The sequence below is a fragment of the Somniosus microcephalus genome, chromosome 6, assembly GCF_052327205.1.
Source record: "Somniosus microcephalus isolate GS21.2 chromosome 6, FLI_Smic_1.0, whole genome shotgun sequence".
Classification (NCBI taxonomy): Eukaryota; Metazoa; Chordata; class Chondrichthyes; order Squaliformes; family Somniosidae; genus Somniosus; species Somniosus microcephalus.
Window position 1 is genome coordinate 126,123,444 of NC_140992.1, and position 144,179 is coordinate 126,267,622.

The 144,179-nt window shown below is 47.1% G+C and overlaps 1 protein-coding gene across 2 annotated transcripts; it reads right to left on the reverse strand.

Annotated features, from left to right (window-relative positions):
* Window positions 1-9,948: 9,948 nt before the first annotated feature.
* LOC147116061 (claudin-15-like) lies at window positions 9,949-111,993 on the reverse strand. 2 transcript variants are annotated; one of them, XM_085990769.1, is made up of 6 exons: window positions 111,891-111,993; window positions 91,813-92,093; window positions 24,689-24,853; window positions 17,309-17,390; window positions 15,393-15,497; window positions 9,949-14,298 (listed from the first exon to the last, which is right to left on the reverse strand). In XM_085990769.1, exons 2-6 carry the CDS (start codon window positions 92,030-92,032, stop codon window positions 14,217-14,219), a joined length of 654 nt encoding a protein of 217 aa, XP_085846895.1. In that variant the 5' UTR covers window positions 92,033-92,093; window positions 111,891-111,993; the 3' UTR covers window positions 9,949-14,216. The 2 variants fall into 2 exon arrangements, with proteins under 2 accessions (XP_085846895.1, XP_085846896.1); XM_085990770.1 differs by lacking the exons at window positions 91,813-92,093; window positions 111,891-111,993 and adding an exon at window positions 44,035-44,474.
* Window positions 111,994-144,179: the final 32,186 nt, after the last annotated feature.

Sequence of the window (144,179 nt, forward strand, 5' to 3'; positions counted from 1 at the left end):
GGGTGTAGCGGGGCCTATCGGGGCCGCACCAAGGACTCCACGATTTACGGGTGCTCTGGAGTCACAGCCCCCATCGCGACGGATGGGTCGGGCGCGCGTGACGTTGAGGAGACAGCCACCTATTTCCACGAAGGGAGGTGGCCAGGATGGCTGGGGTTGAACTCTACGGAATACTCCAGCCAGTTCGGTTTTAAGTACAGAGAGACTTCGCTAATGTGTCCCCGAGTGAGGATCATCGCACCCAGAGTCAGCGTTACCGTCGGGAAAAGGATTTGTTTGCAATGCACGGGACATGTTCCTTTGAACTGATAGTGGTGGTTGCGCAAGTTGAGCAAAACCATGAAGAACTCCACGGTCAAGTGGGAGAGACTGGGTAACAATACCCATCGAACTATTACGGGGACTCATGGGGGATTGAGTGTCTGTTGGGACAAATGGTGGGAACCAGATGAGGGGATTTACATCTGTATGTGGGGTTCAGAACGAGCCTGCCCCACAGGCGTCTCCATCTTTTTCCAAAGGCAGTGGCAGGATGCTGGGAAAGGAATGAGGCGGGACATCAGCACACGGGCGTGCGGAGTCCCATACTCTCAGATCCCAGTAAACGCCACTGAGCTCATCACCCGCCCCCGCAAGCCCCTGCCCACGATTCCGGTAGCCAAAGCCCGCAAGGAAGGGTGCCCCACCACTACCAAAGGACCCGGGAACGGATTGGTATTAGTACCCACAGGTCAGGTGCTGTACCAAGGGGTGCACTACACGGTGGCTTCGGTGATTTTAAACCTCACCGAGGTACAATTGCCAGAGTGGTGCCCCAAGGAAACGGAGCAATTGTACCAGGTCCTGTTAACAAACATGTTCAGACAGTTTTATGAATTCGACTTTGCTGATGTAGACAGAGCCGGATTGTACACCACACCACATGAGGTTTTGGACAGGGTAGGGAGACAAAGAAGGGGTACAGTAAATGATATTTTTACAGCTTTTAACACAGGGACTTCCGTCATCAACACTCTGGATGACGTGGAGTTGCAGACCCAGATTAATGGTTTGAAAACACAGTTAAGAAAGATACTGACGGATGAGAATAAGGTAGTGGGTTCTGAGTTACATGAGGACCAGGCCATGACACTACACTTAAAAGAAATCATTGCTGAGCTGGAGAAACACGCTAAAACGGTAAATGCTCTCATCAGGAAGGATCGGAATGTGTCAGATCAGGCTGCGCAAAACGAGGCATGCGTGCTGTATGGGACGTGGTTACTGGGCGAGGACCACAGAAATCTGGAGGATTTAAAACAAGGTTTAGTCCCCTCCTGGATCAGCAACAAGCACCTCGGAGCCCTCCACCCTTTTGAGAACGCATTGAGTCCGTGCCAGCTCAGACTAGCTTCAGAGGCCTACCCAGTCCCAATGGACTGTGGACGGTCTAATCACACCATTATGGGTATAGTGGTAAGAATGCCGGTGATGGGAAAGAAAGCTAAACCCACCCCGGTATACAGGGTGGAGAACATTGGAGTCATTCAAGGGGGTGCACACATTCGCTACACAGCGGTCCCACCGTACGTCATTCGATGGGAGCATGCAATGACGGGTACCGACCTCTCGGGGTGCCGGAGCCGGGGAGCACACATCATCCTGTGTCCCCAGCACTTGAATGCCTATTCGAAACCACAGTGCGGGTTCATAACTGCTGGCGCGAAGCCTATAAATTGCACCATGGAGGCAATGGCACAAGGCCATGTGCCCCCGCAGGTGGCATATATAGGAGGTGGGACACACTGTGTTACCACTGCAGCGCCCCACTACCAACATGGACAGAACGGCTGGTGTCCGGTGAGTGACAGCAGTTTCTGCTTCAAACCCAAGGCAGAAGTTCAAGTGGCCCAAGAGCGAATTGTCCCCATTCCTGAACCTTCCACTGTTCACCTCACTGTCAAAGAAAATTTCACCGATCTGCAATGATTCGTTGCACATTTTGACTATATCATTCCCCCTCTCCCTGAACACCTCACCAAGGTATTAAAAGCCGTTGCTGTTTCACAGAAACATTTTTACACACTGGAGCAGAAGACTTTAGAAATAGGGGCAAACATATTAGATATAGTGACCCCACCATGGTGGGATCTGTTCATTAATATAGAAGTCCCTTCTTGGATTAGGATAGCCTCTCACATCCTTGTAGTGTGTCAGGTTGTTATTGTGATTTATTTACTGTTTGTACACTGTAAAAAGGTCAGACTTTCGCAGAAGTATGAGAACAGAAGAGAATGGAGAGAGCATTATGTGCAGGTAGAAGAAGAGACACCCGTTTAGATTTTTGCTGCTATGTATAAAGTTAAAGTTTCCCTTCCTCCTCTATGTTTGATGTTTATTCATGTGCAATTTTGTGTGTGTACTTTATTTCTATTATTGAAGTTTTATTAAGTGAGTTGTTGTTAATAAAAGATAATGTGTATGAACCAGGTGGTGTAGGGGTATTAGGCCCCCCTCCACGCCTGGAAGTGAGTGTGTCAAATTTTAAATCCAATGTATTGCCATCTATAGATGCTTAATGTACACTGTAGGTTTTCTGAAACGGGAAATGCATGTGTCGTGGGGTCATAGATAGATAAATACAGGGGATGGTTTATGTGGTATCTTGAGGTGGCCATAGATGGAGACGGACACAGGTTAACTCCGTAACATGGTTTAATCAACACTTTCACATAAAAGCTTCTGCCATGAGGCAGCAAAAACAAAGAGTACAACCAGTACAGACCAGACTTAACTCAGGAGACCAATTGCCACAGCACCACCTGGTGGATCAGGTTACTCATAACCTCCCAGGTTACTACACTCTTCCCCCCTTAAGATTGCCGTATGCAATTCTTAAACAATAACCCTTACTAGGTACTATGTTTTAATTAACCAGTATGCTCTAACCATGGTTAACCCCTGACTAATTTAACAGGTTTTATAAGTCTTTTTGGTTGCTTGCGAATCCTTTGTGAACGTCTTAATTCCACTTGTGGTGGATTCTCAGATTCACTCGCACTTGAGATTGGAGTAGTCTCTGATGTTGGTTTTACTCTGTCCCGCTGTGGCCTGGCAGTACCAGTGTCCACTGGCACCTTATAAGCCGTGCTGGGTCCTGGAACAGCCTCCTCTACTGCCCTTTGTTCCATCTGAGGCAGTTCCCCCTGCTGCCGGCTGAAAAGCTGATCCACATGCTGACAAACCCCTCGACCATCCCCTAGTAACATGGAGTACGACACAGCTCCTGTAATGTCCTGGATTAGTCCTGGTATCCATTTAGGTCCATAGCCGAAGTTCCGGGTGTACACAGAGTCCCCTATGGCGAAATGGCGAGCTTTAGTATGTTTGTCATGGTACGCTTTTTGGTTTGTTTGTTTTGTCTCAACCTTGCTTTTGAGATCTGGGTGTATCAGGTCTAACGTGCACCGCAACTTTCTCCCCATCATCAACTCAGCCGGAGAAAGCCCCGTGGTAGCTTGGGGTGTTATACGATAACTAAACAAGGCTCTATTGAGCTTGGTCTCCAGGGTGTCACCTGAGCTCTTCCTCATGAGCTCCTTAAACGTCTGCATGGCTCGCTCGGCTAACCCATTTGAGGCTGGGTGATATGGAGCCGAGGTGACATGTGTGATTCCATTCCTTACCATGAATTCTTTGCTCCCTTCACTAACAAAACACTGTGCATTGTCGGATACAATCATTTCTGGAATACTATGCGTGCTGAAGCTGTTCCTGAGACAATCCAGTGTGGCATCAGTCGTTGCAGAGCTCACTGGATAAACGTCGATCCACTTTGAGTGAGCGTCTACCAGTACCAAAAACATTTTGCCCTTAAAAGGTCCCGCATAGTCTATGTGAATTCTCCTCCAGGGTTTGCTGGGCCACTCCCAGGGATGGAGTGGTGCCCCGGCAGGTGCTTTCCTCTGTTCCTGACATATAGTACATGACTTTACCTTTGACTCAATTTCAGCATCCAAGTTAGGCCACCACAGGTAGCTCCTAGCCAGTCCTTTCATTCTAGTCATTCCTGGGTGCGATTGATGCAACTGTTCCATCAAAGTAGAGCGTCCCCGCTCTGGGACTATGATGCGTGCTCCCCATAGCACACATCCATCTTGGACACTGAGCTCGTGCTGTCTCTGTCTGTATGGCACGAACTCCGGTCCCTCATGGTGATCTGGCCAGCCTTTCAACACATACTCACGGACCCTTGACAGAACGGGGTCCTTGGCTGTCCAGCTCTGGATTTGCGCTGAAGTCATCAGGGGACTGATCTCCTGATCCAGCATCAGGACGTGCTCCTCAGGGGAAGTACTGCGAGGAGATTTTGAGAGGGGCAGGCAGCTGAGAGCATCAGCGTTCCCGTTTTCCTTGCCGGCTCTGTACGTGATCACATATTCATAGGCTCTTAGTATTACTGCCCATCTCATTATTCTCTGTGATGCCATTTGAGGCACCGCTTTCATCTCATTCAGTAAGCTAATAAGAGGCTTGTGGTCAGTACTGATTACAAACTTCCTCCCATATATGTACATATGGAATTTCTTTACTCCAAATATAATGGCTAACCCCTCTTTATCAAGCTGTGAATAGTTCTTTTCCGCAGCTGTGAGCGTGCATGAAACAAACCCGATGGGCCTTTCCGCTCCATCTGGCATGCGGTGGGCCAACACTGCCCCCACTCCATAGGGTGATGCGTCGCAGGACATTATCAGCTCCTTCTTCTCGTCGTAATGCACTAACACCCTGCTGGACTGAAGTAGCTCCTTTGACTGCTGAAACGCTTTCGCTTGCTCTGGCTCCCAACGCCATGGCTCCTCCTTTCTCAGCAGTTTGTGCAGGGGTGCCAGCAGCATCGATAAGTTTGGAAGAAACCATTTATAATAATTCAGGAGCCCTAGATAGGCTTTCAGTTCAGTCACTGAGGTGGGTGCAGGTGCATCCTGCACTGCCCGCACTTTCCCTGGTAATGGATGGAGGCCTGTGGCATCCACCCGATGTCCCAGGAATGTAACTTCCTTCTCCATGAAACTACACTTACTCTGTTTCAGGCGTAGCCCCGCCTCTTCCAGCCACTGTAGCACTTTGTCCAGTGTTTTTACGTGATCCTGATCGTCACTTCCTGTTAGCAGAATATCACCTAAGTACACGGCCACCTTTGGAATGCCCTACAGAATGCCCTCCATAGTCCGTTGGAATATTGCTGGGCTAGAACTGACACCAAATGGTAACCTGGCATACGTGAACAGCCCCTTGTGCGTGTTCACCGTGACAAACTTTTTTGATTCTTCATCTAGCAATATCTGCTGATACGCATGACTCATGTCCAGTTTGCTGAATCTTTCTCCCCCAGTGAGCGATGTTAACATGTCCTCCATTCTCGGAATGGGGTACTGTTCCAGTGATGATACTCTGTTTACTGTTAACTTATAGTCACCACACACCCTTACGTTACCGTCAGGCTTCAATACCGGGACTATTGATACCACCCAGTCTGAAAATTTCACTGGTTCTATTACTTTGTCCTTTAGCAGGTGATCTAGTTCCGCCTCAACCTTGGTTTTCATTGCAAAAGGTACCGACCTTGGTTTAAAGAAACGAGGCGTGGCATCACTGGCTACATGAATCTTGGCTGTGGCTCCCCTTAAGGTGCCCAGTTTGTCCTTGAACACTAACTCATGCTTCATCAGTACTTCTTGCAGTGCCTCTGTACTGTCCTCCATTTTATTCATTGCCTGCCAGTCCACACTCAACTCACTGATCCACCCTCGCCCTAACAGGTTTGGCCCTGACCCTGCTACCACTACCACCGTAAGCTCTTTGGTGACTCCTTTGTGTTCCACTTGTACTTCGGCCGCCCCCAAAATGTCCACCTTCTGTCCTGTGTAGGTTTTGAGACTAATGGGGCATGTACCTAGCTCTGGTACTTTTGCTTCCCCCCATAGCTTGGCGTACTCAGTCTGCGACATTATGGTTACACTACATCCGGTGTCAATCTCAAACTTTACTTGACCTCCGTTCACTATCAAATACTGAGTGAGAGGGGGTACGTTGGGCCTTGAAGTGTCTATACTGTATATAGTGAAAACCTCCTCACTAGACTCACTGGACTCTTCCTCCTCTTGTATGTAATTTGCCCGCTTTGTGTACTTCTCCCTCCCCCCTTTAGCATGCTTTGCCCCTTTAGCACTGCTTCTCTCACTCACTGCCCTTTTACAGACTTTCTTTAAGGACCCTATTTTTCCACAATTGTGGCACTTTGCCTTTGCAAACCTGCAGTCCTTTGCATAATGGCTCATCCCGCCACATCGGTAGCAATCCCCAACCCTGACTGGTGGACTTTTCGCGCCAGCTTCCATCTTGAAAACAGCTCCCCCCACTGATTTACTCAATTTCTCCTTGCTCATACTGTTTAAGTCCTTAATGTCCTTGTTAGCCGTCTCCATGGCTTGTGCTTTTTTAAGTGCCGTCTCAAACGTTAATCCTTCTTCTGACAGCAACCTTTGCTGTATACTGTCGTCGTTAACTCCGCATACTAGTCTGTCCCTTAACATGACTGTGAGCGTATTTCCAAAATTACAGTCCTGTGTGAGCTTCCGAAGCTCCTCCCCATACTCAGTAACGCTTTCTTCCGGCCTCCTAATCCTCGAATTGAATTTCCATCTCTGTACTATTTCACTAAGTTTCGGATTGAAATGATTCTTTAGTAGACTCACCAACTCGTCAAAAGATTTTTCTCCTGGCCGCTCCGGGCTCAGCAGATTCCTCATCCGTGTATAGGTTTGCGCTCCCACACAACTCAGTAAAATGGCCCTTGTCTTTTCAGCACTGTCCACCTCGTTTGCCATAAAGAAATGGCTCAGTATTTCACAATACTCCTCCCAAGACTGCGACTTGCTGTCAAAAGGTGCCACGGAGCCTACGGCTCCTGCCATCCTTGGAGTCCGGTCACTTCAGCCAAAAAATCAAACTCCGTTTCGACTCCCGCGGCCTAGCCTTGTGCTTTTCCGACTAGTTTGCTAACCAACCCGAGCACCTCTTCCGAATACTCCATAACTATGACTGATCCACCAAAACTTTTCCGTCCTTTATTCTCGTCGCCATATGTGGTATCTTGAGGTGGCCATAGATGGAGACAGACACAGGTTAGCTCTGTAACATGGTTTAATCAACACTTGCACATAAAAGCTTCTGCCATGAGGCAGCAAAAACAAAGAGTACAACCAGTACAGACCAGACTTGACTCAGGAGACCAATTGCCACAGCACCACCTGGTGGATCAGGTTACTCATAACCTCCCAGGTTACTACAGTTTAATTATGTAGAGTCAGAAAATTTTGCTCACCCAGAATTACGATACTTCAAGCAAGTTATAGTATCATCAGGGGGGACTGTAAGATTCACAAAATTAATATTGTCAGATAAGGGTCCTGTGGCAGAAGAGGCCTTTGCTTTTAAAAGACTGTTTTAAAAGAAGCCCAGAAAAGGGACACATAAAATGGCCGCCAGACCCCGTGACTAGTTTTCTGGACACTTTAAAATGGTTCCTGCAGTCCCCAGACAACCTTTGTGGATACAACCCACAGTAAGTTCTGGAAGCTGTTTCTGAGTAAACGAAACCAGACACGAACCCCATACATATGGATTGGATGCAGATCCAGTCAGATCAACCTGTAGATAAAGGCCATCTAAATGTTTACCCAGACAAAGGGAAACAGTTTAATATTCATAAGGGGAGCATCAAAGACCCATTAAAGACATCAAGAAGACATTCAAAACAATGCAGGGTCATTCCAGACCAGAGATGGCCATCACCAGCCATCCCGAAAGCAGTTTAAATATAATAACTACCCCGTTGTGATACAAGCCCGCCAAAAGTTAAACAAAGACTAACCTTGATTTGGCGGGAGATAAAGGCTTCTTTGAGAAGTATATCTGGAGTCCCGGGGTAGCCATCAGAAGCTATCAGGAGGCTCATCATCCTCCTTCACAGATCACCAGCTCGGAAGGATTGAAGAAGAAGAACGAGGCAGCCATCAAGAAGGTGATTCGAGTCTGCATCCCGCCCTGGGGTAACCATCGGGAGATCGTCGACAAACCCCGGGCCGCTGACGAGACAAAAGGGCAACAGCCCTACAGAAGAAACCCATGTGAAAATGGTAACCTGCTAGAGACCTCTCCAACCGTGGTCAAACAGATGGTCTCCGTCCCTGCCGACGTCCAGGCCTGCCAGTGTCCAGCCTGCCCGTGACCTTCACCTCGAGAGAGAGAGAGAGAGAGAAGTGTGGTACAGCCTGCTGTGGTTTCACTGACCACACGGAAACAGGACGCCTGAGGGGATCAAAACACAGACGTGTTTCTAAACTCTATAATTTTCCAACTGGATTGGTGAGCATGTTTCTGGCCCTTCAAAATCGGATCTAGATAGGTTAAGGGGGTGGGCATTTTGGGTATAATTAACATGAGTTGTTGTCCCTCGATGTTCCGTGTTTCCCCATTTCATGATGACGTTTGTAAAGTATAATATGCCTGTATCTATTTTAGTTAGTACTGTATTTTGATTTGTTTTTCCCTCCTATGTACCCTCTTATTTGCTTGCATTTGATTTGTTTTTCCTTATGCAATAAAATTTCATTTCGTTTCATTAAACTTGGTCTATAAGAGTATTCTCTGCATTGTAGTTCCTGCATCTAAGTCCAGTGTCTAGAACCTAAAGGGTGAGTGGGTCGAACCACTTATGGTTTTACTGTGCAAGAGGGAGAGAGAGAAACCTCTGCGATCCATAGAGGAGAACCCCTTACAACTCCCTCAGTACGGCACTGAATTGTCAGCCTATAATTCTGTGCTCAAATCTCTGGAGTGGGACTTGAACCCACAACATTCTGACTCAGAGGTGAGGGTGCTACTAACTGAGCCAAAGTTGGCACACGACTGGGGCTGTGGATGCTTAATCGTTATGGCGGTTAGGATCAGATCAGCCATGATCTTATTGAATGGCGGAGCAGGCTCGAGGGGCCGATTGGCCTACTCCTGCTCCTATTTCTTATGTTCTTATGTTACGTATATTCAAGGCTGAGAGCGATAGATTTTTGGACTCTAAAGGAATCAAATGATATGGGAATTGGGCAGGAAAGTGGAGTTGAGGTCGAAGTTCAGCCATGATCTTATTGAATGGTGGAGCAGGCTCGATGGGCCCTATGGCCTACTCCTGCTCCTATTTCTTATGTAATCTGGCTGGATTGAAACCTGGAATGAAAGGCAAAAGGCCAGTGTACTAATTCAATACAAACCTCCAATTACCCCCCACACTCCCAGGCCAACATTCCTAGTATCATCCATCAAGATTAGATATTGGTTCTTCCCATTCACTTAGTCACACACAGAAATACACACACACACAAGAAACACACACACATACATAGAAACACACACAAACACACACGCAGAAACACACACGCACACAGAAACACACATGCAGAAACACACACACAGAAACACACACACACAAACACACACACACAGAAACACACACACACAAACACACACACAGAAACACACACACACAAACACACACAAACACACACAGAAACACACACACAGAAACACACACACAAACACACACACACAGAAACACACACACACACAGAAACACACACACAGAAACACACACACACACACACACACAAACACACACACACACAGAAACAGACACAGAAACACACAGAAACACACAGACGCACACACAGAAACACACAGACACACAGAAACACACACAGAAACACACACACAGAAACACACAGACACACAGAAACACACACACAGAAACACACACACAGAAACACACAGACACACAGAAACACACACACAGAAACACACAGACACACAGAAACACACACACACAGAAGCACACACACAGAAACGCATATCCTCGTTTAGATTTTTTATTAATGTTTACGTTACAATTCCAACAAGAACAAACTTTAAACTCTATTGAAGCATTTACAGAAATGTAATAATTAGGAACTTTTTTTTGTTGTAAATCTTATTAAAAACTACCAAAAAGCCAGAGAAAAACAATTACCCAAATACAAAAAAAAGAGCAACCTATAAAAGGTCAGCACTGCGAACCACTCAAACTCTGGAATACATGCATATAAAAATGAATGGCAATCAGACTGAATAAATTTAAAGGGCTGGAGTATTACACACTTGCCTCTCAACCACCTCCATTTTATTGGGACATCTTAATTTGATAATTCAATTTCAATCCTTTCCCACTGTTACTTTCCCCTCTCAATTTTGGAAGGTCATTACTGGATTCTACAATGCTCTGAGCTGTGCTATTTTGTTTTGGTTCTGAGATGCATCTATTTGGGAGTTTTGTGTTGGTTTCTTGGGCTGGATCTTTTAAAGGGGCTCAGGTTTTTTAAAATCTATTTTCCCCCTCCCTTTTAAAATGTGGTTTAATTACCCTTTCCTTAAATTGTCTGATGCTAAATATTAACACAGCTAACTCTGGCCTCTTCTTTACAGATTTGTTTTTTTGCCTTTGAATTTGTGAAAACTATGACAATGCATTAAGCTCATTAGAAGCACATAAATAATAATAAAAAAGTGAAACTATCAGGTTACTTGAATATTCATGACACTTCACATTATAAAATAAAAGCTTCCTATTCTGGCCATTTGTCCCTGATTGTTAGGGGCTATGTCCTGATTTTATTATTTATTCTCGATTTTTAAGGATTTTCTCAATTTGTCCTCAATGCTTTTGGGCCTGTGTCCTTAATTTTGTTCCTGACTTTTGGTTCTGTGTACTGATTTTGGGTGGTTATTCCTGATTTCTTGAGGCCTGTGTCCCGATTTTGAAGTTCGGAGGTTGAGAGGTAAGGCAACACAAAGCCAGAGCTTTTTGTTTTCCCATGAATCCTTCGAGGGCTGCGCAGTCAACACCACAAAAATCACATGGATTCGGGAATCTGCTTCTCAGGCCAGAATTCCTACGTTCTTGTCCACAGAGATTTGAAGCACAGAAGAGAAGAGGAGGGCCATTTAGTCTATTTTAGCTTGCCCATCCTAAAACTAAAGCCTCGGCTCCCTCTCCACCTCCCCCCGTGCCCTGCACCACCCCCCCCACCCTCCACCGCTCCCACCCTGCCCCCCCCCCAACCCCCGCCATCATACCATGGAACAGGTTATTGACTGACTCTAAGGATGCCACCTCCATTACTCTTCCTGGGAGATTATTCTGAGTTTTGATTATATTTTGTTCTGAGCTTACACATAGTGAGGCCTGTGCCAAATCTAATTACTGCTAGCCTTTGCAGAGCCTAATTGTACTGAGGCCTGTGCAGAGCCTAACCGTAGTGAGGCCTGTGTAGAATCTAACTGTAGTGAGGCCTGTGTAGAATCTAACTGTGGTGAGGCCTGTGTAGAATCTAACTGTAGTGAGGCCTGTGCAGAACTTAACGCTAGTGAGGCCTGTGCATAACCTAACCATAGTGAGTCCTGTGCAGAATCTAACTGTAGTGAGGCCTGTGCAGAACCTAACCGTAGTGAGGCCTGTGCAGAACCTAACCATAGTGAGGCATGTGCAGAGCCTAACCCTAATGAGGTCTGTGCTGAATCTAACTGTAGTGAGGCCTGTGTGGATCATAACCACAGAGAGACCCGTGTGGATCGTAACTGCAGAGAGACCCATTTGGATCATAACCGCAGTGAGACCCGCACATACACTAACCACAGTGAGACCCACACATACCCTAACCACAGTGAGACCCACACATACACTAACCACAGTGAGGCCCACATATACCCTAACCACAGTGAGACCAGCACATACCCTAACCACAGTGAGAGCCACACATACCCTAACCACAGTGAGACCCACTCGTAACCTAACCACAGTGAGACCCACACATACCTTAACCACAGTGAGACCCACACATACCTTAACCACAGTGAGACCCACACATACCCTAACCACAGTGAGAGCCACACATACCTTAACCACAGTGAGACCAGCACATACCCTAACCACAGTGAGAGCCACACATACCCTAACCACAGTGAGACCCACTCGTAACCTAACCACAGTGAGACCCACACATACCTTAACCACAGTGAGACCCATACATACCTTAACCACAGTGAGACCCACACATACCTTAACCACAGTGAGACCGCACATACCCTAACCACAGTGAGACCCGCACATACTCTAACCACAGTGAGAGCCACACATACCCTAACCACAGTGAGACCCACTCATAACCTAACCACAGTGAGACCCACACATACCTTAACCACAGTGAGACCCACACATACCCTAACCACAGTGAGACCCACACATACCTTAACCACAGTGAGACCCATACATACCTTAACCACAGTGAGACCCACACATACCCTAACCACAATGAGACCACACATACCCTAACCAGTGAGAGCCACACATACCTTAACCACAGTGAGACCCACACATACCCTAACCACAGTGAGACCCACACATACCCTAACCACAGTGAGACCCACACATACCTTAACCACAGTAAGACCCACAAATACCCTAACCACAGTGAGACCCACACATACCCTAACCACAGTGAGACCCACACATACCCTAACCACAGTAAGGCCCACACATACCCTAACCACAGAGAGACCCACATATACCTTAACCACAGTGAGACCCACACATACCTTAACCACAGTGAGACCCACACATACCCTAACCACAGTAAGACCCACACATACCCTAACCACAGTGAGACCCACACATACCCTAGCCACAGAGAGACCCACACATACCCTAACCACAGTGAGACCCACACATACCCTAACCACAGTGAGACCCACACATACCCTAACCACAGAGAGACCTACACATACCTTAGCCACAGTGAGACCCACGCATACCCTAACCACAGTGAGACCGCACATACCCTAACCACAGAGAGACCCACATATACCCTAACCACAGTGAGACCCACACATACCTTAGCCACAGTGAGACCCACGCATACCCTAACCACAGTGAGACCGCACATACCCTAACCACAGTGAGACCCACACATACCTTAACCACAGTAAGACCCACACATACCCTAACCACAGTGAGACCCACACATACCCTAACCACAGAGAGACCCACACATACCCTAACCACAGAGAGACCCACACATACCTTAGCCACAGAGAGACCCACATATACCCTAACCACAGTGAGAGCCACACATACCTTAGCCACAGTGAGACCCACACATACCCTAACCACAGTGAGAGCCACACATACCCTAACCACAGTGAGACCCACACATACCCTAACCACAGTGAGACCCACGCAGAGCCTACTTGTAATAATACTGCCAACCTGTTTGTCTCAACTGGTTGTAATGAATCCAATGTCCTGAAGATATGTAAGGGCTGTTTCTCTGGTTGGGCATTCCCAGTGAGGAGTGAGTGGAATTCATGAGTCTCCTGACCTTGATTTTCCATTCATTTAAATTAACGGACGGCAAACCAGGAGTTGCGAGGCCATCATTTCTTGATCAGTGCTCCCTCCTCGCCAGGAATGCTCGATTGGGGAATCAGCCCCATAGACCCCGTTACTATAGACCCATGTGATAGCCCAGGACCAGTGGGTGACTAACTGTTGCATTCAATATCTTCGTCTCTGAATTATGTTCACTGCACCCTCATGGTATTTTGGCCTCCTTGCCCCCCCACCCCCCTCCCCACTGCTATGTGCTGCCAAACTTGCTCCTCTCTTCGAAGCATGGGATGGCCACACTTGCAATGTCATCTATGTCTGTTGGACGATGGCAGGCCTCGACAAACTTTTCCTTCCCTTCTCCCACCCCCAGGGAGAGTGCCCACTCCCATTCTCAGTCCAGCAACCCCTGACAAAACCCAGCCCTCTAAAGCGAATGATACTGCAGCCCAGCAGTGTGACTCAACCCTCTACAACTGGAGTTACTGGGCCAACATCCCCTGTGTAGATTAAAACAAAAAAAGCTCTGACATTGTGATGCTAGAACATTCAAGACATTCAGTACTGCAGTGAAGAAATCTACTCTACTTATTTAAATGCTTCACAGAGTGCCATAATGATTTGATGAAATATGTATTTTTTTCTGGCATGACTTTTGAAGACCTGAGTAACATAAAAGGCATTTTTTTAGTGAGTCTCTGGTTTAGACGTAGGCTTTTGACTGAGCTGACTCTGTCTTTGTGTAGATCCGTTGTCCACTTTGGGCAGAAGAATACTTGTAGCCACTGTGAAAGAGAACACACAGTAATCATTACTTGCACAGGGACATACCCAGTCTCCTTTCAGCTATCACTACTGCAGTATAAAAGCCTTGCTGTTGTCTTTTTTTCTCCTCTCTTTTGACACCTATTGATCTTTTTTATATTGCTCCTCTTGCTCATCTTTCCTACGAGAACAAAAAAGATGAGCGGCTCTTGAAGTAACACAAAAAATAAACAGAAAGGAAAAAAAATCGATCCAAATATATCTTTTGGCAATTCATGGCAAACCTTCCCTGCCTTATAACGGATGAAACAGCTGCAGCCAGAACAGCCCTGGGAGTTGCTCCATCTGTCAGACACTACCTTGGAGAACAATGAACAATTATGTTGTCAAGAGGTGTTTCTTGCCAACGGAAATGTATGAGGCCTGTAATGGAGCCTACTCACCATTAAGCCTATACAGAGCCTATTCATAGTGGGGCTTATATAAAGTCACCTTAGAGTGAGGCCTATTTAAAGCCAACCCATCATGAGGTGTCTAAGCACTCTATTTATAGTGAGGAAAGTATAGACAGTACATATATAGTGAGGCCTATATGGAGCTGACTTAAAGTAAGGCCGCTATGGACCCTGCTTATATTGAGGCTTGTACTGTTCCCTACGTATACTGAGGTCTGTATAGGGCCTACTGATAGTGAGGCAATATGCCACAATATTGCAGTCATTGTTGCTATGTTAATAATGTCATGGCTGGGCATTCTATTTTGCTAAGTTCACCCTATCATGGCAGTTTCTTTTTTTAAATTTGGTTTGACAGTCACACTGTGAGAATCATAAGAGATTCTGATAAGAATGTTGGAATTTGAAACTGTTACCCAGTCCAGTGACTTTATGTTGCTCTAATCGTCTACCGAGTGTCTTTATTTCTTTAATATTTTGGGTATATTTTTATGGTCATCATGGTTGGAGGTGTTGATGTGGAGAAATAGATGTCTCAACCACCCAATTTCAGCTTCAAGCACTCCTGAGTCAGGTACATGTATGGGGCAGCCACTTTATGAGGACAAAGATGCAACACATTGGGTACAAGATAAAATGGCCAAAAAAAAACCACTTACCTATTTTTTGGATTTCTTTTGCAGGAACAACATAAGAGCGCACCTCCCAAGACGAGGAGGGCTGACCCAGCCCATCCAATATAGAGGGCAGATCCCAGCTCATACCTGCAAGCAAAGGAATCATTAGGCTCATATACTCTTAAATGTAACCATTTTCCAACCAAGTAGAACCAATTACCCAAGCTCCGATGATGCCTCAAACAATAAGTGCACCATGTTACTAACTTACTTGGACCACGAGGGATCTCGGGTTTGATCGCCAGTCTCTGGGTGACATGATTTGGGGTGCTACAGTTGGTCACAGGGCCTCGAGGCTAGGGGATGGAAAAATCAGCCATTTCTAATCGCTATCCGATGTAGGGATGTCGGGTGAGTACAGGATCATCAACAACAACAACTTCCATTTATATAGCATCTTTAATGTAGTAAAACATCTCAAGCCGCTTCACAGGAGCATAATCAGACAAAAATTGACACCAAACCACATAAGGAGACATTAGGACAGGTGGAGGTAGGTTTTAAGGAGCATCTTAAAGGAGAAGAGAGAGCTAAAGAGGTGGAGAGGTTTAGGGCGGGAATTCCAGAGCTTAGGGAGCTGAAGGCCGCCACTGGTGGGGCGAAGGATATCGGGGATGCACAAGAGGCCAGAATTGGAGGAATGCAGTGATTTCCGAGTGCTGTGGGGCTGGAGGAGGTTACAGAGATAGAGAGGGGTGAGGCCATCAAGGGATTTGAACACGAGGATGAGCATTTTAAATTCGAGGCGTTGCTGAACCGGGAGCCAATGTAGGTCAGTGAGCGTAGGTGTGATTCTTGTCAACATTCACTGCCTAGGCTCGCACATGGTGAATAGCCACTTGGACAAGGTGCCAGTGGCAGTGGAGGTGTATCCCAGCAATGGGCAGTGCAGCAAATTGAAACAAATAACCTGTGTTGAATAAGAAACGGATTTTATGAATTTTATCATTTGCATTTACCATCAGAATATCTTTAGTAGGCATGAACAATCTGTTCTTTGTTTCTGACTGAATTTTCCCCAGGTAAGACTAAATTACCAGGCAATAAATGGATGTAGCAACAAGGCCTGTTTGAATAGTCAGCACCTGCTCGTGTAAAGCAGACAGATATAGATAGCATGTTTATCATTCTCATATTTGGCTTGGAAACCACACCTTTTGGCAACATAAGCTGGTCAACCAACAAACACAGTCTGCATTTATATAGAGCCTTTTACCTCCTTTTACCACCTCAGGACACTTAGGCACTTCACAACCTTTCGGCTTCAACATTGTGTTCAACAACTTCAAATCATAACCACTGCTCCCATTTACTTGGACAGCAGGTGTTGGTAATGATTCTGCTGTAACAATTTACACCTCCTCTGGACCCATCTTTTGTTTCTTTACTTGTCCCATTACCATCCCCTTTCACCTTGCACCATCACCCCTTTTGTTCTTTAATCACTCCTGCCTTCACCCCTATCATAGACTTCCCGCTTTGTTCATCACCTCTCCCAACCCTCCCTTTTCCCTAGCTCTGTACTTGCTTATAAACTGTTAAATCTCTAACATCTTCCAGTTCTGATGAAAGGTCATCGACCTGAAATGCTAACTCTGTTTCTCTCTCCACAGATGCTACCTGATCTGCTGAGTGTTACAAGCATTTTCTGTTTTAATTGATTATGGAGGATATTAAGGTTTACTCCTGTGGATACATTTTGCCAAGTGTACGCTCCCAGCAAAGATCCTTGCCCCAGCCATTCATTTTCCAATGTGCTGATACACTCCTAACAGGCCAGGATCCATGCTCAGAGGGCACACTCGAAAAATCTACCTTTAGTTCTCCTTTAACATGTTTGGATTCTGAAAGGAGTACAGCTGACAAGATTACACTTTGACGAAAAACTCCATACGTACTTCGTTCCACCATAGACGGGGTTGTAGAACTCCATAGTGATGTTGTAGGCATACCAGGAAACTGGTACTATCGCGCACAGACCTGTCAATCAAACGGAAAGAATACATCAAACTCCAGAAAAAACAAATAATGGACAGAAACTTATCGTCTGATTTATTTAAGTTCTACTTAAGAATAGAAGAATGGTGATCTAATCGAGGTGTTTAAAATGTTAAAAGGATTTCATAGGGTAGATACAAGAGAAACTGTTTCCTCTGGTGGGGGAATCAAGAACGAGGGGACATCATCTTAAAATGAGTGCTCAGCCATTCAGGAGTGAAATCAGGAAGCACTTTTTCACAGAAAGGGTAGTAACAATATGGAACTCTCTCCCCCAAAAGGCTGTGGATGCTGGGACAACTGGAGCGTTAAGGACTGAAATTGATAGATTCTTGTTAGGTAAGGGTATCAAGGGATATGGAGCAAAGGCAGGTAAATCGCATTGACTTGCAGATCAGCCATGATCTAATTGAATGACAGAGCAGGCTCGAGGGGGCTGAATGGCCAACTTCTGTTCCTAATGTTCCTATGTAGTTAGGTTTCAGTTTACCCAAGGCTGGAGTTGAGCCAACTTTATGAGTATCTTTGCCTTTTGAAGCCATTTCAGCTGGGATTGTTTCAAACCACAACATCAGCATTGAATAGCTTGCTGCACAAAGTGAACCCCTGTCCCCACCCAATCTCATCCTCTCCTGAGGTTTCTGACTCCTGCCATGGTACAGTTCCTTGGGTCCAGGTCACCTTTGGTACCTTGCCCAATATTGCCAGGCTATATGATCACAAAGGGCATCATTATCAAGCCCAATCCTATCCTCACCCAATGCCTACACAATACACACCTTCCAGCGGGAGTAACTGGATAGCGATCAGGAGTGAGAACTTCAATTTTGCCCTCCCTGATCCAGAAGCAACTACAGAGACGTGCTTGCAAAGTGACCAAGGTTGGGAACTAAATATTCCAGGATACTTAACTTTTAGAAGAGATAGGCAAAATGAAAAAGGAGGAGGGGTAGCACTGATAATAAAGGATGGGATAAAGACAGTAGAGAGAAAGGATCTTAGCTCCAAAAATCAAGAAGTAGAATCAATTTGGGTGGAGCTAAGAAACAGCAAGGGGCAGAAAACATTGGTGGGAGTTGTTTATAGGCCCCTAGACAGTAGTTGTAATGTAGGGCAGAGTATAAATCAGGAAATTAGAGATGCATGTAACATGGGTAATACAGTAATCATGGGGGACTTTAATCTAAATATAGACTGGGCAAACCAGATTTGCAGTAATAGTGTGAAGGATGAATTCATGGAATGTACACAAGGTAGTTTTCTAGATCAGTATGTTGAGGAACCAACTAGGAAAGTGGCTATTTTAGATCTAGTATTGTGCAATGAGAAAGTGTTAATTAATAACCTTGTAGTAAAGGGGCCCTTAGGGAAGAGTGAGCATAATATGATACAATTTTATATTAAGTTTGAAAGTGATTTAGCTAAATCCAAAACTAGGGTCTTAAATCTAAACAAAGCAAACTACGTAGGAATGAGGGGCGAGTTGACTAAGGTAGATTGGGAAACTGCATTCAAAGGTGTGATGGTAGACAAGCAATGGCTAGCATTTAAAGAATTAATAAAAAATTTACAACAAATATACATTCCTTTAAGGCACAAAACCCTACAGGAAAAGTAGTCCAACCGTGGCTAACAAGAGAAATTAAAGATAGTATTAGATCAAAGGAAAAGGCTTATAATGTTGCCAAAAAGAGCAGTAAGCCTGAGGAATGGGTAGATTTTAGAATTCAGCATAGGAGGACCAAGAAATTGGTGAAGAAAGGGAAAATAGAATATGAGAGTCTGTCTTCATGGAAGAAGACACAAAAAACCTCCTGGAAATAGTGGAGAACCAAGGGTCTAGCGAGAATGAGGAACTGAAAGAAATTAGTATTAGTAATAAAATAGTACTGGAGAAATTAATGGGATGGAAAGCTTATAAATCCCATGGACCCGATGGCCTACATCCTAGGGTTTTGAAAGAGGTGGCTATAGAGATAGGGGATGCATTGGACCCACTATTTAAGAAAGGAGAGAGAGAGAAAATGGGGAACTACGGACCAGTTAGGCTGACATCAGTAGTAGGGAAAATCCTAGAATCTATTATTAAGGACGTGGTAACAGGGCACTTAGAAAATAATAATAGGATTGGGAAGAGTCAACACGGATTTATGAAAGGGAAATCAGGTTTGACGAATCTGTTAGGGTTTTTTGAGGTTGTAACTAGCAGAATAGATAAAGGGGAACCAGTGGAGGTGGTGTATTTGGATTTTCAGAAGACATTCGATAAGGAGCTACACAAGAGGTTATTAAACAAAATTAGGGCTCATGGGATTGGGGGTAATATACTATTATTGACTGAGGATTGGTTAACAGATAGAAAACAGAAAGTAGGAATAAACGGGTCATTTTCGGATTGGCAGGCTGTAACTAGTGGGGTAGCGCAAGGCTCAGTGCTTGGGCCTCAGCTATTCACAATCTATATCAATAATTTGGATAAGGGGACCAAATGTAATATATCCAAGTTTGCTGATGATACAAAGCTGGGTGGGAATGTAAGTTGTGAGGAGGATGCAAAGAGGCTTCAAGGGGATATAGACAGGCTAAGAGAGTGGGCACGAACATGGCAAATGGAATATAATGTGGAGAAATGTGAAGTCATCCACTTTGGTAGGAAAAATAGAAAAGCAGAGTATTTTTTAAATGGTGAGAGATTGGGAAATGTTGGTGTTCAGCGGGACCAGGGTGTCCTTGTACATGAATCATTGAAAGTTAACATGTAGGTACAGCAAGCAATTAAGAAAGCAAATGGTATGTTGGCCTTTATTACAAGAGGATTTGAGTATAGACTCTGGAACAGTTCCAATGGATTGGATGGTAGCTAATGTAACCCCACTATTTAAAAGAGGTGGTAGAGAGAAAACGGGGAATTATAGACCTGTAAGCCTGACATCGGTAGTGGGGAAAATGCTAGAGTCCATTATAAAAGATGTAATAGCAGAGCACTTGGAAAACAGTGACAGGATCGGACAAAGTCAACATGGATTTACAAAAGGTAAATCATGCTTGACTAATCTACTGGAATTTTTTGAGGATGTAACTGGTAAAATAGATAAGGGAGAACCAGTGGATGTGGTGTATTTGGACTTTCAGAAGGCTTTCGATAAGGTCCCACATAAGAGATTAGCATGCAAAGTTAAAGCACATGGGATTGGGGGTAAGGTACTGACTTGGATAGAGAAGTGGTTGGCAGACAGGAAGCAAAGAGTTGGAATAAATGGGTCTTTTTCCGAGTGGCAGGCAGTGACTAGGGGGTACTGCAGGGATCGGTCCTAGGACCCCAGCTATTCACAATATATATTAATGATCTAGACGAAGGAACTAGATGTAATATCTCCAAGTTTGCAGACGACACAAAGCTGGGTGGGCGTGTGTGCTGTGAGGAGGCTGCCGATAAACTCCAGTATGATTTGGACAGGTTGAGTCATTGGGCAGATGCATGGCAGATGCAGTATAATGTGGATAAATGCAAGGTTATCCACTTTGGTGGCAAAAACAGGAAGGCAGCTTATTATCTGAACAGCAATAGATTGGGAAAAGGGGAAGTGCAACGAGACCTGGGTGTCCTTGTGCACCAGTCACTGAAGGTAAGCATGCAGGTGCAGCAGGCGGTTAAGAAGGCAAATGGTATGTTGGCCTTCGTAGTGAGAGGGTTCGAGTACAGGAACAAGGATGTCTTGCTGCAGTTGTACAGGGCCTTGGTGAGACCACACCTTGAGTATTGTGTGCAGTTTTGGTCGCCTTATCTGAGGAAGGATGTTCTAGCCATGGAGGGAGTGCAGCGAGGATTCACCAGACTGATACAAGGGATGGCAGGAATGACGTATGAAGAGAGATTGGGTTGATTAGGCTTATATTCGCTAGAGTTTAGAAGAAGGAGAGGGGATCTCATTGAAACTTATAAAATTCTGGCAGGACTGGACAGACTAGATGCAGGAAGGATGTTCCCGATGGTCAGGGAGTCCAGAACCATGGGTCACAGTCTAAGGATAAAGGGTAAGCCATTTAGGACTGAGATGAGGAGGAATTTCTTCACCCAGAGAGTGGTGAACCTGTGGAATTCTCTACCACAGAAGACAGTTGAGGTCAATTCATTAAATATATATTCAAGAAGGAGTTAGATATATTTCTTAAGGCTAAAGGGATCAAGGGATATGGGGAGAAAGCAGGAACAGGGTACTGAATTTGGATGATCAGCCATGATCTCATTAAATGGCGGAACAGGCTCGAGAGGCCGAATGGCCTACTCCTGCTCCTATCTTCTATGTTTCTATATTTCTATAAGAGTAAAGACATCTTACTGCAATTTTATAGGGCCCTGGTGAGGCCACACCTGGAGTATTGTGTACAGTTTTGGTCTCCTTACCTAAGGAAGGATATACTTGCTATAGAGGGAGTGCAACAAAGGTTCACCAGACTGATTCCTGGGATGGGGGGGGGGGGGGAATTACCCTATGAGGAGAGATTGAGCAGACTAGCCCTATATTCTCTGGAGTTTAGAAGAATGAGAGGTGATCTCATTGAAACATACAAAATTCTTACAGGGCTTGACAGGGTAGATGCAGGGAGGATGTTTCCCCTGGCTGGGGAGTCTAGAACCAAGGGTCACAGTCTCAGAATAAGGGGTCGGCAATTTAGGACTGAGATGAGGAGAAATTTCTTCACTCAGAGGGTGGTGAATGTTTGGAATTCTCTACCCCAGAGGGCTGTGGAGGCTCAGTCGTTGAGTATATTCAAGACAGAGATCGATAGATTTCTGGATATTAAGGGAATCAAGGGATATGGGGATAGTGCAGGAAAGTGGAGTTGAGGTAGAAGATCAGCCATGACCTTATTGAATGGCAGAGCAGGCTCGAGGGGCCAAATGGCCTACTCCTGCTCCTATTTCTTATGTTCTTATATGCTTATTATCTTGGCGACAGGTAATGATCTGTACAACATGGTAAATTCACCAATCCCTTAGTCTCAGCAAGGCTACTGCACTCAAAGGGAGCACACTTTGGAGAAATCTCTAGGAATCCGGCACTCCTGCTCCTGGCCCCAAAGAACATTCAATACTTACCTTTCGTTGGCAGCTGCTGAAGGATCTTGAAAGGAGCAAGTCCGATATCTGGCCCTCTCATCAATAACTCATTTTATAAAAGGGGTCCTTATACAGACGCTTGTCCCCTCGTCGACACATTTAAGGGGCCTAACACATGTTTTAAGCATCCACCCAGGATGCTTATAATATGGTCCAGACTATTAGCAGTGGGACCAACACTGGCACGGATTAGGCGCAGGCCGTCCCACTGCCAAATTGGTATGCTTTACGCCCATTCTACGCCCGAAAAATAGGTGCAACGCGTACCGATTTCTACCCCAAGGCATCACATGACTAATAAAAAATATGAGCTATGAAATAGTTAAGTTTATCCCTAGCGATGAAAAATCAGTTCAGGCTACATCCGTATGGAAGCTGATGTTAATGTTAAGTGAAACATCCAATGCAGATGTCAGTGTACTCCCTGAAGGAACTAACGACTGTCTTTGATCACAGCCTCTGTATCAGTTGTCACTCAGATGGAGTGGCCAGCAGTTTAAAATGAGCATGCACTGCAAAGAGTCAAAACTTGAATCCAACTATCGATTGGCACTTGGGACACAGTTGCTGTTAGTGGCTAATGGCAACTTTTATGATCTGGAATGCACTGCCTGAAAGGGTGGTGGAAGCAGGTTCAATAGTAACTTTCTAAAGGGAATTGGATATATACTTGAAAAGGAGAAATTTGCAGGGCTATGGGGAAAGTGCAGGGGAGTGGGACTAATTGGATAGCTCTTTCAAACAGACACGATGGGCCGAATGGCCTCCTTCTGTGCTGCATGATTTTATGATTCTATGGGGGAAAACTTTGGTTGCTTTGCGCCTCCCATTAGCACCCTAAGAGGGCACTAATGGGGCGCAAAGCAAATAGTGCCCGGGTGCGGCGCGGCCAATGCTTCCCGCGAAATTCAGCGGGAGGTTTGCGGCGACGGTAACCATTAGCATCCCGCGATCTTCAGTAGTGCCCCGACTTACCGCCAGACGCTGGGGCGGCGCTAATTAAAGGCGAGGTGCCGGGCGGCCATTTTTGTTGCTGGCCCCCTGCCAGCACCTGCCCCCGTTGCCATTCCCGGTCTCCTGACCCCGCCCCCCTCCCGCGGAGTGCTGGATACACACCGTGAGCCCGGCACTTCTCTTGAGTGCCGGGCTCTTTTACCGGCACTCCAATCCCTGGTGGCCCAGCTGGGCCCGGGGATGTGCTGCGCCAGTCCCCTTCCCTTTAAGAAGGGGAGGAAGGCCTGCAGTACATTGGCGCGATGTGCTGCAGTCCCACGTAGTTCCACGATATTCCCTCGCAGCACCCCAAGAGGGAGGTGGGGCGCTTCCAGTAGCACCCCGCTTCCCTTTTGGGGTGCTACTGATGAATTTTGGCCGCGGGGGTGCTAATTTTTTCAGGGTGCTAAAAGTAGCCCCCCGATCGAAGTTAGTGCCCCAAAGGGCGTGACTCTCCCTATAATTTTTAACCAGGTTTCAAAATGAAACACTCAGGAAATCTTGCTTGTGATATCAGTATTTTTGTCACCAAGCTATCATTTCAATTATAACTAGTAATTTACTTGTTATCTGCAGGACCTAATGTGACTCGTATATCTTTTAATGTGTTCTGTTGTTTACCTCTACAGACAACTGTCACAGAAGCACTCAGTTTCGTATTCTGAAGTTAAGGGATGATCCTAATCCAGAGACTTGAGCACAAAATCCAGCTGACACTCCAATGCAGTACTGAGGGAGTGCTGCACTGTCGGAGGTGCCGTCTTTGGGATGAGACATTAAACCAAGTCTGCCCTCTCAGGAGGATGTAAGCAATCCCATGGCATTATTTCAAAGGAGAGCAGGGGAGTTCTTGGTCAATATTTACCCCTCAACCAACATGAAAGGCACTATACAAATTATTTTACAAGTGTGTGCTCCTGTCTCGCTGGCCTGCAGCACATGCCAGGAAGTTTCAGCTCCACAACGCATGATTTTCCAGTATGGGCAAGCCCTTCTGTAATTTTCTTATGTGTTCCCAGCGCGTGAGGCTCTGTGTCAAATCAACCTTTTAGTGCCACTTGAAAAGTATTGTTAGCCATGGACTGGTTGGCCCATTTGTTCAGTATGCAATTCGCCATTTAACTGGTTAACCCATTACTTTGAAAGCCCTTGTCATTTTACTAACCTGATAGAATGAAGACAAGCCCACCAGCAAGGGCAATCTTTCCTTTTACCAGCTCATCCATGCTCCCAATACTGGTGCATTTCAGGCCAAACAGAGCCATCAGCAAGGCGATAACTCCCAGAATGATGGAGATGATCATCAGAGCACGGCATGCTTGGATATAAGCTGCAAGGAAAGAAAACATTTTAGTGCTGGCACAAGAGGGAGCCAGGACTGGTGTAGAAACAGCCACCGGGACAGCTCCTCCACACCAGCCACCTCAGCGTGCATGAAGAGTTCTGAAAGTCGGTATAAGCAGTGTTTTTTTTACTGTGCTCTAAGAGAACTTCCTTTTCCCCTCCCCAGCTACCTAATCCAGCCCATATTGAAGCAATCGAGGTCTGTCCTCTCTGCTGGCTGTAGGAATCCTATGTGAAGAGTTTAGACAACCGCAACCAATTTTCAAGTGGCCACAGCACTTGAGTTTGCCACTTTAGTTCGCAATCTCAGAGACGCCACAAGGGTGACTGATGTGAAAAGTGGAAGTGCCACATTGGTGCGATAGGGACTGCTCCTCTGAGGCTTGTTGGGCAGAATATGAAACGTTTACTCTGAATCCGGCCGTGTTCCGCCTGTCTTGCCACACTGACACGACCACCAGGAATCTCCTCGGTGAGTAGGTTGGGGCGGAGGGGAGGTGGGTCTCCCGATCAGCCGCTGTAAAATTGGCATTAATCTCATCGATGCATATATCCCGGGTATCCATCGACCTTCCGTTGAAAGTACGATGGTCGATCGGTAGAAACTGGCGTAAGTGCCAGAAATGGGAAAGTGTCCCATTCCTCAATGCTTGATAAACATCAAAATAATCCCCCTCCCCCAAACAAAATAAAGCTCTTGATCCTTCTGACTGGGTATGAGATAGTGAGATTTTAAACATGTTGGAGTACAATAATGAAACCTGCTGAATACAGGGTGAACCTTGAGAGAGCAGGGTGTCCCGAGACCCACATTTTAAGAAACCTCAGACTTCGGTAATCTGGACACCGAAGTCCAGTAATGATTGGGAATATTCCAATTTGAGTCCTCACGCTTCCCTTCACAGTCTCAAAACCTGAGCTGCTCACATCAGCGGTGACACCATGATCTCATGCTCCCTGTGGGAAGCCACATACAAAGGAAGAATGAATTGGAGACCACTCTACAGTGTAGCTTATAATCACCACCCATGCTCATGTTGAGTGCGACCATCTCCTAACTGTGAGTGCAGGATTGTGGAATCATCCCTTATAGTCGTTGTATAATCAATGTTACAATGGTCATTGTTTCTCTAAATGTTGTTTTTCCTAAAAACCAAATACCACCTCATACACTCTCTTTCAGTGTGTTTATCTCTCTACTTCTCTGTCTCTCTTTGTCTGTCTGTCTGTCTTCCTTCTCATATCCTCACTGTAAATCCAATGTGAAGACCTAACTCAGGTCATAGAAACAGGCCGCTTGGCCCAACCAGTCTGTGTTGGTGTTTATCCTCCACACGAGCAGTGGTCCGACTCCCATGCACTTGCCCTGTTCCCATATCCCTTTATCCCCTTTCCTTCAACCACCTGTCTAACCTATTCTTAAAAGCTCACATCGTCTCTGCCTCAACTACTGATTCTTAGTGCATTCCATAGCCGCACATCCCTCTGTAGGATTGGAAGTCAGAAGTTGAAATGAGTAAATTTAAAACAGATCCTACAATGAATGTAGGCAAAATTTGACTTGGGAGGTAGCATAACATGGGCAATAGCGAATCTGCAGCCCGTTTTAATCTCCGTCATGGAAAAGAAAATTGGGCGGAATGTAAAGCGGGCTGCTGATTCGTTACCGCCCACTTTGCGCTACTGCCCAAGGTTTATTTCATGCCCAATGTCCTTACTCAAAGGGTAATAAAAACTGGGGGTTGTAATGGAGTCAAAGATATTAGTGGTGTTGGTGGTCAAAATACAGTGGACAGTAATGGGTGAGTAATGGATAGATGAGGTTCAATGCATCAAATGACCTTTACTCATCCTTGACTATTATATTCTTATATCTCCTACTCTGACTCATTTTTTCTAGGAACTCAAAATTGTGGAATTCCTTCAGTCTTCCCATCCTCCTGTAATCTAAAATGTAAGCTTGGCGTCATCTGACCACTATTTCTTCAGCGATCTCATCCTCTTTCCTACTTTTTTCAACCTTGGTGGTGGTCTTCCACTTCGGGCATGGACCCTTCAATAATAAATGTATAATGGAGCCGGCAGCAGACACACTCATGCCACTGAAATAGTCACTGTACAAGTGCAGAAGTACGACCACATATTTTTGTCAGTTGACTATCTTCTGTTTTTTGTACAATAGCAAAATACTGCGGATGCCGGAAATCTGAAATAACAACAGAAAATGCTGGAAACACTCAGCAGGTCAGGCAGCATTGAGGAGCGAGAAATAGAGTCAACTTTTCGAGTCGGGTCCCCTGTTTCTCTCCCCTCGATGCTGCCTGACCTGCTGAGTGTTTCCAGCATTTTCTGATGTTATTTGCTGTTTTTTGTAATCAGCTGGTAATTTATCAGCAATAACACGCACTGTCCCAGCTCTGTTATTACAGATGGACTTTGATATTCATTTATAATCAAACTAGCAGTGTTTTTCAATTAAGTCTCATCCCAACACCCGCATACACACATGACCACATATAATACACACGTACACATACAAGCATGCGTCATACACACTATTTTACAAATACTCCCCGTAAATGATGAGAAATTGTAGTCAGTAGGCCAATAATATATTTTTTAACGAGATTATTTTGGAAGTAAGATACCGTCACTGAAACAGGAGTCGACCATAAAGAAATCTGTTTCTTTTTGTTGCTTTTTCCAGAACCATAAATTATGATTTATGAAACAATAAATAATTCAGTTGACCAGAATTGACAAGAAAGATGATTTTGTTTCCTAGTTTCATTCAGAAATGGCATCAAACTACTTCCTTCTGACAATAAAAATTATCTTTGACTTACTCTTGTGGGAGGGGTTTAGATTATCCAATAAAACTGCACCTGTAGAATGACTGACATTTATCAGCTTAGTGAGCTTTTTTGGTCATTTTCCTGATGGCTTAATAATTCATATAAACAAGACACCAAACCAGGTGGGCGAATCTTTTACCCGTCTCCATGATCAAGCCTCAATTTTCAGGACATAATTGCTCTCAGTGAAGTTTTGACTCGATCGTGTAGATTTTCAACTGGCGTAGTCCCGTTTCTTACAGAAACACCTCCCCCGCCGCACCTCCCCATCCCCCGATTTTCATTTCCATAGAAATCAATGGTAATGAAAACCGGGCGGATCCTATAACAGGCGGCCAATCTGCAACAGCAGTTTTACGACCAGAGCGCCAAGTTTAAAATCTACCCCAACGTCTTCAATCTGTATCCTTCAAAGTTTTGTAAAATCAGTTCTCATATTCCGGGAGCCTCCTTGGCAGCATTTGAGGAGACCACACAACAGTAGATATATGGTGAGGTCACAGAAAGAGTGTGCCAACCATTTACATATACTAGTTATTGTTTGCTAATCAGCTAGATACTCCACAAGCTTTTGACCAATACTTCAACTAATAAGGTCAAAATCTCATAATTCTGCTTTTGGGCATCTGACCGAATTGAGTTCTCCAATAGACTTCTGAGTCTACAATGAATATTTCCTTAGGGGATAGGCTTCATTAATGGGGGAATTTCTGGTTGGGTAACTTCCTGGAACAACTAGGAAAAATTCACATCTGTAATTTTCCCTAAAACGCCAGCACTGGGTAAATCCACACTGCACCTGGTTTTACTTCTGAGTTTAAACACTGAATTTGGAATGCTCTGGAGTTTGACACATGTTGGGATTAAACAAGTCATAGAATCATAGATTTACAGCAAAGAAGGAGGCCATTTGGCCCAACATACCTGCACTGGCTCTTTGGAAAAGATATCCAATTTGTCCCACTCCCCGCCCCACTCATTTCTCAAAGTGTAGTGTATGTAACCGTCTACCTTTAAGAGACTATTGTATGTAACCGTTCACCTTTAAGAGAACTATTTTAGGTGTGGCACTACTTGTTTGGCTTCTGTATACGGTAATACCGACGGTGACCACACCGGTATATAAGTGCTGTGGCATGATTTATAGGGCAGATTCGCCCTGACCTTCGAATAGTAAAGTCCTGTTGTATGTTACTCCTGAAGTCTGTGTCGTAATTAACTGCACAACCCACAGACTTTACAGTGGCGACGAGTCCGATCGTACCCTGCGGCAACAATATTTTCAAGCAACGAAAGAGCGTCGAAAAGAGGCAACCGCCCTCGTCATTCGGCTGGGAGAAAACTCAAGGCTGCAGCAATAGAAAGGAGGAAGACTTTAGCGACAAAAACTTCCATCAGCAACAGGCACTGACTGTCCCTTCTGCCACGGTGACTGTGAGTAAGGGAAAGTGAAAAGAATAGCCGGAGGATAAGGGCTGGGCACTCGACCACGGTCGAGGGGGAAAAGGAGCCGGACAAAAAGTCGGGTCCAACGGCGTCGTGAGAGACCGCGACCGGCGGGAAAAGCCGGGCGGTGACCGAAGCCACGAAGCGCTGCGACCGGGAGCGTAGGCGCGGGAAGAGAGAAACTCAGCCGCAGCCGGGGAGAGAAGCACCGGACTGCGAGAGGGCTGGGAGGCGCAATTGGGGTCCGAGCGAGCGGGAGAGGCAGAGCCGACCAAGAGAGACTGCGCGAGAGCCAGTCCAGCGGCTGAACTGTCCTCCGTCAACGGGGTGTAACCAGCGCCGGTAGAGCCGAGCGAGCGGGAGAGAGGCAGAGCCGAGCAAGGGGAACTGTGCGAGAGCCAGTCCAGCGGCTGAACTGTCCTCCGTCAACGGGGTGTACCCAGCGCCGGTAGAGCCGAGCGAGCGGGAGAGAGACAGAGCCGAGCAAGGGGAACTGTGCGAGAGCCAGCCCAGCGGCTGAACCTGTTCGCCGTCAACAGGGTACCCAGAGCCGGTCGCCCTGCCATAAAATTAAAAAAAAAAAGGGAAAGCCTTGAAGCCGACGCGCAGGCTGTGAACCTGAAAGCCAGCGGCCGTCGCCCGTGGGGAAAGTGTACCCCTCCCGCCAGGGAAGGAACGCGGGAAGCCGCCATTAGGTGGGGAAGAAGACAGAAGCGGGAAACCGCCATTGAAGTGGGCGGGGAGAGAAGATAAGAGCGGGAAACCGCCATTTTCGCGGGAAAACCGCCATCTTAGAAAAAAAAAGAAATAATAATTTAAAGAAATACTTGTGTTGTTCCCAAAGAGAGGACGATGCCTAAGCGTGGTAACATCAACGATTTTAATTCCGAGGTAGAAGACTGGGCCACGTACGTGGAACGCATTGAGATCTATTGTGAGGCCAATAAAATAGAAGAAGATGACAAAGCTATAACCTTGCTGAACTCGATGGGCGCAAAGACATACGGGCTCTTGAAGCATCTACTAGCACCAGCTAAACCGGCGGATCAGACTTTCGATGATATTGTGGCTGTCCTGAAGGACCACTTGAACCCTACACCGTTGATGTTGGCGGAACGATTCAAATTCTATGCGAGAACGCAACGGAAAGACGAAAGCAACGCAGAATACTTGGTCGAACTGCGTAGACTAGCGAAATACTGCCAGTTTGGAGGGAATCTGACAGAGGCATTGCGAGACAAGTTCGTGTGTGGGTTGGCAAAGGAAGGAACGCAAAAGCGACTACTCGAAGAGAACGACCTTACACTTGACAGGGCTGTCCTTATTGCAGCATCGCACGAAGCCGCAGCGAAGGGAACTGCGGAAATGCAGCTAAAGACAGCAGCACTAAGTATGGATCAAATTACCTCGACAACAACAAAATGCTATCGTTGTGGGAAGACAACACACGACCAGAACCAATGCTGGTTTAAGAACCAGGAATGTAGGAAATGTGGCAAACTGGGTCACATAGCTAAGGTATGCCGGTCAGGGAAGAAGACCAACAACCAAAGGACCAACAACCAAAGGAAGCCATCACAGGAAAAGTACAACAAGGTACACAAGGTGGCTGAGAAGAGTTCAGACGAACAGAATTCAGACTCAGACCCAAACGGCCAGGAGCTGGGTAGTCTGAGAATTCACAATGTGAGTAAGGAAGCTGACCTAGAAACTATCTGGGTCATGCTAAAAATAGCTGGAATCCAAGTAAAAATGGAGTTGGACACTGGATCAGCTCTATCAGTCATAAATCGAAGGGATTACCACCGGCTATTCTCACATATACCCTTAAGAGATACCAAGTTCGTATTGCAGACATACACGGGGCATAAAGTATACCCCATGGGAAAGATAAGAGTCAAAGTGAGAGATAGGGGTAAAGAACACCCAAGAATGAACTTATACGTACTACATGAGGGAGGACCACCACTTCTAGGACGGGAGTGGATCAAGAAAATAGACATGGAATGGCACTATCTAAAAGCCATAACGAGTGAGGACTCGGTGCAGACAATCAGCTCAGATTCTGAAACGGATGACAATAAGACCAACCCAAATATGAAAGACAAGGCTGAAATGGACTTGCCGACGAAGGTTGGAAAAACGAAGGCATGCATAAAGGCTTATGCTCCAGAGAAGAACAAAGTTTCAGAACAGAACTCCACCGAACAACGACAACCTAGTTCGACAGAAAATTCTGAGCCTGTTCAAGTTACGGACATATCCATGACGGAAGAACACCGAGCTCGGACTCAAACTTATTTCAAATTACGACAACAATTAGAACAATTGAGTTACCGTCTCGTACAAGAGATGAAAACAATGAAAAAGTTCTATGACACCGAATGGGAGAATCTGGAAAGACAACAGAAGCAGCTAGCTCAAGCAGAGAGCGACCATAGAGCCATCGTGACCAATTACCGATCACATCTCCCTTATGCTGTTCAGGAGTTAGAATATTTGCAGGAAGAAGCAAATGAAGAGGAATCTTCAGGAAGCCAGGATTTTATTCCAGTTCTTCTCTACGACTCCTTACAAGCAGAGTGTGAGAAGTTGAAAGAACAGTATGAACAGGCCCAGGCTACAATTCTGGAAGGGGTTAACTCGGCAACCTCCGAAAAGCTAGTTTCAGTGGAAGCATATGAGCAACTGAAGGTTGAACATGAGCAAGAAGTCCAAAGGCTGCAGGAAATTCTTGATGAGCTCAAGGCCAAGACAGACTCATCGGTAGAAGTTCCATCCATAGATGAGAAATTAGAGGTGAAAGACATGGCAGAACCTAAAAGACAAGATGTACAAGAACTCATAAAAATATTAAAGGAAACCCAAGACAAATATGGGGCGGCAATGACCGAGATTCAACAACTTGAAGAACAGATTCAACTGGGAATCCGTTCAGTGGAAGAAAAGGGAACTGTAAGAAACACAGAGACTGTAAGAATGGCCTCTGAACATGAGCTAGAGAGCATCAAGGCGCAACTTCTCCGAGCGCTGGAAGCCAAAGTACAAGAGGAAAAGAAGGTGAAAGCATTGGAGGAAAAGGTGGATGAAATGGAGAAGACTCTGACCCACAGTGTTCCCGTGGAAGAGTTAACGGTCAGCCAACTCCTTCATATGCTGAAGGACAAGACTCTACAATGGGAACAATCTGAACACGAGCTTCAATCTTCAAAGGGAAGGAGTTCGGAGTTCTCAAAAGTTATGGAAATAGCTGAGGTTGCAACACAGATTTTACAGGGATGCCAAAAGTACGCTGAATCACGTCAATGTGAACAGCAGAATGTTGAAACAGCTGCTCCAGTAGAAGGATTGAATAGCCTGATCAATCAATCCCCGAGGGAAGGGGAAGTATTGAAATCACAAACGAGGTCATTAGTGAAGGATTTGCAGGAAACCCAGGAAGAGCGGGATGAATATGAACGCATGAAGAAGTCTCTTCAGGAAAGATGTCTAGGGAGGAAACAACAGTTGGCTAACGTCCAGTTGGGTACGGAAGAAGTAGCAGGCCCTCTCGCTAGACTAGCTCAGGACGACACCGAATATTACCATGACCTGTTGAGTGACACTGAATATTACGAGGATCTGGTCTGCCCAGCTTGTGATGAAAACTCCCAAAGTGCAGAAATCAGGATGAAGCACTTAAAGTCTAAGGAACATAGAGAGATGGTGGCGCTACAGCTGGCACCTGATAAGGGAGCCCCGAGAGTCTCCAAGAAGCAGAAAAGAAAAAGAAGCAGAAGATGATAACCATCAAAATCATTATCACTCCTACCAGATCATGCACGTGGGCCCTACAAAGGGAGATAAATCAGTTGGAAAGTAAGGAAAATTACCAAGGCAATACAGCTGTTTGTAAAAGTCAGCATTGCTGGTTCAGCAGGACGGGAGTTCAAGCTGTTACGTCAAGGGGAAGACTAGTGGAGGAGTCACGCTAGCAATGTGAACCGGCTACACCACAGCGATGTTGTTCGGACCGAGTCAAGACTAGAGACTGAATCTATACACTGTTCCCACAGAGACTGAACCTGTGAACTGTTTCCCACAGAGACTATATCTGTAAATTGTTTACCTAAAGTTGAATATATGTATGTTAATGAGAAATAGTATGTTGTAAGCTAAAAAGGGAGGATTGTAGTGTATGTAACCGTCTACCTTTAAGAGACTATTGTATGTAACCGTTCACCTTTAAGAGAACTATTTTAGGTGTGGCACTACTTGTTTGGCTTCTCTATACGGTAATACCGACGGTGACCACACCGGTATATAAGTGCTGTGGCATGATTTATAGGGCAGATTCGCCCTGACCTTCGAATAGTAAAGTCCTGTTGTATGTTACTCCTGAAGTCTGTGTCGTAATTAACTGCACAACCCACAGACTTTACACAAAGCCTTGCAAATTTTTCCTGTTCAACTATATATATAATTCCTCCTGCAATTTGGTATATTGGCAAATATGATGAATGCACATCAAATGTGTAGATATTTTAATGGAGAATGAGTTTTCTGTCACTACAGGATGGTTTACAGAGAGTGAAGTGTGCAGGTAAATTCAATGATCCACCACTACCTCCATTGTGCCTTACTTGAAGAAAGCTGTGGTCAGGGACAGGGCTAATCCTCTGACCCATGTTCCCTTTGAATGAGGTTCAACACTGGAAGCATGGGATCACTGACTTTGCCCTTTAGTTACTGCTACTGCCTGAACATTAATATTGCCCACTAGTGATAAACAGGCCTAGTAATACCTGACACTGTATATAATACCGGTGGGCAAGAGAGTCATGGGCATCTGATCCAGATAAAATGCAGGCTAGATAAAGCAAAAGCAACCAATTTGAAGAACATCTTCCTCTTTGTTTGACATGAAGACACACACCTAGAGTCCTGTCCTCAGGAGGGATGTGGCAAGATCTGCTGTTACTCATAATAGGGCTCAGAGGCCACTTGTGGGAAACAACCATCTCACCCGTGGCACTCGGCAGTCCTGCTGCCCCATGTGTCTCTGGGCATCAATTCACAACCTGCTAGTTCTGCCATATTGTTGCAATGGCTAAGTGCAAAGTGGTTTATCTGGCAGATGCCAGGCAAACCCAGAGCAGAGTCATACAATCCACAAAAGAACATAAGAGTGCTCAAAGAAGGTGAGAGAGAAGACCCAATGCGCCACTGACTACTATCCAACTGCTTTTTGAATGCTCCAATGTCTTTGCGCCTACAACCTCACCTGGAGGATTATTAGAAACATTTATTACCCTTTGAAGAAAGAAATTTCCCAATACCCGTCTAAAATTGCCAGAGATTTAAATTTATCTCCTCTGGTGCTCCTAACCTAATTGACCTTGAAGTAATATTCTGGTTTTATCTTTTCTGTACCATTTAGTATTTTATATACTTTGATAAGGTCCCCTCTTAATCTTTGATTTCACTGGTGGGCGGATCGCTAACCAGAGAACACAGATTTAAGGTAATTGGCAAAAGAACCAGATGGGAGATGAGGAAAAATGTTTTTTTACACAGCGAGCTGTTATGATCTGGAATGCACTGCCTGATAGGGTGGTGGAAGCAGAGTCAATCACAGCTTTCAAAAGGAAACATTTGCTGGGCTATGGGGAAAGAGAGGGGGAGTGCGATTGATTGGATAGCTTTGTCAAAGAGCCGGCACAGGCACGGTGGACTGAATGGCCTCCTACTGCGCGGTATGAATCAATGATTAATCCCTGTGTAGAAATAGAATATGCAGTAATGCAGTAAAAGTGCGTTAAGTACTTGTACGCGAACTTGGCCAACTGGAAGTTGGTTTTTTAAAACATTTTCCCGGACTGTAGTAAGACAGAAATCTGCTGGGAAATATCTGCTAAAAATGCCATTGTCTTTCTAAACAGGTCCCAGTTACATAAATCAACTGAGCTGCAGTGTCTTTACATAAAAATTAGGATGATTCTTAGAGGTTAATTAAATAAAGATGAAATCTGAAGTCTAAGATGGAATTAATCTTAGATCATAAGAACATAAGACGTAGGAGCAGGAGTAGGTCATTTGGCCCCGCGAGCCTGCTCCACCATTCAATAAGATCTTGGCCTCAACCCCACTTCCCTGCCCGCTCCCCATAACCATTGACTCCCTTACCATTCAAAAATCTCTCTATCTCCACCTTAAATATATTCAATGACCCAGCCTCCACAGCTCTCTGGGGAACAGAATTCCAAAGATTCACGACCATCTGAGAGAAGAAATTCCTCCTCATTTCTGTTTTAAATGGGTGCCCCCTTATTCTGAAATTATGCCCCCTAGTTCTAGATTCCCCCACGAGGGGAAACATCCTCTCTGCATCTACCCTGTGATACGCTTATCAATTACTTCATAAAAGGTGATGAGTCGAAGAAGAGATGATGAGTCGAAAGAAGAGATGAATAAGGCTTTTATTAGCTAAGAAGAGACCATGCTTCTTCGTGAGTGACTGAACAAGTCTGAACGAAACCCACACAGTGGTGGGTGGAGTCAGCTGAGGCATGCCTCCATACACAGCGCCACCCAGAGGTGGCAATATACAATACAGTGGTTTACCACATTCACCCCTTGTTTAATGTGAAGTCCGGCGGGGTGAAGGGTACTACAAGTTAAGTCTATCAGGAGGCCTTGTCTGACGTCCTGATCGTCGTGGTGGCGGCGGTGGTGTTGCAGCATCCGACGTCGAGTCTGGTGTCTGGGTGGTTGGCGAAGATTCCTGGGGCTTTGGCATGCCGTCTGCAGGGGTTGGGTTGGGAGGGGTGGTGGGGGATAACAGTGGTAAGGGGGATAACAGTGGTAAGGGGGATAACGGTGGTAATTCAGGGGTACCCGAGGGTGCGAGATCTCGTATGGAGACCGTGTCCTCCCGCCCGTCTGGGTATGTCACCCAGGCATACTGGGGGTTGGCGTGTAGGAGGTGCACCCGCTCGACCAGGGGGTCCATTTTATGCGTCCTCACGTGCCTCCGCAGTAGGACGGGCCCAGGAGAAGTCAACCATGCCGGTAGCGAGGTTCCCGATGTAGACTTCCGGGGGAAAACGAACATTTTCTCATGAGGGGTCGCATTAGTGGCAGTACAAAGCAGTGACCGAATGGAGTGAAGCGCTGCAGGGAGGACCTCCTGCCAGCGGGAGGTCGGAAGGCCCTTAGATTTTAGTGCTAAGAGGACTGCCTTCCAAACCGTCGCGTTCTCCCTTTCCACCTGGCCGTTCCCCCGGGGGTTGTAACTGGTGGTCCTGCTCGTGGCGATACCTCTTGTTAGCAGGTACTGCCGAAGTTCGTCGCTCATGAACGATGAGCCCCTGTCGCTATGTATATAGCTGGGGAACCCGAACAGAGCGAAGATGTCATTCAGACACTTGATGACCGTGGTACTGGTCATGTCTGGGCAAGGGATGGCAAAGGGGAAACGGGAGTACTCATCAACTATGTTGAGGAAGTACACATTGCGGTCAGCGGAGGGGAGGGGCCCTTTAAAATCGACGCTCAGGCGTTCGAAGGGGCGGGTGGCCTTGATCAGGCTTGCTCTGTCCGGCCTATAGAAGTGCGGTTTGCACTCGGCGCAGATTTGGCAGCTCTTGGTCATGGTCCTGACCTCCTCGATGGAGTAGGGCAGGTTACGGGATTTGATAAAATGGAAAAACCTGGTGACCCCCGGGTGGCAGAGGTCATTGTGGAGGGACTGCAGCCTATCACTCTGCGCGTTGGCGCATGTACCACGTGATAGGGCATCTGGGGGCTCATTGAGTTTCCCTGGCCGATACAAGATATCATAATTGTAGGTGGAGAGTTCGATTCTCCACCTCAAGATCTTGTCGTTCTTGATTTTACCCCTCTGCTTATTATTAAACATAAAAGCTACTGAACGCTGGTCAGTGAGCAGGGTAAATCGTTTCCCGGCCAGGTAATGCCTCCAGTGACGCACCGCTTCTACAATAGCCTGGGCCTCCTTTTCGACGGAGGAGTGTCTCGTCTCGGGGCCCTGGAGGGTCCTTGAGAAAAAGGCCACGGGTCTGCCCGCCTGGTTAAGGGTCGCGGCTAGGGCGAAGTCGGAGGCATCGCTCTCCACTTGGAAGGGGATGGACTCATCCACCGCGTGCATTGCGGCCTTCGCGATATCGTTCTTGATAAGAGTGAAGGCTGCACACGCCTCTGGTGTCAGGGGGAAGGAGGTGGCTTTGATGAGGGGCCTGGCTTTGTCTGCATAGAGGGGCACCCACTGGGCGTAGTAGGAGAAAAACCCCAGGCATCTCTTCAGTGCTTTTTGGCAGTGGGGAAGGGGTAGTTCCATTAGGGGGCGCATTCTGTCGGGGTCGGGCCCGATGACTCCGTTCTCCACCACGCAGCCGAGGATGGCCAGGCGCTTGGTGTGAAACATACATTTTTCCTTATTGTACGTTAGGTTCAGCCGTTGGGCCGTACGGAGGAAATTTGCTAGATTAACGTCGTGGTCCTGCTGGTCGTGGCCGCAGATGGTGACGTTATCCAAATAGGGGAAGGTTGCCCGCAGCGCGTTCTGGTCAACCATTCGGTCCATCTCCCTTTGGAAGACCGAAACCCCATTGGTGACGCCGAAGGGGACCCTAAGGAAGTGGTAGAGGCGGCCGTTTGCCTCGAAGGCAGTATACTGGCGGTCCTCATGGCGGATGGGCAGCTGGTGGTACGCTGACTTAAGGTCGATGGTGGAGAATACTTTGTATTGCGCAATCTGATTGACCATATCAGATATGCGAGGGAGGGGGTACGCGTCCAGCTGGGTGTACCGGTTTATGGTTTGGCTGTAGTCGATTACCATGCGGCGTTTTGCAGTGGTTTTAACGACTACAACCTGGGCTCGCCAGGGGCTAGTGCTACCTTCGATAATGCCCTCCTTCAAGAGCCGCTCCACCTCAGAGCTGATAAAAGCTCTGTCCCCGGCACTGTACCGCCTGCTTTTGGTAGCGATGGGTTTACAGTCGCGGGTGAGGTTAGCGAACAGGGGAGGGGGGGGGACTTTTAATGTGGAAAGGCTGCAGGTGGTTTGCAGCGGGCGATTTAAAAGTTGTTGGTTGCAGACTGTGAGTGGGGGGAGGGGTCCACCGTATGCTAGTGTGACACTCTTAAGGTGGCACTGAAAATCCAACCCTAGCAGGACGGCAGCGCAAAGACGGGGCAGGACTAGCAGTTTAAATTTTTGATATTCAGTGCCCCCTACTGACAGGGTCACCACACAGTAGCCGCTGATGTCCATTGACTGGGACTTGGACGCCATAGAAATGCGATGGTGCGTTGGCAGAATCGTGAGGGAGTGGCTACGTACCGTGTCGGGGTGGACGAAACTCTCTGTGCTCCCGCTGTCGATCAGGCAACTGGTGGCGCGGCCGTTTACCGCGATATCCATCATGGAGCTGGATAGATGGTGAGGGTGGCCTTGATCCAGCGTCACGGAGGCCAGTATGTGGCTTAGTGAGTCACTATAGTCATCCGCCGAGACGGTGGTCGGTTCCGGTGACGAAATGGCGGTTGAGTGCGTTGGATACGATGGCGGCGGATGCCATGCGGCCGGGGGTACACAAAATGGCGGATAAGATGGCTGCTCCCACGGCCCGCACGCTGCGCTGCTGGCTGGCTTCCCCTTGCAGGCGTTAGCGTAATGGCCTTTCTTCCCGCAGCCCGAGCAGGTAGCTGTCTTAGCTGGGCAGTGCGCTCTGGGATGTTTTAACTGGCCACAGAAATAGCATTTTTGGGCCTGGTTACTGGGCATCGAAGCAGTTCTTACCGGAGGCTGCTGTCTCGGTTGGGTCGCTGCAGCGGTTGGTGCCGGGGGCGGCGGTCCCGTGTCCCACGGTTTCGATTGCCATGTCTCGGCGCCGTTACGGGGGTATGCCTCGAGGTTTCGGTGGGCCTCCTCTAACGAGAGCGCAAGGGCAATGGCCGTCTTCAGGTCGGGTTCCTTGCTTTCTAGCAGTCTCTGCCGGGTGTGGTCTGACTGGAGGCCCCTGACGAAGGCATCACAGGCGAGTCCCTGCGCGTGCTCCACAGCCGTTACCGCTTTACAATCGCAGTCTCTGCAGAGTGCCAGTAGCGCCCGTGCAAATGCCCCTACCGATTCTCCCGGTTGCTGCCTGCGGGATCCCAAGAGGTGTCGGGCGTAAATTGTGTTCACTGGGCGCGTATATTGCCCTTTTAGTAGCTCGAGGGCCGCCACGTACGTATTAGAGTCCCGGATTAGCATATATACTTGATGGCTCACCTGGGCGGTCAAAATTTTCAGTTTGTGATCCTCCTCTGTAACCTGTGAGATTGCGAGGAAGGATTCAAAGCAGCTCAGCCAGTGTTCAAACTTGGCTGATGCACCCACATCTTGAGGGTCGAGGTCCAGGCGTGGTGGTCTGAGGGCTCTCAGCAATGTCTGCTGTATCCGTTGCTGTTGTTGCTCCTCAGGTGTCGCCATTTAACTTTTAGCTAATAAAATTGATACGCTTATCAATTACTTCATAAAAGGTGATGAGTCGAAGAAGAGATGATGAGTCGAAAGAAGAGATGAATAAGGCTTTTATTAGCTAAGAAGAGACCATGCTTCTTCGTGAGTGACTGAACAAGTCTGAACGAAACCCACACAGTGGTGGGTGGAGTCAGCTGAGGCATGCCTCCATACACAGCGCCACCCAGAGGTGGCAATATACAATACAGTGGTTTACCACATTCTGTCAAGCCCCCTCAGAATGGGGGCTGTTCAGAGAAGGTTCACGAGGTTGATTCCGGAGATGAAGGGGTTGTCTTATGAAGAAAGGTTGAGCAGGTTGGGCCTATACTCATTGGAGTTTAGAAGAATGAGAGGTGATCTTATGGGGGAGAAATTCGGTGGAGCCGCAAACGGGGCGCCCAGCTTGCCTGGGCGCCGGAATTACCGCTGCGATCGGATCAGTTGTGACCACCGGAAATTCATCTTGGACGCCCCAAGAGGGACGCGGGGCGCTGCTCGAGGCGCCCCGCGTCCCTCTTAGGGCGCTGAAACTGATTATCGCAGCGCAAAGTGCTGCAGCGCCACACACCGCGGCACGGCGCGCTGCAGTACTGCAGGCCTTCCTCCGCTTCTTAAGGGGGAGGGGCCTGCACCAGCGCGATGAGCGATCGCGAGTGCTGGCAAAAGAGCCCGGCACCGAGGAGAAGTGCCGGGCTCTCGGGACACAGCCGGCACTGCCCGGGGGGGATCAGGAGGCCGGGGACGGAGGTGCTGGCAGGCGGCCACCGGATAAAATGGCCGCCCCGCGCCTCCACCTTAATTTGCGCCACTGCCGCCACAGGTAGGCCCTGTGAACTGGGCGCGATTTGCGAATGGCGCTACAGAGGCGGGCGCTACCAAATATCGCGATCGGGGCGGTAGCGGGGCGCTGCACACACCGATGATGTCATCGGTGGCGGCGCAGCGCAACAGGCTAACGCCGCCATTAGCGCCCCGCTAAATATCACGGGAGGCGTGGCCAGTGGCGCTAAAGCCACTGAGTGCCCTCTGTAGGTGCTAACTGGTGGCGCAGCCCACTGAATTTCTAGGCCATAAGATTTTGAAGGGGCTTGACAGGATAGATGCAGAAAGGATGTTTTTCCTCATGGGGCAATCTAGAACTAGGGGGCATAATTTCAGAATAAGGGGGCACCCATTTAAATCAGAAATGAGGAGAAATTTCTTCTCTCAGATGGTCGTGAATCTTTGGAATTCTCTACCCCAGAGAGCTGTGGAGGCTGGGTCATTGAATATATTTAAGGTGGAAATAGACAGATTTTTCAAAGGTAAGGGAGTCAAGTGTTATGGGGAGCGGGCAGGGAAGTGGAGTTGAGGCTAAGATCAGATCAGCCATGATCTTATTGAATGGCGGAGCAGGCTCGAGTGGCCAAATGACCTACTCCTGCTCCTACGTCTTATGTTCTTATGTAGAATCTTATACGTTTCAATAAGATCCCCTCTCATTCTTCTAAACTCCAATGAGTATTGGCCCAACCTGCTCAACCTTTCTTCATAAGACAACCTCCTCATCTCCAGAATCAACCTCGTGAACCTTCTCTGAAATGCCTCCAATACAAGTATATCCTTCCTTAAAAAAGGAGACCTAAACTGTACGCAGTACTCCAGGTGTGGTCTCACCAACGCCCTGTACAGTTGTAACAGGACTTCCCTAATTTTATACTCCACTCCCTTTGCAATAAAGGCCAACATTCCATTTACCTTCCTAATTACTTGACGTGCCTGCATGCTAACTTTTTGTGATTCATGTACAACGATCCCCAGATCCCTCTGTACCTCAGCATTTTGTAATCTCTCCCCATTTAAATAATAATTTGCTTTTTTATTTTTCCTACCAAAGTGGACAACCTCACATTTTCCCACATTATACTCCATCTGCCAGATTTTTGCCCACCCACTTAGCCTATCTGTATCCCTTTGGAGATTATTTGCGTCCTCCACATAATTTGCTTTCCCACCTATCTTTGTATCATAAGCAAATTTGGCTACATTACACTCGGTCCCTTCATCCAAGTCATTAATATAGATTATATAAATAGTTGAGGCCCCAGCACTGATCCCTGCAGCACCCCACTAGTTACAGTTTGCCAATTGAAAATGACCCATTTATCCCGACTCTCTGTTTTCTGTTAGTTAGCCAATTCTTTATCCATGCTAATATATTACCTCCAACCCCGTGAGCTCTTATCTTGTGCAGTAACCTTTTATGTGGCACCTTATCGAATGCCTTCTGGAAATCCAAATACACGACATCTACTGGTTCCCCTTTATCCACCCTGCTCGTTACATCCTCAAAGAACTCCAGCAAATTTGTCAAACATGATTTCCCTTTCATAAACCATGCTGACTCTGCTTGACTATATTATGAATTTCTAAATGTCCTGCTACCACTTCCTTAATGATGGACTCCAGCATTTTCCCAATGACAGATGTTAGGCTAACTGGTCAATAGTTGCCTGCTTTCTGTCTCCCTCCTTTCTTAAATAGGGGCATTACATTTGCGGTTTTCCAGTCCACTGGGACCTCTCCAGGATCCAGGGAATTTTGGTAGATTACAACCAATGCATCCACTATCTCTGCAGCCACCTCTTTTAAGACACTAAGATGCAGGCCATCAGGTCCAGGGGACTTGTCCACCTTTAGTCCCATTAGTTTGCCTAGTACTTTTTCCCTAGTGATAGTGATTGTTTTAAGTTCCACCCCCCCACCCCAATAGCCCCTTGATTATCCATTATTAGGATGCTTTTAGTGTCTTCTACCGTGAAGACTGATACAAAATATTTGTTCAATGTATATAGATGGAAGTAATTTAAAGGAATTGAATAAATATACAAAATCCCATGAAAATCTTCACGTTTCTCACTCAAGAAATAGGGTTTCAATATTTTACATTATCTCCATGACATGTTTAGTTTCTTCTACAAGGTTTGCATTCCACATCTACAATGCTGGTCAGGGCTTCTGAGACCTCCATTTTGAAAATGTAGTTTCAGGACTCCTGAGGCACTGGTGAGACTTGTAATCAAAATGGAGGTTAAGAATTACCCAATAACATTTTGACAATCTTGTAAACCAACTGAAGCTTCAATAGTGATTTAAATAATTCATTCTAAAACAAGTATAATATTTTTATCGATGCTTTTGTTCCTTCAAAGGTTACAAATGGTTTCTGTCATCAGTTGGTTACAATTGTTGAGACCGTGGTTGCCTACATATACCTCTGTGGTCTTTGAGCGTTTACCTGCTTTTTAATATTTTTTACATGAGGTAACTTTGTTCTACAGGACCAGGAATAGGGCTAACGGCTTAGGAGAAGCAGAATGTTGACATCATTGTTGGTCCATGTGGGAATTAATGCAATAAAAATAAGCATTATCTCAATTGACATTAACTGTTTTTCTAACTCCAAGCTACAACTTTCAGAACATCCCTGCCCTTGGCAAGGGTTTGACTTACATTGAATCAAATGCTCCCCTAATAAGGCATAACCCACTGAATTGGTTAGTTTTGAGAAAATCTACTACAATAGTTATAGGAGAAGGTCACAGAAGGTTTATACAGTACTTACATATAGCTTGTTGACTTGTAAACTATTTTCAACCGAAAAATCAACAGTAAATAACAATAAAAATCTCTCTATATTTAAACCTAGTTTGGAAAAGTACCTTCAATGAAAAAGACTACGGAAGGTACCTTCTGGGGGACAACAAGAAAGTCCGAACTTTCATTTGATTGCATCAGCTCTAGAATAATGGTACAAATTTAAACCTTTCTTAACATCTTTCCTTTAACTGTTAAACAGGCATTATTTCATTGTTAAACAAAAAGCAGCATAATTTCCTTCAATCGACTTTCACCAACATCATTTGTCAGTGTAAAAAGGCAGATCATTTTCTAAAAGTCTATTAAATGACTGGAAAGTTAAAGGGAGATTCTCGAAGGCTTCAATTTTGACTTGAAAGTCAATTGGATTAATGAACATTCTTGTCTAATTATTAATCTATTACATTTTAAAACTCATTTGCTGTTCTTGGGCGGCTTATTGGCCATCGCGACACTGGTTACTTAAAACTGCTAACTAACATGGACTAAATCATTGGGCCTAAGTCACAGTCACAGGTAAACTGAATTTTAAAAAAGTTGTAGAAGCAATCGCTTTGAGTGGCAGCCATTTTACAAGGGTTTATAGTTTACTTAAGGACAGTAACTAAAAGAGTACAATATTTAGTTGCCCTTTTACTTAAACTTTCAACAATTAAATATCCAAGGGTTAAGGAAACACAATTCTACTGTAATTATTAAGAATAAAGCACCTACAAGATAAGCCGAGCATGGTCTCAAACATTCGGCAGTCGAAGACACCAGTACTGCTCTGGGCACAGCTTTTCCACAGATTCTCATACAGCCTGGAGCTTGTGATCACACTCCCATAAACAGTGGAAATCTTCCAGTAATTGTTCGCCAACGTGGATCCAGTAAGCATCCACCCTGCCAGCCCCAACAGGAACCCGGTAATCTCAATAGCTGCTGCCATAGTCAATCTTAGTAATGCAGTCTTGTCCCACGGTGAAAGTCGCAAGAAAAAGATCTCCCCTTGTCACGAGCTTGAGCACTGGTAAACCTCTCGCTTCAGGTTCAGATACTCTATCCCTCTCTATCACTCTGTGCGCTTCATAAAGGCAACCCAACCTTCGCTCTCTTGCTCAAAGACCATAAAATGATAAGGTGGCACGTAAACGGCAATAACTGGGTGTGACCTTGGGTGGATGTGTTAATTACTAAGGGATGGAGTTTCTTGGTCAAGATGGTATCGATCCTACCATTATGTAAAAAAAAATCAGCAAAATGAGTGGTGCAACTGGTGACTTATTCCTACTTGTGTATATTACACAGACCGTTATTGACTGCAACATGGTGCAATAAACTCTTTACAGGAAGAAAATATTTGAATTGCCATTCAGTTGAAGCAACGAGCCATGGGTTAGCACAGTTTAAGCATTTGGTTGAAACATTGCCTTGACTTTTAAATGAGATCTTTGCTACTCTTCAGCAATTTTGTGCAATAAACAGAAACACAAATGTTGCGTATTGATTCGATCGCAGCTTCATATTTTCGAGAGAATCTCTTTGCTTTCATTAGTTTCAGTGCTTTACAATCCTTGAGTCATACAGTTAAGTTCAGTTAATGTTTGACAAGATATTGATCTGCAGTATGAATACCACACGGGACTTTCAGTGAAACTCGACATTGAGAATGATACTACAGGGTGAGGAGATGATTCACTTTGGGAAAGGATTTATTATCAAAATGCACAAATGTTGAATCAAAATATATATTTTGAACCTAAATCTATGTTGCAATGATTGGTAATCAGTAGGTGTATTTTAAAAATAGCACAGAAAAAAGTTGGGAAAGACCTTGTCAAAGGTGTAATGACTGAAAGTCTAATGTTATGGAGATTGGGTGGAGCAGTAGATTCAAATGTTAGGTCTTACTCTATGGAATCGGAGTTTGAATCCAGTTCCCAATGGGGAGAGTGAAAGCTTTCTTTCTAAAACAGACTGGCAATCTCCTCTGTCTGATGAGCATGGGTAGACCCAGTCCCACCTGAGTGAAAAGTTAATAAATTGTAGTCTCTCTCACAAAGGGCTTTAGAATAGTTGATACAGGAAGTGGCAATGTTACCTTGTAGTAATGGAGTGTTTGTTGAAGTTAGGGTTAAGGCAAATTGTTGGGGCAAAGCAAAAGAGGTTTAACTTCATCTAACCTAGGAGTGCTTGATGCTGACACAGGGTGGCAAAATGGGAAAAAAAGATATAATTCTCCAGAATTGTTATTCCTCAACTGGATGAACCTCAAATAATTTCCCCTTCAAATAACAGATAAAAGTATAAGGAGGGAGGTCCCCCAGTGGGTGAATACATTGTATGTTGTGGTATGGAGACATAACAATCGGAAGGTCCCATGTTTAACCTAGTCTGTAGTGAGTTTCCTGATTTTAGCTGGAGCAGTCATGGGGGACATTGCAATTGTCCTCAGCACTCCTGGCTAGAGTGCCCTTGATTGCTATCCAGTGAGCCCTTCTGGAATGTGTGTGTATGTTTGAACATTGGGTGAGATAGCATCAGGCTTGGTCAAATAGTCTGCCGACACGCACTGCCGAGACTCACTTGGACAAGATACTGGAGGGTGGTCGATAACCATGGAACTGGAGCCTTGCAAAAATCATACACCTTAAAGAAAGAAGGGAAGAAACTCAGAAATAATAGAAGGAGGAACTAATGGTAGAATTCCATCTTTAATACAGATGTGATACCAAACTAAGGTGGACCAGTGAATGTAAGAGATCAGCTGGGTTTGTCCTCTTGCTCCGAGACAGGTGATGTGGTCTGAGACTGCCATTATAAGTGAGTCCACTTCTCTCCTGGCTGTGCTCTGTGTTGCCAGAGTACAATTGGATTGCTCAATATGCCTTTAAAGGTGTTCCACTTGCCCTTCAGTGAAGTGTTGTTGAACAACCCTTCCCTCCTGTCCCAAAAATCAGTTTGCTTAAGCAGTTCCCTCATTTGAAGTTAGCCCCTTTAAAATGATTTATACCTGGCTTCCGGACTTCAGTATTTCTGAGTTCCAGGGCATATTATTCTGCAGTTGCTATCCCCCAAGGGTGCACAAATTCCATTTCCTGTGTGCGATCTGAGTCACTTGCTATTACCAAGTCAAGATGTGCACTGCTGCTTATGGCTCCCCTGATGCACTGTTTTCACTTTCCACTTCAGGATCCTTTGTTCTGAAGACAAAGTCAGGAATTCAGGTTGGTAATGGTAATGAATGACTGCTTCATGGCCCAGTGCGTCAGGGAAGCTGCAAGAAGCAGTGACTATCTTGGCTTGGTAAGAGCAAATGACCCAGACAGGATGCAGGAAATGGAACTCATGGCACCTTTGGAGTTAGCAAACGCAGGACGGTTTCATTCGATGTGCTCTGCGATTCTGAAATTCTGACTAGAAGCCAGGAAAGGGGGCAACAAAGGAAATGAGGGAACTCCTTAAGTAAGCTGATTTTGGGAACGGGGGTGGAGGGTTGTTCAGAAGCTCAATGCAAACGTAAAATTTGCGGATGATACCAAACTAAAAGGGGGGGGTCCATTGAATCTGAGGAGTCAGCTCAGGAATTACAACATGAGTTAGATCTAAGTGGATGGAACAACAGCAGAGGAAATTTAGTTGGGAGAAGTGTAAAGTCCTGCACAAAAGGAGGAAAAGTGGGTGACATAGGCACTCGATGACTAGTGTTGAAATAACTACGGGTGAAGTTGAAGGAGATCTAGAGATTTAAGTAGACTCAACCCTCAAAATGTACAACCATCGCAGAAGAGCAATCAACAAAGCAAATAGAATGCTGAACTATGCAGCCAACACAGTTGAGTACAATCGAAGGAAGTCATATGAAACTGCATTCGGAGACTCTGGGGGAAAAATTCAGTTGGTTAGTGCCTCCTGTTAGCGCCAGCAGCTGGAGCTAATGGGGCACTGATGCAGTAGTGCTGGGGCGAGGCGAATCCAGCAACGCACAGCAAATCCGGACCCCCCCTCCATTGTGCTGCCGGTATGAGTTATCACCAGGGACTTCAATGCCAGGCAGATCGTGACATCAGTAAGGGGTGCCCGAACTGCAAAATTCATTTTCGCCACCTACCTTAGTGCCTTGACCAGACAACGACAGGGGGAGGAGGTGTCAAGCAGGCCGAAGCCGGCTCCAGGGATGTTATTTAAAGGGATCATGAGAAATGAGTCGCAGCTGTCAGGTTAGTGGAGTTTCAGTCCTTTCTTGTCAGTTTGACATTGTGCAACAGTTTAATTCAGGAATTTAAAAGTTCTTTTTTATCAGGATTGTTGCGGTAACTAAAAAGTAGCTATATTTATTCTTAAAAAATTTCAAACTGCTACACTTGGTTTCATTAATGGGGGCTGTACTGGCAGTCGACCCCGCCCTCACGGATCTATGGTGGAGGGAGCGCAGGCAGCGAGAAAGACTGGAACATGTGCCCAGAGGGAGGAGGCGGGCCATCAGGGCTCTCAACAGGATGCCTTACCCTCCGAGGATATTCCAAGAGCACTTCTCCTACCTCCAATTAAGCGAGGAGCAGTGCAGTAGGAGGCTCCGCTTCACCAAGGAGGTGGTCACAGAACTCTTGCCAGCTCCTGAAGCCAGACCTCCAACCTCAGATCACGGCAACCACGTCTCTCTCAGTTGCTGTCAAGGTCACCATCGTCCTCAATGTCTTCGCCAGAAGATCATTCCAGTCTGCAACAGGAGACATAGCTAACATCTCACAGTTCGCTATCCATCGCTGCATCCAGGAGGTCACAGAGGCTCTCTACAGTAGGCGAAGGGAGTACATTTCCTTCCCCATCACCGGAGAGAAGCAGGACAAGCATGCATGTGGCTTTACCAGGATAGCAGGCTTCCACAAGGTGCAGGGCACCATTGACTGCACTCATGTGGCTTTGCAGGCACCGCATAACAATCCTGAGATCTTCCGTTACTGCAAAGGCTACCACTCACTTAATGTGTAGTTGGTGTGCGACCACAGACAGCAAATCCTCAACGTGAATGCCCTCTATCCTAGCAGCAGCCACGATGCCTTCATCCTGCGCCAGACTGGTGTGCCAACACTCTTCCAACCACCACGTCAAGCTCAACATCCCTGGCTGGCTGCTCGGAGACAAGGGCTATTTGTTCTCCACCTGGCTCATGACTCCCCTCCGCAACCCCAACACTCCTGTCCAATACTCATATAATGACAGCCATGCTGCCACCAGGAACATCATCAAGCAAACCATCGGAGTGCTCAAGCAACAGTCCCGCTGCCTTGACTGCTCGGCTGAGCGGGTGTCCCATTTCATGGTGGTCTGCTACATGCTCCACAATTTGGCCATCATGAGGGCCTAGCCCTTGCCACCAGGGACTGCGGGATCACCTCAGGAGGAGGAAAAGGGCGAGAAGGAGGAGGACGAGGAAGAAGAGGAAGACGAGAAGGACGAGGAGGAGGAGGAGGAACAGGAGCGAGGGAGGAGGCAGCCACTCAATTGGCCTTCTGGAAGGGCGATCCATGATCGCCTCATCAGACCGCGGTTCCAATAAATTATACCCCAGATCCCCATTGCGCACCACATCCCCATCATTCCATCCCTGTCGCACGCCATATCACAGCGCAAAGCTGAAATGCGAGAAACCACAAAAGAATCCAAACTGAATTAATAAATGTATCAATAATCAGTGAACATATATTTACAACAACAACATGAACCATTCACCCTTGTACAATCCCTTAGTGCCTCTAGTTACTGTGCCTTTGCTTACTCTAGTGCTCCTACAAAGTGTTGGCCAGTGGCTGCAGCAGGGCTGGTGGAAGGCTGCTGAGTGTCCATGCAGGAGACTTCAGATGGCCTTGCAGGATGCTCTAAAACAGCTCTGGGCCTGGAAGGCCCGGCTGTAGACTGCACCACCTCAGCATGGGCGGCAGCAGTCTGGGCTGGCTGGATGATAGGCAGCGAAATGGGCAATGGCGGAGTGGCAGTGGTGGGAGCAGGAATGCTGTCTGCCTGAGAGAGGACAGCAGATTCCTGCTCCACTGACTCACTGCCACTCCCCCAGGAAAGCACCTCAGCATCACTACCAATCTGTTGGAGCACAGATTGCTAGCCTGCTGCGACACCGTGAAAGCCCCAGTTGACGGTGGTAGACCCAGCCACGATGGCAGCAGTCAGAGCTTGCGTGCCATCAGGTTGAGACTGCATGAGAGCAGTCTGAGATTGAAAGGCACCAAGCATAGACTGCATTACAGCACTAAGATGTTGTGTCGCTTCTGCCTGTGCTGCAATGGAAGCTGCCAGATTGCCCATCACATGTGGCATCAGGTCTGGGTCGCCACGGTGTCTCTGGGAGTCCACCATACTTTGCAGACTGGAAATGATGGGCTCCATGGTGTGCGCAGAGCCTTGTGCAATGTTGGAGGCGGACTCATTCACACTCCTTATCATTGCTGAGAGGCTCTTGGGCACCCTTGCCATTGCACCTATCATCTCCGTGTGCATGCCCATCTCCCTTCTTCTAAACACCTCCCCATCGACGTCCTCATCTGAGTCCTGTGCAGCAAAACTCATGCGCGAAATCACCTTCCGGGGAGCTGGTCCCCGAGCTACCCTTTCCCTCTGGCCTTGCTGCAGCCCACTTGTCCCCAGTGCCACATCCTGTGCCAATCCCACTGCTATACTAGCCTCTAAAGAATGTGTAGTGCCAGTATCTGAGCTGGTGCCTGTGGGTGAGACATGCAGTGACACGGTGTGTTCTTCCTCCTCCTCTTCACCCGCCTCACTCTCAGCGGTGCCCTCAGGGACAGTCTGCTCAGGTGCTTGCTCATTATCTGAAAGCAAAAGGGCACAAGACTCGGGTTAAGGTGAGGGGAGGGAGCAGGAAGGGAGAAATACATGCATACAGCATGATTAGCTGGAAAGTGAGAAACGCTTGCGTGGTGAGTGGGATGTGGGATGTGAGAAGAAGGAGTAGGGATGAACATCCTGTTGTTGTCCCCAAGGAAGTCAATGTTGCCAGTGGCCACAGTGTCCACCACCAGGCGCCCAATAATCCGCAGCACTCTTTCCTCCAGCGCAGACACTGGTTGGGTGTCAGCTTGTCCCCCGCCTGTGCACTCCTGATCCCTCCTGTTATGAGCCACCTTGGACTGCAAGGGAAAGGAAAGTGTGTGAGTATGGAGCAACGTGTTTGGGTGATGTGCCTGCCATAGTTGAATAGCTGTCATTGTGTGCAAGGTGTGAGATGTGGGTGTAAGTGTTGGTAGGTATAGATTGTTGGTGGGTGAGTGCTGGGTTTGTGGTGCTTTGGGCAGTGTGTGAAGACTGTGGTTCAGATGGTGGTATGTAGCATTTGTTGAAGCATTCACTCACTCTGACCACCGGAGTGAGGTCATTAAATTTCTTCCTGCACTGTGTGTGGGTCCTGGGGGCCACATAACTGCCCGAGACATGCTGGACTACCTCCCTCCACATGGTGCAGAAGACTTGCGGCGAGGGCCTCCTGCAACTTGCTGGGTAGAGCACTGCCCTCCTTCTCTCCACAGCGAACACCAACGCCTTCAATGGTTGATCGCAGAATCTGCGGGCCCTCTCCCTGGGGCATGGATCTGCCATCAATACAGCTGCTTGAGTCATCCGGCTCCTTCTACTTGACCAGCTGCTGCTTGCTCAGCCAGCTGCGCAGCCAGTAATGCTGAGAATGAGGTTCTGCAGCATCAATGAACCTCCCCTTTAAGAACTGGGAAAAGCCTGTGGCAATGATGACTTGCGATTAGACTGCACCTGATATTGCTTCACCTTTTGCATGTAACACCAATGAGCTTGGCCTAGAAATTCACTGGCCTTAGCGCCGCTTTTGAGGCGCTAGAGGGCCTAGCGCCGAAGTTATGGCCAGTTTAGAAATTGACAGGGGCCCTAAATCGGCGTTAGGCCGGTAGCGCTGCGCCGGCACCGATGACGTCATCGGTGTGCGCAGCGTCCCGGTTGCCATGGTAACCCGCCCAAACTCGGAAATTGAGTTGCGGCCGCCTCGCCCGTGGCAGCCGCAAGCAACGTTCTGGCAGAGGTGCCTTACAGAACTTTGCGCCGGCGCATTAAAGGCCCCGCGGCGGGCGGCCGCTTTCCCGCCGGCCGCCTGGCCGCAGCTCCCTCCCCGGACTTCCCCCCCCTCCCCCCCCCGGAACAGAAGCAAGCCCGGCACTTGTCCGAGGTGCCGGGCTCATTTTTAAAAAGATTATCGCGGGCCGCGGCCGGGTGCAGGCAGCTCCTCCTTAACGGAAGGAGGAGGCCTGCACTTCCCGAGCCTGCCGCACCGCAGCGGGCGCCGCAGTGCCGGAATAGCGCCGCAATGCGGCGCGTGGCGCCAGTTTTGAGGCGCTGAGACCCCTCAGTAGCGCCGGCAGCCGTTTGGGCGCGGCGCTACTGAATTTTGAACTTCCGGCGCTAAAGCCCTCGCTGCGCCAAAACCGAATTTCTAGGCCCTTGTGTTTTATGGCTTTAATTAGCGCCCCAATCATTTCTTTGCGCGGTGAGATTTAATTTTGCATGCAGTCTAAAGCATTAGCGCCTGGCGCTAACTCTCCAGCTTTTCTAATTTTATCGCCCATTCCTGGGCAACAATGAATTTCTAGCCCTCTGAGTTTCTATCAGATATTGGAGTCCCCGGCCTAGAAATTGAGTTTGCGCTGCGCCAGGGCTTTAGCGCCGGAAGTTAGCGCCGGCGCTAAGTCCCTTTGCGCGCGCCAAAAATTCAGTAGCGCCGCGCCCAAACGGCTGCCGGCGCTACTGAAGGGTTTTAGCGCCTTAAAACTGGCGCAACGCGCCGCATTGCGGCGCTATTCCGGCGCTGCGGCGCCCGCTGCGGTGCGGCAGGCTCGGGAAGTGCAGGCCTCCTCCTTCCGTTAAGGAGGAGCTGCCTGCACCCGGCCGCGGCCCGCGCAAATCTCTTCAAAAATGAGCCCGGCACCTCGGACAAGTGCCGGGCTTGCATCTGTTCCGGGGGGGGGGGGGGGAGAAGTCCGGGGAGGGAGCTGCGGGCAGGCGGCCGGCGGGAAAGCGGCCGGCCGCCGCGCCTCCTTAAAGCGCCGGCGCAGACTCCGGCAACACTCGTTTGCCGGAGTCTTAGTTGCGGCTGCCACTGGCGAGGCGGCCGCAACTGAATTTCGGCTTGGGGCCGGGTTACCACGGCAACCGGGACGCTGCGCACACCGATGACGTCATCGGTGCCGGCGCAGCGCTACCGGTCTACCGCCGCGGAAGGGCCCCAGGCAATTTAGGAACCGGCGCCAATTGCAGCGCTAGGCCCGCTAGCGCCGCAAAATCGGTGCTAAGGGCACTGAATTTCTAGGCCCCCATGTTTCTCCGAATTCCCAAAATGAAATCCCATGCATACTGACCAATGTTCCCTCTAATTTTTTTGGGGTCGCGCGGCCCATTCATAAATCCGCATATGCGCGGTTTTTGCATTTAGAAGCGGGAGCTCCAGACAGCTGCGCAGCCGCTTAAAGAGAACATTGACGCTGACCTTAGAATCGCTGTCCGCAGTGACCTGACTTGTCTCTACAGCACCCACCTCCCAATTGAGCCCAACCCAAATCAGCAGTTGATGTTCCCAACCTGAATGTACAGCTGCTCCACCAACAGAGCCCACTGCAGGTTGTTTTGGGAGCTCAACCAGGTCACAGAGGATATTATTACATGTGCTACAATGAATCATAGAATGATACAGCACGGAAGGAGGCCATTCAGCCCATCGTGCCTGTGCCAGCTCTTCGAAAGAGCTATCCAATTAGACCCACTTCCCTGCCCTTTCCGCATAGTCCTGCAAATTTTTCCTCTTTTAGTATTTATCCTATTCCCTTTTGAAAGTTACTATTGAATCTGCTTCCAACACCCTTTCAGGCAGTGCATTCTAGATCACAACTCGCTGCAGACATTTTTCCCTCATCTCGCCTCTGGTTCTTTTGCCAATGACTTTACTTCTGTGTCCTCTGGTTGTTGGTCTTTCGGCCACTGGAAACAGTTTCTCCTTATTTGCTCTTTCAAAACCCTTCATGATTTTGAACATCTCTATTAACTCTCTCAATAATGTTCTCTGCTGTAAAGAGAACAAACCCTTACTTCTGTGGTCTCTCCACGTAACTGAAGTCCTGCATCCCTGGTACCATTCTGGTAAATCTCCTCTGCACCCTCTCTAATGCCTTGACATCCTTCCTAAAGTGTGGTGCCCAGAATTGGACACAATACTCCAGCTGGGGCCTAACCAGTGATTTATAAAGGTTTAGAATAATGTCCTTGCTTTTTTACTCTATGGGCTCGATTGTCTAAGCCCCGAGGAGACAGGTTTGGAGGCGGGAGTGGTGGGAAAATTGCAGAATCGGGGGGCAGGAACCCATCCCGCCCCCAACCCGCCTCTGTGCCAATGTCCCAGGAGGCGGGTACCCGACCTGTGCTGGGAGCCGCCTCCCCGAGGCAGGCAGGGGATTAGTGCCAATTAACAGGCAGTTTTTTGCCTAATCCCTATTTTTAGCCCTGAAGTGTGGGCTGTCTGACGGTTCTGAACCATGCCAAGTTAGCGAGGCGGACCGTCGGTCTACAGGGGTTGGAGGGGTCGAGATGTCCGTTGTGCAGGTGAGTGATGGGAGCATGTATGCAGAGGTAAGTGTGTGAGGTAAGTGTAAAGTGTTTTAATAAGTTTTACTTACCTTTACTTTCTCCTGCAGGCTTCCTTCAGTTCTCGGGAGTCCCTCAGCTCACCGGCACAGAAAGCAGAATGGCCGCTGAACTGTCAAAAGTTGCAGCCTCTGCTTTCTGGTCTGGAGAGCTCTCGAACTGAGTCTGAGTAGAAGGACTCAAGTTAGAAGACAGATTGTCAGTGTTGGACAGCTTCACAGAGCTGTCAAACGCTGATTTTTCATCTGTCAAAAGCTCTTGACAGATGAAATGTCAATCACTGATGTCACCAGTAACCAGGTGTCCCTTAATTGGCTTGCTGAGCCCGCTGGGTGGGCTTAACAAGGTCAATCAAGGGAAAATAGCATGGGTTGGCCACAAGTCGATGGAGGCGGGACTACAACCCAAAAAGTGGGAGTCCCGCCCCCAAAAGCTCCCCATTGACAAAATCGAGCCCAATGCCTCTGTTTATATAGCCAAGGATCCCGTGTGGTTTTTTTAATCAGCTTCCTCAATTTGTCCTGCCACCTTCAAAGTGTACATTCACCCCCAGGTCTCTTTGGTCCTGCACCCCCTTAAAAACTGTACCATTTAGTTTATATTGCCTGTTCTCAGTTCCTATCAAAATGCATCACTTCACACTTCTCTGTGTTAAATTTCATCTGCCATGTGTCTGCCTATTTCACCAGCCTGTCTATGTTCTCCTGAAGTCTGTTACTATCCTCCTCACCTTTTACTACATTTCTGAGTTTTGTGCCATTTGAAGCCGCTCTGCTGTCTACCGTCATCGCGTACAGTAACGTATTAATTTAGTAGACCTGCTGTTTCGTTCAAACTAACTCCTTTGAACAATTGACATGTTTTTGTTCACTGGTTCACTGGAAGTTCCTCTGATGCCCAGTGAGGCTTATTTGTGATAAACAGCAATTAGGTACCAGGGAAAACAAAATGAATTTGCATTTTAAGAGATATGTGGCCGCATTCAATGAAAAATTCTGCATATTGTTTGGGTGCAGACAGCAGCTTTTGAATTTCCATACATAATGCAGAAGTTATAAAAAGGATTTTTTTTACATGTTGGGACTTCACATAGAAACATAGAAGATAGGAGCAGGAGTAGGCCATTCGGCCCTTCGAGCCTGCTCCGCCATTCAATGAGATCATGGCTGATCATCCAAATTCAGTACCCTGTCCCTGCCTTCTCCCCATATCCCTTGATCCCTTTAGCCTTAAGAAATATATCCAACTCTTTCTTGAATATATTTAATGAACTGGCCTCCACCGCCCTCTGTGGCAGAGAATTCCACAGGTTCACCACTCTCTGGGTGAAGAAATTCCTCCTCATTTCAATCCTAAATGGCTTACCCCTTATCCTTAGACTATGACCCCTGGTTCTGGACTCCCCGGCCATCATAAACATCCTTCCTGCATCTAGTCTGTCCAGGCCTGACAGAATTTTATAGGTTTCGATGAGATCCCCTCTCAATCTTCTAAACTCCAGTGAGTATAAGCCCAATCGACACAATCTCTCCTCATACGTCATTCCTGCCATCCCAGGTATCAGCCTGGTGAATCTTCGCTGCACTCTTTCCATGGCAAGAATGTCCTTCCTCAGGTAAGGCGACCAAAACTGCACACAATACTCAAGGTGCGGTCTCACCAAGGCCCTGTACAACTGTAGCAAGACATCCTTGTTCCTGTACTCGAACCCTCTTGCTACGAAGGCCAACATACCATTTGCCTTCTTAACCGCCTGCTGCACCTGCATGCTTACCTTCAGCGACTGGTGCACAAGAACACCCAGGTCTCTTTGCACTTCCCCTTCTTCCAATCTATTGCCATTCAAATAATAATCTGCCTTCCTGTTTTTGCCACCAAAGTGGTGTAGGATTCGCAAAATTGGACTTTGTATTAATAAGGGTCAAATGGCAGAAGAGGCCATGATTTTAAAGACTGTTTTAAAAGAAGCCCAGAAAAAGGGGCATACAAAATGGCCGCCATACCATGTGACCAGCTTATTGGGACACTTTAAAATGGTTCCTGCGCAACCTCAGACAGCTTTGTGGATTCAACCTACAGCAAGTTCTGGAAGCCATTTCTGAGAGAACGAAACCAGACCCACACGTATATACATATGGATTAGATGCAGATCCAGTCAAGATCGGCCTGGAGACAGAGGCCATCTAAATGTTGACCCAGACAAAAGGGGACAATTTCATATTCATGAGAACAGCACCCAGGACTAGATAACGAGATCAGCAGGACATTAAAAACAATGAAGGTAATTCCAGACCAGAGATGGGCCTTTACCGGCCGTTTAAAACATTTTAAAATATAATAACTACCCCGCTGTGCTCCCAGCCCGCCAAAAGTTAAACAAAGACTAACCTGATTTTGGGCGGGAGATGGAAGTTTCTGGAAGAAAGGTATATCTGGAAGACTTTTCGGCAGTTGGGTGTGCAGTTTTGAATCTGGACACTCAGATGAAGAAGCAGGCACTCGGAGAAGGAAGAAGAACCAAGCCAACATCGAGAAGGCCGTCTCGAAGCCGGCGTCCCGCCCCGGGGAAACACATCGGGAGATGATCGACCATCCCCGGGCCGTTGCCGGAACGAGAGGCCATCGACCCAACTTGGGAGAAGAAACAAAAAATAAAATCCCCAAGAGAAGAAACCTTCCAGCCACCCCGGTTGGAAGGAGAAGAGATAAAAATAAACTGAAGAAGCGATGGGAGCCAGCCCAAGGCTCCTCTGACCAGGGTTGAGCCGACGATCCTCGACCCCACCGACATCCAGGCCTGCCGGTGTCCAGCCGCCCCCGACCCACGCCTCAGGAGAGAGGTGTGCCGCAGCTCGCAGGGGCTCCACGATCCACGTGGAGACGAAACGCCTGAAAGGACCAAACACAGACTCGATTTCAAAACCTTGCACTTCCTAGTGGGATTGGTGAGCATGTTTCTGGCCCTTCACAATCAGATCTAGATAGGTTTAATAAGGGGGTGGATTTAAGGGTACAATTAACATGAGTTGTTGTCCCTCGATGTTCCGTGTGTTTCCTTATTTCATGATGATCTTTGTAGAGTATAAGATGCCTGTATTTGCCTTAATTAGTACTGTCTCATTATGATTTGTTTGTGTGTTTTTCCCTCCCATGTACTCCATTATCTGCTTGCATTTGATTTGATATTTTTCCTTATGCAATAAAATTTCATTTTGTTTCATCAAACTTGGTCTACAAGAGTTTTCTCTACATTGTAGTTCCTGCCCCTAAGTCCAGAGTATAGAATCTAAGGGGCGAGTGGGTCGAACCACTCAAGGTTTTACTGTGCAAGAGAGAGAGGCCTCTAGAGAGAGAAACCTCACGGAAATCTCTCAAGGAAAACCCCTCACAGAAAATGGCGACCACGGCAGGACTCTGGCAGCAGGATTGCAATGCAGTAGATCCAAGCTTGAATGGTTGAAATGCAATGGATGAGAGGATAGCGGATTATGTCTTTGGCAAGGTAAATCTCACTAAACAGTGGATTTCCGATCTCTTGCTGGATGGGCGTCCGGTGGACGCAGCCGTCAGGTGGACAGAGAGCAAAGAGCATAAGAAGTCAGTGGAGAAGGCAGTGTGGCTGATGTGTTACAAGAAGCAGGTCCAGATCTTGGACCGGGTCGTTGCAGCACAGGCAGCCAAGATCACAACCCAGGCAGCAGAGATAGAGGAAAAGGCCATGGGTGGGGAAAAACTCATCACAGCGCTTCACGCGCTGAATCAGGAACGCCAAGTGGTAGCTAGTCAACATCAGGCTAAGATAGAGTGCCTGGAGTGCCAGGTTACTGAGGCAAAGATTAATGAAATGAGGATACGGGAGAAAAACGCCCGCCTCGCACAACAGCTAAGAGCGCAGGAGGAGAGAGTAGTGGAGGTTAAGGCAGCTTACAAGCTAGCCCTCGAGCACGGGTTTGAGAGCACAGACCACGGCCCCTGCCAAAAGACCATAGAGGACCTAAGAACGGCCCTGGTAAAGGCAAAAGGTATGGTGTGTCTTGTCAGCCCGAAAGCTAGTCACATGGACTTTTTAAAGGAATCAAAACAGCCGATTCCAGCTGAGGTAATTGTGGTGCCAGCCACCGAGCCCTCAGCACCGCCGAGCTATAGTGAGACTTGGCCGGAAAAGGAGGGGGTAGTGAAAGAGGAGGTAGCCGAGGTGGAGTGTGAGGAAGAACCACTGGTAGCAAAGCCGGGACCGGCACCAATGTGTCCTGCTCGGCACCAGAGGTTCGGTCCCAACGCTGCTGATGGCAGTATCGGACCCCACCAGAACCAGCTCGTGGTGCCCTACGCTGGCCCGCAATTAAGGTCCATCGTGAGCCACCTCGCACGACTCACAGTAAAGGGAGGTCCCTCGATTCATTTCAGGGAGATAGAGGAAACAGCAGCCATTAATGACTGTGATGATCAGGAACAGGTGAAACTGTTGCTTTTCTCCCTGGATTCCACAATCCTTCAGTGCCTCTCAGAGGATGGTAAGAGTGGACGGAAAGGGTATGCGGATCTCAGGGAGGAAGTTTTAGAAGTAATGGGAGTGGACGATGGTAGTCCATTCGACCATGTAGAAGGGACCGTGCAGCTATCTGGAGAACCCCCACGGGTTTTCGCAGAAAGGCTGTGGCCAGTGTATCGACGCTGCTGTCCGGGTATTCCTGAACGGGCTATAATGAGCAACGAACAGCGGGTTCATTGGCTCCGTTGCCTGGTTACCAACAGCCTGCCAGAGATACGGGCCCTAGCCAGATCTTGGTTTGATCCCCAAGGTCCCGGCGTCATGGAGGAGACGGTGCTCCGTCAGCTCAATGTGGCGTACAAGAATTGTAGAGGTCAGGAAACACCTCCCCAGAAAGGAAAGGTGCATGAGGCAAAACCCGCAGCCCCAAGCAAGAAGGAGTGGCGTCAGGAGGGGAATCACCCTGCCCAAGCCAAGCTCAATTGCTACGGGTGTGGGAAGGATGGACATTGGCGCAAGGACTGTAGAAATCCGTGGAAGGATAGTAAAGGGAGATTTCCCGCAGCCCAAGCCCAAGCCCAGACCGCCGCCCCAGCACCAGCCCAAACCCAAGCCGTAGCTCCTGCCCCAGCACAAGGAGTTGGTGCAGTTATGGATCCCGCTGCGATTGAATCAATCATAGAGACAATGCGGTCTCTGATGATTTCGCAGGGGAAGATAGCCGTCACCACTGGCCTTGTCACTCCCGAGACTCCGATCGCTGTGCCCAAATGACTAGAGTCGGTGCAGCCCGTCTACCTGTGTGCGCTGCGATATGATGTATGGAGACGACCCCTCGTGGAGATGGAGGTGGAGGAGGTGAAGGGTACCTATCTGTTGGACACGGGAGCATCGTGCACCGTAATCCACGCAGATAACCCCACCACCTCGCCTCTGTCCACCGGGGTCCCATATCTTCTGTCGGGCTTAACGTGCGAAGAACAGGCTGGCGCACATTCCCTTCCCCTCTCCATTCGTTTAGGACCACTCCGCACCACGTGGAAGTGCACCCTGATGAAGTGGGAGGTGGGAGGTGGAACGGGAGTCCTGGGGTCTGATTTCTTGGTTGCCCACGGGATCCACGTGGACCTAAGAAATCATTGTCTCTGGGGAGCGGGTACGAGTGTGAAGGAGATAGAGAGTGTCAAGGAGAACCCTGCGAAGGCGCAGGTTGGCCGGCGAGAAGTAAAATTCTTGGGTCTATCCCTATGCGCTGGCGAGAGAGCCATAGACCAGGAGGATAGGCCGGAATCGGTGGAAAATCCACCGGTCTACGCCACTCGCACAGTGGAGGTGTCCCGACGCAACAAGTGGTTTCGCATGAAGCGTTGCAAACTGTTTAAACCGGGTGCAAGAGCATCAGCAACCGAAGCCAGGTCTGAGGATAAAGATCCTCAGCCTGAGGCGCGCGATGAGTCACAGACCACACAAGCTGGCGTTGCAGCCTGCTTGGAAGGAGAAGAGGTCCCGCCCACCTGGGGGAACTTTCTCCGATGGGCTGGGACTCGGACAAAGAGGGGCCCGAACAACAAGGTCCCGCCCTCGACACGATTCTGGAGGAGGTGGAGTCGGAGGGCAGAGATCCCGCCCTCGACTCGAGCGTGGGGGAGGTAGAAATTGGGGGCAGAGATTCTCCACCTGTAGGGACAGGTGAGGAGGAGCCGTCTGCCACAGGCCCAATTCCCAAAGGGGCGGAGCCTGAGGGGAGGGAGCCGAAGCCCACAGTCGTGGAAGAGCCACGGGCTGTGAGAGCTGAAGTCCCACCCGAAGGTCCACTCGCCAAGGGAGCCTGCCCGAATCCCAAAGGGGCGGAGCCTGAGGGAAGGGAGCCGAAGCCCACAGTCGTGGAAGAGCCACGGGCTGTGAGAGCTAAGGTCCCACCCGAAGGTCCACTCGCTAAGGGAGCCATGCCCAAAGCACTTTTTCGCAGGTCGGCTCGTACGCCTCAGCCAGTAAAACCTTGGCCCGATTCCCCTGCTCCCAGTAGACGCCGACTTCAGAAATCCATGAAAAAACACAGTCCCCGATTAACAGCAAAAGGCTGCGGGGAACCCGAGCCACAGGTCACTGCAGCCCCACCACAGGGAGCGACGAGCTGCAGTCCAATCAGGGATTAGGCAAGCCGCCCGGGGACGGGCGGCGCTGTACATAAGTTTAGGTTTAAGTTTAAGGTGTTTAAATATTAAAATGATTAGAGTTTAAGTAGTTTTAAATCTGCCCAGTATGCGTGTTGTTTTTGGATCGAGGTCGAAAGACCCGATCATGCCGTCACCTAAGCCAGGATCTCTCGGGAGCCTGGCTTTATTGTTTGATTTATTGCAGGGACCAGGAGAAAGATGAGAGGGATCCTCGTCGCGTTTGTGATAATCGGATGGAGCTGGGCCTATCGGGGCCGCACTAAGGACTCTACCATCTATGGGTGCTCTGGAAATAGAGGCCCCATCGCGACTGACGGAACCGGCTCACGGGACGCTGAAGAGACTGCTGCCTACTTCCATGAAGGAAGATGGCCAGGCTGGCTGGGGTCGAACTCTACTGAATACTCCAGCCAGATGGGGTTTGCATTCAGAGAAACGTCTCTGATGTGCCCCAGGGTGCGGATCATTGCACCCAGGATCAGCGTCATCGTGGGCAAGAAGATTTGCCTTGTTTGCCATGGACATGTACCTTTGGACCGTTGGTGGTGGCTGCGCAAGCTGAGCAGCACCATGAAGAATTCCACTGTGGAATGGGAGAGACTGGGTAATAACACCCATCAGACAATAACGGGAACTCACGGGGGGTTGAGTGTCTGTTGGGACAAATGGTGGGAACCAGATGAGGGGATTTACATCTGTATGTGGGGTTCAGAACGCGCTTGCCCCACAGGCGTCTCCATCTTTTTCCAAAGACAGTGGCAGGATGCTGGACAAGGAATGAGGTGGGACGTCAGCACATGGGCGTGCGGAGTCCCATACTCTCAGATCGCAGTAAACGCCACTGAGCTCATCACCCGACCCCGCAAGCCCCTGCCCACATTTCCAGTAGCAAAAGCCCTCAAGGAAGGGTGCCCCACCACGACAAAGGGACCCGGGAACGGATTGGTATTGGTACCCACAGGTCAGGTACTGTACCAAGGGGTCCACTACGCGGTGGCTTTGGTGATTTTAAACCTCACCGAGGTACGATTGCCAGCGTGGTGCCCCAAGGAAACGGAGCAATTATACCAGGTCCTGTTAACAAACATGTTTAAACAGTTTTACGAATTCGACTTTGCCGACGTCGACAGAGCCGAATTGTACACCACACCACATGATGTCTTGGACAAAATAGGGAGGCAAAGAAGGGGTGCAGTAAATTATATTTTCACAGCTTTTAACACAGGAACTTCCATCATCAACACACTGGATGACGTGGAGCTGCAAACCCAGATCAATGGTTTGAAAACACAGTTAAGAAAGATACTGACTGACGAGAATAAGGTAGTGGGTTCTGAGTTACATGAGGACCAGGCCATGACACTACACTTAAAAGAGATAATAACTGAGCTGGAGAAACACGTCAGAATGGTAAATGCTCTCATCAGGGAGGATCGGAATGCATCCGATCAGGCTGCGCAGAACGAAGCTTGTGTGCTATACGGGGCGTGGTTACTGGGCGAGGGCCACAGTAATCTGGAGGATTTAAAGCAAGGTTTAGTCCCCTCCTGGATCAGCAACAAGCACCTCGCAGCCCTCCACCCTTTTGAGAATACATTGAGTCCGTGCCAGCTCAGACTAGCTTCAGAAGCCTACCCAGTCCCAGTGGACTGTGGACGGTCTAATCACACCATTATGGGTATAGTGGTAAGAATGCCGGTGATGGGAAAGACAGCAAAACCCGCCCCGGTATACAGGGTGGAGAATATTGGAGTCATTCAGGGGGGTGCGCACATTCGCTACACGGGGGTCCCACCTTACGTCATTCGATGGGAGCATGCAATGACGGGTACTGACTTCTCGGGGTGCCGGAGCTGGGAAGCACACATCATCTTGTGTCCCTAGCACTTGAATGCCCATTCAAAACCGCAGTGCGGGTTCAGAACTGCTGGCGCGAAGCCTATAAATTGCACCATGGAAGCAATGGCACAAGGCGATGTGCCCCCGCAGGTGGCATATATAGGAGGTGGGACATACTGTGTCACCACTGCAGCGCCCCACTACCAGCATGGGCAGCACGGTTGGTGTCCGGTCAGTGACAGCAGCTTCTGTTTCAAGCCCAGGGCAGAAGTTCAAGTGGCCCAAGAGCGAATTGTCCCCATTCCTGAACCTTCCACTGTTCACATCACTGTTAAAGAGAATTTCACCGATCTTCAGCGATTCATTGCACATTTTGGATATATCATTCCCCCTCTCCCTGAACACCTCACCAAGATATTAAAAGCCGTTGTTGTTTCACAGAACCACTTCTACACACTGGAGCAGAAGACTTTAGAGATGGGGCAGACATAATGGACATAGTGACCCCACCGTGGTGGGAGCTGTTCACTAATATAGAAGTCCCTTCCTGGATTAGGATAGCCTCCCACGTTCTTGTAGTGTGCCAGGTTATCATTGTAGTTTATTTGCTGTTTGTACACTGTAAAAAGGTCAAACATTCGCAAAAGTATGAGAATAGAGGGGAATGGAGGGAGCATTATGTGCGGGTAGAAGAGACACCCGTTTAGATTTTGCTGCTTTGTATAAAGTTAACATTTTCCCTGCCTCCTCTGTATTATTTTTGACATGTATTCATGTGCATTTTGAATTTTTCGTGTGTGTACTTTATTTTATTATTGAAGTTTTATTAGTTGTGATGTTATGATATTAGAAGGTAATGTGTATGCACTAGGTGATGTAGGGGTATAAGGACCCCCTCCACGCCTGGAAGTAAATTGTTAGATTTTTAACTCCAAGGTATTGCCATCTATAGATGCTTAATGTACACTAGATTTTTCTGAAATGGGAAATGCATGTGTCGTGGGGTCATAGCTAGGTAAATACTGGGGATGGTTAGATTGTGGAAAGTCAGAACATTTTGCTCACCCAGAATTATGATACTTCAAGCAAGTTACAGTATCATCAGGGGGAGTGTAGGTTTCGCAAAATTGGACTTTGTATTAATAAGGGTCAAATGGCAGAAGAGGCCATGATTTTAAAGACTGTTTTAAAAGAAGCCCAGAAAAAGGGGCATACAAAATGGCTGCCATACCATGTGACCAGCTTATTGGGACACTTTAAAATGGTTCCTGTGCAACCTCAGACAGCTTTGTGGATTCAACCTACAGCAAGTTCTGGAAGCCGTTTCTGAGAGAACGAAACCAGACCCACACGTATACATATGGATTAGATGCAGATCCAGTCAAGATCGGCCTGGAGACAGAGGCCATCTAAATGTTGACCCAGACAAAAGGGGACAATTTCATATTCATGAGAACAGCACCCAGGACTAGATAACGAGATCAGCAGGACATTAAAAACAATGAAGGTCATTCCAGACCAGAGATGGGCCTTTACCGGCCGTTTAAAACATTTTAAAATATAATAACTACCCCGCTGTGCTCCCAGCCCGCCAAAAGTTAAACAAAGGCTAACCTGATTTTGGGCGGGAGACGGAAGTTTCTGGAAGAAAGGTATATCTGGAAGACTTTTCGGCAGTTGGGTGTGCAGTTTTGAATCCGGACACTCAGAAGAAGAAGCAGGCACTCGGATAAGGAACAAGAACCAAGCCAACATCGAGAAGGCCATCTCGAAGCCGACATCCCGCCCCGGGGAAACACATCGGGAGATGATCGACCATCCCCGGGCCGTTGCCGGAACGAGAGGCCATCGACCCAACTTGGGAGAAGAAACAAAAAAATAAAAACCCCAAGCGAAGAAACCTTCCAGCCACCCCGGTTGGAAGGAGAAGAGATAAAAATAAACTGAAGAAGCGATGGGAGCCAGCCCAAGGCTCCTCTGACCAGGGTCGAGCCAACGATCCTCGACCCCGCCGACATCCAGGCCCGCCGGTGTCCAGCCGCCCCCGACCCCCACCTCAGGAGAGAGGGGTGGCGCAGCTCGCAGGGGCTCCACGATCCACGTGGAGACGAAACACCTGAAAGGACCAAACACAGACTCGATTTCAAAACCTTGCACTTCCTAGTGGGATTGGTGAGCATGTTTCTGGCTCTTCACAATCAGATCTGTATAGGTTTAATAAGGGGGTGGATTTAAGGGTACAATTAACATGAGTTGTTGTCCCTCGATGTTCCGTGTGTTTCCTTATTTCATGATGATCTTTGTAGAGTATAAGATGCCTGTATTTGCCTTAGTACCGTGTCGTTATGATTGGTTTTGTGTTTTTCCCTCCCATGTACTCTCTTATCTGCTTGCATTTGATTTGATATTTTTTCCTTATGCAATAAAATTTCATTTTGTTTCATCAAACTTGGTCTATAAGAGTTTTCTCTACATTGTAGTTCCTGCCCCTAAGTCCAGAGTATAGAATCTAAGGGGCGAGTGGGTCGAACCACTCAAGGTTTTACTGTGCAAGAGAGAGAGGCCTCTAGAGAGAGAAACCTCAGGGAAATATCTCAAGGAAAACCCCTTACAGTGGATAACCTCACATTTATCCACATTATAGTGCATTTGCCATGTTTCTGCCCAATCACCCAACCTGTCCAAATTGTACTGGAGTTTCACGACATCCTCCTCACAGCTTACCGTCCCACCCAGTTTTGTGTCGTCTGCAAATTTGGAGATATTACATCCAATTCCCTTGTGCAGATCATTAATATTGTGAACAGCTGGGGTCCTAGGACCGATCCTTGCGGTACCCCATGTAGTGTATGTACCTTGAAGAAGGAACTATATTCTGCAGCCCCTGTATACTGCAGTACCAGTAGTGACCACCCCTGTATATAAGCCTGTGCAGTAACTTTGTATAGTAGTTCCAGTTTTGTCTCCATTCAGTAAACACCTGTTATAACCAACTTCTGCAGTCTGTGTCTCAATTACACACGGACATTACATTGGCGATGAACAGATCCGAACTTACCTACAGTTCTGCACCACCTCACGGGGATCCATCCCTGAAGCGAATTTATTAGAGGTCGAAGCCAGAAGGAAGGAATCCAAAAAGAAAAAAAAACAAACAGAAGAAACGGGCGTCGACCGTGGGCAACCGCCCTCTGATTCATCGAATTCGAAGATTTGCAGGAGAGGCTGTCAAGAGCTGGGCTTGGTTATCCAGTCTATGGTGTTCCAGCTAATCGGGCTGGTGGCAGGTAGTACACTGATCCTTCCTGGGCTGCGGCGGGCTAGAGCTCGATCGGGTGGCTTTTCAACGGGGCCGAGCAGCGTTGTCGGGAAGAGGAGAGAGAGAGCGTGGAGCACACAGGGCGCGGCCGGTGTTACGAAGCCGGGCAGCGTACAGACCCGAGAAGAGGGAGGGAAGTGTCCCATAGGGTCTGCTCTGATGACGGGAACAGTAATTAAAATAAAAGAAAAAGAAATTAGAAGCGCAGAAAGCCGCGAGGAGCTGCAGTTTGCCACGGGGACCGCGGAGAGCGGCGTTGGCAGCAGCGCGGGGGGAAGCGCGCGAAGACCATAGGGCGTCGCCATCAAGGCATAAAAACGCCAGCAACAGCGCTGGCAGCAGCGGAAAAGACAGAAAGCGCGGGAGGCGCCATCTTAATCCAGCGGGGAAGAAGGCAAAGCGCAGGAGGCGCCATTTTGTTCAATCGGGGAAGAAGGCAAAGCGCGGGAGGCGCCATCTTAGATCTCCAAGATGCCGAAGACTGGCAATATCACTGCCTTCGATAATGCAATAGAAGACTGGACCACGTATGTGGAAAGAGTCGAAGTATATTGCAAGGCAAATGAAGTAGCCGATGAGAAAAAGGCATCGGTACTACTAAACTTAATGGGCGCAAGAACGTACGACCTATTGCGGAACCTGATCACTCCAGTCAAACCGATGGAGAAGAGTTTTAACGAAATTGTTCATATCCTACAGGAACACCTAAATGCTACACCGCTGCTGATAGCAGAAAGATTTAAATTCCAAAAGAGAAATCAGCATAAAGATGAGAGCAATGCTGATTACCTTATGGAACTACGCAAGCTATCAAAGCACTGCCAGTTTGGAGCAGGACTAGCAGATACCCTACGGGACAAATTTGTCTGTGGACTCCTGAGTGAAGGAACCCAGAAGAGGTTACTCTCAGAGAAAGAGCTGACGCTAGATAAGGCTTTCAGCATGGCAATATCGTATGAAGCAGCAGCAAGGGGAGCTGCGGAAATACAGCAAAAGCCACAGGAATACGGCACTCATGAAATGACACGGGGATTTGAAAAATTTTATCGCTGTGGCAGAACAACCCATGACCAGAAGGACTGCTGGTCTAAGGACAAAACATGCAGGCAATGCGGAAAGATGGGACACATTGCACGAGTTTGCAGGTCCGGGAAGAAGACTAACGACAACAAAAAAGACTACTAAGGAAAAGTGCAGGAAAGTACAAAAGATGACGGACAGTAGTTCCGAAGACCAGAAGAGCGATAGTGAATCCGGGAACAAGAGACTAAGCTGTCTCAAACTACACAACGTAATCACAAAAGGGGATCAACCGAACCATTTGGGTCACCCACACGATAGCAGGGTCCCAAGTCAAAATGGAATTGGATACAGGATCAGCTCTGACCGTCATGAATCGACGAGACTACGAGCGGCTATTCTCACATATACCCTTGAAAGACACATCCATTGTCTTGAAGACATATACGGGGCAGAAAGTATACCCCAGAGGGAAAATAAGGGTGCCTGTCGAATACAACGGCAAAGAAATACAGAAATTGTATCTGTACATACTGCAAGATGGTGGACCACCGTTATTGGGACGTGAATGGATCAGAAAGATAAGTTTAGACTGGCACTCCATTCAAGCACTGACGGTGGCTGGTAAAAAGGATGACGACGTCGCACCTGGACGATTGTCAAAAATCTTGGCTAACGCTAAAGAGGTATTTCAACAAGAACTGGGAACTCTTAAAGGCGTAACCACCTCGATAAAAATAGAAGAGAATGCAATTCCCAAGTTTTTCAAAGCAAGACCGGTACCGTATGCAATTCGCCCAGCCGTCGAGGCAGAGCTGGAGAATCTGGAGAATGCAGGCATGTTAACTAAGGTAGACTGGAGCGAGTGGGCGACACCCATCGTTCCTGTCATGAAGAAAACGTTAAACAATAAGTCTGAGGAGCCAAGGTATGTTCGCATCTGTGGGGACTTCAAGGTGACTGTGAACCCAATCCTTCACACAGTACAGTATCCTCTTCCGAGGATAGAAGATATTTTCGCCTCACTATCTGGAGGGAAACGTTTTACAAAAATTGACCTAGCGCAAGCATATTTGCAGATGGAGGTTGAAGAATCCTCTAGGAAATATCTCACGATAAACACTCACAAAGGTCTTTACCAGTATAATCGACTGGTATTCGGAGTTGCATCAGCTCCGGCTATATGGCAAAGAGCGATGGAACAAGTCCTGCAAGGGATTCCGGGGACTCAATTTTACTTGGACGACATCCTAGTGACAGGTGAAAATGACAGTGAACACCTTGCCAACCTAGAGCAGGTGCTCACTAGACTAAGAGAACATGGGCTACGAGCCAATCGCCCCAAGTGCGAGTTTTTTAAGAAACAAATATCGTATTGTGGCCACGTGATTGATGAAGAGGGGTTACATAAGTCCCCTGACAAAATTGAAGCGGTAGTTAAGGCTCCAGCGCCTGAAAATGTGTCGCAACTGAGGTCATTCCTCGGATTGGTGAATTACTACCATAAGTTTTTGCCAAATTTGTCCACAATTCTGCACCCACTGAACGCCCTGCTACAAACTGGAGTAGCATGGAAATGGAGCGATGAATGTAAGTGGGCCTTTCAGAAGTGTAAAGGCCTGATCACTTCAAGAGAAGTATTGGCTCACTACAATCCATCACTACCAATAAGGCTGGCGTGTGATGCGTCTCCCTACGGCGTTGGAGAGGTACTGTCGCATAAATCCCTTGATGGTTCAGAGAGGCCGATAGCTTTTGCGTCACGCTCGTTAACTGCAGCCGAGCGTAACTACGCCCAGATTGACAGAGAGGCCCTCAGCCTGGTGTGGGGGGTGAAGAAGTTCAATCACTACCTGCACGGACAGAAATTTACTCTACTAACTGATCATCAACCTCTTGTCTCCATTTTCAACCCTAAGAAGGGCGTCCCGATAATGACAGCACAATGGCTACAGAGGTGGTCCCTTTTCCTAGGAGCACACCAATATGACATCGAGTACAAAGGAACTAAACAGCATGGGAATGCTGATGGATTGTCGCGCCTACCGTTGCCGATGGTGGAAGAAGCACCTGCAGTGGATCCTGTGGAGATATTCCACTCGACCACAGTCGAATGTCTACCTGTGACGAATGCAAACATAGAAAAGGAAACACGAAATGACCCGACACTCTCCAGGGTCTATGATTTAACGGTGAAGGGATGGCCAGCACATGGCGAACCACTGTTGCCAGCATTCTCGCCGAGAAGAGAACAGCTGTCAGTGTGCCGAGGAACCTTGATGTGTGGATCCAGAGTAGTAATTCCACCCAAATTGAAGGATAGAGTGCTCAATGAGCTTCATGAGGGTCATCTGGGAGGGGTAAAAATGAAGAACTTAGCCAGAGCGTTTGTGTGGTGGCCGGGAATCGATAGAGAAATCGAAGAGATGACCAAGAGCTGTACAGGATGACAGAAGGTCCAAAACGCCCCACCACAAGCCCCTCTACATCCATGGGAGTGGCCCTCATCTCCATGGCAAAGGGTACACATTGATTTTGCTGGTCCATTTATGGACTCGATGTTTTTAATTGTGGTGGATGCACATTCAAAGTGGCCAGATGTAATAAAAATGTCCTCAACCACCACAGAAAAAACTATCACAGTCTTACGAACCATATTCGCCAGAAATGGGCTGCCTGAACAGATTTGCTCTGACAATGGACCAGAGTTTGTGTCTGAAGAGTTCCGGAGATTCTTAAAGAACAATGGTGTTAAGCATTACACATCCGCCCCATATCATCCAGCCACCAATGGATTGGCTGAGAGGTTCGTTCAAACATTCAAAAAGGGTATCAAGGCAATGTGTAATGAAGACATACCCCTACAACACAAGGTGGATAACTTCTTGTTTGCCTACCGGAATGCGACACATGCGGTTACCAACCAAACTCCAGCCATGATGTTCTTCAATCAAAGACTAAGATGCCGCTTGGATTTGGTTAAGCCAAACATCTGAAGAGATGTGGAGAACAGGCAGTTTCAGAATATGAATGAAAGGCCAACCAGGAGTTTCAAGATAGGTCAACCAGTTTTGGCCCGGGACTACCGCACAGAGAAATGGCAGCCAGGAACGATCTGCACACGGCAAGGACCTCTAATGTATACCGTGGACGTTGGAGAGAGCATTGTAAGACGCCATGCTGACCAGATTCTAGAGTCACTGGAAAACGTCAAATGTACACCACGATCCTATACACCTGGTGATGAAACCGAAGTACCAATTGCATCTACCTCATAATCGGTGATATTGGAAGCAGATGAACCAAACAATGGCGTTGATCCCGAATCAACTTTGCCAGAAGAACCTGATACCCCAAAGAGGCGTTATCCGGACAGAATCAGGAAGCCTCCTCAAAGACTGAATTTATAATTGATTAACTTCAGCTAATGTATATAGCAACTGTAATTGTAAATATGTTATTTAATTATTAATCGAATGTTATGTACTATTTAGCTAAAAGGGGAGGAATTGTAGTGTATGTACCTTGAAGAAGGAACTATATTCTGCAGCCCCTGTATACTGCAGTACCAGTAGTGACCACCCCTGTATGTAAGCCTGTGCAGTAACTTTGTATAGTAGTTCCAGTTTTGTCTCCATTCAGTAAACACCTGTTATAACCAACTTCTGCAGTCCGTGTCTCAATTACACACGGGCATTACACCCCAATAGTCACTGCCTGCCACTCGGAAAACGACCCGTTTATTCCAACTCTTTGCTTTTTAATTTTTTTTCCCACAATTCCATAACTTATTAAATCCAATCTTCATATTTTGACCACAGATGTGCTTCATGTTTTGCACCCTCAAAAATAAAGCATCATAGGGGTAATACATGTAGACCTGTGAGGGCAAGAGCATTTGGCTTCAATATCTTCTGCAAATGGGCACCCAGTGGCAAGATTCACATAATGCCAACTGGGGTAACCAGTGCCCATGGAAATGTCCAATCCGGTCTCAGTTTTAGGAGTGCATCACAGACGTTAAACCGAGGCCCTGACTGACCTCTCAGGTAGACCTAAAAGATCCCATGGCACTATTCAAAGAAGAGCAGAGGAATTCTCCCCAGTGTCCAGGCCAATTTTATCCCCCAACCAACACCACGAAACAGATTATCTCGTCATTATATTATTGCTGTTTGTGGTAAATTGGCTTCCGCGTTTCCTATATTACAACAGTGACTACACTTCAAAAGCACTTAATTGGCTGTAAAGCGCTTGGGGACATCCTGAGGTTATGAAAGTCGCTATATAAATGCAAGTCTTCATTTTTCTTTTCTCTCTAACCAGCGCCGTCTGGACCCCCATTTTTAAAGGGATCGAAGGCTCAATATGTTGATATTTAACAACGTCGACATCTCTGAAAGTGTATCAGACCACACCTTGAGTACCGTGTCCTGTCCTGGTCGCCCAGACACAAGGGAGACCATCAAGCCCTGGAGGCAGTTCAGAAAAGGGGCACAAGATTGATTTCTAGTGCAGAAGCTATGAAGAAAGGCACAAAGGAACTTGGACTTTTGAGCCTTGAAAGGAGGCAATTGAAATCCGTCCTTATGGAGCAAGGGAGTGAGAAACTGGCACCTTGTGAGCCGCGTGCGATTCGTCTGTGGCTGAAATGCGACACTTTGAATATTTTATTTAGCTGCCCTGTCCACATCGCAGCTGCTATGTGAGAGATATAAAGGATATGATCAACCACAACAAAACAGGCAGTCTTCCTTATATTATATAATAAGTAGTTACTGGGTGAGCAGTAAGACACAAGGGCCTAGAAATTCAGTTGCGTTCGCCAGCCGTTAGCGCCATAAGAGGAGTAGATTTCGAGTGCTAGGCACTTAGCGCCCGGGCGCAGGCCGATCTGCGTCTACGCCCAACTTCAGTTGACATTTAGCGCCGGCGCAAAGTGTTTGCGCCCGCTCAGCTGCGCGCGCAGCTTATGACGTCATTTCGTCGTGCAACGCTGTTTGTGCGCCCCAAACCGGAACTTCAGTGGTGCTCGCCCAATGTGGGCGTGGCGCTGTTAAGAACTGTGAAGTGGAACGCAGCAGAGGCCCTGTGGGCCTCGGGGAGCGCTAATTAAAGGGCACTCAGACTGGACTATAAAGGCCAGCCATTTTGCTGCAATGACTTTAGTGCTTTGGATTTCTGGACAGAGACCAAGGAACAGACCTTACTGATTTGGGACAACATAGGAGAGGTATTTTTGGCTTCTGGCCAGAGCTTGGAAATTTGACTCATTGTGCTTTGACTTTTTGCAAGTATATTATGGGGGCTGCATGGGGTTCCAACCCTCAGTTCCAGCATTATGTGCGAAGGGCTCGCAGACGCTGTGTGAGAGGGGCAGCCATGCCTAGACGCAGAGGGGCCATCAGGCGTCAGCAACGTAGGCCTTACCCACTCAGGGAATACCGGCAGCAGGTGTCCTATCTCACCATGACTGCCGCGCATTGTGTGAAGAGGCTGCGCTTCAGAAGGGAGGTGGTTGCAGAGATCTGCCAGCTGCTTCGCAGAGATCTGCATGCACAGCTGATGTGCAGGACATCTCTGTCGGTGGAAGTGAAGGTCACGGTGGCTCTGAACTTTTATGCAAGCGGCTCCTTCCAAGCCGCTGCTGGGGACATAGCGAACATCTCCCAGTTCGCCGTGCATCGCTGCATCCGGCAGGTCACCGATGCCCTTTTCACAAGGAGACACCAATTCATCTCCTTCCCCATGACCCTAGAGAGGCAGGAGCAGCGTGCAGTCGGATTTGCCAGGATCGCCGACTTCCCCATGGTGCAGGGCGCCATTGACTGCACGCATGTGGCTATGCGGGCACCTATCGACAATGCCGAGGATTACCGCAACCGGAAGGGCTACCATTCCCTCAATGTACAGCTGGTGTGTGACCACAGGCAGCGCATCCTAGCTGTCAATGCCCGCTTTCCAGGAAGCAGCCACGATGCATTTATCCAGCGCCAGACTACTGTGGCTGACATGTTCCAGGCACAGCCTCCCCCAAGGGGATGGTTTATCGGGGACAAGGGCTACCCTTTGTGTACATGGCTCATGACCCCGCTCCGCGCGCCCAGGACCCCTGCTGAGGAGGCATACAACGAAAGCCATCAAGCCACAAGGAACATCATAGAGCAAACGATTGGCGTCCTCAAGCAATGGTTCCGCTGCCTGGATTGTTCCGGCGGATCTCTACAGTATTCGCCGGATAGTGTCTCCCAGTTCGTCGTCGTTTGCTGCATGCTGCACAACCTGGCTATCCGCAGGACTCAGGCACTGCCACCTCACGTTGGACCACCACCTCAGGAGGACGAGCAGGAGGACCATGAGGAAGAGGAGGAGGAGTACCAGCCCAGGAGGGAGCCACAAGGTCCAAGGGCCGTCCGCCGGCGGCTTATTGAACGACACTTCTAGGCCCCCTCTCAGGGAATGGCTTGTGGCAATGAACGCACCTGAATGCAGCCGCTCCGCAAGCCCTCAGCCGGTTAACGCAACAACCACTTGAAACATGACACATGGACAAGCTGAATAAATAAAAAGCTTTATTTAACAAACTCAGGGCCCTTCCCACATGAAACACAAAAACAGACAACACCCCCAAAAAACAGTCAAAAACATATCTCACTCCCACAACCTGCGGAGGAATAACAAAACTTGTCCATCCAATTGGCCTTCATCCTCGGCCTTACCAAGACAAACCCCCCCATACAGAACACAAACACCCCCATCTAAAAAAACATTTGCCTTCATCTTCGGCATTACCAAAATAAACCCCCCCCATACAGAACACAAACACCCCCATCTAAAAAAACATTTGGCAACACACTCTACTTGGTGTGCCGAGAGGGCGAGTCCTGGTGCAGGCTTCTCCGGCCCCTGCCCGACCTGCTGCTCCACCTCAACCTGGGCCCTGTGGGTGTTGCAAGGCTGGGGGAAGGCTCCTGAGGGGCACAAAGCGTGACGGCAGATGCCCTTGGGGGTCGGCCTAGATGAGGTCCGGCCCTGGAGGGGCCGGCTGCTGACTGCTGCAGCTGTGGCTGGGCAGCATCAGTCTCTCCAGCAGCTCGTCGCAGCTTTGCTGGGGGAGTGGCAGTGGCGGCTGCAGCAGTGGGGCAAGCTGGCTGATGCCAGGCGCTCGCTGGTCGCCAGAGACACTGGCACTCGGCCGGGCTGGCACTGCAGCAAGCGCAGCAATCTGGTGAAGGCCAGACCGCTGTGCTGCAGCAGCGCGGCGGGTGCCCTGGCGATGCGTCCGTGACACAGCGAGTGTGGCAGAAGTGAGTGCCCATACTGCCCTGGTCTGTGCCCGCATCAGACCAGCCAGTGTCTGCACGGCATCACTCATGAACTCTCGACTCGCGTCCTGTGCTGCCGTGAGTTGTTCGACACCCCTGGCCTGTGAGTCCCCGAAATCGGCCACACTATGAGCCAGGGACTCAATGGCCTGAGGCAACTGTCCCACAACCCCCATGAACTCGGTGTGGCGCCGCTCCGAATCCGCGGACATTTGATCAAGGAGGCGCACCTCCTGGGCGAGGACCGTCTCCGGACTGGAGGCCGGACTCTCCCTCTGGGGAGAAGGCCGCCGAGCTGGCCGACCCTTCCCGCGTGGCTGGACGCCACTGGGCCCAGCAACTGCCCTCCCCTGCAACACTTCCCCCTGGCTCTCCTCCAGGCAAGACGTGTCCCCTCCATTGCCATCCCCTGGCGCGGATGATGGTTCCCCCGATGTGCCGCCTTCCTCTTGGTCCTCGTCGTCCTCCTCTTCCGAGGGACTGACACTCGCGGCTTCAGGGACCTCCTCCTCACCAGCTGAAAGCAGGAAGACGCGAGAGTAGCTTTAGAGTGAGGACAGGGCGTCAGCGAGGGAGGCATGAGTGGTGGCATTATGCGCATTGGTGGGACAGTGGCAAAGGACGTAGATCTGAAGCGCAAGGGGAACGAGAGAGGTCCAAACGGTCATGTCCTTACCATTGGGGCCCAGCACAGGGTCGGCATCTCCAATAGCAAGGGGGCAATCACCCGGGCACGCATGAGTCGAGCCATGCGCTCCTCCAGGTCACTGAGCTCCTGGAACTGGACACGGCCTCCCCCGGTGACAGTCCGGCTCTTCAGATTCTGCGCCAGCTTGGCCTGCAAGAGAAAGGACGGCCTCTAAGTACAGTGTGGTGCCCTGCTGTTGTGTGCACTGCCTCCCATGGTCGAATAGCTTGGCCAGTGTGGTGCCCTGTTGTTGTGTGCACTGCCTCCCATGGTCGAATAGCTTGGCCAGCGTGTCAAGTGCAGAAAGTGCTACTGATGATCATGCCAGTGCCATAGCTGCTGGAGGAGGGCTGGCCATTAGGCCTTTGAGGTCCCTTTGCCCATAATGTGAGGTGCACATGCAAGGATGAGGAGGACACTGGAAAGGGTACTCACCCTGACCAACCGAGTGAGGTCGTTGAACTTCTTGCGGCATTGGTCACCAGTCCTGGGGACATCGCTGTTGGCTGTGACCCTCTGGGCGATTTCCCTCCAGGCTCTCCTGTACAGCCTCTTGGGAGCCTTCTTGCCACTGTCCGGGCACAAGATATCTCTTTTCTTCTCCAAACCCCTAAGCAGCACCCTCAAAGCATGCTCTGAGAAGCGCTGCGCTCGTTCACGGGCCTTCTGCATGGCTTCAGGCGCTATTTGGGTCCAGCAGCAGTGTTCAGGCCTAGCTGGAGGGCTGCAGTATCCAGGGCGTGGCAGCAGACCAAGTCGACCCTTCCCCCTTTAAGAGCTGGCCGGCGTCAGGGTGTCTGCTGTCAATCAAAACATGACCGCACCTGCGCTGCGCCCGGTCTCGGCGTTACCACTCTGCACCGCCGGCTTAGCGCCTAAAGATAGGGGTGCAACGCCAGTTTCAGCGCTCGCCCAAACTCCTTGGCCAAAGCTACTGAATATCGGCGAAGTGGCCTCCACTTTCCGGCGGGCGCTAACTTTAGCGCCCGCCCGACTTTACCGCCCCAAAAGTGGCTATACTGAATTTCTAGGCCAAGATATTGCTGAGGATTCTCAAATCAGGCTTCAGCTTTCTGAAAAGTAAAGCTTTTCTCCGGTTCTACACAGACGGTTTCTCCAGCCAACAGCACTTCTTAACCAACCTGGCTACCCAAATGCTAATGTTTGATTAGATGAATTCATTAAAAATAATATACTAATGCGTTAATTGCATTATGTTTAACCTCAGATATGGGCAGCCAAAGGCAAAGACACCATTGCCACAGGTTGAGAGTGCTACCAACCGAGCCAAACTGACACAGTCAGCGAGAGGGAGGTTTGGTAAGAGGACCCATTGCAAGGGGTAGCATCTCTGCCAGGGTTCTCCCAATCTCCTGCTGTAGCTTCAACGGAAGATTGTCAGAAAACCTGGAGAAATGGTGTGAACGGACCTTGAGTCAGGGATTCCCGCTGATCTTCCATCGAAGTTAAGGCAGAAATCGAGAGAATCCACGTGGAAATTCTCCCCCAAATCTCACATTTGTAGGATCTTCCTGCGCTGTTTCGCTCAGGACCACATTAAGCGGTGTATTCCAAAGTAGGTCATCAGGGGGTGCCTAGGTGTTTTTTTAGCCATATATCATTGACCCCCAACATGTTTCCTCCACATGGTGCAAGTGAATGGTATTTTCTCCCATTTTAGCAAATCTTCCATTGTGCAGTACCATGCAATGTGACGATGGCTCCTGTATTACTTATATGCCCTAGTCTGGAAGTTGCAATAAGCAGTGCTACTGTACAAATGCTTAACAGACTAGTAACAGATACCTCCCTCCAATATTTAAACATGGTGTTAACCCATTTATTTTGAATGTGTGGCTTGTGTATATGCATGCACAAACACACACACACACACACATATACATAAATAAAAGCGTGGTTGATGATATGACAATCTTACAATGACATGCTCCTTTCAGTAAATCATTGCAGTTTAATCTCCAATAATAGAATAGAATGTGAATTGAAAGTGGAAAAATAGGGCAGACCGTGAATCAGATACGCTGACCTCGGCCCCATAATTTCTGATGTACGCTCCCATCCGGTGCAGCTCTACCCCAAGAGAGCTAAAATGGAAACATCTTCCCCATTATTTCAGTTTGTTTGATTATGCTGTAGGAATGTCTAGTTCCTATCCAAAGACTGAGGTCCACTCAGGCGCTCAAACAAAATGAAGTTTAATGGAAACTAACAGGTTTAAACAAGTAACTACAGGAGAACATCGAGTGTAGGTCTGCTCAGTTCGGAGGCTCCACGAGGACTGCTAGGGAGGTCCCGTGGTTGACGTCATCACGTTCTTCCCGCCAGTGGGGGATCACGTGATGAACGGCGTGACGTCATTGCGTTTACCCGCGCTGTTAAATTAATCACGCTCTGTACAAGTAAACAGTATAAATACAGATGCAGACTCAGGCTGTAGCTAACATGCTGTTAAAGGGAATTATATACAAACAATTTGAGTCCTTTAGTGGCTCCGTCACATGCACCCCCCCAGAGTTGTCTTTAATAGCAAAAGTGAGACGGCGAGGAGGCCTGACAAGCCTGTCCGAGCAACTTCTGTAACCCTGAAGTGGAAGCTGATGGACGGTGGTCGAGCTGGCTGGCGGTTGTGGTAGATCTGGCACGGCGACTGTGGGCGGTCGGCCACGTTTTGGCAGTTGAGCGATCTCAACTGGGCGGTCCAGGTCTAAGTGTGCCGGCTTCAACCGGTCAACCGAAATGTGGTCCGGTTTACCTCCGATATCGACCGAAAAGGTTTTGTCTCCCGGCTCTATGACGCGGAAGGGACCAGTGTAAAGGGGCTTGAGCGGATCCCGGTGAGTGTCGTGGCAGATAAACACGTACTCGGCGCTCTTCAGCTCAGCTGGGACATGGGAGCTCTGTAAGCCGTGATGTGACGTAGGCACTGGCGCGAAACATCTGGCTGCCTCCTGGTGGCTGATGAGTTGCTGGGATGCGGACCATGGCTCTGTTGGGCACGGGAGGAAATCCCCTGGTACTCGTAGTGGCTGGCCATATATGAGTTCCGCCGAGGACGATTGCAAATCTTCTTTGGGCGCCGTACGAAGACCTAAAAGGACCCATGGAAGTCTGTCCACCCATCCCGCGCCTTGAAGACTGGCCCGCAGAGCGGCTTTGAGCGACCTGTGGAATCGCTCGCACAGGCCGTTCGCCTGTGGATGATAGGCGGTGATGCGATGTAGTTTGGAGCCGAGCCCCTGAGCTACAGCGTTCCAGAGCTCAGAGGAAAACTGCGGTCCACGATCGGAAGAGATGTCCTCCGGTACCCCGAAACGAGCAACCCAAGAGGAGATAAAAGCTCTGGCTATGTCTGCCGAAGTGGTGGAAACCAAAGGAACTGCCTCTGGCCATCTAGTGGTGCGGTCTACCATTGTGAGGGTGTGTGTAAAACCTTGAGAAGGTGGAAGCGGCCCCATGAGGTCCACATTCACGTGGTCGAACCGACGCTCCGGAACAGCGAAAGTGGCCAATGGAGCTTTTACATGACGCTGTACCTTGGCCTTTTGGCAGACCACACAGGTGTTGGCCCAGTCACGGACATCCATGTGCATACCCCTCCAGACGAATTTTGACGACATCAGCCTTTGCGAGGCCTTCATGCCAGGGTGTGACAACCCGCGTATGGCGTCGAACACTTTTCAGCGCCAGGCGACTGGTACGATAGGGCGGGGAGCTCCCATGGAGACGTCGCAAAGTAACATGGTGCCTGCGGCATGGAATTTGACGTCGGCCGCTTGGAAGCTAGAGGGGCTGGTTCTGTATGAATGGACCTCTGGGTCCGAGGCTTGATCCGCAGCCATTAGGGCATAGTCAATTCCGAGTTGGACTGCATGAACAGTCGCGCAGGAGAGGCAATCTGCCACCAGGTTGTCTTTACCGGACAAATGCTGAATGTCCGTGGTGAATTCTGAAATGAACGTCAGGTGACGTTGTTGCCGAGCTGACCACGGTTCGGCGGTCTTGGCCATAGCAAACATTAGTGGCTTGTGGTCTACAAAAGCCGTGAACGGATGTCCCTCTAGTAAGAGCCGGAAATGGCGGATGGCTGCCAGCAACTCCCGGTCGAAAGTGCTGTACTTTCTTTCATTTCGCCGTAGTTGACGGCTGCAAAACGCCAGCAGTTGCCACGTCCCATTCACCCACTGTTCCTGCACTGCGCCGATTGCATAGTCCGATGCATCGGTGGTAAGGGCGATGGTGGCACCTGGAAGCGGGTGCGCCAACATGGTTGCATTGGCCAAGGTGCCTTTGGTGTCGACGAACGCCCGGTCCATCTCGGCCATCCAGCTGATCGGATCCTTACCGGACTTGGCCTTGAGGGCCTCGTACAAGGGCTGCATAAGCAGTGCCGCCTTAGGGACGAACCGGTGATAAAAATTGACCATCCCGAGGAACTCTTGTAGGGCCTTGACGGTCTGCAGGTGCGGGAAAGATGTAACCGCCTCGACCTTCGTCTGTAAGGGAATTGCGCCATCCGATGTGATGCGGTGGCCCAAGAAATCAATCCGCTGCAGGCCGAACTGGCACTTGGCCGGGTTGATAATCAAACCGTGCTGACTGAGGCGTGTAAAGAGGGTGCGCAAATGGCAGAAGTGCTCCTCTTTGCTAGGGCTGGCGATGAGGATGTCGTCGAGGTAGACAAAGAGGAATTTTAGGTCCCGAAGCACGGAGTCCATCAAGTGCTGGAAAGCCTGTGCAGCGTTCTTCAAGCCAAACGGCATCCATAGAAATTCAAACAGGCCGAATGGGGTGATGACTGCGGTCTTTGGGACGTCTTGCGGGTGCATGGGGACCTGGTGGTAACCACGGACGAGGTCGACTTTTGAAAATAAAGTATTTCCCGCCAAATGGGCCAAGAAATCTTGAATATGCGGGATCGGGTACCGATCAGGAGTAGTGGCGTTGTTCAGGCGTCGGTAGTCGCCGCATGGCCGCCATCTGCCGCCGGGTTTCGGAACAATGTGGAGAGGCGAAGACCAGGGACTATTCGACCGGCGAATAATCCCTAGCCGCTCCATCGTGTTGAACTCCGCTTTCGCAGTCGCGAGCTTGCCAGGTTCGAGTCGTCGGGCCCTTGTGTAAACCGGGGGGCCAGTAGTGGTGATGTGATGTTCTGCACCATGTTTCATGGCCGATGAGGAGAAATTGGGCCTGGTCAGATCTGGGAACTCTCTGAGGAGGCGAGCGAAGTCATCTGGAGGTGGGAACGCCCAGGAGACAGTGTGCGGCACGGCTTTACCGCGGTGGCACGGGATGGAGTGGAACGTGGTCGCATTGATCAACCGACGGTGCCTGATATCGACCAGGAGGCCATTGGCGCACAAAAAATCCGCCCCGAGGATGGCCTGCGAGACTTTGGCCGTGATGAATTCCCAGTGGAAGCGCTGGCCGCCGAAACACACCTGGACCCGCCGCCTTCCGAAGGTCCGCGCCATTAGCCGCCACGAGGGAGGGGCCGTGACCCCCAGCCTGTAGATTGAGATTTGATGTAGGTAGGATGCTACACTGCGCCCCGGTGTCGCAAAGGAAATGTCGACCAGATAGGGAGTCGGTGATGAAGAGAAGCTTTCCCGAATTTCCGATGGCCATCGCAGCTGCGGGGCGTTCATTAGACCCGGTCCTTTTTCGCCAGGGTTGCTGTAGATGTTTTTCTTTGAGCGAAAAGCTGCAGGGAGGGTGGCAGCATCTTGCTTTCGCGCCAAAACGGGCGTGGTAGAAGCACAACCCCGCTGATTGAGGAGCTGAAGCAGCGTCTGTGGGGGATGGGCACCTCGTGGCAGCGCAGCACTGCTGTGTCACCGCGAAAATCTTGTCCGCTTTGGCAGCAAGCTCCGCGCAATCTGTGACTTCGGACCTGGCTAGGGCAGCCTGAATTTGCTCCAGTAGTTGGCTGAGGAATAGCTCCCTGAAGAGGAAGCATTCCGGTTCGGAACCGAGGAGCATGAGCATTTGGCTCATGAGCTCGGATGGCTTGGAGTCCCCGAGGCCGGGCATAGCAAGCAGCCGGTGAGCGCGTTCCGACTTTGTGAGCCCGAAGACCTGCAGCAACCGCGACTTTAACGTGTCATACTTGCGATCAGTAGGCGGACTACCAAGTAGGCTGACGATCCACGAGGCTGTGGCGCTGTCGAGGGCGGAGACCACGTAATAATAACGGGTCTGATCCACAACGATGTCCCTGATGGCGAACTGGGCTTCAGCCTGGATGAACCACGCGGCTGGTTGTTGCTCCCAGAACTGCGGTAGCTTCAAGGTAGCGGCGTTCGTTTCCATGTTGAGTATCTTCTGCGAAAACCGTTCGCAAAAGTCGGGGTTGTAGGGGTCGCAAAATCCCTTCAGCCCCCGAAGATCGGGAAATATTAATCCACATCGTGGACGAAGACTTGTGTGATTTAAATTGTCTCTGGGTTGGACAATGTTTTAAAACATACCCAGAACTGCAAAAGGCTGCGTTAAAAAGCTTGTAAGCTAGGCAGCACTTGGACACTGGAATCAAAGAACTTCGTGAAAATCGCACACTTTAAGATTGTACATTTTATTAAAAGATGTACTCTTCAGTTTTGGACTGTTAAAAATGGCTGAACAGACCTCATGGAAGCAGAATTTAAAAGAACAGACAGGCTGTTAGCATATGAAACAGACAGGCTGTTAGCATATGAAAAAGCTCAGCGCTGCCCTGTAGTGGGTTTGAATGGAGCCCGAGCTGTCAGTCACCCTGTGGTATTGGGCAGGTCCGGTAACCTACAAGCTGTTTGTTTACACTGGGGAGTAGCCCGTTTGAATCAGCCAATCATCGGACAGCAAGCACATTGGGTTGTTTACACATATCCATTCACTGAAATTGACTCTAAGATCAAGTGCTTGAAACTGCCAGCATGAACAAAGGGACTTTGTTTGCTAAGCACTCAAGACTGTCAATCAATTGCGGTTCCAGATGACCACAGGACAATGCTTTGTTTACAAAGCAATTGAATGCTATTAGCATTTGTTTGTATATCAAGTGGACAGTTTGGGTCTCTTTTGTTTTAGCCCAGAAACATCAGATCTGGGCAGGCCCCAAAAAAGGGGGTATAAAAGATAGCTTCCCAGAAGCATCTCTCTCTTCTCCTTTACTCTTTGGACTGCAGGTGAGCAAGGCTTCTGACCCACTAGCAAGACAATCTAGTGAGAAGTAAAGGGGTGGTAATTTAAGGGAAATGTTGCTAAGATTGTAAGATTAACATTGTAGCCATTTATTCCTCTTTTTTGCCGTCTGCCTTCCCCTGTTAAGCAATTTTACCGTGACTACTTTGATCGTGTGGTGTAGTTTCTTTAGTTTTAATAACATTTGACTTTCTTGCATCCAGACCATTTGTCCGTTTTTAATATATCATTAATTATAAGTTCCTCCAGTCAGAACTGGAAGGAGGATTTAGCGATTCGAAACCGCTGATTGGAATTGGTCACAGTGCAGTGGCAAAAGGCTGCCTGACCAGGTAAATTACCATAAACCAGGTAAAGGATGCCCCCCTACAGGGTCACCAATGTAGGAATGTCTAGTTCCTATCCAAAGACTGAGGTCCACTCAGGCGCTCAAACAAAACAAAGTTTAATGGAAACTAACAGGTTTAAACAAGTAACTACAGGAGAACATCGAGTGTAGGTCTGCTCAGTTCGGAGGCTCCACGAGGACTGCTAGGGCGGTCCCATGGTTAACGTCATGATGTCATCACGTTCTTCCCGCCAGTGGGGGATCACGTGATGAATGGCGTGACGTCATCGCGTTTACCCGCGCTGTTAAAGTAATCACGCTCTGTACAAGTAAACAATATAAATACAGATACAGACTCAGGCTGTAGCTAACATGTTGTTAAAGGGAATTATATACAAATGATCTGAGTCCTTTAGTGGCTCCGCCACAATGCAGCATTAAATCCTTGGCACTAAATCATCCCTCATTTACAAAACTGTGCTGGGATTGAGATCAGGGTCCCTCATTTACAAAACTGTGCTGGGATTGAGATCAGGGTCCCTCATTTACAAGAGTGCACTGGGACTGAGATCAGGGTCCCTCATTTACAAAACTGCGCTGGGACTGAGATCAGGGTCCCTCATTTACATTACTGTGCTGGGACTGAGATCAGGGTCCCTCATTTACATTACTGTGCTGGGACTGAGATCAGGGTCCCTCATTTACATTACTGTGCTGGGACTGAGATCAGGGTCCCTCATTTACATTACTGTGCTGGGATTGAGATCAGGGTCCCTCATTTACAAGAGTGCACTGGGACTGAGATCAGGGTCCCTCATTTACAAGAGTGCACTGGGATTGAGATCAGGGTCCCTCATTTACAAGAGTGCACTGGGACTGAGATCAGGGTCCCTCATTTACAAGAGTGCACTGGGACTGAGATCAGGGTCCCTCATTTACATTACTGTGCTGGGACTGAGATCAGGGTCCCTCATTTACAAAACTGTGCTGGGATTGAGATCAGGGTCCCTCATTTACAAGAGTGCACTGGGACTGAGATCAGGGCCCCTCATTTACATTACTGTGCTGGGACTGAGATCAGGGTCCCTCATTTACATTACTGTGCTGGGACTGAGATCAGGGTCCCTCATTTACATTACTGTGCTGGGACTGAGATCAGGGTCCCTCATTTACATTACTGTGCTGGGACTGAGATCAGGGTCCCTCATTTACAAAACTGTGCTGGGATTGAGATCAGGGTCACTCATTTGCAAAACTGTGCTGGGATTGAGATCAGGACCCCCATTTACAAAACTGTGCTGGGTGTGAGATCAGGGTCACTCATTTGCAAAACTGTGCTGGGCTTGAGATCAGGGCCCCTCATTTGCAAAATTGTGCTGGGATTGAGATCAGGACCCCCATTTGCAAAACTGTGCTGGGTGTGAGATCAGGGTCACTCATTTGCAAAACTGTGCTGGGATTGAGACCTGGGCCACTCATTTGCAAAACTGTGCTGGGACTGAGATCAGGGTCCCTCATTTGCAAAACTGTGCTGGGATTGAGGTCAAGGTCCCTCCTTTACAAAACTGTGTTGGGACGGAGATCAGGGCCCCTCATTTACATTACTTGTGCTGGAACTGAGATCAGGGTCCCTCATTTACATTACTGTGCTGGGACTGAGATAAGGGCACCTCATTTACATTACTGTGCTGGGACTGAGATCAGGGTCCCTCATTTACATTACTGTGTTGGGGCTGAGATCAGGGTCCCTCATTCGCAAAACTGTGCTGGGATTGAGATCAGGGCCCCCATTTGCAAAACTGTACTGGGATTGAGATTGGGTCCCTCATTTACATTACTGTGCTGGGATAGAGATCGAGTCCCTCATTTACATTACTGTGCTGGGACTGAGATCGGGTCCCTCATTTACTAAACTGTGCTGGGACTGAGATCAGGGTCCCTCATTGACCGGCAGTGCTGGGACTGAGATCAGTGCTGGGTAAAGATTGGGCGAGGTTGTTGAACAACACTTCATCAGAAGCAAAATGGCAAACCTTTAAAGGTGTAGTGCTGAGCATGTCAGATAAATACATTCCCAAAGCCAAGAAACTTAGACCAAACAAACATGACCCTAAAGGGATCAACAAACAAATTAAAAGTGAAAAAAGAGGGGAAATAGTATGTAGAAACTCTGCATGGAAAAAGGAGAAGGGACTCAATGGGCTGAATACAAAAAAATTGCAGAAACATGTTAAAAAGGTACTCACTGAGGCAAAGAAAAATCTAGGAAGAAAACATAACATCTGAAGATAAATATAACAGTAAAAATTATTTCAGTACCACAACAGCAAGAGGGTAGTCAGAGAAGAGGTGAAAATCATAAAAGGTGCAAATGAGATTAAAACTGAGGATGAGCACAAAATAGTAAATATTCTGAATGGCAACTTCCTCCAAGTATTTACAAGTGAAGCAATGAGCAACATGCACGCTCCAAACAAAGATATCCCAAGTAAAATCAATGACTTCATTATAAATGATGTGGAGATGCCGGTGTTGGACTGGGGTGGACAAATGTGAGAAGTCGCACAACACCAGGTTATAGTCCAACAGCTTGTGATTTCAAATAAAGCTGTTGGACAATAACCTGGTGTTGTGCTACTTCTCACATCTATATATATAAAGGAATCGATCTGTCTGTCTGTCTATCTGTCTGTCCTTCTGTCTGTCCTTCTGTCTGTCTGTCCTCACGTGTGCGTCTGTCCGGCTATGCGCTCAAAAGTTATAGAGCGCACCTACACACGCGTTACCTCCGAAGAAAGCTTACGCTTCCGGGACGCTCGTAAGCATATTTACTTTTCGGTCGGACGAAAATTGTTCGCGCCTTATGCAAAAAACCTTCAAAATTAAACTAATTATCTGCTAGCATTGATTGACTGACGTCAAGGTTCGACCAATCCTGTGCCATCATGATTGACCAATCCTACAGTACGGTCCCCTGATGGTTGGCCAATCGGTGTGTGTGTGTGTGGGCGGGACTAATCGTTTTCATCTCAGGGATCTGGCAGCCATTGTTTCACTGCCATTACTTCAGCTTCCAGCTCAAACTACTCTATCCAGCTTTGAAAAAGTTAGTATCTCTTTTAAAAATAACATAAGATTTACCAAAAACGTTTTATAAGTACTTTCACTTTCATCTTTCAAGGTATTAAAAGGTAGAAATGTTGCCCGGCAGCAGATTCACAGAGGGACAGACAGACAGGGCCTGAAAGCCTGGTACTCGATTTAAAATGTTGCCCGGCAGCAGATTCACAGAGGGACACAGAGAGACCCCAAAGCCTGGCACTCGATTTAAACCGCCCGGCCCAAAACAGCCCTGGCAAAGCCGGGCTCCCCCCAGCTAGTCTATCTATATATATAAATAAACGAGTCGATATGTCTGTCTATCTGTCTGTCTGTCCTCGGGTGTGCGTCTGTCCGGCTATGCGCTCGAAAGTTATAGGGCATACCTACGCGTGCATTACGTCGAAAGAAAGCTTACCGTTCCAAAACGGTCGTAAGCATATTTACTTTTCGGTCGGACGAAAATTGTTCGCGCCTTATGCAAAAAACCTTCAAAATTAAACTCATTATCTGCTACTTAGCATTGATTGACTGACGTCAAGGTTCGACCAATCCTGTGCTGTCACAATTGACCAATCCTACAGTACAGTCCCCTGATGGTTGGCCAATCGGTGTGTGTGTGTGGGCGGGACTAATCATTTTCATCTCAGGGATGTGGCAGCCATTGTTTCACTGCTTCCAGCTCAAACTACTTTGATCATCCAGCTTTGAAAAAGTTAGTATCTCTTTTAAAAATAACATAAGATTTACCAAAAACGTTTTATAAGTACTTTCACTTTCATCTTTCAAGGTATTAAAAGGTAGAAATGTTGCCCGGCAGCAGATTGAGAGAGGGACACAGACAGGGCCCAAAAGCCTGGGACTCGATTTAAAATGTTCCCCGGCAGCAGATTCACAGAGGGACACAGAGAGGCCCCAAAGCCTGGGACTCCATTTAAACCGCCCAGCCCAAAACAGCCCTGGCAACGCCGGGCTCCCCCCAGCTAGTTCATTATAAATGTGATGGACATTCTAGACAGGCAAAATTGGCTCAGTACAAATAAATCCCCAAGCATAAATAGCATTTGTCCCCGAGTGCTGAGAGAGGCTAGAGAGGGGATTTGTGAGGCATTGCTAATCATTATGAAGGACTCGTTGGACAGTGGGGAGGTACCAAAAAATTGGAAACAGGCCATTGGCATCTATACTGAAAAAAGCTGACCAAACAGACACAGGCAACTATAGACTTACTTCCATTCCATGTAACATATAACAGGAGAAACTGCATGAGCATCTGTACAATCTAGTAAACAGCAGCCAAGGTGGATTCAGGAAGGGAAGAATGCCAGAACTGATGAAGGGTCATCGACCTGAAACGTTAACTCTATTTCTCTCTCCACAGATGCTGCCTGACCTGCCGAGTATTTCCAGGATTTTCTGTTTTTATTACCTGTGATAGAGGTGTTTAAAATCATGAAGGATATAAATAGAGTAAATAAAGAGAAATTGTTTCCAATGGCTGAAGGGTCAATAACGAGAGGGCACAAGTTTAAGGTGACTGGCAAAAGAACCAGAGGCGACATGAGGAAAACTTTTTATATGCAACCAATGGTTAGGATTTGGAATGCACTGCCTGATAGGGTGGTAGATACAGATTCAATAGTAACTTTCAAACGGGAATTGGATAAATACTTGGAGTGAAAAATTGCAGGGATATGGGGAAAGAGCAGGGGAGTGAGACTAACTGGGTTGCTCTTCGAAAGATCCACGCAGACTTGATGGGCTGAAGGGCCTCTTTCTGAACAGTACTGTACTATTCTATAAAGCTGTTGGTATTCAGGGTAAATCCTGAGAATGGAAAAGAAACTGATTAAAGGGAAGGCCAACCCGTCAGCAAAAGGCTCAGAAAGTTATTTCTTAAATGTTTTGTTTCCTTGTCGCCAGGAGGAGCAGGAACACTCCTCTTGGGCCCACAGGGAAACCATGAGCATCCTCTGCCCTGGGCTTTCCTCCCCCAACCCCGACTATGAGGCCCTCCCGACTCTCCTGACCACTTACCTGACTGTTGGACATCGTTGGCTATTCCAACGCACTCCTGGCTGGCCTCCCACATTCCACCCTACGTAAACGTGAGATCATCCAAAACTCCGCTGCCCGTGTCCTAACTCGCACCAAGTCCCGTTCGCCCATCACTCCCGCGCTCGCTGACCTACATTGGCTCCCGGTTAAGCAGCACCTCGATTTCAAAATTCTCATCCTTGTTTTCAAATTTCTCCATGGTCTCGTCTCCTTCCTATCTCTGTAATCTTCTTCAGCCCTACAACTCACCGAGATATCTGCGCTCCTCTAATTCTGCCCTCTTGAGCATCCCTGATTATAATCGCTCAACGTTTGGTGGTTGTGCCTTCTGTTGCCTAGGCCCTAAGCTCTGGAATTCCCTGCCTAAACCTGTCTGCCTCACTACCTCTCTTTCCTCCTTTAAGCCGCTCCTTAAAACCTACTTCTTTGACAAAACTTTCGGTCATCTGTCCTAATTTATCCTTATGTGGATCGGTGTCAAATGTTTTGTCTTAAAATACTCCTATGCAGCGCCTTGGGATGTTTTACTACGTTAAAGGCGCTATATAAATACAAGTTGTTGTTGTTGTTCCTTCGGGTCCTCACCAACAGGCTCCTGCCACCCAAAATCCATCTCCCGCCCTCCACCCAGGTAGACCTTCCTGCTGGGTTTGGGTGGGAGACTGACAGGGTCTGTGCAGTTGAATCCCAGGAGTTAAATTCTCCAGGGCCTCATATTGTGGAGGGCCAGACAGTTTCCCATCCGCCTTTCAACCTGCACACATTATTTCCACCAGAAATTAAAATCGAGGCTTCAGTTTCTGTCAAACAAGAACGAGTTTAATCTGCTAATGTGATTAAATGCAGAATCAATGGCCTTATTCTGCCAAGTAGTGTCTTTGATACATAGAAAGATAGGAGCAGGAGTAGGCCATTCGGCCCCACGAGCCTGCTCCGCCATTCAATGCGATCATGGCTGATCATCCAAATTCAGTACCCGGTCCCTGCTTTCTCCCCATACCCCTTGATCCCTTTAGCCTTGAGAAATATATCCAACTCCTTCTTGAATATATTTAATGAATTGACCTCTACTGCCTTCTGTGGTAGAGAATTCCACAGGTTCAACACTCTCTGGGTGAAGAAATTCCTCCTCATTTCTGTCCTAAATGGCCTACCCCTTATTCTTAGACTGTGACCCCTGGTTCTGGACTCCCCGACCATCGGGAACATCCTTCCAGCATCTAGTCTGCCTAGTCCTGTTAGAATTTTATAAGTTTCGATGAGATCCCCTCTCATTCTTCTAAACTCCAGCGAGTACAAGCCCAATCGATCCAATCGCTCCTCATACGTCATTCCTGCCATCCCAGGTATCAGCCTGGTGAATCTTCGCTGAACTCCTTCCATGGCAAGAACATCCTTCCTCAGATAAGGCGACCAAAACTGCACACAATACTCAAGATGTGGTCTCACCAAGGCCCTGTACAACTGCAGCAAGACATCCTTGTTCCTGTACTCAAACCCTCTCGCTATGAAGGCCAACATACCATTTGCCTTCTTAACCGCCTTACCTTCAGCGACTGGTGCACAAGGACACCCAGGTCTCGTTGCACTTCCCCTTCTCCCAATCTATTGCCATTCAGATAATAATCTGCCTTCCTGTTTTTGCTACCAAAGTGGATAACCTCACATTTATCCACGTTATATTGCATCTGCCATGCTTCTGCCCAATCACCCAACCTGTCCAAATCATCCTGGAGTTTCTCAGCATCCTCCTCACAGCACACACGCCCACCCAGCTTTGTGTCATCTGCAAATTTGGAGATATTACATCTAGTTCCCTTGTCTAGATCATTAATATATATTGTGAATAGCTGGGGTCCAAGGACCGATCCCTGCAGTACCCCACTAGTCACTGCCTGCCACTCGGAAAAAGACTAGTTTATTCCAACTCTTTGCTTTCTGTCTGCCAACCAGTTCTCTATCCAAGTCAGTACCTTGCCCCCAATCCCATGGGCCTTAACTTTACACACTAATCTCTTATGCGGGACCTTATCAAAAGCCTTCTGAAAGTCCAAATACACCACATCCACTGGTTCTCCCTTATCTATTTTACCAGTTACATCCTCAAAAAATTCCAGTAGATTAGTCAAGCACGATTTACCCTTTGTAAATCCATGTTGACTTTGTCCAATCCTGTCATTGTTTTCCAAGTGCTCTGCTATTACATCTTTTATAATGGACTCTAGCCTACCTGGCTAGACAACATGTTAATTGCTTGTTATTGCAGTTGTTCAACATACTTGGCTCAGATCGCGAAACAGGGTATTTCAAGTAATCTGGCATAGTATAAAGATCCAAGCCAGCCAGAAGGGCAAAGATAGGTACAATAGCAAAATACTGCAGATGCTGGAAATCCAAAATAACAACAGAAAATGCTGGAAAAAGTCAGCAGGCCAGGCAACATCCGTGGAGAGAAAATAAGAGTCAACGTTTCGGGTCACAAAGATGGGTAGTGATTTAAACTAACAGGCATTGGGCCTGTAAGAGTGGGCAGGGTCAATGATTGACTGTAGTCATTTGATGGTGAACATTTGCATTACAATGCTGGAATTGAGATAAGGGCTACCCTTGATGTCAGTGCTTTAATGTGAATGGGGAATAACAATTAAAGGAGAATTAGCTTTTTGTTTATAATTGAGGACTAACAATGAATAATGACAAGACTTGGTCTCCCATCCAAACCACTCCTTCTGAATTCTCTTGGTGACAAATTCCTCTCCTTGGATAAGCATCGTCACTTTTGGTAACCCACAGCAACCTGCAACCATGTCATGGTGCCACATTCAATTACCCCCTACTGCTCCCCTATCCAGCTGCTAGCAGTTCTCAACCTTTCCATTGATCTTTTGTTAGACTCTCCTTAACTATTTTGTCTAGTTTGTCACTCTACGATCTTTGATAGACCATTTCTCTGAAAATTAATTCAGTAAGAATTAATTAATCGTTTTTTTTGGTGAAAAGATGCGGATTAAACCATCCAGGTATTAAGCAGAACTAGGTCAAGTTGTCTCCTAACCCATGTGGCACTGGGTTCAATGACAGCTGGATTAATGACCTTTAGAAGGAGTATCCTCATTCTTCCCCAAAAAAGATTGCCCTCCGAGGCTAACAGAGTATTTTGTGTTCCATTTCTTTGAGATCTAATCCATAGAAATCCTAACACAGTGGCATTCCCCGTGCTGTCAAGACCATGTCTTCTCCCTTCCCTCACTACTAACAAGTGCCAGGGACCCACCAGTGGGTCAAGCCTCACATTCCACCCTAGCTTTGTTGAACTTCAGGTTCTCCCTTCCGCAGTGATTGGAGACCAAAGAATCGTCTCCCAGTGCTGCCAGGCCACAGTAGCACCGCTGCAGTGCTTCCAACCTCCAGGATCCAGTCTCCAGTTCTGCATAAAACACAGGACCATCTCCTGATGCTACCAAAGTGAGGAACCGTTTCTAATGTTAATAAACCCCACCCAGGACTACTGCATACCAGAGGCTCGAGGTTCTTGCCGTTTGCTCCCAGAAGTGCGGTGGGGGCAGAATCTCCGCCCACTCTTTTGCCCCAAAATGACTCCGGGGATGGAGGTCACTACCATGATTGAGGTGAGTGCCCACACCAGTTGTAGTATAATAGAGACATCCACAAGGCACTGAATTGCAAAATGATAAAAGTACCTCCCCCCCCCCCATCCCCCACCCCCCCCCCAACTTAGTTGGAATTTGCCATGGTTGCTCTGACGGCTTCAGCTTAAGCCGCAGTCCTTCCACAGCCCAAGAAGAAGCGAAAGTTCTAGGCTCAGTTATGGTTTTCACAGAATATTGGACAAAGCTGTAGAATTCAATCCTGTAAGCGCTGGTGAAAACCCCCAAACTGCCATTTAATAATGTAAGAGTTTGACTTATTTAGTCGCTGTAAATCAGTGGTCCTGATGTCATACGGATTATAGTACAACAACGGCCGTGGAATTTCCTCGGAGACGCTCCCGCTCCGCTGCTGTAACTTCGCCGTAACTGCAGCGGAAACCCCGTTTACGTCCGTAAGTGAGGTTTCTGACCACACTTCCAGTGATGTTACGACGGTGGAGCGGCAGCAGCTCCGAGGAAATTTCCGGCCAGTGTGTCCTCACCAAGAGCAATGCCATCGGAGGCCTGCTAGGATTCAGCAAAGGTTCGGTTAGGAAATGGATATCAATTCCCCTTGAACTTATTTTAAATTACCGATGACCAGAAATTCAGGAAGAGCGCCCACTTACAGTGTAAGGAAAGCATAGACTGATAGTTAATGCACTGTGCTACCCCCATAGCATTGGCAGTGCAGATCTTCCAGAGCCCCTCATAGGTCCAGCTGGCAGTAATTAGTGTGGTAGATGTGCTTGAGACCCTCCACTCATGAGACGTCATGGAAACAGAGGCAAGGACTAGTCCCACGAAGGTCAGAAACTGGGAGAAAATCTGAATGACTGTCACTCCCATCCCTTCCTATTGCTGAGTAAATAAGGGTTGGTGTTGACCAAGAGAACCTGAAGCTCCTTATCTGCAGAGACACAAACATAGTGAGAGTTAGTTTTCTGTTTCAATTAAAATGTCCAATACACAGTTTGGGAAATTAGCTCCTTGTTAAAGCGACACAGGGTTGGTTGGATCGGGAGACTTCACAGTGATGAAATGTGCAAACAAGGCAATGGGAATGAATCTCAATATTTTGCATAAATAAGCAGTTTTCTGCTTGTAAAATACTCAAATAAGTGAGCTACATTTACATAAGAGCTAATGGAAAATTAAGGACTTTAGTCTTGTGCAATTGAGTGCTTTGCACAATTTATCTTTACATAGCGGAATGCACTGTTGCTGGCTCTGTATTTGTTACCCTCCTGGGAAAAGTTCTTTTAACACCTCACTCACTCCTATACAAGGTCAAATAAAGAGCTTGTTGCCTGTTGAGTGATCCTTTCCTCATCTCCAGCTTTCTACCTCTTTCTTTCCCAGTTGCTTACTTTCTCATTACTCTCTATTTCACTAACATTACTGCTATTGTTCCTCCAAACCTTTCTGCTGGATTTTGCCAATGGGGAGCTTTTGGAGGCGGGACTCCCATTTATCAGGTTTCAGTTCCACCTCCATCAACTTCTGGCCAACCCACGCTATTTTCCCTTGATTGACCTTGTTAAGCCTGCCCAGCAGGCCAATTAAGGGGAAGCCGGTTACGGAGAACGTCAGCGTATGTTCTTCCTTCTCTCAGCGTCCTAACCAACTCCCGTCCTAAGTCAGTCTTTCCTAGAACCACAGAAATGTGGAACTTCCCTCAGCCTTTAAGTTCTCCTACAAACTCCAGGCTTTGAAAACCCAAGCTTGCAACTACTTAACCATTACTTCTTGATTTATCTCATCTTCTCTCCTATTCCTTTCAAATCTGTGATGTCCTCCAGTATGTATCTTGGCCTTTTGCCTAGGTTTCCTTATTAAAAAGATGATTGGCTTGTCCCTTCCCTACGGTTCTATATCAGGATTATGACTTTGGTGGGGAGGCACACCATACAGTGGATTGTGAATAAGTTATAGTAAAACCAGGTCAGAAGTTTAGCCTTTAATTGAGCAGTGAAGGATTCTTTGCAACAGTAAATGAGTTCTATCCCTAGGTTTGCAGGATGTATGTACCTGTCTGAAGGTGCAACTTATAGGTTGGATTTTACAAGAGAGCACGCAATAGTAGAAGGTCATCAATCTAGCACACCATGCCAGTTCTTCCCGTAAATCATGTACAATTTGCTCTATCACAGACTACACCCAATTCCTTAGATTTCTTGAGGGAAGCTGGATAACCAGAAGTAAAAACTATGGGGGGAGAAATTCATGTTAGCCAGTAAAGTTGCCAGTGGAGTTAACAGCCGCTGAAAATGGCTGCAATGCTAACGGGGCAAAATTCGTCTGGGGTGGGTGGTGGGCTGGAGATTATTGGCTCAGCGCTAACCTTCCATGCAACGCCCTCCTTAGTGGAGACCTCCAAGGTGAAGTTCCTGTCCAGGTGCGGCGTTCGAGCTTCGCACAGCCCCTGGAAGTGAGGCTGTGGAGCTCGCAAGGAATTGTGGGCAATGAAAAGGCCTGTGAATTAAAGGGGTCATGCACTCTGAAGTAATACAAATTAAAATGAAGTGAAACAGTGCAGTTTTCAGCCCTTGCTGCCTTACAAAGAAAATAACATTAAAAAGAAGTCCCAAATGTGAATATTCAGCTCTTAAAGCTGAATTCCGTTCCTAACCTCAAAAAATGGGAAAACTTCTTCAGCACTATCACAAATGGCTCAGCAAGTCAGGGAAGGAGCACCAAGGGTCTCGCACGCAGCACTCCAGCTTTGTGCAGGGGGTCAACACTGCAAGAGAGGTCCTCTACCCACAGGGGCAAGGAGGCCCTCCAGAAAGAACGATGTGGGACCAGATCACTGAAGCAGTCAGCAGTGTTGCCCCCACCACCTGGCTCCAGTGCCCAAAGAAGCTTCATGACCTCAGATCACTGGTCAAGGTCAGTGAATGCATCTTCAAAAGCCATCTCCTACCAACTGCATCATTAGCCTCACACACTGCTCAATGCATGACCCCCAATCACTCACCTACCAACAATCTGCACCAATCATGAGGCACATCTCCCTTTCCTAGCCTCACCTCACCCCCTTGGAGGAGATGGTGCAGGCCATTCTTGGCAGGGGCATGGCTGAGGCCTTGGCCAGTGGTGAGGCTGAAAGGATACAAGATGCTGGTATCATACGTTATCCTCCTTCTGGCATGCACCGCATGCTTTCCCGCCAACCTGTAACCACAACTCCACCCTTGTGCCTTCCTCATTTCACACACCCAAGAAATAAGAACATAAGAAATAGGAGCAGGAGTAGGCCATTTGGCCCTTCGAGCCTGCTCCGTCATTCAATGAGATCATGGCTGATCTTCTGCCTCAACTCCATTCACTGGCCCTATCACCATATCCCTTGATGACCTTACTAGTCAGAAATCTATCGACTTCTGTTTTGCATATACCCAGTGACTGAGCCTTCACAGCCTTTTGGGGTAGAGAATTCCAAAGATTTTCACATTTACAGCAAAGATTCACCACCCTCTGTGTGAAGAAATTTCTTCTCATCTCAGTCCTGAATGGCCTACCCTTTATCTTGAGGCTGTGGCCCCTGGTTCTAGACTCCCCAGCCAAGGGAAACATTCTCCCAGCATCCATCCTATGTAATAATTTTGTCTGCTTCAATGGGATCTCCTCTCATTCTTCTGAATTCAAGTAAATACAGCCTGCCCATCCAGTGGGTCAACAAGAGGGAGAGGAGAGTGAAGAAGAACAATTGATTTGACTCTCCCAGCCACCAGCTCCTCAAGGTCAACCAGCAAGGCCATTGGCAGTGTCCCCCACATGAAATTCAGCAGCCTTCCACCAGCCATGCTGCAGCCACTGGGGTAGCGCTGTATGACGTCACTAGGATAGGCAAAGGCACACACAAGACAGTCACTAAGTGAATGCATATGGGTGATGAGTTGATTTCTTGATAGCACATTGGATGGAGAGACGTATATAGTTGGATTGGAAAGTTTGCTTTTTGATGGCTTTTATTTCAGCATCGTGGCCAAGAGGACATTGTGATGTTCAGTAACAGAGAGGAGGTAAGGTGTGGGACTAATGTTGAAAGGGGAATTAGTGTTGTGGTCACTGGGACTGCAGGCAGATGATTCCATCCGGGATATCCCGGCCACAAAGGGGCTGTCTGGAATGCATCCTTCCGTCTGCTTCCTCCTCTTCTGCTTCCTCCGCTTTGGCTTCCTCCTCTTCTGTGTCTTCCTTTTCCCTCTGTGAGCGGTTGCTGTAAATGTGAAATGTCAGCATAAAATGCTGGAAATACTCAGCAGGTCAGGCAGCATCTTGACCTGAGACGTGAACTCTGTTTCTCTCTCCACGGATGTTGCCTGACCTGTTGAGTATTTGCAGCATTTTCTGTTTTCTCAGAGGCCGTCATTTACCATCTGAGGCCTTGCACTCCATGCACACTTAAAAAATCTTTTAGCATCCATTGCAGCAAGTCACTACTTCAATAAAACCAAAAAGACCCAGTCCAAAAGCTTAAATACAAACTTACCTGAAAGATGTGTGTGTCCCTTTACGAGGTGCTGACATCGCCACTGTCAGCGTGCTTAGGACCAGCGCTAGGGTCGCGTTTGTGTTTGCAATGGTAAGTCAGCGTTGCACGCCGATTGATGTAACAATGCTGCCATTTTGTTTGGGACGGCGCTGCCAGTTATCGGCAGCGCAAAGGTAGAGACCAAAACGGCAGTTGCAGCGGGACCCACCACCAGCTGGCGAAAGAGTGGCGGCCAGCATTTTAGCACCATTTAATGGCACTACAGAGTGGTGCTAAGGCCATGAATTTCTAGCCCAGAGCAAAATGGTTTATGAAATTTTTCCCCAACATCTAATGCTCAGCATTTAGTCAGGTGCTTTAAAATCGAATTAGCTACTAATCCATTTTGCAAAGCTGATTAGTTAATGGTTATTTATTAACAGTTGGAAACTTTGGGGATTTTTGAACTGCAATTTGGTTCATTACACAAGTCACCAAATAGTCTTGAGTCTTTTTCTATTGCCTCCTCTCACTCTTAGTTAAAAACTCTTTTGAGTTCATGCAACCTTGTAAGGAGGGTAGTTGAAGAAGTGTCATAAATTAAGGTCATATTGCAGCTGCATCAATGACCTATAGTGGGTTATTACGCTGACTGACTTTGCAAGTTCCTTTGTAAAAGTTTTGAAATCTGTAATATTCCTCAAACAAAAATGATTCAGCATGTGATTTAAGTCTGAATATTTCTATTCACTCCCAACAGGAAAAAAACAGAGAGAAAAGTAAAAAAATCTGCAACTCTCCTCTCCAAAACGCTGTTGAGGTTAGGTGAATCACAAATTTCAAAACTGAGATAGATAGGTTTTTGTTAGGTAAAGGTATTAAGGGATATGGAACCTGTCTTGTTTTGCACACTTTGTACAAAAATAATAAATTGCAGGACAATGGAGTATTACAGTTTAACTCTTTTATTAAGCATTAGGTCTGTGATCTTATAGCAGCATCAGTGGGGGAAGCCTGGCATTAGGACCCCTAGCCTGGGTCTTCAAAACAATAGTAGTCCTTACAGATCCCTGCAAGCCAATGACAACTCAGCATGTGATCACATGTGAATATAATAGGTATTCCTTACAGATGCCTGCGAGCCAATGATAATTCAATATGCAAATGTTACAGAACCAAGTCGGGTTAAGATGCTGATCAGTCATGATCTAATTGAATGGCAGAACAGATTTGAGGGGCTGACGAGCCTACTCCTGTTCCGATGTTATGGTAATCTACTGAAAATCCAGGGTAAATGTTATCCTGGTTCAATTGGTAGCACCATCTTCTCTGGGTCAGAGGTTGTGGGTTCAAGAGCCAGGCCACAATCTGAGCATGTAATCCAGGCTGACACTTTGGAGCAGTACTGAGAGTGTGTTGCGCTGTCAGATACATTGCTTTTTGAGTGAGACATTAAACTGAGATCTTATTGGTCGTGAAAGGTCCCGTGGCACGATTTATCGAAGAGCTGAGGGTTTCCTGATATCCTGGCCAATGTTCCTCCCTTAACACATACCACAACAACCAAAAACAGATTAACTGGTCATTCATTTCATTTATTGTTTGTGGAACCTTGCTGTGCATAAAATGTTTGCAAAGATAACAGTAACTGCACTACATCTGACAAAAGTAATTTGTAAGATGTTCTAAGGATGTGATATGGTGCTATGTAAAATGTAAGTTCTTTCTTTATTAATATTCCAATGTACATAACTGAACCTTCCTTGTTTTGCATTTTCCTGGTCCAAACACAGGAATACATCTCATCATCATTTGCAACATACTCCCATTAGAGGAAAGATGGCTGAAACCAGTGATAGTTCCATCGTGCCTTTGCTTACATTTCTTTGCCACAACCTTAACAATAAATGGACAGCAAGGTGGCATTTGGTTAAATTATATAAAGGCAGGATCCCTGGTCTGTGAGAGAATCTTCCTTTCCTCAAGAAACAGAAATAAGGTGGTGGGTTCAAGTCCCACTCCAGAGACTTGAGCACAAAAATCTAGCCTGAAACTCCTATGCAGTCCCGAGGGAGTGTAGCATTGTCGGAGGTGCTGTCTGTTGGATGGGACATTAAACCGAGACCCTGTCTGCTTTCTAAGGTGGACGTAAAAGATCCCATGACGCTATTTTGACCTCCAGGGATGGCGCTCATTGAATGATGTGGTCATTAAGCACTAACAGACCAATATGTACACAAGTATAAAAAAAATCATAGTGCATATGATTTAAGTATATATGACATGAATCATGCTGCATGCTACATGAATATTTTTAACTATCTTTTATTTAGTTGCCAATTAATACTTTCTGCAGCCAATGGTTTTATTCATGGACTTCTTGGTTTCCAAAATGGCAGCCCATAGCCAGCATTGTCTCCACCAACCTATCTTCCTCCTGACCCCATACTTCATAACCCTCTTCGAATTCAGTAAATAACTACCACATTCCTTCCTTTTCCCACCATCTTCTCATCTTTCTGGCCCTCCTCATAATAATTTCATCAATAACTCCCACCATCACTCCCTTGACCCCCTTCCAATCCTGCATCTGTAAACCCAGCTTCCCTTTTGGCCCCATGTTTAATTATATCACTCCCCTTCTTAAAAAGCCTACCCTTGACTCATCTATCTCCAACTTGCATTTTGGCATAAAAATAAAACAAAAAAGGTGACTCAACCGTGGCTAACAAGGGAAATTAGGGATAGCATAAGATCCAAGGAGAGGACATATAAATTGGCCAGAAAAAGCAGTAAACCTGAGGATTGGGAGCAGTTTAGGATTCAGCAAAGGAGGACAAAGGGATTAATTAAGAGGGGGAAAATAGAATATGAGAGTAAGCTTGCAGGGAACATAAAAACTGACGGTAAAAACTTCTATAGATAGGTGAAGAGAAAATGATTGGTGAAGTCAAGCGTAGGTCCCTTGCAGTCAGAATCAGGGGAATGTATAATGGGGAACAAAGAAATGGAAGACCAATTAAATACAGACTTTGGTTCTGTCTTCACAAAGAAGGACACAAATAACCTCCCAGAGATGAAGGGGAACATAGTGTCTAATGAGAGGGGGGAACTGAATGAAATCAGTATTTGTAGGGAAATGGTGTTAGGGAAATTGATGGGATTGAAGGCCGATAAATCCCCAGGGCCTGATAATTTACATCCTAGGGTACTTAAGGAAGTGGCCCTAGAAATAGTAGATGAATTGCTGGTCATCTTCCAGAACTCGATAGACTCTGGAACAGTACCCATGGATTGGAGGGTAGCTAATGTTACCCCACTATTCAAAAAAGGTGGCAGAGAAAAAGCGGGGAATTATAGACCAGTAAGCCTGACATCGGTAGTGGGGAAAATGCTAGAATCTATTATAAAAGATGTAATAGCAGAGCACTTGGTAAGCAGTGACAGGATCGGACAAAGTCAACATGGATTTACGAAAGGTAAATCATGCTTGACTAATCTACTGGAATTTTTTGAGGATGTAACTGGTAAAACAGATAAGGGAGAATCAGTGGATGTGGTGTATTTGGACTTTCAGAAGGCTTTTGATAAGGTCCCACATAAGAGATTAGCATGCAAAGTTAAGGCACATGGGATTGGGGGCAAGGTATTGACTTGGATAGAGAACTGGTTGGCAGACAGAAAGCAAAGAGTTGGAATAAACGGGTCGTTTTCCGAATGGCAGGCAGTGACTAGTGGGGTACCGCAAGGATCGATCCTAGGACCCCAGCTGTTCACAATATATATTAATGATCTGGACGAGGGAATTGGATGTAATATCTCCAAATTTGCAGACGACACAAAGCTGGGTGGGAGGGTAAGTTGTGAGGAGGTTGTCGTGAAACTCCAGTACGATTTGGACAGATTGGGTGATTGGGCAGAAACATGGCAAATGCACTATAATGTGGATAAATGTGAGGTTATCCACTTTGGTGGCAAAAACAGGAAGGCAGATTATTATTTGAATGGCAATAGATTGGGAGAAGGGGAAGTGCAAAGAGACCTGGGTGTTCTTGTGCACCAGTCGCTGAAGGTAAGCATGCAGGTGCAGCAGGCGGTTAAGAAGGCAAATGGTATGTTGGCCTTCGTAGCAAGAGGGTTCGAGTACAGGAACAAGGATGTCTTGCTACAGTTGTACAGGGCCTTGGTGAGACCACACCTTGAGTATTGTGTGCAGTTTTGGTCGCCTTACCTGAGGAAGGACGTTCTTGCCATGGAAGGAGTGCAGCGAAGATTCACCAGGCTGATACCTGGGATGGCAGGAATGACGTATGAGGAGAGATTGTGTCGATTGGGCTTATACTCACTGGAGTTTAGAAGATTGAGAGGGGATCTCATTGAAACCTATAAAATTCTGTCAGGCCTGGACAGGCTAGATGCAGGAAGGATGTTTATGATGGCCGTGGAGTCCAGAACCAGGGGTCATAGTCTAAGGATAAGGGGTAAGCCATTTAGGACTGAAATTAGGAGGAATTTCTTCACCCAGAGAGTGGTGAACCTGTGGAATTCTCTGCCACAGAGGGCGGTGGAGGCCAGTTCATGAAATATATTCAAAAAAGAGTTGGATATATTTCTTAAGGCTAAAGGGATCAAGGGATATGGGGAGAAGGCAGGGACAGGGTACTGAATTTGGATGATCAGCCATGATCTCATTGAATGGCGGAGCAGGCTCGAAGGGCTGAATGGCCTACTCCTGCTCCTATCTTCTATGTTTCTATGTTTCTTTCACTGCTACAACATTGCGCCCCAACCTCTGCTGCTCAAACCCTTATCCACAACCAATTTCTATAATGCTTTCCTCACCAGCCTCCCTACCTCCACCTGTATAAGCTTGAGCTAATCCAGAACTCTATGGCCTAAGTCCTCTCCCACACAAAGTCCCATGGACACATTGCCCCCTCTGCTTGCCCAACTCCACTAGCTCTCAGCACCCAGAAAATCAACTGAAAGGTCCTTATCCCCAGCTTCAAACCAACTTACAGCCTCACCCCTTGCCTCACCTCTTTCTCCAGTTTTACATCCCAGACCACATTCTCAGAATCCAGATTATTGCTTGTCTTCTGGCTTCACCAGTTAAGTGCTGATCTTTCAACCATTATGCTCCTGCCCTCTGGAGTGCTTTCCAGAACCATTTTGCCTCCTACAAACTGTCTTGTTTTGCACACTTTGTACAAAAATAATAAATTGCGGGACAACGGAGTATTACAATTTAAACTCTTTTAATGAAGCATCAGGTCTGATCTGACTCACAACAGTACAGCACCGTGTGGACAAGATGGAGTGAGGCCCCCTGGGTCTTCTAAAACAATAGCAGTCCTTACAGATGCCTGCAGGCCAATGACAACTCAGCATGTGATCACATGTGAATAATAGGTATTCCTTACAGATGCCTGCGGGCCAATGATAAATCAATATGCAAATGTTACACAAACCTTTAAAAGCCTCCTAAACAAAGGAAGACCCTACATTTATATAGTGATTTCCACATTCTCAAGATGTTTCTGAAGTGTAGTCACTGTAGCTATGTAACTAAACACAGCACGGCCCCACAAAAAGCAAATCAGATAAAAGACCAGTTAAGCTATTTTTGTTGATGATGGTTGAGGGAGGAATGTTGGCCGGGACACCAGAAGAATTCCCTATTCCTTTTCATCCACCTGAACAGAAAGTGAGAGCGTAGCTTTGCTTTTTTTAAATAAGTATCATCTGAACCCTGAGGTTAGATTGTGCTCTAAAGCTGCCCCCAATTCTACTTCAACAAAAGTGAAATTCTGCAGGTGCTGGAAATCTGAAATAAAAGCAGAAAATGCTGGAAATGCTCAGCATGTCAGGCAGCATCTGTGGAGCGAGAAACACGGTTAACGTTTCAGCTCGATGACTTTTTGTCAGAGCTGGAAAAGATTAGAGATGTACAGGAAACTTTCTGGTACCCGGCACTGACGGGACCGAGCTGATGCCGTACCATCAAAACTGCCTTAGAAACCAGTGCTAATGTTAAAACATACAGAGCTTTTAAGCTCCGTGTGAATCAACAAACCCTGTTGCTTAGCAACAGCTTCAGAACAGTCGGCTGCAGCTTAAAAGCGTCTTTGTAGCTAAGCAACAGCTTCAGCTAGACCTTGCAGAGCCTGACTGGAAAAAAAAAGCAACGAGTAGTAAAAAAACTTATAGGAAACGGCTCCTGAATTTTGCCGGTAGATAGAGCTTTCCGGACATTTAACCTCTGGTTAAACGAAAGTTTCCTGTAACAGGTTTTAAGCAAGTACACAGGCGGGGAAAGCAGGAGTGGAGGAAAGAACAAAAGGGAAGGTCTGTGATAGGGTGGAAGGCAGGAGAGATTAAATGACAAAACGGATGACGGCGCAAGGTGAAAGGAGATGGTAACGGGACAAGTAAAGAAACAAAAGATGGGTCGAAGGAGGTGTAAATGGGAATAGCAGAATCATCAGAAACAGCTGCTGTCCAAAAAAATGGGAGCCGTGGTTATGATCTGAAACTGTTGAACTCGATGGTGAGTCCAGAGGGCTGTAAAGTGCCTAATCGAAAGATGAGGTGCTGTTCCTGGAGCTTGCATTGAACGTCATTGGAACAGTGTAGGAGGCCGAGGATAGAGAGGTCAGAGTGGGACTGATCCAGAGAATTAAAGTGATAGGCAACCGGAAGCTTAGGGTCATGCTTGCGGGCTGAACGGACGTGTTCCCCAAAGCGATCACCCAATCTGCATTTGGTCTCCCCAATGTAGAGGAGACCGCATCGTGAGCAGTGAATACAGTATACTAAATTGAAAGAAGCACAAGTAAATCGCTGTTTCACCTGGAAGGAGCGTTTGGGGCCCTGGATGGTGGGAAGAAAGGAGGTAAAAGGGCAGGTGTTGCATCTCCTGTGCTTGCATGGGAAGGTGCTGTGGGACAGGGAGTGGGTGTTCGGGGTTTTTGAGGAGTGGACCAGGGTGTCGTGAAGAGAACGGTCCCTTCGGAATGCTGAAAGGAGGGGAGGGGAAGATATATTTGGTGGTGGGATCACACTGGAGGTGGCGGAATGTGGAGGCGGTGGGGTGGAAGGTGAGGACAAGGGGAACTCTATCGTGGTTTTGGGAGGGAGGGGAAGGGGTGAGAGCAGAAGTGCGGGAAATGGAACGGACACAGTCGAGGGCCATGTCAACCACGGTGGAGGGGAATCCTCGGTTGAGGAAAAAGGAAGACATATCGGAAGCACTGATATGGAAGGTGGCATCATTGAAACAGAAGCGACAGAGACGGAGAAACTGGGAGAATGGAATAGAGTCCTTACAGGAAGCGGGGTGGGAGGAAATGTAGTCCAGGTGGCTGTGGGAGTCAGTAGGCTTATAGTGGATATTGGTTGATAGCCTAGCCCCAGAAATGGAGACAGAGAAGTCGAGGAAAGGAAGGGAAGAGTCGGAGATGGACCATATGAAGGCAAGGGAAGGGTGGAAATTGTACCTCTATTTAGTATATATCTAATGTGTTCATTTATGTTTTACTTTTGTTGAATTTTGTGGCCCTGAAACTCGTGGGGAGGCCTTGGAAGGGGTGAATATTGGGTAGAGCTGAACTACTGCCCGGCCACTAACTAGGTCCCTGACCTCACCCAAAATCCCAAGGTCAGGCCAGCTTAAGTATCTTGGGTAGGCGCTCGTGTTGTTTCTGGCATAACTAGGGCATCCGGCTGAGAAGGAGGCAGAGGTTGAGAAATTTCCCTTCTTTACACGACATGCGGGCGGGCATATTACGGGCTTGCCCCTGAATGTGCCGGGATTTCAGATGGGGTTGGAAAGAGAGTCTGAGCCCTGGCAAATTCAGGCCCGGTGGTTTTAGCCTCCTCCTGCTGTCCTCACAGGCCCCAGAAATCTCAGGGCCCTTGTCTTTACTTCTGATTCTGATCAACAATCAATGACCAATGACCCATTACCCCCAACCATTGACCAACAACCACTGACCAATGACCACCGACCACTGACCAATGACCACCGACCAATGACCAACAACCACTGACCAATGACCACCGACCAATGACCAACAACCACTGACCAATGACCACCGACCAATGACCAACAACCACTGACCAATGACTACCGACCAACAACCACTGACCAATGACCACCGACCAATGACCAATGACCACCGACCAATGACCAACAACCACTGACCACTGACCACCGACCAATGACCACCAACCAATGACCAACAACCACTGACCACCGACCAATGACCAAGCACCGACCAATGACCACCAACCAATGACCAACAACCACTGACCAATGACCAACAACCACTGACCAATGACCAACAACCAATGACCACTGACCACCAACCACTGACCAATGACCACCGACCAATGACCAACAACCACTGACCAATGACCACCGACCAATGACCACTGACCACTGACCAATGACCACCAACCAATGACCAATGACCAACAAACACTGACCAATGACCACCGACCAATGACCAATGACCACCGACCAATGACCAACAACCACTGACCAATGACCACCGACCAATGATCAATGACCACCGACCAATGACCAACAACCACTGACCAATGACTACCGACCAACAACCACTGACCAATGACCACCGACCAATGACCAATGACCACCGACCAATGACCACCGACCAATGACCAACAACCACTGACCACCGACCAATGACCACCAACCAATGACCAACAACCACTGACCACTGACCACCGACCAATGACCAAGCACCGACCAATGACCACCAACCAATGACCAACAGCCACTGACCAATGACCACCGACCAATGACCAATGACCAACAACCACCGACCAATGACCAACACCACCGACCAATGACCACCGACCAATGACCACCGACCAATGACCAATGACCACCGACCAATGACCAACTACCGACCAATGATCAACAACCACCGACTAATGACCAACAACCATTGACCAATGACCACCGACCAATGACCAACAACCACTGACCAATGACCACCGACCAATGACCAACAACCACTGACCAATGACCACCGATCAATGACCAACAACCACCGATCAATGACCAACCACTGACCAATGACCACTGACCAATGACCAACAACCACTGACCAATGACCAACAACCACTGACCAACAACCACCAACCAATGACCAACAACCACTGACCAACAACCACCGACCAATGACCAACAACCACTGACCAACAACCACCGATCAATGACCAACAACCACCGACCAATGACCACTGACCAATGACCAACAACCACTGACCAATGACCACCGATCAATGACCAAAGACAAATGACAAACACTTTCTACTTTTTGGATACATGACGGTGTTCAGCAGAGGAGGACTGTGGAGATGTGATTACTGCGCTGATAGCCAGAATCTGTAGCTGCTTGCTGGTAATTCCATCGTTCTGGTTAGCTTACATCTTGTCAATAAAACGGCAGCTCCTCCTGAGACTTGACTTCCATCACTGTTGGATACTTTTTAACTTCCTGTTTATAAAATCAGTTGATTATTTGCTAAGGCCAGTGCCTGGGTCACTCCATGGGCGAATGGACCGCCTATGAACATACAAAAATGACAGGCAGGGAAAGACTAATTGGTCCATCAAACACCATGACTAGACACAGCCTGTCAAGGCTCGCACGTGATGAATAGCCATTTGGGAGAGGAATGGGGAAGCGGCCAGTGGAACTGTACCCCAGCAAGGGTCAGCGGCTTCGGGATAGAAGGCAAAGTAAGGGAATTAGGGCAGAAAATTACACTGTAATAAAAACAGAAAATGCTGGAAATTCTCAGCAGGTCAGGCAGCATCTATGGAGAGAGAAACAGAGTTAACAGCTGAGATTTTGCGGGGAGGTTAGCGGGCGTGGTCGGTGGCAGGCCAGGTGGGAAAGTGTTTTTTCCCCCAGTGGGTTGGGACACCGCTGTGAACCTGCCGCCACGCACCTTTCCCAATGTCGGGTTTGTCAGCGCTGAGCAGACCCGACACGCAGCGGCGGGGGACCCAATTCAGGTAATTATGACCTTGTTTAGAGATCATAAAGAATACACTTGAGCTCACCTTTTGATTTTATGTGCTCGCTCATGGGACCCACGTTGGTCGTGGACCACGTCTGTCAAGCTGAGGCAGGAGTTCAGTGGCCATTGAATCAGCTGTTGAGTTGACAGCTTCAAATGTAAAGTAAAAGCTCCCACCTTACAAAGATATCTTTCCTAACCCATAAGCTCTTCCTCACTGCATTTTCACTACAGATTCAGGATGCTGCAAGTCTTTACACAAGTCTCCATTCCGTCTGACCTCATTGCCTCTCGCACCATTGACAGATCGCTTCTGTCATCTCTACTTCACCTGCCATCTATTCCATCAGCATGGGTGCCCTTTATACTCTCTCACCTTGGTCCTCAGAATCCCACCATGATGAGCCCCAACACCAGCAGCACTAGGCACACCAGCAGCTCCAACAACAACTCCACCAACCTTCTACGCAATCACCTGATGCTGCACAGGACAGAGGGCATCAGCACCCAACCACATTGCTGCCCGGGAGGCCAGGGGTGGCCTCACCATGGCCTACTTCACTTGACGCTGTACACCCTGGCTGCCACATGATGCGCCAGGTTGGCACCACCCCACACCAACACCATAAAGCATCCCTACAATGCCAAAGCCATTCCTTTGCACGGGGTACCGTTATGTCTCACCATTCACTGCAGCTCACTAAGCCGCTTCCTAAGGTGCACACAAATCTGTCCAAGAATGCAAAGTGTTGAAATTAAAGGTTTCAATGTTTGACACCACATTAACAGAAACTTCACATGAATATTGCATAAAACACCCAAGTGCCTACCTTTGTGTGCTGTTAGTTGGTATGGTTGCACTAAGATGAAGGTGAGTGTGAGGGGTGGCTAGTGAGATGGGGATGTGATAATGTAGATAGAGAGGGATGGGTGGAGGTGCAAGGTAAGTTGGTGTGAGTAAGGATGTGCAGGAGTAGGGTAGGGAAAGCAGAGTGATGGGGATGTGATGAGAGGCACAGCAGAATAAGGTTGAGTGTGGCTTTGTACTAACGTTTTGTGATCTGAGATCATTGAAATGTTTGCGGCACTGCACCCATGTCCTCCTGACCATATCTCTGCTTGAGCCCTCCTCTGCAATGTGCAACCAGGCTGCGTTGATCTCCTGGGGAGGTCCTTTCTGCCCATGGGAAGGGAAGAGGACCACCCTGTGTGCTGTGACTCCCTCCATAAGCATATGGAGGGAGTCATAGGAGAGCCTGGGTGCAGCCCTGTGCCACTGTGCAGTGATTGTCAGTGTTTGCAGCACCTCAATGCTGTAAAATACTGACATCACAAATGTCAAATTAAAGTTGGCCATGGTCCCTTTAAGGAAACTGGCTGATGACGCATCATGAATGACGTCACCAGACCCGCTTCCTCTAATTGGCTGGGAAACGTGCTGGGTGTGCTTAACAGGCCCTATCAAGGTAAATTAATTTCACAGAGTGGGATGGAGCCAGCAGCGGGGTCGCGACCCACCACCAACATCGCCCACCACGGACCCGCCGAGGTTAGTAAAATCCCGGACATTGTTTCAGGTCGAGGACCTTTCGTCAGAACTGGAAAATGTTAGAGATATAACAAGTTTTAAGTAAGTACAGAGGCAGGGAAAGGGGGAGGGGAGGAAAGAACAAAAGGGAAGGTCTGTGATAGGGTGGAAGGCAGGATAGATTGAAAGACAAAAGGGATGATGGTGGAAGGCAAAAGGGGGTGGTAATGGGACAAGTAAAGAAACAAAAGGTGAGTCTAGAAGAGGTGTAAATGAGAATAGCAGAATCAGCACTTGCTGTCCAAAAAATGGGGCAGAGGTTACGATCTGAAATGGTTGAACTCAACGTTCAGTCCAGAAGGCTGTAAAACACCTAATTGAAAGTAAATCGCTGTTTCACCTGGAAGGAGTGTTTGGGGCCCTGGACGGTGGGAAGGGAGGAGGAAAAAGGGCAGGTGTTGTATCTCCTGCGCTTGCACGGGAAGGTGCCATGGGAAGAGGAGGGGAGGGGAAGGTGTGTTTGGTGTTTGGATCACACTAGAGGTGGCGGAAATGGCGGAGGATGATCCGTTGAATGTGAAGGCTGGTGGGGTGGAAGGTGAGGACAAGGGAAACCCTATCGTGGTTAAAATAAAAATGTGTTTTCTTTGCTGTTACTTTGCAACTAATTTTATTTTCTTGCATATTTAAAAAAATATATAATTATTTTTCTGTTGCTTCGATGGAAAGGAACAGCGTTAACAACTACCTACTGGTGTGTGATATCAAAATCAATACAAAATAAGGGATATCAAAATCAATGCAAATTTTTTTACAATTATATTAGGAAAAAAAGGGTAGTCAGGAGCAATGTTGGCCCCTTAAAAACCAAAAGTGGTGATATTATCAATGATAATAAGGAAATGGCAGACATGTTGAATAATTACTTTGCATCAGTATTTACAGTAGAGGAAGAGAATAGCATGCCAGAAATCCCAAGGAAGCTAAATCAGGGACAGGGACACAATAAAATTAATGTAAGCAAAATAACAGTAATGAAGAAAATAATGGCACTAAAGAGTGACAAGTCCCCAGGACCAGATGGTTTCCATCCCAGGGTTTAAAAGGATGTAGGTGAGGGCATTGCAGATGCCCTAACAATAATATTCCAATATTCTCTCGATTCAGGAACCATCCCTTTAGATTGGAAAATTGCGCATGTCACTCCACAATTTAAAAATAGTGAGAGAGGGAAACCAAGGAATTATAGACCAGTTAGCCTAACATCTGTTGTCGGAAAATTGCTCGAGACTACAATTAAGGATAGGGTGATTGAACACCTCGAAAATTTTCAGTTGATCAGAGAGAGCCAGCATGGATTTGTGAAAGGTAGGTCATGCTTGACAAGCCTGATTGAATTTTTTGAGGAGGTGATTAAAGTAGTGGACAGGGGAATGTCTATAGATGTTATTTATATGGAATTCCAGAAGGCATTTGATAAAGTCCCACATAAGAGACTGTTAACTAAGATAGAAGCCCATGGAATTAAGGGAAAATTATTGACCTGGTTATGAAATTGGCTGAGCGGCAGGAGACAGGCAGCAGGGATAATGGGTAGGTACTCAAATTGGCAGGTTGTGACTAGTGGTGTCCCGCAGGGATCTGTGCTGGGGCCTCAACAATTCACGACTTACAGGAAGCCTAGTGGCCTCCACCAGGATGGCCTGAGGGCGCTCTGCTTCTTCCTTGAACAGAGGCCCAACCAGTCCCCATCCACCACCACCCTCCTCTGCCTGGCTGAACTTGTTCTCACATTAAACAACTTCTCCTTTGACTCCACTCACTTCCTCTAAATTAAATGTGTTGCTATGGGAACCCACATGGGTCCTAGCTATGCCTGCCTTTTCGTGGGATATGTGGAACATTCTTTGTTCCAGTCCCACTCAGGTCCCCTCCCTTACCTCTTTTTCCGGTACATTGATGACTGTATCGGTGCCGTTTCCTGCTCTCACCCTGAGCTAGAAAATTTCATTCACTTTGCTTCCAATTTCCACCCTTCCCTCACCTTCACTTGGTCCATCTCCGACTCTTCCCTTCCCTTTCTCGACTTCTCTGTCTCCATTTCTGCTGATAGGCTGTCAACCAACATCCACTATAAGCCCACTGACTCCCACAGTCACCTGGACTACATTTCCTCCCACCCCGCATCCTGTAAGGATTCTATTCCATTCTCCCACTTTCTCCGTCTCCTTCGCATCTGCTCTGACGATGCCATCTTCCACACTAGTTCTTCCGATATGTTTTCCTTTTCCTCAACCAAGGATTCCCCTCTGCCGTGATTGACAGGGCCCTCGACCGTGTCCGTTCTATTTCCCACACTTCTGCTCTCACCCCTTCCCCTTCCTACCAGAACTACACAGGGTTCCCCTTGTCCTCACCTTTCATCCCACCAGTCTCCACATTCACCGTATCATCCTCCGTCATTTCCGCCATCTCCAGCATGATCCCACCACCAAACGCATCTACCCCTCCCCTCCCCTTTCAGCATTCCGAAGGGACCGCTCCCTCCGCAACACCCTAGTCCACGCCTCAATCACCCCCAACACCCCTTCCCCTTCCCACGGCACCTTCCCGTGCAAGCACAGGAGATGCAACACCTGCCATTTTACCTCTTCCCTTCCCACTGTCCAAGGTCCCAAACACTCCTTCCAGGTGAAACAGCAATTTACTTGTACTTCTTACAATTTAGTATACAGTATTCGCTGCTCACGATGCGGTCTCCTCTACACTGGGGAGACCAAATGCAGATTGGGTGACTGCTTTGCGGAACACCTCTGTTCAGTCCGTAAGCGTGGCCCCAAGCTTCCGGTCGCCTGTCACTTTAATTCTCCGCTCCACTCCCACTCTGACCTCTCCACTCTCAGCCTCTTACACTGTTCCAATGAAACTCAACGTAGGCTCGAGGAACAGCACCTCATCTTTCGATTAGGCACTTTACAGCCTTCTGGACTCAACATTGAGTTCAACAATTTCAGACCATAACCTCTGACCCTATTTTTTTTCACACGGCAGCTGTTGATGATTCTACCATTCCCATTTACACCTCATCTAGAGTCATCTTTTGTTTCTTAACTTGTCCCATTTACATCTCCTTTTGTCTTGCACCATCATCCCTTTTGTCATTTAATCTCTCCTGCTTTCCATCCGATCACATACCTTACCTTTTGTTCTTTCCTCCCCTCCCCGCTTTCCCTGCCCCTGCACTTGCTTAAAATCTGTTACACCTCCAACATTTTCCAGTTATAACGAAGGGTCATCAACCTGAAACGTTAACTCTGTTTCTCGCTCCACAGATGCTGCCTGACCTGCTGAGTATTTCCAGCATTTTCTGTTTTTATTTCAGATTTCCAGCATCCACAGTATTTTGTTTTTGTTTTTACACAAATTAGGGTTGTATTCGCTAGAATTTAGAAGGTTAAGGGGTGATCTGATCAAAATTTTCAAGATATTAAAGGGAACAGATCGGGTAGATAGAGAGAAACTATTTCCACTGGTTGGGGATTCTAGGACTAGGGGGCATAGTCTAAAAATTAGAGCCAGACCTTTCAGGAGTGAATTTCAGAAACACTTCTACACACAAAGGGTGGTAGAAGTTTGGAACTCTCTTCCACAAATGGCAATGATGCTCAATCAATTGTTAATTTTAAATCAGCGATTGGTAGTTTTCTGTTAACCAAAGGTATTAAGGGATCTGGGCCAAAGGCGGGTATATGGAGTTAGGTCGCAGATCTGCCGTGATCTCATTGAGTGGCAGAACAGGCTCAAGGGGCTCAATGGCCTACTCCCGTTCCTATGTTCCTATGTGATAACTACTGCCACTGTACAAGTCTACTTAATACTGGACTGGGTGATTGGCTTGCACTCTCCTACTCCATGCTCAGCAAACCTTATCATGTTTATGAGAACCTAAAATAAAAACGGCAGATATGATCAATACAATATACTAGCGATAATTAGTTAAAGAAGAAAGACTTGCATTTCTATAGTGCCTTTCATGACCTCAGGACGTCCCAGAGTGCTTCACAGCCAATGAAGTAAGTTTGAAGTGTAGTCACTGTTGTAATGTGGGAAACGCGACAAACAAAAATACACACAGCAAGCTCCCACAAACAGCAATGAAATAAATGAACAATCTGTTTTTTTTAGGTTTTGTTTGATGGAAAAATATTGGCCACGACACCGGGGAGAACTCCCGTACTCTTCTTCAAAATAGTGTCGTTAATCTTTTACATCCACCTGAGAGGGCAGACGTGGCCTTGGTTTAACGTCTCATCCAAAAGACAGCACCTCCAACAGCGCAACGCTCCCTCAGCACTGCACTGGAGTGTCAACCTAGATTTTGTGCTCAAGTCCCTGGAGTGAGACTGGAACACCACAACCTTCCTGAACTCAGAAGGCAAGAGATTGCTACCACTGAACTATGGCTGACACCAATTAGTTTGATATCACCCGTTGAAAATAGTTGTGACTGATCTGATTTATTTCAATTAATTTGAAAGAGATACCAGTGACTGGTATAAAACAACGATCCCAGCTGTGGAATAACATCCCATTAAAACAATGTTAACAGTAAAACAGACTGAATACTAGAATGCTTTTACCTCTCTGTGTTTGTCAGTCCAAATGTCCTGCGCACTGTCTATTGTGCAAACAGAGAGTGATAGGAACTCTCTCACCTTTCTCTCCCTCTCTAAAACGTTGGAAGTACAGATAGAACATCACTGGGGCAACAGTGCTGACCTTGCTTTTGCAAGTAAACCAAATTGTACAAACCCTCCTCTTGAACAGTAATCGAATCTGACTCTCTAAAGAGGTCAGCGTGTGAGAGGACACGCGATGACCGAATGATGGAATGCAGAATTTATCCCACAGCTGAGAAAGAAAGAATGACTTAGATTTCTATAGCGCCTGTCACAACCTCAGGATGTCCCAAGACGCTCCACAGCGAATTAAGTACTTTTGATGTGTAGTCACCATTGTAATGTAGGAAACACGAGAGTTGTATTGTATCTATAACACAAGTGGGGATTAAACAACAAACAGCGGGCAGTTGGAACTGATTACTTACAGTTACCCAGTTTTATAAAGTTAATCAATTGGATCCAGCCTGTAACACCTTCTGCTACATCTGAATCAACAAAGGAATCTTCTAATAGTAAAAATTAAAATACAAATGACCAAAACAGAAAAAAAGAGGTTTCTTCACTTGAACAGAGAATGTTGAGGGGCATCTAATAACAGTTTTCAAGATGGTGAAGATGTTGAGAGGATAGTGAAAGTTAGGGGGTCTTTTTAATTTTGTGCGATAGTGTATTGGAAATAAAAATGGGGGGAGGTGTGAAACGGGCTGCCGTCTCGCCATCACATAGAAACATAGAAGATAGGAGCAGGAGTAGGCCATTCGGCCCCTCGAGCCTGCTCCGCCATTTAATGAGATCATGGCTGATCATCCAAATTCAGTACCCTGTCCCTGCTTTCTCCCCATATCCCTTGATCCCTTTAGCCTTAAAAAATATATCTAACTCCCTCTTGAATATATTTAATGAATTGGCCTCAACTGCCTTCTGTGGCAGAGAATTCCACAGGTTCACCACTCTCTGGGTGAAGAAATTCCTTCTCATCTTAGTCCTAAATGGCTTACCCCCTTATCCTTAGACTGTGACCCCTGGTTCTGGGTTCCCCAGCCATCAGGAACATCCTTCCTGCATCTAGACTGTCTAGTCCTGTTAGAATTTTAGAAGTTTCAATGAGATCCCCTCTCGTTCTTCTAAACTCTAGCAAATATAAGCCTAATTGACCCAATCTCTCTTCATACGTCATTCCTGCCATCCCAGGTATCAGTCTGGTGAATCTTCGCTGCACTCCCTCCATGGCAAGAACATCCTTCCTTAGATAAAGCGACCAAAACAGCACACAATACTCAAGGTGTAGTCTCACCAAGGCCCTGTACAACTGCAGCAAGACATCCTTGCTCCTGTACTCAAATCCTCTCACTATGAAGGCAAACATACCATTTGCCTTCTTAACCACCTGCTGCACCTGCATGCTTACCTTCAGTGACTGGTGCACAAGGACACCCAGGTCTCGTTGCGCTTCCCCTTTTCCCAATCTATTGCCAGATAATAATCTGTCTTCCTGTTTTTGCCACCAAAGTGGATAACCTCGCATTTATCCACATTATACTGCATCTGCCATGCATCTGCCCAATCACCCAACCTGTCCAAATCATACTGGAGTTTATTGGCATCCTCCTCACAGCACACACGCCCACCCAGCTTTATGTCATCTGCAAACTTGGGGTTATTACATCTAGTTCCCTCGTCCAGATCATTAATATATATTGTGAATAGCTGGGGACCTAGCACCGATCCCTGCGGTACCCCACTCGTCACACGTTGTACACTAGCGCACAAAGTCAAAATTACCCTCATTGCTTCCACTGATTTGGGGACTCAGTACTAAGAGCAGGCATCGATAGAAAGTTAATACTGGAAGAATAAAGGAGGCAGTAATAAGAAATAATTTCACACAGATGTATTATTAAAAACATGAATGCTTCAACATAAGAGTCTAACGAGACAGAGGCTATAACAACATTTAAAAGAGAATTGGATAAATATTTGAGAAGGAGAAATATGAAAGGATACAGGGAAAGTGTAGGGAAATGGGAGTAGAGTGGACAGCTCCAGTTGAAAAGCTAGCAGCAGCACAAGCACAATGGGCTGAATGGCCTCCTCCTGTGCTGTAATTTCTATGATTCCAGGGATGAAATTCCTCGAGCCTCCCTCAATCACCGGGCATGCAGCAGAGTGGGACTTCTGGCCACCAGTGTGGTCCAATGTTGACCTGCACCAAATCCATGGGACAAGCTCATTAGCATAAAGGGGGTAGGCGCTCGTGCCATTTAAAGGATTTGGAGTTCTACCATTCACTTACAAGATCCAGCTAAAGGAGGATGCTCAGCCAGTGGTACATGCTCCACGGAGAGTTCCAGCACCCCTGCGTGACCGGCTCAATAAAGAACTGGACAGAATGACCACACTAGGAGTCATCAGGAAAGTCGAAGAGCCAACAGACTGGGTTAACTCCATGGTATGTGTAAAGAAAAAGAACAATGATCGAAGAGTATGCATGGATCCAAAGGACTTAAATGCAAACATAAAACGTGAACGCTACTGTTCGATCCGTGATTCTTTAAATAGGATGTTTCCCCAAGAACTACACGGAGGCTGTAACTTAACAATCAACAGGTGTTTACTAGAGTAGAGTAGTCTCAAGACTGAAGTACAGAAGCCTGCTCCGGCTTTATATACAGGTGTGGTCACTGCCGGTACTACAGTATACAGGAGCTGTAAAACAGTTCTCTCTTAAAGGTACATACACAACAATTCCTCCCCTTTTAGATTAACAGTACCATAACATTCATTTAACAATTAACATTTTTAACATGCAACATTAACTGAAAATAGTCCATTTATAAATTCAGTCTTTGGGGCGGCTTCCTGATCCTTTCTGGATAGCGCCTTCCCTGAGGTTCTTGTTCTTGGTGCGGAGGCGATTCTGGACCCCTTTCATTGGTTAGTTCATCAGTTTCCACTGCTACTGTTTCTGAGGTAGATGCTACCGGTATGTCGGGTTCATCCCCAGGTACGCGAGACATGGGATTGACTCATTCCTATGACGCTAAGATCTGGTCGATGTGGCGTCTCACAATGTTCTCCCCGACATCCACTGTGTACATTAATGGCCCCTGCCGTGTGCATATCGTTCCGGGTTGCCATTTCTCTGTTCGGTAGTCACGGGCCAAGACTGGTTGTCCTACATTGAAGCTCCTTGTCGGCTTCTCATTGATGTGCTGGAATTGTTTATCCTCAACATTTCTTCGCACATTTGGTCTGAGCAAATCCAGACGAGATCTCAACCTTCGGTTAAAGAACATCATGGCCGGGGTCTGGTTGGTAACTGCATGTGTCGCATTTCTGTAGGCTAACAGGAAATTGTCCACCTTATGCTGTAGTGGAATTTCATCATCGCACATGGCCTTTATCGCCTTTTTAAAGGTTTGTACGAACCTCTCAGCCAATCCATTTGTGGCTGGATGATACGGGGCGGATGTGTAATGCCTTACCCCATTCCTTCTCATAAATTTCCAAAACTCTTCGGACACAAACTGTGGTCCATTATCAGAGCAAATCTGCTCTGGCAAGCCGTTCCTGGCAAATATGGTCCGTAGGACTGCAATCGTTTTCTCTGTAGTGGTTGAGGACATTTTTATCACCTCAGGCCATTTCGAGTGTGCTTCCACTGCTATTAAGAACATTGAGTCCATGAATGGACCAGCAAAATCAATATGCACCTGTTGCCATGGAGAGGAGGGCCACTCCCATGGGTGTAGAGGGGTATGTGGTGGTGCATTTTGGACCTTCTGGCATCCTGAGCAGCTCTTGGTTAGGTCCTCGATTTGTTGATCAATCTCCGGCCACCACACATAAGCCCTAGCAAGGCTTTTCATTTTCACCCCTCCCAGATGACCTTCGTGAAGCTCATTGAGCACTCTCTCCCTTAACTTGGGTGGGATTACCACTCGGGATCCACACATCACTGTCCCCTGGCATACTGACAGCTGTTCTCTTCTGGATGAGAATGCTGGCAACAGTGAGTCGCCATGTGTTGGCCATCCCCTCACCGTCAAATCATATACCCGAGACAGTGTCGGATCATTGCGGGTCTCCTTCTCTATATCCGCGTTAGTTACTGACAATCGTTCAATTATTGACGAATAAAATATCTCGATAGGGTCCACTGCTGGTGCTTCCTCCACAATAGGCAGTGGCAAGCATGATAGCCCATCAGCGTTTCCATGCTGTTTCATGCCTTTATATTCTATTTCATATTGGTTCGCCCCTAGAAAAAGGGACCATCTTTGTAACCGTTGTGCAGTCATCACCGGAACGCCCTTCTTTGGATTAAAGATGGAGACAAGTGGTTGGTGGTCAGTCAGCAAGGTGAACTTCTGCCCATGCAGATAGTGGTTGAATTTTTTTTACTCCCCATACTAGGCTGAGGGCCTCCCTGTCGATCTGGGCGTAGTTGCGCTCGGCTGAGGTTCGTGACCGAGACGCAAAGGCTACTGGCCTCTCCAACCTGTCTGGGAATTTGTGCGACAGCACCGCTCCAATACCATAGGGTGATGCATCACATGCCAACCGAATTGGTAGTGCTGGGTTGAAATGGGCCAACACCTCTTTTGATGTGATCAATTCTTTGCACTTCTGGAAAGCTCGTTTACATTCGTCATTCCACTTCCATGGTACCCCCGTTTGCAGTAGGGTATTCAGTGGGTGTACTACTGTAGACAAATTTGTTAAGAACTTATGGTAGTAGTTTACCAGCCCGAGGAACGACCTCAGTTGTGACACATTTTCCGGTGCTGGAGCCTTGACTACTGCCTCAATCTTTTCAGGAGACTTATGTAACCCTTCTTCGTCAATAATGTGGCCACAATACGAGATCTGCTTCTGGAAAAACTCGCACTTGTGGCGATTAGCTCGGAGCCCATATTCCTTTAATCTAGTGAGCACCTTCTCCAGGTTGGCGAGGTGATCACTGTCATTTTCGCCCGTGACCAGGATGTCGTCCAAATAACACTGGGTCCCTGGAATCCCTTGCAGGACTTGATCCATTGCCCTTTGCCAAATAGCCGGAGCCGATGCTACCCCGAACACCAGTCGGTTGTATTGATAGAGACCTTTATGAGTGTTGATCGTGAGGTATTGTTTCGAGGCTTCTTCTACCTCCATTTGCAAGTACGCCTGGGCCAGATCAATTTTGGTGAAGCATTTACCTCCAGATAGCGAGGCGAAAATATCCTCAATCCGTGGAAGCGGATATTGTACCGTGTGAAGGACTGGGTTCACTATCACCTTAAAATCCCCACAGATGCGGACCTTCTTTGGTTCCCCAGGCGTATTACTCAACGACCTCTTCATTACAGGGACGATGGGTGTAGCCCACTCGCTCCAGTCTACTTTGGACAGTACTCCTGAACGTTCCAACCCTTCCAGCTCTGCTTCAACGGCTGGTCGGATCGCATAAGGCACTGGTCTGGCCTTAAAAACTTTGGACTTGCATTTTCCTCTATTTTAATCATTGCTGTTATGCCTTTTAGTGTTCCGAGTCCCTCCTGGAACACTTCTTGTGCGTCAGTTAGCATTTTTGACAGTCGTCCAGGTGTGGCGTCGTCATCCTTTTTGGCCTCAACCTTCAGTGCCTGTATGGAATGCCAATCTAATTGTATCTTCCAGATCCATTCACGTCCTAGTAGTGGTGGTCCTCCATCTGGCAATACATATAGGTCCATTTTAGGTATTTCCTGGCCTTTGTACATCACTTTCACCCTTATTTTTCCTTTAGGGTAGTCTTTTTGCCCTGTGTACGTCTTCAAGACAATCTCTGTAGCTTTCAAGGGTATATGTGTGTAACCCCTTCACGGTTCTCTAGATATATGTGAGATGTGGTCTCTGTTGTAGACAGTATTCTATAGTCCAATAAGGAGATCACTACTACAATGGCTTAATTCTAATTATCTTACTTTATAGTTTTAACGTCAGACAGTATAAGAAGATTACGGGTCAATGACCTAAATTAGACATTTGCATACATTAGAATGAATCTAGACATAATAAACATACATTCTCCATTTATATGGATTCAAAGTAGAATCTGTCCCTGTGTCCAAATTCGAGTGCACTCTTTCGTTGGCGCGCTTAAGTTGGAGCTCATGGTGTGTATGATGTCTGCAAGACTTACGACTCCGAACCCCTTCGTTGAATTCTCTTCACGATCACTGAATCCCACTTTGAGTTCTGGATGCAGAGCTACTAATACGAAGGGCGGCGGCCGAGTTTGGAAGCCCGGGACGGGATGCGGCAGCCATTTGCCTCCTGAGCCCTCTTTTCAGAGCTCCTGCCCTCTTTTCTTCCAGTCGCTCGCGTTTCCCGCTCGAAAAACCCGACTCCACCCCTTCCTCCTGGGGTTTCTGCCTGGAGACTGCAACAGTTGATACTGGTGCAGAATTATGGAAAGTCTGCTCTTAGTCACATTGTGTCCTTAAAAGTTCTTGCCGTACCTTCACATGGGCAACTTTAACCCAGGGATTTATAACAATGATAATACAGTGTCTAAGTTAAAGATTGATAACCATACTTAGCGTACATAACATTTCCAGTGGGTATTACACTCCCCCCTACCAAATATAGGCATGTCCCCATGACTAATGAACTTTACACATAAGTGGTTGCATGCTTCCCAACCATGCATAAAGGGAGGTAACATATCGAACCGTAGGGGCTATCATTACACTTGGCACTCCTAGTGTACTGTATGTCAATCTTTCAGGAACCTTCTTAACTCGCTGTGAGCTCCTTATTTCGGATACCCGGTCTTCAGTTCCTTCAACTACGTTGGAGGCGTTGGTTCATTTGTTATCATGCCTTTCAGTCTCTTTTATCTCCTTCTCGGAAGCATCTGGTTCTTCCCAGGCCGTGTCCAAGTCTGAGTTAAATGGTTCAGACAATTCATCCAGATTCTGTCTTATGCGTCTTTCTGGGAGGTCGTACCATAGATCCCATTCTTCATCTTCCGACTCATCAGGTTCCTCATGATCCACACACTGTGTCATGGGTTTTGTCTTCTTCTCTGCAGGGTTCACCTACTAGGTGTCGGCTCATTATCCGCTGGCGGATCCAGATGCACTTACTGTCCCAATGGCAGGATATGATTCCGGTACAGTATTTTTATGGGTCCATTCCCACCTGCAGGTTTTAGCCGAAACACAGGTAGTTGTGACATTTGACTTTCAACAATGTAAGGTGTAGAAGCCCAGCGGTCTGCTAACTTATGTTTCCCTTGAAGTCCTAGGTTCCGTATGAGAACTCAGTCACCAGGCATGAGTTGGGAAAAACAGATCTTCTGGTCATACCTCTGCTTATTTCCTTTATTCTGTTTGGCAGAAACAGACTCAGCGAGTTCATAAGCAGCTTGCAATTCCTTTCTCATGTCAGATACATACTTGAGGTAAGTTCTCTGTGATGTGCCATCACTGGATACTCCGAAACACAAATCCACCGGCATCCTCGCTTCACGTCCAAACATGAGGTAGTACGGTGAAAAACCAGTAGCGTCATTTCGGGTACAATTATAAGAATGAACAAGATGTCCAATGTGCCGACTCCACTTGTTCTTTCGCTTTGAATCCAGCGTTCCAAGCATGTCTAACAAAGTACGGTTAAACCGCTCAGGTTGAGGATCTCCCTGAGGATGGTATGGAGTTGTTCTTGACTTCTCAATCCCGAGCATGGACAACAACTCATGTATAAGTCTACTTTCAAAGTCTCTACCTTGATCACTGTGTATTCGCTTTGGCAGTCCATAGTGGATGAAGTATTTCTCCCACAACACTTTGGCAACGGTGGATGCTTTCTGATCCTTTGTGGGAAAAGCTTGGGCATAGCGAGTATAATGATCTGTAATGACCAAGACATTTGCGGTATTGCTGGAATCGGGTTCGATGGACAGAAAATCCATACAGACAAGGTCTAGAGGTCCATCACTTTGCATGTGAAACAGAGGAGCAACTCTTTTAGGTAAAGTCTTTCTCTAGACACAACGTGCACAGGACTTGCAGAACTCCTCAACTGCAGACTTCATACGCGGCCAATAGAATCTGTCCTTGACCAACCCATAGGTCTTATCTACTCCCAGATGACCTGCGTCATCATGCAAAGACTTCATCACTATTTCCCTGTACTTTTCAGGCAGGACCAACTGTGAATGACATGGTTTAGTGGGTGGGTGAGTGATTCTACACAACACTCCCTCTTTAATTTCCAAGTGGTCCCATTCTCTTAGGAGCAGACGACAGTCAGGATGTTTTGATTTGTTGATCTGTGTAATATCACCCAGACGGAGAGCTGAAAACACCTCATGAATACAGGGATCCTCCTGTTGTGCTTTGGATATTTCAGATGAACACAACATGGGTAAGTTTTGTACATCCAAACTGGAAAGGTTGCAAAATGCCTGGGGAACAGCATGCATTGACGCTCCCAAGTGCTCAATCTCTCGGGCATGAAATGAATTCTTTGGTCCAGATACCACGGACATCTGACACATTACTTTCACATTTGCTGAAGCAACATCTTTCCACTCTGGTTTCTGGTAGTGTGGGCGACGAGACAGAGCATCTGCGTCAATGTTCTGGTTCCCAGGTCTGTACCTGAGACTAAAGTCGTAAGCAGATAGTGCAGCAAGCCAGCGGTGGCCGGTGGCATCAAGTTTTGCCGAAGTCAACACATAGGTTAATGGATTATTGTCTGTCCTCACTTCAAACTTCGCTCCATACAGATAATCCTGCAGCTTATCCACCACCCCCCACTTCAACGCCAAGAATTCTAGCTTATGAGCTGGGTAGTTACGCTCTGATGGCGTAAGACTGCGACTGATGAACGCTACAGGTCTCAGTCCTGCTCCTTGGTCCTGATACAACACACCACCCAACCCTTCTTGACTAGCATCCACGTGTAGCACATATGGCAGCTGTGGGTTTGCAAAAGCCAACACGGGGGCTTGAGTAAGACTTTGCTTTAAGGTGTGGAAGGCCTCTTCGTATTTCTCATCCCATCTAACAGCAAAAGGCTCAGAGGGTTTGAAGTAGTCCTTGTTCTCTTTACCTTTAGCCTTTTTCTTCCTCTCGGCTGGTGGGCGGTAACCAGCCAGCAGCTGATTCAGAGGATGGGCCACTTTGGAGTAATCCTGCACAAAGCGCCTGTAATATCTGCAGAACCCAAGAAATGACCGCAAGGCAGTCACTGTGTTCGGTTTGGGCCATGTGGTAACAGCTTCGATCTTGGATGGATCTGTGGCTACTCCATCCTGTGATACAATATGCCCCACATAGGACACGGATGTTTGGCAAAACTGACACTTGTCCAATGATAGCTTGAGACCTTCATCCTCCAGGCAACCAAGCACTTTCAGCAACCGAGCTTCGTGTTCTTCAAGGGTTGCCCCAAACACAATGATATCATCCAAGTACACCAATACTTTGAGTAAGTTCATGTCCCCAACTGTTTGTTCCATTATTCTTTGAAAAGTTGCTGGAGCGCCTGAAACTCCCTGTGGCATCCTCTCAAATTGGTAGAACCCAACTGAACATATAAAGGTTGTCTTTTCTTTGTCCGATTCACTCATCGGTATTTGGTAGTATCCACTTCTGAGATCCAACACACTGAACCACTTGCTTCCATTAAGACAAGCCAGTGCATCCTTAATTCTTGGAACGGTGTATTGGTCGGGAATAGTACGTCTGTTAAGCGTCCTAAAGTCCACACACATCTGAATCTTTCCGTTCTTTTTCCTCACCACCACTATAGGAGATGCATAAGGACTCCTGGACTCGGTAATGATCTCAGCTTCTTTTAACTGCGACAGGTGCTGTCTCACTGCTTCGATGTCAGCTGGTGCCAGCCGTCGAGACCTCTCCCGAAAGGGTTTATCCTCGGTAATTCTGATAGAATGGCGAGTACTCTTACTACAACCAACATCAAACTCATGAGTAGAGAAAACTCCTCTCCGCTCCATCATCTTCCTGACTAATCGGTCCTTCCATTCTTTAGGAACGAATGAATCTCCAAAGTTGAAGGAGGAGGGTGTCAGATCTCCGGTTGAGTTAACTTTGGACTCTTCCTTCACATGTGACGACAGTACATTTACAGGAAACAGATGCGCAATCGGCATTCCTTTCCTCAATGTGATTCCTTTGCCTGACATATTCCTCACGGTCACTGTAACTCTCCTTGACATCACAGCTGTCGGGGTCTGCAACTCTGGTCTCACCAGAAGCTCATTTGGAAACCGTGACTCTTCTGCAGGATCATCAGGTGACTCTATCAGAATGGCTTCAGTACCTGGCGTTCCAGGGAATTTTGGTATCCCAGGGATTCTAGCCACTCCTCCAGGACGCAGGGTGATAGGTTTGGCTCGAACGTACCACACAGTTCCTCTTTTGCTATCATCTACGTCGGAAGAAAGTTCAGGCAGTTTCTCAAAAGCCTTTTTGAAAACAGGGTGAATGTGTCTGGTGCTCAAGAAGTTTTCACCTCCCTGCTCTTTGCAGCTTGTCAGGAGTCGTCTCACTATGGGTGTATTACTGCCAACCAGTATGGAAACCTTACCTTTCACCATGGGGTCAGGGCAAACCAACACAAGTGCATCAATGGTCTCAGTGGTCCCTACATCAGCTTCCAAGAACTCCAACCTCAGCGACAAATAGCCATCATATGGGTAATCAGCAGGACTAAGGCCCCAGATCTGCAGAAGACTGATTGGGGTTAACGGCAAATGCGTCAGGTATCAGTCATAGAAGGATCTGTACAGTATGGTAACCTGAGAACCCGTGTCGAGGATAGCTTTAGTTTAAATGCCTTCAATCTGTATTGATACAGCAGAACTCGGCCCTACTAAACCTTCAGGTATGATGTCTTTCATATCCCCTCGTCTATTATTGCACTTAGCGGAACGTGTCTTAACTACAGGGACAGCAGGCCGTTCCGTTACTGTGCCCCTTTGTAGTTTCCCGACTTCTTGGTAAGTTTTATGAGACGGTCATTTACTTTTTTTAGATTTTCCTCACCTCTACATTCTCGCTTGAAATGTCCATCCTTTCCACAGTTATAACAAAAGACTCCAGGTCTATCTCCTTCATGGGGATATCCTTTAGAGGAATCATTCATTTTGCTGTTAGACTTCGCAGGGTGTTCAACCTTTTGCACCCGTGCGTCATCCCTTTCTGTGTTGGGCTTAGACCGAAAATATGCCATCTCGGCTCTCATGACATTTATTTCCTTCTTCAGCTGTTCCATCTCAGGGTTGACATCACCCTTAGGAGTAGGAACTGTAACAGGAGTCACAAGTTTGGACATCACAGCACTCTTTGCTACATTCCGGGCCTGAAGCATATCCTCCTCCTCTCTGACTTCCCTTAGCAGCTCAGTGAAGGTAGGTGGATCTCACAACTTATGGGTCATGCGTATGCGAAGAGCAGTCACGTCTTCGAGCAATGCACCTCGCACAACCTGTTCAATGCGGAACTGATTCATTTCAGGCAACTCAATCCCTCTTTTCCGTAACATACAATGCAGCAGTTTGTCTATTCTCAGCAGATAACTGGACAGCTTCTCTCCCTCACACTGGAATGTGCTTCTGAATCTGACCATCAAATCTGAAATGGTTTCAGTAGTTCCAAAGGCAGTTTCTAGAGCCTGCATGTAGTCAAAGGAAGTAGCAGAGGTGTTCTGCGCCTTTAAGAATCTTACAATGTCAGCAGCAGGACCCTTAAGGCTTTCTACTATTCTCTGCCTCTTCACATTGTCACTGCACTGCCATTCCTCTAGCAGAGGCAGGGTCTGCTCAGCCCAGGTGTCGTACTCCTCTTCCCCACTGGGAGTTGGTCTCACTCCTGAGAACATACGGAGCTTACGGTATCCCTGAGCCTCGAAGGGCAGATTGGTGCATTTATCCACCAGAGAACTAATGGCACTGACCAACTGAGTGTTCATATCCAGGGCCGAAGGACCTATCAGACCTTTGACATCAGCAACAGTCTTTCCTTCTTGTCTCAAGAATGACAACAACTTGGTCTGAAACCCTTCTTCTTCCTTAGTAGTAATAGGGACAAACTGAACTGGCCAGGGACCAGCCTCTTCAGAAAGCCCAACTGCCTCAGGTAAACCATGACCTCTCAGGTTCTCTGATGTCTGGATCAACACAAACTGCTTCTTGGTAGCTGTATCCAAGCAGCGCTCAACTATCCTAACCTTTCCAAAGGCTTTGACACAATTCAGAGCCCTTAGCAAGACATCATCAGGGTCATCGTTAGCAACACCATTCAGCACAATAGCATGGGTAGAAACTATCTGCTTCCATTTGCACCAAGCTTCAACCTCAATAACATCCATCTTTTATGCTCAAACAGCCCAGTAGAAACCACAAACCACTCTCTTAGCAATGAGCATTCAATACTGTTAGTTTACTGACATAAATAGACCACAATCCCGGACGAGCCCCCAAAATGTAACCCCTTCACGGTTCTCTAGATATATGTGAGATGTGGTCTCTGTTGTAGACAGTATTCTATAGTCCAGTAAGGAGATCACTACTACAATGGCTTAATTCTAATTATCTTACTTTATAGTTTTAACGTCAGACAGTATAAGAAGATTACGGGTCAATGACCTAAATTAGACATTTGCATACATTAGAATGAATCTAGACATAATAAACATACATTCTCCATTTATATGGATTCAAATTAGAATCTGTCCCTGTGTCCAAATTCGAGTGCACTCTTTCGTTGGCGCGCTTAAGTTGGAGCTCATGGTGTGTATAATGTCTGCAAGACTTACGACTCCGAACCCCTTCGTTGAATTCTCTTCACGATCACTGAATCCCACTTTGAGTTCTGGATGCAGAGCTACTAATGCGAAGGGCGGCGGCCGAGTTTGGAAGCCCGGGACGGGATGCGGCAGCCATTTGCATCCTGAGCCCTCTTTTCAGAGCTCCTGCCCTCTTTTCTTCCAGTCGCTCGCGTTTCCCGCTCGAAAAACCCGACTCCACCCCTTCCTCCTGGGGTTTCTGCCTGGAGACTGCGCAGCCTCACTGTCTGCAACAGTTGATACTGGTGCAGAATTATGGAAAGTCTGCTCTTAGTCACATTGTGTCCTTAAAAGTTCTTGCCGTACCTTCACATGGGCAACTTTAACCCAGGGATTTATAACAATGATAATACAGTGTCTAAGTTAAAGATTGATAACCATACTTAGCGTACATAACATTTCCAGTGGGTATTACATGTGGAAATAGCCGCTTGTAGTCCCTTTGGTTTATGACTGTTAGGGCTGATCCAGTGTCCAATTCCATTTTCACTTGGACTCTGTCTATCTTGAGTGTGACCCAGATAGTCTGGTGATCCTCCATTTTGGTTACCTTATGTAGTTTCAGACAACCCAGCTCCTTGCTTCTGGAGTCTGTATCATTTCCCTGTTCGTCTGAACTACTGTCCACCTTATGTACCTTTTTGTACTTCTCCTGTGGAGATTTCTTGCTGTTGGTTTTCTTCCCTGACCTGCAGACTCTTGCTATGTGTCCTGTTTTTCCACACTGTCTGCACACTTGGTCCTTGAACCAACAATCCTTCTGATCGTGTGTTGTTCTGCCGCAGCGATAACACTTCCCTGCTCCATATGACATTTCATTGGTGCCGTATTCTTGCGGTCTCCGTTGTATCTCTGCAGTGCCCCGTGCAGCTGCTTCGTGTGATACTGCCATGCTGAAAGCCTTGTCCAGTGTAAGATCCTTTTCTGATAAAAGCCGTTTCTGGGTTCCTTCACTTTGAAGCCCACACACAAACTTGTCCCTGAACGTATCTGATAGTCCCGCTCCAAACTGGCAGTGTTTCGATAACTTGCGCAGTTCCGTTAAGTACTCAGCATTACTTTCGTCTTTATGCTGGTTCCTTTTGTGGAACTTAAATCTTTCTGCTATCAGCAGCAGTGTGGGGCTTAAGTGGTCCTGTAGGATTTCTACTATGCTTTCGAAATTCTTCTCCACGGGCTTCTCTGGGGTTATCAGGTTTCGCAGTAAGCCATAAGTTTTTGCACCCATGGAATTTAACAAAACCAGTGCTTTCCTAGCATCTGGCACTTCATTCGCCCTGCAGTACACCTCAATGCGTTCCACATATGTCGCCCAATCTTCGACTTCATTGTCAAACACCGTGATACTGCCATTCTTCGCCATCCCTGGGTGCCATTTAACTGTCTAAATGGCGTCTCCCGCGCTCTCCCTTCTTCTCCGCTGGAAAAAAATGGCGTCTCCCGCGCTATCCTTCCTTCCCGCGCTCGCCCATCTTCTCCGCTGCGGCTTCGGAAAAAAATGGCGTCTCCCGCGCTCTCCCTTCTTCTCCCCACGGACGCGGTTCAGCCCTTGAGCCCTGGCTGTGCTCTGCGCGTTCTCCTGTGTACCTTTCCCGTTGCCGTCGCTCGGTCCTGAACCCGGCTGCTGCTTTACCCTCTCTCTCTCTCTGCTTGTTTTTCATCGACGCCGCTCGGTTCTTTAACCCCCGGCCACGCCCTGTGCTCTTCACCCTCTCTCTTACCCCGTCGACACTGCTCGGCTTTTCTACACCGTCGGTCGGCTCCCGCCGCCGCTGTCCGGGAAGGGTGCGCGCTGCACCTGTTGCCAGTCTGTTCCTGGATCATCGTGGCTCTCAACAGCCACTCCTGCAATGTTCACTTACTGCCGGATGACTGGCTGGTTGCTCGTGGTCGACGCCCGTGCTTCTGGCCTCGACTTTCTTCCACAGTCCTCCCGGAGCGACTCCTTGATGGGAAATGCAGAGTTGCAGGCAGATTCGAATCAACCTCGTCGCCACTGTTAGATCTGTGATTCTTTAAATAGGATGTTTCCCCAAGAACTACACGGAGGCTGTAACTTAACAATCAACAGGTGTTTACTAGAGTAGAGTTGTCTCAAGACTGAAGTACAGAAGCCTGCTCCGGCTTTATCTACAGGTGTGGTCACTGCCGGTACTACAGTATACAGGAGCTGTAAAACAGTTCTCTCTTAAAGGTACATACACAACAACTACCAGATTCCCAAGCAAGAAGAAATCACCAGTGAAATGTCAGGTGCCAGATACTTCACAAAGCTCGATGCCTCACAAGGATTTTGGCAACTAAAACTGGATGAAGAGAGCACCAAATACTGTACCTTCAACACACCATTTGGCAGGTATTGTTTCCTCAGAATGCCTTTCAGGATAATATCTGCATCTGAAATCTTTCATAGAGCGATGGAACACATAATTGAAGGTCTGGAAGGAGTTCGGGTCTATGTTGATGACATAATCATCTGGGGCTCCACACTGAAAGAACACAATGAGAGACTGACTAAAGTGCTACAGAGCATACGCTGGAATGGACTGAAGCTCAACAAAGCCAAGTGTCAGTTTGGTGTCCAGGAAGTCACTTTCCTAGGAGATAATCTATCTGGTAAAGGAATAGAGCCAGATATGGAAAAAGTAAACGCCATACTCAACATGCCCCGACCCACTGACAAAAAAGGAGTGCTACGCATCATGGGAATGATAAACTTCATTGGAAAGTTCATTCCTAACTTGTCAGCCAAGACAGCCTGTCTGCGAGACCTACTACATAAAACAAATGAGTTCGCATGGGCAGAAAGACATGAACAAGAGTGGATAAACCTCAAACAGTGCTGACAACCACACCTGTACTCACCTTCTTTGACCCAACAAGGAGAATCAATGTGTCAACGGATGCATCAAAAGATGGCCTAGGCGCGGTCTTGCTACAAGCAGAGGGTAAAGATTGGAAGCCTGTTGCCTATGCCTCCAGGTGTATGACTGATTCTGAGTGTCGATACGCCCAGATTGAAAAGGAATGTCTAGGCTTGGTAGTTGGACTAGAAAAGTTCCATGGCTACATATATGGACTTCCCACCTTCACAGTTGAGACAGACCACTGCCCACTGGTTGCCATCATAAAAAAAAATCTGAATGAGATGTCTCCAAGGATTCAACGACTCATGATGAAGCTGCAAAGATATGACTTTGAACTGATCTACACACCAGGCAAACACATAGTGTTAGCAGATGCACTATCCCGAGCACCCACAATGAGTCATGTGAGCTCTACTGAAGAAGACGTGGATGTTCATGTGAGTATGGTCACTGCTGCGCTGCCTGTGTCAGACACAAAATCAAAGCAAATAGCAGAAGAAACAGTAAAAGATACAGTGTTACAAACAGTAATAGAGAACATTCACAATGGTTGGCCAAAAGGTTCCTGTCCAAAGTACTATCACATCAGGTCAGAGTTGAGTGTTGCAAGTGGACTATTACTAAAACAGAACAGAATAGTCATTCCACAGGCTCTACGTCAAGACATGCTCAAAAGGATTCATGAAGGACACCTCGGAATTGAAAAATGCAAAAGGAGAGCAAGAGACACTGTTTATTGGCCTGGCATAAGTAAGGACATTGAGAACATGATAGGCAAATGTGAGACTTGTCACTCACCACCAGAACAATCTAATGAAAACACATCAGACTTACCTGTGCTGAGAAGATCCACACGTGAAGTAAAAAAGCCTGATAGACTTAATCTTTGAGTATAAAGAAAACTATATTGAAAATGTATTGACTGTTGTGAAGATGTTTATGTCGTTATGATTGATTGATATTGATTGATATTGATTTTGTTTAACCTCAAAGAAAGGGGGATGTAATGATCAGTAACGTGTCATCCTAGGATGGTACACTAAGTGGAGCTGTATGTATATAAGAGTGGGCTACCCACGATGCACCAGGCTACCCACAAGGCAGTTGTCAAGATGGATGCCTGCACATGAAGTCCACATGGCTGAATAAAGTGACTAGCTCAAGCTAGCTGTTCATAATGATAATGTCTATTTATTAACATAATAACACTGCCCAAAATCCCAGGCTCCTGCTGCCCAGCCCAACTTATGCCCTCGTTCTACCCTGCTGGACCCAGGAATTTCAGGGCCTCTTTCTCTATCCTCTTCTTCTCAAGATTCCCTCTGTCTACTCCAGTTTTTCTCCACACAGTCTCACTTTTCAGTCTCACCCTGAGATTTCTCCCTCTTCCACCATGCAATCTCTCTCTCTCTGCTCTCTAGCTCTGTTTACAAACATTCTCTTCCTTTCTCCCCCATCTCCACTCACTAGATCATTCAGTATCAGGGCAGACAGACTGTCATTGAGGTATCAACAGATAGATAGACATACAATACAAGAAACACAGAGAGAGACAGCAGGAAAATAGATAAAAATATTGGTAACGCCTTAGTCAGGAAAGACCAATCATCACTCACAATAGCACTGACCTAATTCTATGGAGTCCAAATGATGACATAGTGATACATAGGACAGGAGCTCATAAAAGCATGATGTAAAAATTGGGCCTCACAATATTATAAAACATTCTGGAATGTATTTATGCTTTTATTATGTACATGGATGAACCCATGGCAACCAAGTTTGTCCAACATCAGAACACTGGGACTGTGGTGTACCTTAACATCTGTAGAGTCTGGTTGATGTGTCCCTCTTACCTGTGTCGGATTTGGGAAGGATATCTGCTACTGCCTGACCGTACGTTGTAAGCTCTGTTCCCCAAGTAGACTTCATTTGGTTTGCATACCTTCCTCAATCACACTAGGTTCTTCATGCTAGACGGCCACTTTCACCTCCCTCCTCCCAAGGTTACAATGACTCCAAGGAAGAATCATCTATGGAGGCATAAGAGTTTTGTTTACTTTAAGTTGTTGGATTGTTGTAAAAACTCAACTGGTTCACTAATGCTCTTCAGGGAAGACAAACTACCACCCCTACCTGGTCTGGCCTACATGTGACTCCAGTCCCACACTATGTGGTTAACTCTTAATGCCCTCAGGGCAACTTGGGGTGGGCAATAAATACTACTTTGCTGCTGTCACGTACATCTCAAGATTTGTTTTTAAAAGGCACTTCTGGTAATGATGCTGGTACTTTCTCCTTATTACAAGTGAATTCCGATATTTTGAGATGGATTTATTTCATCAAAATCAATTGAAAATCCACCAACATTGCCTTAGTACACATAACCTTGAGGATACTCCCTTGATGCGGTGAGTTTGCTCCTAACACATGCTTTAGTAACATCTAAATATTTCATGCATTGCTGAGCCAGTTTGACTGGACCTGAAGTGTGTCCAAAGTCTTCATTAATGGAGATGGATGAGGGGATTTAATTTATCGCAGGTGCCATTTACTGATCTCGCTGATGTTCACTTAAAGGTCCTGCCTGGTCTTTAACACTACACTTACTCCATACCTAGCTGAAGAAGGTAGATGGAGCCTCTTTCTAACAATCCACCTGTCCATCGTCTCCTTGCTCCTCCCACTGCTACAGTTGCCCTCTTCATGTACAAGCTTGGAGAGTAAAGCCCGTAATTGCTGACTGGCCTTATCATAATGCTGGTGGTAGGAGTCAAAACACTACCGATCGAAAAATCTGGGTTTGAGTGTCAACAAGCCATTCGATCATGATGGGCATCACAGCAGAAACCCAATCCAATCAGCTTATAACATCCAAACACATGCTCTTTCCTGCCATGGGCCACTGGATAGCAATCAGGAATGGAAACCCTGCATGATTCCCCCCCACGCCTGCCCTTTCCCATAGCCCAGGGGCACTGAGGCCAATCACAGCACCTCTGCCCCAGCTGAGAACTGCCTCAGCACAGAACAGAGATGGAACTTGGGATCTTCCTCATTTGTATGGTTCATTTCCACTTCAGATTTGCCAACTGAAGCGACATATTTTACTCAGCTCACTGCTCCCTATTCCAGCGTAAAAGGGCAGGCCGTGCTTTGTACCCTGCTGCGGTGGCGATCACAAGGTTCTTTTGGTACTTTGGAGTCTAACCGTTGATAAACCGAGATAATGATTAGCCAGGAGCCTTCTTGTCTGTTGTGTGCAGTGCACAAGATAAAACAGACAATCGTTCCCATCTCAGGGACTGCACTAATGCATTAGCAAACACGTCCCCACAGTTAGCACTGACCTTGAAGAGCTATCACAGGCTTCGCTCCACTGGTGCTAAGTGACACTCAAGGTCAATAAATTCTTCACCTTTACCCATAACCTCCTCCCCTTTCTTGACTCATACCAGGAACACAGGCTGTTGCCAGCCCGTTGCCTATACCCGAGTGACCATTCTTTACATTTGAGACTAGGCGGTAACAGTCATCTGGATATTCTACCATGGGATGCTTTCAAGCCTAGTCCAATCCTAGGTTTACCTAATGTACACATATGCACGCTTTTCAGCAGGTGACCAGAGGCTGATTTTGCTCCTCCCTAGCCCAGAGAGCTAAGACCAACTCTGTAGTATTTGCATGGACAAAATTTACATTCTATTCTCATTGTACCGTATCCTAGGGGGACATTTTCCCCTGGTCACAATGTGTTAGCAGCATTGTAAAATTAGCAAATCTTGAGTTCTGAAGTCCAGATCCTTTCTGTCGACAGTTAATAAGAGCAGATCCAACGTGGAGCTCTGTGGAATATCGCCCACCAGATCCTTCATGTCTGAGCAGATGTCGCAAAATTGCACACTCCCAGTCTGCGACTTTGCATCATCGAAATTAATGGACAGAAAAATCACAGGCTGGGAGTGCACAATCTCATGCTTTGTGCTCCCAGTGTGCGCCGGGAGCGATGTGGTAGGAATTCTTATCCCACCATTTACTGAGGCGGACTACCGACCTGCCGACTTATGAAACAGCCCATAATATAAATGGCGGAGATTTTCTGAGGAAGTATGTGGATGTAGAGTTTATCTGATAGATTTGATTTCTAGATGAACTTAATCATGTTTGAATGAATATAATTGTACACCAATTTCTATAGATTGCAGATAAAACTGAAACTCACTGATCATTGTAACGCCATCCCCTATGTCATTCACTTAGGAATGGATTGAATTAGACCTTTTGGGGGAAGGTTTGTCATTATTAAGTGAACATCCCTAAGTCGAGCTATATTCTAAAGAAGAAAAACTTGCATTTATATGGAACGTTTCACAACCTCAGGACGCCCACAGTGCTTTACAGCCAATTAAGTACTTTTGAAGTGTAACACAGGAAAAGTGGCAGCCAATTTGTGCACAGCAAGGTCCCAGAAAGAGCAATGAGATAAATGACCAGATAATCTGTTTTTAGTCATGCTGGTTGCGGGATAAATATTGGCCAGAGTACTGGGAGAACTCCCCCGCTGTTCTTCAAAATAGTGCCGTGGGACCTTTTATGCCCTCTTGAGGGGGCCTCAGTTTAATGTCTCATCTGAAAGACAGAGCCTCTGGCAGTACAGCTTAAATTTTGTGCTCAAGTCCCTGGAGTGGGACTTGAACCCATGACCTTCTGACATAGAGGTGAGAGTATTACCAACTGAGTCACAGTTGACATTGTGATAATGAGACTTTTCAGAAACTGGCATTGCCCCATTATAAGGCTAGACTAAGGTTAATAATGCAGGGCTCCTGAAGAATTGCTCTGATTATAAAGTATTTTCTAAGACCAAGTAAAGGCAATTAGGCCCACTTCCAGCCTCCTCATCCCGTTCCATCTGTTTGTTTTTTTTCCAAGTGCTGCATTTTGTTAAAAACCTTATGATTTAAGCTATATTCCCTTTCCCTGTTCGTACTTCCGAAGTGTATTACTTCAATTTGTTTTCTACATTCAACTGCACCTGCCACCTGTCTGCCCACCCTGCTAGCCTGACTTCCATTGCAAATTCTTATGCCTCTTGATGGTTCATTGTCATCTCTTTCTAGGCTGTGTTTTACGAAGTGTTTGTCAGTTACTATACCTCAAGGGGTAATGGGACTTTTCAGACTGAAGGACAATTCTCTTTGTTAGAATTTGAGCCACTGGATTAATCTTGTTCTCATTTAGCTTCACTCAGCCATTCCTCTCCACCTTGAATCAATTCCACAGTTTCTCTGGAGCAGGAGACCTCACAATACGGGGAGAAAATGTGTCCCTCCCATCCCACATTTCTACCGCCTATCTGCTATTACACCTGCTCATTTAGGCCTACTTAAAGATGGAAATGGAAAGTTTTTAGTTGAATTCTCTCTAGTCATACCAGTAGCATTGATTTGTCATCACACTTTATTCCACTTCTCTGCTGATGTTGCTACTTGAATCTCCTTTGTGTCTGATGTCCCCTTAATTCCCCAGAATTGAGTAAGTTTCTGAATCTGGTCTCTCTCTCTCTCTCTCCGCCCCCAACTTATCTACTAGCTTTACAGATCCCACTGTTCTGGGTTTATTTAACTCTTGACCCAGCAATTGACTTTTCTGTTCGACCAAAGAAAAGTTGACCCTTTGGATGGGCATCTGCTTTCTCCAGAAGGACAAGTGTGGCCCTACAAACAATGTTCTCACTGTCTCACCCCCTTTTCTGTCCAGACCTTGCTCGTCTCTAGCTCCTTGTTCACCTTCAGTTCTGGATTTCCTCACATTGGGCCTCTTTTGTCGTCCTGGTTGTGACTATCTTATATTGATGGCCTCTAGTTTTGTTCTTCACCACAAGTGGAAACATTCTCTCATATCTACTCTATCAAAATTTTTCATAATTTTAAAGACCTCTATTAGGTCATCCCTCAGTCTTTTTTTCAAGAGAAAAGAGACCCAGCCTGTTCATCCTTTCCTGATAGGTATACCCTCACATTTCTGGCATCACCCTTGTAAATCTTCTCTCCACCCTCTCCAGTGCCTCTTTATCTTTTTTATAATATGGCGCCAAAACTGTACGCAGTACTCTAAGTGTGGTCTAACTAAGGTTTGATACAGGTTTAGCATAACTTCCCTACTTTTCAATTCTGTACTTCTAGAAATGGACCCTAGAGGTTAGTTTGCTTTTTTAATGGCCCTGTGAACCTGCATCACAACTTTTAGTGATTTGTGTATTTGTACTTAGATCCCTTTGTTCCTCTACCCCACCTAGACTCGCACCCTCCAAGTGATGTGACCTCCCTATTTTTCCTACCAAAATGCAATACCTCACATTTATCTGTGTTGAACTTCATTTGCCAATATTTGAAATATTCACAGGACAGCACATCAGGGAGTGGGGTGTCCAACTTTAATTTCAGTATCATTAACAAGAACTTGCGTTTATACAGTGCTCCACATGCGCAGGAGGACACCTCAAAGCACGTTGCATTCAGGAGGAGAAAAGGGTAGACATTGAGCTACTGGGGAACAGGGTAAAATGGAGAAAAAGACTTTCACTTATACAGTGCCTTTTAAGACTTCCTGACCGTCACAAAGCGCTTTACAGCCAATGAAGGACTTCTGCAATGGAAGGGGGGGGGGATTTTGGTTCAATTGACTGCAGTTTGATATCCAAAGCCCAGTCTACAAAACTTCTCCCAAAAGGAAAGTGTATTATCATCTCCGATGGTTTCACATTAGTCTTCTTGTGGCAATAGAATGCAATAAATTGGAGATTGCAGGGATGGGAGAGGATGCGATGTAGTTAATGTTTAACATCTGGAAGCTCTGCTCCTCTCTTTCAGTTCAAAGTCTGAATGTGAACAGCAATTTCCAAGTATAATACATAATGCTGTTTACCGTTACCAAGAACCAACACAGCGAATTTAGTGACCTGAGGGTGCAGTAATCTTTAACCCTTTGCAGCCTGTTTTGCTTTACGCCCACTTTGTTTGCACCTTTGCTAGTGTTATGCTTTTGGCCTGTTAATATTTTGAATATGACATCTTGGGGTAGAAATCGGTATGCGTCGTGCCCTCTTTTCGGGCGTAGAATGGCACAAAGTGTACCAATTTAGCAGAGGGATGGCCTTTGCCCAATCTGCACAAGCATTGGTCCCACTGCTAAGTTCTTGGGGCCCATTTTTTAGGAAACATAAAGAAGGCATTAGGCTGCTTGGATATGTTAATGAGGGGCCTAATGCCTATAGAAGGACCCCTTTTCAAAATGAGCTCCCGAGGATTCTTCCGCAGCCACCAAGCAAAAGTAAGCTTGAGAACATTTTTTTTTTAAACTACTGGAAGCAGTCTGCTTCTCTCTACCCTGTTCCATCAATTTAAATACTTCTGTCATATCGTCCCATAATCCGTGTTGTTCTAATGAAAAAGGACCAAATTTTTCAAGTCTTTCTGCCCCGTTCCCATGAGAAGGCAGCTAATCGGCCTGCTCCAAGGCCCCTGGGAATGCCAGCTCTATTAGGTCACTAGAACGGTTTACAACCTGAGTCCAACCATGCTTTTACCTCCATTTGCCCCTTTCCCGCTATGGGGAATCTCCTGGCCTTTGTTCCTGCCTTATGCTGGCATTTATCATTGAGAGTCGGAATTTAACGTGTGGCACATCACAGCTCTAATACCACACCATCTTGGAATGTCACGTTACATCACGTCACGGACCTGGCACACCCTTACCTAAAAAAAAATCTATCGATCGCAGTCTCAAAAATTTTAATTAACCCAGCATCCACAGCCGTGGGGGGAGGGGAGAGTTCCATGTAAAAGAAGAGATAAGTTTACTGAAAGACTGAGACAGAAATAGCGAGAAAACAACTCGGTATACAAACACCATGACATAGTTCCCCAGAGAGAAAAGTGTGGGAGAGCTGTACAGAGAGAGCGAGAGAACAACACAAGAATTAAAGTGTGGGAAAGGAGCAGAGACACGGTTACAGGAAGAGAGAAATAATTTTGTTTGTACGGGAGATCATAATACATAGGCAGAGCTGCTCCCGGTGCATAAACGGTGCTTCTGATGTACGTACGGCGAAGTTACGGCAGCGGAGCGATGGGCGGCTCTGAGGAAAAGATCCGCCGTTGCGTGTCACATGGTATAACGTTACTGTCATTATAGTGTTTACTCTGATTCATTTTGAGCAATGTCATGGGAGATCTGCTAGCTTAAAGTCGTTGGGTCACCGGTTCTGGTAAAGCAGCAGAAACATCAACATGCCAAGTGTTTGAATGCTAATCTTCACAAAATGTAACTTCAGGCCTTAGCAATTTTTTTAAAGTTGGATGTTGCACACTTCCCTTCTATCAGGTTTTCCTGCCCTACATCCTTACTGAGAGGGAGACCAGCGAGTGACCTTCCTTGCCATCCAGTTCATGAACGGCCACTGCAAGTTTTTTGCTTTTGCTTCCCAGGCCACAGTCTCCATCTTAGAGGTGGGCTCCATGGTTATAAACTGTCACCTTTTGACTTGAGGCCTATTAATTGTAAAGATTGGCTCTGCCTGTGTCCCATAATGGGCGTGACCAAGTCAACTTTTGAGGCCACAGGGGAAGCGTTACTGTTACCTTGGTCAGTGGTCTCGGCAGCCTGATTGTACGCCAGGATAACTTGTCAACAGTTCCCCGAGGTACACTTCATTTGGAAACCATAACTAGCAGTTGCAAGCAGGCCAGTGCCCTATTCCCGGGCCTCTAACACTGCCAGTCTGTAACTGGCTGCTGGAGCAGCTCCTTGGTTTCATCTACAAGTTAACTTCTCTTTTTCTCCTACTGTGATGTATCCCTCTCCCCCTCCCCCCACTCCCTCACTCTACCATAATGGCCTACCGGGAGCTCCGTGACGCCTTGTGCTGGACTATCCTTACATTGTACTAATGAGGTTGTGACTTATTGTTAAAAATTAGCCAGTCTGACCACCCAATCATGAAACCATGTATATTTGTCATATAAAACCTGGAGGAGTTTAGGAAAACAGCCCATCCCATTCAAATGAACATGTGGGCTTTCAACTACACTCCTTATATGGAGGTTAGAACCCTCAGTACTTGCCCTTGTATTTCATATCCCATCTCATACTTGCATGATCCATCAGTTACCGAAACTTCATCCCATCCAAATAATTAAACAGATTGTAAACATTGACTCACTGTTTACAGAAGGGGACCTTTGCCTCTGTGTGGAAATGACTCACTAGGGCTCGAGGTAGTTGATAATGAGTTTTCATTGAGTTAAAACCCAGCCTACACAGGCAAACTGTATCACTGGTCACAACTTCCGATTCGTGTCAAGCAGGGGCTTTACGGGAAAGTATGTGAGCCATTCAATCAACACTGAGGTCATCCAGTGACTGATTAATTCAGCTACCAGAAAGATACAGTCAGCCTTAGTAACTCTGTCATCTGACTTGATGAAAGGGATATAGCTGGTCATTTTGTCAAATGTATTCTTACCCAGAATCATGTTGACCGGTGGAAGACATGACAGATCTTGGCATTTTTTCCCCCTCACTTGCTCTGCCCACTTTCTCCCCTCCCTTACTGAAGGCTCAGTAGAGAATACAAGGGGGTAGAAGTTATGTTGCAGCTATACAAAACCCTGGTTAGACCACACCTGGAGTTCTGGGCACCACACCTTCAGAAGGATATATTGGCCTTGGAGGGAGTGCAGCGTAGGTTTACCAGAATGATACCCGGACTCCAAGGGTTAAGTTACAAGGAGAGATTACACAAATTAGGGTTGTATTCCCTAGAATTTAGAAGGTTAAGGGGTGATCTGGTCGAAGTTTTCAAGATAATAAGGGGAACAGATAGGGTAGATAGAGAGAAACTATTTCCACTGGTTTGGGATTCTAGGACTGGGGGCATAGTCTAAAAATTAGAGCCAGACATTTCAGGAATGAAATTAGGAAACACTTCTACACACAAAGGGTGGTAGAAGTTTGGAACGCTCTTCTGCAAATGTCAATTGAAGCTAGATCAATTGTTAATTTTAAACCTGAGATTGATAGAATTTTGTTAACCAAAGATATTAAGGGATCTGGGCCAAAGGCAGGTATATGGAGTTAGGTCGCAGATCAGCCATGATCTCATTGAATGGCGGAACAGGCTTGAGGGGTTAAATGGCCTCCTCCTGTTCCTATGTTCCTAAGGCATTGACTCTTCACTGGGGTACAATTACTTGGACCACAAGCACCATCTGGCGTCTTGCTCGAGTGGCCATTCATGTGTGTGCCTTGATGCTGAATGCTGGTTGGCTGGGACCGTGGTGGGGGCAGGGGAAAGGACATCACTCAAATCCGATCTTCTCTCCCCTGGACTCCAGCAGAGGTCACCGAATATCAATCAGGGAGCTGGAATAATGGATGATTTTCTGCTCTTCACAACCTAGAGGTGCTGAGGACAATCGTGGCACAGCTCAGAGCAGTTAACTCAATACAGACCAATGGTCGAAGCAGGAGTATTCCTAGTCTGTATGGCTCAGCTCCACACTGGATAAACCTGCAGAGCCATTGGGGAGACCAGGGCTTTGATTTTCCTCCCGTGCCTCTGGTGTAACGTTGGTGGAGGATTACGCACACAGGGTTTCCGCCACACTTCCCATGAAGTTACAGCGGCAGAGCAAGAGGAAATTCTAGTCCCAGGTCTTGGGTCCTAATTAGGTGGTCTGTTTGGAATAAGAAAGGTGCCCCTGAAAAAGGAAAGAACTTGAATTTATATATCATGACCTCAGGACATCACAAAGCGCTTTACAGCCAATTAAAGACTTTTGAAGTCTGGTCACTGTTGTAATGTAAGGAAACACAGTCACCAATTTGCACACAGCAAGCTCCCATAAACAGCAATGAGATAAATGACTAGATAAACTATTTTAATGAATTTGGTTGAGGGATAAATATTATCCAGGACACAGGAGAACTCCCTTGCTCTTCTCTGAAATGGTGCCATGGGTTCTTTTACATCCACCTGAGTGGGTAGACAGGGCCTCACTTTAACATACCATCCAATCCAATCCAATAGCGAGCACCTCTGACAGTTCAGCACTCCTTCTGTACTGCACTGAAATGCCTAACCTGGATTATGTGCTCAACTCTCCAAATTGGGGCTTGACCCCACAAACTTCCGACTCAGAGGTGAGAGCGCTACCACTGGGCTGTGGCTGACACTGGAGTACACTGGAGTAGACAGCTATCATTTATTCCTTTGCTACCTGGGTTCAAATTCAGCCCTGAATGATGAGTGAAAGCCTTCTGTCAGTAGACAAAAGGACAAATGAATGTTTGGGATCAGGATAGGTTGCCAGAATGCGATAGCGTACTTTATTGGTGTCAGGTTTGAATTGAATTAACTAGATGCTTGTTGCAACAATGCATTCAACAGTTAATCATTCCCCTCTTGTTAGGTATGACATCAAGTGGTGGAGTTTCCTCCAGTCCTGTCTTGGCTTTGAGTAGAGTGCCCTCATGAGAGCAATGTTACCTGCCAGCCAGCTGCTAGATAACCTCCCTATTTACCTGCGTCAGCCAGTGTAACATGTCCCCTAAACCTTTCACCTGGGATTGATTTTGTTTTCATTCATGGTATGATATTGCTAAGAATCTAATAATCCGAACTGGGTAGCAGAGCATCGGAGGGGGTGGGTGGGCAGGGGGGTGGGGGCGGGGGGTGGGGGGGCAGGCACGGGAGTAGTGAGGAAGTAGGAATCCCCTGAGCTCATGACCAGTATCATACCATTCATATCATGTAACAGCCGATAGCGTAACTGCCGTAGTGTAACTTGAGTAATGCCTGAGAGTACCATGCACTACAAATAGTGCTGCAGTGTGTTTAATTGAGGCAGTATTTGAATTCTTATCCTCTTCTCTTCTCATAGAAATGGGAGAACAATATGAAGGCGCAGCTAGTGTCAGCGGCAGGGAAGGCCACACCTCTTAGCACCCAGTGTCTCAATCACCAGCTCTGTCAATCAGCATCACAACTGCACAAACAACCTGGGGGATCTATTTAGCACAGGGCTAGCCACAGTGTACAGGGGAGGAGGAGGAGCAGGAGCTCTTGGCTGCTCAAGGCTAGGCATCTGCTGGTTGGAGGTCCAGCAATGTCACTGACTCTGCAGGCAACACATAGGGATTCAGGCCTCACAGGGCCTGCTCACAGACAGAGATCACTATCTGAGCAGCATTGTATCCATGAGACACTTATGTCTGTGAAAAACACACTGCATCATCTGGGGAGGAATGCTGAGGGGACCAAGCCTTGATCTGTGCTGCCATGGATGAGTGACTATCTACACTGCAGGCTGCCATGGGGAACTTGCCAATTCCCATGGCATCTGAACGAAGCCTTCAGTGGGGCAGGTCATAGATTCAGTGAGTGGATCTCTCGTGGATCCTCAAACTGCTGCTACAGAGGCCATGGGGCTCCTTCCTTACAGGTACACTCCTGATCGGTTTTAGAGGCCCAGATTTTCCTGGGGACTTGAGTCATGTCTACAGCATAGGGACTCTTGAACAGGGCAAAATGAAAAGGAAGTTCTGGAGTATGTGACTTACTCCACTAATTATGGCGCTTTATATTTTCCTGGGACGTTTAATCCGCTCCACCGTTACCCTGACTAGAAATGATAAGTTAATTATCATAACTCCACCTTCCCCATTCAAAACAGCGGTGAGGGTGACTTACCTTGATTCACGCTAGTTTCCTTGTCGCTTGCAGACGCGCTGATAAGGAAAGGCGCAGCAGGGCACTTGATGTTTGATAGCAGTCAAAGGAAACACAAAAAAGCCACGTGAGTGAAACACATAACAGACTTGTACTTGTCTGGTGCTGAGTTATAACCAGATGAGATCCAATAGGATAGGAACCCGAGCACTCTGTGTGGATCTTGCTTATTGTTGTCGTACAGCTATCAGACATTAGATGCAGCGTTAAAACTTTACTGATGAAAGATGTCCCACTGTCTGCATTGTTCTTGCTCGGTTTCACAACAGATGAGACGTACACAGTGATGTACTGACACAGGTCGGCTCTGGAGGAATGTTAATGAAACATTTTAGTTTCCAAGTTCATTTCCTTTAGCTGTCAAGGAGCCGATGCCAGAGGCTGTGTCACTAGCGGTTGAAGATGGGTTTCTGGGTAATTAATCAGAGTGCAATGACAGGGATTAAATTGGACTGCTCTTTCAATGAGCTGGCACAGGCACGATGGGCCAAATGGCCTCATTCTGTGCTGTAAGATTCTATATGATTCTATGATGCCTACAAGGTCATCATTCAACAGCAATGAATTTAACCTGTAGATTCTGGATATACAGTAACTCTACTGACTGGTCCTTTAGACAGCTGTGGCTGTTGCAGTGTCTTAAGGGCAACATAATGGCAATTGCCAGTTTCCTCAGTCGATACAAATGTTTTTTACTGTAAAATAGGAAAGGGTCTATAATATGTTAAATAGACATTACTGGAAGATGGAAAGTATTTTTGAAGGGTTCAGCTACAACGTGCAGGGAAGGGAAACACTCTTAATGTTTTTATTTTAAATTATCATTCCTATTATCTATTATTAGTTGCAATTGATTGAGGATACCACTTACATTTTAAAAAATATTTTAAAGTTTGTTGTGTAAAGAAGAAAAGAAAGAACTTGCATTTATATAGCACCTTTCACAACCTCAGGAAGTCCCAAAGCGCTTTAGAGCCAATGAAGTACTTTGAATTGTAGTCGCTGTTGCAATGTAGGGAAACGCGGCAGCCAATTTGCGCACAGCAAGGTCCCACAAACAGTAAAGAAAGAAAGACTTACATTTCTATAGCGCCTTTCACAACCACCGGACGTCTCAAAGTGCTTTACAGCCAATGAAATATTTTTGAAGTGTAGTCACTGTTCTAATATAGGAAACGTGGCAGCCAGTTTGCGCACAGCAAGCTCCCACAAACAGCAATGTGATAATGACCAGATAAACTGCTTTTGCTAAGTTGATGGAGGGATGAATATTGGGCAGGACACCGGGGAGAACTCTCCTGCTCTTCTTCGAAACAGTGTCATGGGATCTTTTACGTCCACCTCGGTTTAACGTCTCATCTGAAAGATGGCACCTCTGACAATGCAGCACTCCCTCAATACTGCACAGGGAGTGTCAGAACAAAGTAGATTTCAGACAAGATTGTTAAGTTGTAATGCTTGATATCTGATATACTGAAACAGACATTATATGGAAAATCTGTAGAGATTTATGCAACAAAATAATGCACCGTTTCTGATTGGCCACTCTGCCTCATGTGAATATTTTTGCATCAAATTTGTGGCTGTAATGAGGCTCAGTCATAAAATGTGAATAAGTTCTTTGACTCACTAAACTCAGAAAAATGCTGGGTTTCAGCCCAATAGTAAATTGGCACATGTAGGAAATGAGCCCGTTCTCCCGATTCCCTGCTCCCTCTGCACTGGTTGTGCGTCTGCTGTTCTGGTGAACAGAACTGCTGAATCTGCCTTCTGTTCATGTCTAGTGTCAGTTGTGAGACATCAAGCCTTATTCTTGGCTCCCTATGTAAAAACAACCAGACATTACAGCCAAGCTCATCCTATTGTACTATAGCACTGATAAGGGTTATCAATGAACCCTTAGCTCATCTTGGGAACATCTTGACACAGTACACTTCTCACTATTAACAAGCTACTTTATTTACATTTATGATGCACTATTGGCTTATTCACATTGTGGGAACTGCTTCCAGTCTACGCAGGCAACACTGCGCAGAGTCACACTGACGACTTGACGTTGCTGGCCTCTGATCACCCCTGGGATCGGAGTAAGCGCCATACACTGCTAATTGCCACTACTCTTCATAATTGTCACATCGCTGACTTGTAAGTTTATAGCTCGGCCTGCCAGCGGCCAAAAGAAAATGGCAGCAAGTGCCATTCAGTGGTGCTGGAGATGGCTGTTTATATTTAAGCGGCCCATGGAGACCCCTTGGAAGCCCATCTTGTTAGGTGGGTATTGGTGCCTGTATAAGCACTAGTTTGTTTATATTACAGCACAGTGGCTTGAGGGAGGGGTAGCTCCAGAGCTATCCAGAGCTGCACTGTCAGCATAAGATCTGCATTGTCCTCAGTAGCACAGTAATATCTAATCTCAAAAGTCATGCAAAATATTGGTAGGCTTATCAATAATTTGCATAGCCTTTGGGGATTGTTCTTTTCCAATCTATACGCTCTTCCCTTGGAAACCAGCGTGAAGTAGTGGAAGGATCTGCAGGCTGATTAACAGTCTGACAGGCCACAATGTGAACACTCCTTCCAGGGCTGTAACCACCTTTATTCCAGTTGATAGGGCGGTTAGTCCTATACGGCAGGAGGATTTTATGGACTCCCATATGATGGCAGGGGAGGTGGCACCCACACCCACGAGTATCCTACTGATGTCAGCCCGAAACTCAGAGCCAGCGCTCAGGTCTCCACTCACTGGGACTGTCCAGAACAGGGTTCAAACCCTGCACCTTCTGACTCAGAGGTGAGTTTGATACCACTGCGCCAAAGGCTCACTCCTACCATTGTGGATATAACTGTGCCAGTGAGTAAACCAGTTACAAGCTCTTTTAGGTTCCAGTGGCAATTTCCATAATATTTGTACAGATTCCCATTGAATTTGCAGCTCATGTATTGTAAATCCTTTTTATTTTTACAAAAATGTGACCATAGTGCTGGTTCCTATTTTAATGGCTAGTTTGCATTCTATTTATACTACTGGATAACTTCAGTGGCACTGATTGTGGGCATTTTAGTAATGCAGGAAGATAACCCTGGCACATGGTCTAAGAGTGTAAGTGTAAGTGTTGAACTGGCATAGGGAGGGCCTGAAAGAGATCTGGGAGTGATTGTAGGCTCAAAAATGACCATATCCAGTCATTGCAGAGTAGCAATCATGTTGAGCTATATCACCAAATCAGTAGTGTATAACAACAACTTGTATTTATATAGCACCTTTAACGTAGTAAAAACGAGATGAGAGAAGTGGAGTGGATTTAAGGAGGGAATTCCAGAGCTTAGGGCCTAGGCAGCTGAAGGCATGGACACCAAAGGTGGAGCGATGAAAATTGGGGATGCGCAAGAGGCCAGATTTGGAAGAGTGCAAAGATCTCGGGGGTTGTAGGGCTGCAGGAGGCTATAGAGATAGGGAGAGGCGAAGGCATGGAGGGATTTGAACACAATAGAGTCATAACGAACAAAAAAAAGAGTCATAGAGTCATAACGGCACAGAAGGAGGCCATTCGGCCCATCGAGTCCATGCCGTCTCTCTGTAGAGCAATCCAGTCAGTCCCATCCCCCGGCTTTTTCACCTCACACTTCAGAATGTATAAAGATAAAGGTAGAGTAGTAAAGGGGGTAAAAGCAGGAATAAATTGTCACAAAACATATTTAAAAGTTCTTTATCTGAATGCACGCAGCATTCGTAACAAA

Bases quoted from the DNA above. Each gene is read 5' to 3' on its own strand.
- LOC147116061 (XM_085990769.1), bottom strand. From the start codon at position 92,032: ATGGGAGTGACAGTCATTCAGATTTTCTCCCAGTTTCTGACCTTCGTG. The intron at 17,391-24,688 runs GTTAGTAAAATG...TTTGATTGACAG, and splicing joins GCTTGTCTTCATTCTATCAG to GTCTGTGCGCGATAGTACCA. The intron at 14,299-15,392 runs GTAAGTGGTTTT...TCTCTTTCACAG, and splicing joins AAAAGAAATCCAAAAAATAG to TGGCTACAAGTATTCTTCTG.